Below are 123547 nucleotides of genomic sequence, written 5' to 3'. Positions count from 1 at the left end.
GTGAGAAGGAGAGAGATGGGGGGGTGGGCCTGGGAGAGGGACAGGGGGGAAGCGTAGCCCTATAAGAAGGAGAGAGACGGGGGGGGGGGAGTCCCGGGAGAGAGACAGGGTGGGGGGAGGAGTCCCGGGAGAGGGAGAGAGACAGTAGAGAGGAGGAGCCCCGGGAGAGGGAGAGAGATGGGAGGGGGGTCCCGAGAGAGAGAGATGGGGGGTGAGGAGGAACCCCAGGAGTGGGAGAGAGACGGGGGGGGGGGGGGTAGGAGCCTTGGGAAAGGGAGAGAGACAAGGGGTAGACCACCGGGAGAGAGACAGCAGGGAAGAGTCCCAGCAGACTGTAGAGAAACAGGGGGGAGGATCCCCGGGAGAGGGAGAGAGGCGATTAGTCAGTGTAGATGTAGTGGTGGTGTTGACGTGCGCCGACTGTGACAGTGATGGATCACGGGGCGGCGCGAGGTGCGGGGTTGGGCACGCGTTGTGGGCGTGGTGTGGACGCGCGCGCCGGGAGTGACAGATGACGGGGCGGCGCGGCGTGGGTGCTGAGGCACGCTGAGATGTGGGAAAACAGGATCGTAGCCAGCGCCCAGTGATTGGTCGAATAGGATGGGTGCTCGCAGCGACGTCCGCAGGTGGGGTATAAAGGGGGACGTGCGAGAGCACTCGGGGAGAGTTACCCAGTTGAAGACCAGAAGACGGAGCTGAAGACCTAGTGCCCCGAGACCCCTAGTCCCGCCGTCCTTGTAGGGACCGGGGCCCTGTGTGGCTCGGAGGCGAGACTGTGGGACCCGGGGTCCGACGCCCACGTGGGTCGGGCTGGGGACCCACAGTCAAGACGGATACCCCGGGCAGGGAGTGTCCCGAGTAGCTCAGGGGCATTAGTCGCCGAGTAGCTAAGTGGGTGTTGGTCACCCGAGTAGCTCAGTGGGCGTTAGTCGCCGAGTAGCTAAGTGGGTGTTGGTCACCCGAGTAGCTCAGTGGGCGTTAGTCGCCAGGGTAGCTAAGTGGGTGTTTGTCACCCGAGATACTAAGTGGGTGTTTGTCACCCGAGATACTAAGTGGGTGTTTGTCACCCGAGATACTAAGTGGGTGTTTGTCACCCGAGATACTAAGTGGGTGTTTGTCACCCGAGATACAAAGTAGGTGTTAGTCACCTGTGAACGAGTTTGGTAAAATAAAGAGTGTGTTCCCCGTGAAGTCGTCTCCCGCCGAGTTACTACATTACAACTGGCGTCAGAAGTAAACCTGTCTTCAAGAAGTATGGACACGAGGAAGACTACCCGTACCCACGAGCGAGGTCGGGACGACGACGGCGTACCGGGGACACCAACCTCGGGAGGAGAGGACGAGGAGTTGCCGCCGATGCAGCACTTCGCGGTGATGGCCGACGCTCCGCTCGCCTCCGACACCAGCCTCCAAGACGCGCACTCCCGGTTGGCGGAGTTGCTACTCGCCGCCGCCGCTGTCTTGGCGGACATCTCTGTTCCGGCGAGCGGAAAAACGGCTGCGGGGTTGGTGGAGAAAGCGACGTTGGAGGGATCCCGCCAAAAGGCGCTTCGCGCCAAAAGTCTGGAAGTTGCCGCCGTTTTTGAGGGGCCGCCATTGATTGGCGGGAAACACGGACACCACGTGGCCGGAGACCTCCGCTCAGCGCAGCCCACGTCATCAGCGCGCGCCGGAGCTCTCCATTTTGCGCCTGACAACCGAGCCGACATTTTACACAACTACAGCGGAGCGCGGGAAAATCTCTCCGACGTCGACGACGATCGGGTCCTCCAGCAAAGATTGCCCGCGCTGTCGGCGTTCAAGGCGGATGGGGGCGACTGGGGAGCCTTCCAACGAAGGTTCCTCGCTCATCAGGAGATGTCGGGGTGGTCCGACACCACTGCCCTGCGTGCGTTGCCAGCGATGCTCGACGACGACGCGCTTGCAGCCTTCACATCTGCTGCAAGGTCGTCCTGCTCTACGCTCCAGGCCGCACTACACCTGATGGCGAAGGTGTTCGGACCGCCCTCCACGTGTCGCCACCAGTTCTACGATCGGCGGAAGGTGGCTGGAGAAACGACGCTCGCCTATCGCACGGCACTGCTCGCCTTGGCGGACGCAGCTTTTCCCCGCATGGATAAGGAGGGGAAGGACGCCATGGTGACGGAGCAGCTGCTGGCGTTGGCCCACGAGTTGGGGGTCCCCATCAATGTGGCGGACGAAATGGATATCTGCTCCCTGGCGATCGCCACGAGCATTCACGCGTACGAGGTCCTCAAACGCAAGCCGGGGGTCGTCTGCAAATGGGCGGGGAATGCGGCACTGGCCGCCACGATCGCCGAACCTCAGCCAGCTGCGGATCAGGAGCAGGCCTTCGCTGCATCGCGGCCGGGGGAGTGGAGAACGGGAGGTCGTTCGCCCACACGTTCATCCCGCAAGCTGGAGCAACCGAAACCTACGACGTCCCTCGTCGTCTGCTACAACTGCGGCCTTCGGGGCCACGTCGCAGCCGGGTGCCGGGCCCCGCGTCAGCGCGCCACAGGACCACGTCGGGACGACGACCAGGCCCACAAGTCATCCCAACAAAACCCGGTGCCTCGGGCTTGACGGCTGCTGACCGTCGGGAGCCTGAACCCCGCGGCACGCACGGGTCCTCGATGCCTGGCCGATGTCTTCCTGAACCGCCGGCACCACCGGACGTTCAACCGCGTCTGGTGCCGTACGACGGACCGGCAAGGCGGACTCGGGCTAGGGCACAACAATTTTCATGAAGACGTTTTTTTCGACACCGAGCTCGCCCGGTGTTCCCCTCTGCCGGGGTAATGTCCCGTTGTAGGGACGCTCGGAAAGAATGGGACGCTGCACGAGTCGAGAGAGGAAAAAAAAAAAATTTTCCATTTATTTTTCTTGCTGCATACACATTGCTATTGTCACTCGCCGGATTGTATATATTGTTCTGTTGTCGCGGTGGCATTGGTTGATGGTTGCGGATGGTAGTGTTCGCGTTGTGTTGGGTTGTTACGTTAGTTGTTGTTCTTGTTGTTGTGTTGTGTTACGGGGCACACAGGGGGGTTTGTATATTTTTATAGCAGCCGGGTCGGCTGCGAGCTATGTGGTAGGGGGTGATGTAGTAGTGGTGTTGACGTGCGCCGACTGTGACAGTGATGGATCACGGGGCGGCGCGAGGTGCGGGGTTGGGCACGCGTTGTGGGCGTGGTGTGGACGCGCGCGCCGGGAGTGACAGATGACGGGGCGGCGCGGCGTGGGTGCTGAGGCACGCTGAGATGTGGGAAAACAGGATCGTAGCCAGCGCCCAGTGATTGGTCGAATAGGATGGGTGCTCGCAGCGACGTCCGCAGGTGGGGTATAAAGGGGGACGCGCGAGAGCACTCGGGGAGAGTTACCCAGTTGAAGACCAGAAGACGGAGCTGAAGACCTAGTGCCCCGAGACCCCTAGTCCCGCCGTCCTTGTAGGGACCGGGGCCCTGTGTGGCTCGGAGGCGAGACTGTGGGACCCGGGGTCCGACGCCCACGTGGGTCGGGCTGGGGACCCACAGTCAAGACGGATACCCCGGGCAGGGAGTGTCCCGAGTAGCTCAGGGGCGTTAGTCGCCGAGTAGCTAAGTGGGTGTTGGTCACCCGAGTAGCTCAGTGGGCGTTAGTCGCCGAGTAGCTAAGTGGGTGTTGGTCACCCGAGTAGCTCAGTGGGCGTTAGTCGCCAGGGTAGCTAAGTGGGTGTTTGTCACCCGAGATACTAAGTGGGTGTTTGTCACCCGAGATACTAAGTGGGTGTTTGTCACCCGAGATACTAAGTGGGTGTTTGTCACCCGAGATACAAAGTAGGTGTTAGTCACCTGTGAACGAGTTTGGTAAAATAAAGAGTGTGTTCCCCGTGAAGTCGTCTCCCGCCGAGTTACTACACTACATAAGCACAGCGTGGCCACGTGGGTGCTTTTAATGTCATGTTGAAGTGTTGGAACCTGAGGCAGGCACCTCTATCGCTCGATTTACGAAAGGATTGCCTTCTTTAAAAAATATACACGTCAGTAAAAATTCCGTGGTTAATGTCTTTTCCCGTAAATGTAATACCAAAAACAGAGGCGTAGCTAGGATATTTTGCGCCCGGGGACGAACTATAAAATTGGCGCCCCCCCCTCCCCCCCGTTTAATCACATTTTCCTATTACATCGAATAAGGAATACAACATTTAATTTTAATGAAACATTGTATTTAAAGAAGCAAATTTATAGAAATTATATTACATGGCTCACTCAGTCACTGTCGTAGACTGGTTGATAGTCTACAAAAGATAATTTTTTCTTGATTTCACTGTCGCAAACTGGTCAATCACGTAATCAAAATCTGTTTTTTCCAATGTTTCTCTTTCAACGCTAAGAAGAGCAAGATCGCTGAGACGATCTTGTCTCATTGAAGCACGCAAATACGACAAAATACGTTTCAATTTGCTGAACGACCGCTCACAGCTTGCAATTGAAACTGCTATTGTTAATAAAATTTGCAGTGAAATTCGCAAATTCGGAAATATGTCGTCTCCATAAAACACAATAAAACCAAGAAGATCCAAAGGAGTTTCTGGTAGAACTTCATTCCGGTTACTGAGCAGCATTTTGCAATCTCCAATTTCTGTGAAAAGTTCGTGGCCATTGATGTCGGTGTCATAAAAATTCCAAAATCTGTGCAATTTCGACGAATTGCATCGACATCTGTGTTGGATAGAAGAGTTTTGACGTTCAGCGGAAATCCAAATTTTGTGTTCAGGTCTTTTAGTCGTAAAAACCGTGTTGACATCTCCTGTTGAAGTCGATAAAATACGCTCTTCATCATGCGCACAATTTCTTCTTCTGCTGAAAGTCCTGCATCTCTTGCCAGTTCTCCTGGAATCTTCCGACGTCGCCTAATTATTCTGTCCACATCGATCCCCCAGGCTTTGCATCTTGTTTTGGCGTTTACCACAGCAACTTGGCTCAAATCATCACGAAGCTTGACAAATTCATGCTCCAAAGATTCAAGATCAGTTGCTGCTTCCTTGAAATTCAAAGTAGGATCCTGTAAGCGCTTCTTAACACGATACATTTTTCCAAGAATGACATTACAGAAATGTAATAAAACTATGAAGTAAAAATTTAATACGCATGCCTGTAACTGTTCTGCATCACTTCTGGTTTTAAGCGTCATAGTTACGTCCTCCGATAATTTGTCGAGCAGCCCTACTAGTTCATCCAGTCCTTCATAGATAGCTTTAAGAGCTTCTGATCGTGCACTCCAGCGTGTTTCAGACTCCCGCTTTACTGTGATGGGCACAGCTTTTTTTAACTCTTCCCAACGAATTGTTGAACGAGAGAAAAACAAATATATACTTTCAACTGTTCCAAAAGATGTGACGACAAGTGGATCCTGTTTAGCTGAGTGTACTCCTGCTAAGTTTAAGCTGTGGTTGTCACCGTTGACAAACAATGCTCTGTGATTTTTGTCACATATTCGTTGTTGAAGGCCGGATATATGCCCAGTCATCACAGCAGCATTGTCATAACATTGTGCCCGACAGTCGGCTAGAGGTATGTTGTCAGATTTCAGTCTCTCGACGATGACTCTTTCTAGGCTTGCTGCATCTTTTGCATGTATCTCTATATAACCTAAAAATGAATCTTTGATAGTTACTCTTTTAGTTTGAAAATCCACATCCACAAATCTTATGACCTGAGAATGCTGTTCCCGATGTCCTAGATCAGGAGTTGAGTCAAGTAAAATACCGTAGTACTTGTTTTTCCTGATATCACTCAACAATTGGTTATTTACAGTCGACGCAAGTATGTGGATAAATTCATTCTGGATTTTCGGTGACAAATAAGAAACTGATCCCGGATTTTCTCCTGCGTGTTGTACTGTACGTGTTTTGCTAACAATGGGTCATACTGAGCAACGAGTTTGATCAGTGCGAGAAAGTTTCCAACATTTTTATCCTCATCCGCATTCAAATTTTCCTCATGGCCACGTAGTGCCAAATTTTGTGAAACCAGAAACTTAATACAGGTGAGAATTCTTTGCAATATATCTCGCCAACATTATTTTTCCAAATGAATCTGAGCTTGAACCACTGCGTCAATTCCAATACCATCAATTATCCTTCGTTCGGCTTCCTTCCATGTAGTAAAAGCTGTGCGGTGGCTAGGATTGTTTTCATGAGAATTAGTTTTTCTGGCTTTCTCCACTTGTTGAAACCGTTTGTTAACTCAAAATAAGCTCGTGAGTTTAAACTCGATGTAAATAATAGACAGAAACAGTAAGCAACTTTATTTATTGGTGAATATAATAGCCACGAACGATTCACTTCCTCTCCGTTCGCTAGTCGGTGTTTAAACCATGCTGATGTAATTGAACGTCCTCTGGATACTGATGATAGATTGTCTCTGTGCTGAAAAGGCAAGGATCCGAGAGTAATCATTTAATTGCGAAGAGGCTGTGATATTTTCGATAGCTTTGTCGTTTTATCAAATTCTAAGTAGCCAACATCGTGAAACCTTAGTACAGCAGGAACAGCATCATAATGAGTATTTCAGCTTCTCTATCAGAAGATTATTCTATCTCATCTTCCCCGTTACTGTCAACAAGTTTATCATCATGTTGAACCTGTTCAACGACGACGCCCTTGTCTTCAGTGTTTTCGGAGTCTTCCTCAGCATAGACAGTAACATCTGTCTGAACCATGTTTTTCTCCGAGTCCTCAATGTCTTCAACCTTCTCGTTTACATGCTCTGAAATAGGTGGTTGATAGCCGCCATCTTCTGATTCTGAAGAGTTTGAGTTTGCAGCTTCAGCTTCTTTCTTCTTGGCTTTCTTTAAAAAGCTAGCCAGTAATGTACTTGATTTTTTTGATGCCATTTCAGATTACTTTTTTCTTTTACGACATTGAGCTCCACTTCGTTTTCTTCCAGACATGGCTGACAAAAATTATAAATATATTATTACATCACTGAGTACACTGAAGTGAAAAAAAAATGTGTAGGCCTAGACAATAACATAGTGGCACTGGCATAGTGCTAGTACAATAAATAATTATTTTAATAATTAGGCTATACATGCAGATTAAGAGTACATAATTAATACGCTTAAAGGCAAATTATGCTGCAGATATTTAAAAATATCGATATAATAAATAGTATTCTATATTTGAAAAATATATTAATTTATTTATCAAAAAATATCATAAAACATACCTCTTGTTGTTCAAGTAACCAAAATAGGTCGCCGCTTTGGACGCCACCGCCTATAAGCTTATACTGTCGGTCGTACGCGGCCATGTAACTGTAATGCGAGCAAGGATTGAGGGGGGCGGAGTCTGGGTTACGTGAGGAGAGGAAGGAGTTTGGGTCACGTGGGGGAGAGGATATAGGGAGAGAACCGGAAGGGGATCGGGGAGTTAAGACGAAGTGAAAACGGGAGGAGGCCACGCTGGGCAGTACTGGGAGGGTGGCGCAATCGCCACGTGTTGGGAGACCTCGGCACCGTCGGCCATCGGTGTCCTGGCGCAGGGGGCTAGCGGGCTGTGGAAGGCTGGCTGCAGAGCGGAGCAGCAGTGTGGCTGCAGAGCGGAGCAGCAGTGTGGCTGCAGAGCGGAGCAGCAGGCTGGCTGCAGGCCGGAGCAGCAGTGTGGCTGCGGAGTGCTCGACGGAGGAGACGCGGGCCTGAGCGAGGACGCCGTGGGAGCGAGATTTACACGAACCCAAATAAAGGACAACGGAGATCGACACTGTGGAAGAGTCCTTTATTACACTGGTGTCAGAAGTGAAACGGCATGTCAAAACAGCTCAGAAGAAAGAACGTCTCTGCACCATCTTCTGCAGCATCTTCTGAAGACGACCTCCCTCCAGCGGTGGCGCTACCGACGATGGAGGGGGGAAGCGACGCAGGGACGAGCGACGGTCCGGGGGTGCAGGACGTTGCCGCTTCGGTGGGTCCATCCGCGCAAGTGGACGCCGATGAAGGATGGCGACAGGTGGCGGCCCAACTGGAGGCACTGAAGGCGGTGTTGACGCAGTTGTGCGACCTCGTGACGCCGGCGACGACTTCGGGGAGGCCCAGCGGGGAACAGCGGACCGGGGCCTTGCCGACGCCGTCAGCCCTCTCCACCACGCGAGGGGAGCCGCCATCTTGAACACGTTGCGGAGTGACGTCATCTTGTCACTGCCGCACGAGTCACCATCGACGGAGGACGGCGGAGCAAGGACCCGCAGCCGTCATCTAACAACTGTTATAGAGTTCTCCATCGGCGGAGATTGGAGCGCGTTCGCCTGCCGTTTTCAAGCGGCTGTACGATCCGCCAAATAGACGGACGCGGAGGCCCTGGAGGTCCTGCCAACACTTCTCGACGACGAGTCCGTCAGGTTCTTCCGCTCCATCAAGGCCGAAAAGAAGGGCACGCTACAGGGGGTCTTTGAGGAAATGGCGGACGCGTATGAGCCTCCGGACGATGCTCATCGCAGATTCGTACAGCGGCAACAGGCGCCGGAAAAATCACCGGTGGCATTCCGAGGCGCCGTTCTGGAACTAGTTATGGCTGCGTATCCTGAAACGGAGCCTGATTTGTTGGAACACCTCATATTGGGCAAGATGCTGGAGTTATCTAGGGACTTGGGGATTCCCATGCCGGTGTGCGGCCATGAGAAGTTGACGTCCCGTGTTGCGGCTAGGTGCTTGGATGCCAAATTTAACCTTCGACGGTGGAAACAGGTGTCGGCTTGGACGGGGGGCCCCATCGTCGAAGGTGGTGCTACAAGGTGGGACCCCAAGAAGGTTGTCTACGTTCCTGACGACAGGGGTCCGCAGGAGTTGACGGCCGCGTCCGACCAGTGGCCTGCTCGAGGGGGAGCGGGGGTGCGCTCCGGGACGCCGACGCGGGAGCGTCGGGACAGAGGGGGTGCTGCGCACCGAAACGACTTGGAGTGTTTCCGCTGCGGCCGTAAGGGCCACTTCGCCAGGGATTGTTGGGCTCGCATCTCGGGGCCGCCCCAGCAGGAGGCCTCTGCCACGGACGTGACGCAAAAGGACCATCCAGGACAGGCAAGTCGGTGCACATCAGACACCCGGCAAGGCCTGTCACCTCATGCATCACCATCGCCGCGGGGTCCGTGTGTCATTAACAACGGGGGGCCGCCGATTGACCCGTGTTGCTCGCTGACGCAGTGGCGGAAATTGGCACGGAGGGTGGTTGCGGCCGCTACTGGGTCGTCCACTGTGCCTGGTTCTATTCAGGGGGTCGAGGTGCGCATTTTGGTGGACTCAGGTGCGTCCGCGACCATTATCTTAGACGTCATTTTTCATCTCTTAGGCATTCCGCCGGGAAGGGTGCGACCTGTTTATGACTCTTGCATAGCGGTGAACGGGGGAAGTATGGGCATTGTGGGCCAGGTGGACGCCAACATATCGATCGGGGGGGTGTCGGCTTCAGGGACCGTGTTGATTTCCAGGTCCCTCGTGGTGCCCTGTTTGTTGGGGACCGATTTCCTGGCAAAAATGCCCATTCAAGGGTGAATCAAAATTGCATTGAATTGGAAGGGGGTCGGAAAATTTCGTTCTTGCCGTCGCCCTGGGGCCAGTCTGCCCTTGTCTGCCAGGTGCAGGCGCTGTCCGAGGTATCTGTTGATATTACACCTGGTTCGCAGATGCCTATTCCGTTGAGGTATCGGAAACCAGTGCCTGGCGTTGAGGGAGCGGCGGGTGTTTTGTTATCGCCGTCCACGGCTGTAACGGCCGGCTCGGCGCTGGTCAGGGCACAGACGATTGTTTGGCCGGGTCAGCCTTCGTTTTTACAAGTGCTGAATGGGAGTGCGGATAATGTTAGCGTACCGGCCGGAACGGTTTTGGCTCACGCCACGACTGCTTTCACGGCCCATGACGACCGGGGTCGCCGGGACCTGGTAGGGGGGGTTTCGGGCCCCACGGGGCAGGATGATCGCTGGGTTGCAGAGTTGTGCGGGGAAAATTCATCCCTGACTGGGGAACAACGGTCCGCGCTTTGCGCGCTGTTGCTAAGCTATTCCGACGTTTTCAGCTCGGATGATTTTGACTTGGGACGCACCTCCTTGCTTTCCCACCACATTAATACGGGGGATGCCGCTCCGATTCGGATGAACCTGCATCGGTTGAGCCCGACGGAGCGGGATCATGTTCGCGGTGCAGTGGAGGACATGCTGGCTGCTGACATAATTTCCCCGTCTAACAGTCCGTGGGGCGCGCCGGTGGTCCTTGTGAAGAAAAAGGATGGGAAATTGCGGTTTTGTGTCGATTTTCGCAAGTTAAACAAAGTGTCCATGGCAGACGCGTACCCCCTGCTGCGTATGGATGATTCCCTCGATGCCTTGTACGGGGCGAAATTTTTTTCTACACTTGATCTCTCCTCGGGATTCTAGCAGCTTCCCATGGATGAGTCCTCGAGGGAAAAGACGGCTTTCCGTACGCCGCAGGGCTTATTTCAGTTTAATTGTCTTCTTATGGGCTTGAATGCTGCCCCCGCCACTTTTCAGCGGTTGATGGAGCTGGTGTTAACGGGTCTGCAGTGTGAGACATGTTTGATATATTTAGACGATGTTATCGTCTTTAGTCGCACGTTTGATGAACATCTACAGAGATTGGAAGCGGTGTTTGCTAGGATGCGCTCCGCCAATTTGAAATTTAAACCCAAAAAGTGTCAACTACTGCAACGATCTGTGCGCTATTTGGGACACATAGTCAGTGTGGACGGGGTGGCCATGGACCCAGAGAAGACGGCGTGCGTTCGCAGCTGGCCAACCCCGGCCTCAGTAGGGGACGTACGTCGCTTCCTTGGGTTCGCTTTATATTATCGCAGGTTCGTTCCGAACTTTGCTATGATCGCTAGGCCCCTGCACCTCCTTACGGGGAAGGGCCGGAGGTTCAGTTGGGGCCCGCCGGAGGAAGCGGCGTTTGAAGGCCTACGCAATCATTTGGCGACGGCGCCGACATTGGACTATCCGGATATTGATCGCCCTTTTATTCTGGATACAGACGCTAGTAACACTGGGATTGGGGCCGTTCTGTCACAGTCCAAGGGCGGCGTGGAATGCATGGTAGCCTACGGTAGCCGCGTGCTGTCGCCGGCAGAGACCCGCTACTGCGTTACTCGCCGCGAACTATTGGCTATTGTCTACTTTCTCCACCAATATCGCCGGTATCTATACGGCCGGTCGTTTATTGTTCGCACAGACTATGCGGCGTTGCAATATGCCCTGAGAGTTGACCAACCATCTGGCCAACTGGCATGATGGTTGGAAACCCTGCAGGAATTTTCCTTCGAAATTCAGTACCGGAAGGGGTCGTGTCATGCGAACGCGGACGCGCTCTCCAGGTTGCCGCAGGGGTCCCCTTGCGCTTGCGCTTCGGGTACGAATAGGTGTACGCCGGTTCAGCAACCCCCTCGGCCTGTTGTGTCAGCTGTCGAGGTGCCCGAGGCTCCCGTATGCCTGGGACCGGCCGATGGGGTTCTGAACCTGCCGCGCTCGGTATGGATTCGCGAGCAGTTGCTTGATGACTCGCTGGGGGCCTTACGGAGTCGGGCTGCGAAGGGAACGGGGGGACTGCTGTCCGGTGGGACGCCGGGGGTTGCTCTCCGGGATGGGTTGCTGATGTGGAGGGAGGGGTTGCACGATCGCTGGCGTCTGGTAGTACCGTCGTTGTTACGGTACGAATTGATTTGGACTCTGCACTGCGACACTCTATTACATCTCAGGGTGGAGAAAACCTTGTTGACGTTGCAGCGAGACTACTTCTGGCACGGCATGACGACGGATGTCGTCGGACACATTCGGGCGTGTCCCGAGTGTGCCCGGCGGAAGCCACCTAAAAACCCATATGTGCCGCCAGTGCAGTCTATACAGGTTTCTCGGATTAACGAGTTGGTGGTGTTGGATATTTTGGGACCCTTCCCGCCATCCGCTAGGGGCGGTTTGTAACTAACACATGGCATACATAACAAAAGTGTGAAAAAAGAAAAGCAAGTTTAAACTAAAACTGGTAAAACAACAAACTGGCTGTCTATCAATAACCTGTAATAGTTGTCTGTCAAATAAGATGGTCCAAATAAGTGTAGTTACATCTTTTTTTGCATGGACCATCTTATTTGACAGACAACTATTACAAAGGCTCAGTCCTTTGTTATGCAGTCTACTCTTGGGCTTAAGCCTCACCTTACCATATTAATAAAAAAAGTGTGCCGTTCCTGGCCCTTCCCCCCTCAACCATTATATATACGGGGTAGTATTTCTTGTGATCTCTCATTTACTTGATACAGCTGTCGTGGCTGTGACGGTTCCACCTGAAGACGGAGGCTTGTGTTGCTTCCGAAACGTCGTGAATTTTTTAATTTGTTTTATTTTACTTTTATTAATTTAATTTTTTTACCTACGTGACTTTACCGAAAAAACCGAAGAGTACTAATCACATTCCTGCATTTCCCATAAATATGCTAAATTCCTCTTGATATGCAAATTCTTTTGTCGAAGCGCCCTTTCCCCCCCTCCCAACCCAGCTTATATATTTGCTCCAAGCTCGTGTGCTGTTTCATTCAGACGCTGTCTCCCCGACAGACCTGGTTTTCACCTGAGAACGGCTGCTTGCGTTGTGGCCGAAACGTCGTGAGAATTATTTTATTATGTTTTATTTTTATTATTTTATTACTTCCCTTCTACGTGACTTTACCGAAAGAACCAAGAAGAGGACGCCTTCCTGTTTGGATATATAATGGACAAAGGGGCGCCGGAAAGGCTGCTCACGGATCAAGGGCGAAATTTTTCTTCTAAATTGTTGGCGGAAGTGTGCGTTGCTTTGAGAACCAAGAAGGTTCGTACGTCTACCTACCACCCGCAGACGGATGGCATGGTGGAACGGCTTAATCGGACGCTGTCGGCCATGCTATGTCACACAGTTAACGAGAAACAAGCTGATTGGGATTTGCATATCCCTGGGGTACTCTCCGCGTATTGGATGACGCCTCATGCGTCGACAGGGTATTCTCCATTTTTTCTAATGTACGGCCGCAAGAATGTGCCGCCGGTGGACGTACAGCTGGGTACGGGGGCGAAGGGTCCTGTTAAGCCTCTCCCCGAGTACATTCAAGACACTGTTCGACGCGTCACCGAGGCACAGGAGGGGGCCCGATTGGCTACTGCCAAGACCCAGGCCCGGAACGAACGTTGCGCTCGGCGCTCGAATGGGAAATGCCCCTGGCGAGTGGGGGACATGGCCTGGCTGCACTGCCCGCAGGTGCGGGCGGGGACCTCCCCTAAGCTGCACAAACCATGGCAGGGGCCGGTTAAGTTTATTGAGGTTCCTAACCCGCAGTCCGCGCGTGTTCGGTTCGGATCGCGGCTTTGGTACGTCCATACTTCTCGGTTGAAACCCTACGTGGCCCCGCTGACGGATGCGTCATCTCCTGATGTTGCCTTGCCGGTGTCTGTTGCATCCGACGCACCTCTGCCTTTGCCTGTTGACCCTGCAAGCGCGCCTGTCGTGCCTTCTACAGACGAACCGGCCGTGACACAGGCGGATGCAGCGAATCCTGCTCTGGGTGGGCCTACCACGGCGACAGGGACACTTGACCCCGCTGCCCCTCCAACCCCACCACAGACACGGTTGCGGGAGACCCCGGACTCGGGTCTCTCTGGGGAACGGGACCTTGGCGTTGACGGGCCTCCAACATCGGCGGGCGGTTTTAATCCCGTCGCTCTTAAAACCCCGCACGCGTTCCAAATCCCTTTCCTTTCGTTGATTGCTGTTCTTGTTGTTCTTTGTTATCGTCTTGTTATAATCTCCGTTGTCCGGTGATGCCCGATGGTTGAAAGTTGCTCGCATTATTTTATTCTGTTGCAGCCGGGGACGTCTGGGGTTTTCATTAGGGGGGGGGGTCGTGTAATGCGAGCAAGGATTGAGGGGGGCGGAGTCTGGGTCACGTGAGGAGAGGGAGGAGTTAGGGTCACGTGGGGGAGAGGATTTAGGGAGAGAACCGGAAGGGGATCGGGGAGTTAAGACGGAGTGAAAACGGGAGGAGGCCACGCTGGGCAGTACTGGGAGGGTGGCGCGATCGCCACGTGTTGGGAGACCTCGGCACCGTCGGCCATCGGTGTCCAGGCGCAGGGGGCTAGCGGGCTGTGGAAGGCTGGCTGCAGAGCGGAGCAGCAGTGTGGCTGCAGAGCGGAGCAGCAGTGTGGCTGCAGAGCGGAGCAGCAGTGTGGCTGCAGAGCGGAGCAGCAGGGTGGCTGCAGGCCGGAGCAGCAGTGTGGCTGCGGAGTGCTCGACGGAGGAGACGCGGGCCTGAGCGAGGACGCTGTGGGAGCGAGATTTACACGAACCCAAATAAAGGACAACGGAGATCGACACTGTGGAAGAGTCCTTTATTACATAACGGCATAGACTTGCGGGCCGAGGATGACGCTCGTCCGGTGGCTTGTAGTCGTGGCACGGTGGTCTAGCTAACACAGTAACACTCTCACTTTAGTGTCCGCCAGCGAGCATGGCTCGGCTCTTAGGTCAGTTCAAATATAAGGTACGAGCGACGTACACGTATAAGTGAGCCTTGTAGTAAATGCTGCTAAATGAAGGCCACGCTATGTTGACGTGCGTGGGCTGCTCCGGCTGCTGCAGCCGCCTGGAGCGTGGTGGTGTCACTAATAAGAACTAAAAATAGGCCGTCGTCGTTTCCGCCACAATAAAACAGGCCAGTGACTAAGGCTGAAAGACTGCGCCTGTCTGTTGTTTGGGACGTTCTTCCATGTAAGTTCTTAATAGGCGCGCGTACCGAAATGTAATTACATGACATGTAGGCTGTGTGTGGCGGGATATATAAAATTTTAGGTTGAGGTGTAGATTTGTGCAGTAGTTTCAGGCTGCCGCGCCCGCCACAATAAGTTATAATGTAACGTTGTAAGTCTCATTTTGGCGCCCCTTTACCTTGGCGCCCGGGGACATATGTACCCCCCTGCCCCCCCTAGCTACGCCTCTGACCAAAAAATAGAGATGTGTTTGGGACAGTCTTTCCAACCCGACTCCTAGCCCAAACATAATACACTGATATAACCTTTTACAATAAAAAATAAAATAAAATAATGAACATGAATATTTGATTGAATGATAGTTAATGTTGAACAGAAATAATTAATACTCTTGGGTTCTTTCGGTAAAGTCACGTAGGTATAAAATAAAAGAAATCACGACGTTTCAGGCACAACACAAGCATCCATCATCAGGTGGGAAAGCATGGTCTGCTGCTGAGGCAGACTGTTTTTAAAGGTTTGAAATTGGTGTAGCTCAATGGTCATAAAGAAGTGGCCGGGGCTAGTGATGTTAATGTGAGAAATCAGTATGTAACTGATTTATTTTATTTTATACCTGCGTGTCTTTACCGAAAGAACCAAAGAGTATGAATTCCTACAGTCACGAAATATTCAAATCAAGATTGAACCTCCTCTACGGGAAGGGTTTTCACACATCTGTTAGAGCTTTAAACAGACTGCGAGACAAGAAGGCTCGCCTGATCGAGTCGCTAACCTTTTTCAAGAGATGTCACGATGACAAGGTAATACCGATCGCATTTACACTCACATCTGCTGCTGTCACTTTTCCTAACGCTGAACGGATCTTGTTCAAAGCTAGCCTATCGCTAATCTCAGAGAGAATAAGATTGCTCCGATTTGAACTTGATAGCTTACACAAGACTTTCCTACAATCACACTTAAAATTAACAGATAAAATGTCCACTTATGATTGTGACCATGTAGATAACATGACAGTCTCTTCTGCTACTTCAATGTCAACCAAATGTAAAGTTAACTTGATCGCTAAATTCAATCTCCTGTCAAAAAAGAAGGCAGAGCCATAAGTTAAAAAGTTAGATGTTAACAAGATTGTCATCAATCAGAGTAACATCGCAATTTCCGACAACCTAAAATCGGTACTAGCTAAAGGGTTGAATTCGCAGTATCCCCTAAACATATCCCAGTGGATGATATATTCGCCTAGATTGATATAGCCATCAAAGGCTTGGGACACATCCTGGCAGACGTTGCTAGATCTGAAATCGCTGCTATCCTCAAAAACGCTAAGAAACTCATTAGCAACATCAGCAAGGATGAGCGTTTTGAACTCTCTAAATAAAAAAAACAGATGACATTCTCTTGGTTCTTTCGGTAAAGTCACATAGAATGGAAATAATAAAATAATAAAAATAAACCAATAAAATATTTCTCACGACGTTTCGGCCACAACGCAAGCATCTCCGACCAGCACCACCTAGCCAGTGAGTTGGAGCACGTACACCAAGCCCTCATGATGAACGGATACTCAGACCATACAATCCAGAAAGCTGTCTCGCCTGCCATGCGGAGACATCCTTCTGAGGATCCAACCAAAACCACCACTTTATCATACATAGCAGGTGTTACCAAAAATATTTCCAAAATCTTAAACAAACACAAGTTCCAGGTTTGCTTCAATACAGTACACGACATCCGTGATTTAATCTCATCTGTAAAATATGTGATTCTTGACATGGAATACCCTGGTGTTTACAAACTGAGCTGTGGTTGCGGCAGCAGTTACATTGGGGAAACGAAGCGACATGTCTCGGACCGCATCCGTGAAAACAAGGCAGATCTGAAACACGGTAGGACAAATACCTCTGCCGTTGCCGATTATTGTTTAACGTTGTGGGCTCACAAAATTGATTTTTCCAAGAAGGAGGTACTCTGCAAACCTACCGGCTACCTTCAGAGATTTGTTCATGACGCCATCCAGATATAATAACACAGACACAACTTCAACCGAGAGGATGGGTACAAACTGAGCAATCATTGGAAGGACGTTATTAACCAGGTAAAGTCTTAACTGAATGTGATGTTTCCATCCAACCTGCATATGTCAGATGTTTTTTCGACTCTTTGTGTGTCTCTTTCTCTATGCCTCTCTCTTAGATTTCTCATGCTCACGTCCGTTGCATTGCACTCTCATGCCTTTGGATTGCACTGACATTTTAACAATCATTGATTCTGGCTCCATTGTTGCACTTGTAAGTCTGGACATTTCGTCAGCCTTCGACACCATCAACCACTCGCTCCTTACTTCCCTCCTGAAATCCGACTTCGGTATATGTGGCTCAGCACTGAAGTGGATAGTTTCGTACCTTTCCGACCGGCAATCTTCAGTCAGGGTGGGCACGTCCACATCGCCTGAAACAAAAGCATTATGCAGGGTTCCCCAGGGCTCTGTCCTAGGTCCCCTGCTCTTCACAGCCTACACTTCCCCGATCGGCCGGCTTCTCGCAAGCTTCGGTGTTAAGCACCACTCATACGCGGATGACACTATCAGCGTATGGATTCGAGAGGCTCTCGGAATGTACTACCACCTTGCAACAGTGGTTCACTGCACACAACCTAGCCCTTAATCCGAAAAAGCCAGTGGCCATCATATTTGGTACCAAGCAATGTCTCAACTCATCAGCACTCGCAACACACATACACATCTTCGGTCACAGCATCAGGTTCACCAATCACTTCAGCTACCTCTGTGTCATCCTAGATTCAACTTTATCTTTCATCTGTCAAACTAATCATATCATCAGTTCATGTAACTTTGACCTGAAGGCTCTTAGACACCTACGTCTTCTCATCTCCACTGAAATTGCCAACACATTGGCATGTTGCATGGTTGGGTCTTGCCTTGACTATTGCAACTCCGTCCTAGTCAGGACCTCCACTGGCAACCTAAAAAACTTCAAAGACTACAAAACAACCTAGCACGCGTTGTCATTGGCCACACTCATCCCCGTCTCGACTCACTAGCCTGTCTCCGTGCCCTTAACTGGCTACCCATCGCCAGTAGGGTGATATACAAGATCGCCTGCCTCTGCCACAATGCCTTCACATCTGCCTGGCCGCTGTACCTTTCTTCATTATTGAAAACTTGCTGTTCCTAATGATGTTTGGTCGTGAGTCTCGCCTACCTTCTTGGTTCTTTCGGTAAATTCACGTAGAAGGGAAATAATAAAATAAAACATAATAAAATAATTCTCACGACGTTTCGGCCACAACGCAAGCAGCCGTCCTTAGGTGAAGAACAGGTCTGTCGGAAAGACAGCATCTGAATGAACACCACCACGCTTGGCAGCATATATTTAAGCTGGGTTGGAGGGGGAAGAGCGCCTTGACAAAGGAATTTGCATTTTACCTGCATACCTGTTGTTCGGCATTCCCTCGCCGCAGCCAGAGGAGGGGAGCCAGCCTGTGGAGCACGTGATAGAGACCCTGCACATGGCCAATGGCCGGGCCTACCAGCAGGGGGAGGCCACCCACCAGCGGCAAGAGCAGGGCATCCGTCCCGTGTGGAGACCCCCTTCTACTCGGCAGACTCTAAGGTATGGCTGCATACCCTGCATATAGGGCCCGAACAGGTGGAGAAGCTAACCACCTACTGGTGAGGAACATGGACCATGGTACAGTAGATATCCCCCTGGATGGTGCTGATCCAAGGTGGAGAGAGGGGTCGGGAGACGGTGGTCAACATCTGCCGATTGAAACCCTGGTAGGCAACCCCTAGCAGGGAGGCGCCCGCCTCTTGAGTGCCTCAAAACCCTGGACCCCCATGCCCCCCATACCTGACAGCTTTACTGTGTACATGGGTCCTGCTAGGCCCGAGCCCCCATCAGGCGTAGGCCCAGCAAGGAGGCGGCGGGCACGACAGCAACTAAACCCCTCCACACTTTAGTTTGTTCCCCAGACAAGTGACGTCGGAGGGCAGGAGGAGCCTCTGGAATGGAGGCATAGACCACCGCCGGGGCCTCGTGAAGCTGAGCCACCACCTTCTAGACCAGCAATAAAAACTGGGAGGATCCCACGGACTCCGCGGCACTACCTGATTGGAGGGACCCAGGCGAGGTGCTCCAGTCAGAACAGGATGGGGAAGGGCACCTCAGGGGGCTATATTGTGTCATGGCCTTGAAACCACACTGCAGATGCCGCGAGCCCCCCCCCCTGACCCCCATACTCAATACACAAATATCGCACACACGTAGTGTCCTGATGTTGGATCGCCTGGCAGTCGGGTTCTAATCCGAGGTTTCTTCTGAGGAATGTTCAATGGTTTCCTGATGCCAGGAGATTGACTTCCTCCTCCTCTGGCCTACTCCTCCTCCGGCCACCTCCTCCCTCCAGCCTCCGGCCCCTGAATTGGTCATTAGCGTAATGATGTAACCCCTTCCAGGTTAGCTGCAGTTAATTAACATTCAGCGGGGTAAAGAAGGCGGGACAAGGGGGCGGGCACTAGTGGCGTCAGAGGGAGGGGCGCCTTAAACCCCTGGGGAGCGTGCAATTCGCCGTACACAATCACGTGACCCAGCGCTCAAGGTAGGATATAGAGAGAGTCCTGAAAGCATAAACAGGGGTTCTAGATTTCAAGCTTTCGTGACTGCAAGGATTCATACTCTTAGTTCTTTTGGTAAAGTCACGTAGGTAAAAAAGTGAAATTAAAATTAATAAAAAATTAAATCACGACGTTTCGGAGGCAACACAAGTCTCCGTCATCAGGTGGGACCGTCACAGCCAGATTTGCTGCTTCAAGTGAGGCAGGGATTCAAGATGCAAGCTCTTAAATACAAGTTAAGGGGGAGGAGAGGGGGGGGGGAGCTTATCAGAATGTGGTAGCCAATGAATGGAACGTATCGGGAGGGGGGGAGGCGGGGCTAAAAGAGGGCACGAGGTGCTCGTAGGCGTCGATGTGTAAGTGTTTTGGTGCGCAACTCACTGTTGTTGCACATGATAACGTATTGGAAGGGGGGGGCTTAAAGAGAGCACGGGGTGCAAGTGTACGTGGACATGCCTGTGCACAAGCACCTGTTGATGCACATGATAGAAAAGAACGAAAATGGCCATGTTTTTACCAGTGTTGGCTGACAATAAAGAGAGTACTGTTAAACGCTGGGGATGTTAACACTCGGTAAAATAAAATAGTGCCTGTCAGATAAGATGGTCCAAATATGTGTAGTTAAATCTTTTTTACATGGTTAATAACATCTTTCCAATGATTACTAAGTTTGTACCCATCATCACGATTGAAATTATGTCTGTGTTTGTATATCTGAATGGCTTCGTGTACAAACATTTGATGGTAGCCAGAGGGTTTGCAGAGCACCTTAGTCTCGGAAAAAACAATATCATGAGATTTTAGATTTGAAGCTTTCGTGACTGCAAGTATTCATATTCTTAGGTTTTTTCGGTAAAGTCACGTAGGTAAAAAATTAAAATTAATAAAAGTAAAATAAAAAATAAAATAAAAATCACCACGTTTCGGAGGCAACACAAGCTTCCGTCTTCAGGTGGAACCGTCACAGCACGATAGCTGTATCAAGTGAAGCTTGTGTTGCCTCCGAAACGTCGGGATTTTTATTTTATTTTTTATTTTACTTTAATTAATTTAAATTTTTTACCTACGTGACTTTTCCGAAAAAACCTAAGAATATCATGAGAGCCCACCGCGTTGTAGCAATGATCGGCAACAGCGGAAGACTCAATTTTGCCGTGTTTCAAATCTGACTTGTGCTCGCGGACACGATCAGAGACATGACGTTTCGTTTCCCCAATGTAACAGTCACCACAGCTGCAACTCAATTTATAGACCCCAGGGTCTTGCAAGTCAGGGATGACATCCTTCACAGATGGAATTAGATCACGGATTTTATGTACTGTACTGAATCGGACTTGGATCTTATGTTTGTTTAGAATTTTGGAGATCTTTTTGGTCACGCCTGCTATGTATGGCAACGTGATAGTTTTGATGGACCACATCAATTCCAGACACCCATCCATCAGATTCACCATGGAAGTGGAGAAAGATGCAAACTACCATTCTTAGATATTCTGTTAGAGAGGAGACCTGACGGATCCTTGGGACATTCTGTCTACAGGAAAGCCACCCACACAGATTCCTACTTGAAACCGGATTCCCACCACCACCCATCTCAAAAGAATTCTCTCATCAAAACGCTATACCACAGAGCTCATGGCATTTCTGACCAACACCACCTGGCCAGTGAATTAAGACATGTACATCGGGCCCTCTGGATGAATGGATACTCTGAACACACCATCCACCAAGCTGTTTCTCCCACCATACAGAAACAGCCACTTGAAACTCTGATCAAAACTATCACGTTGCCATACATAGCAGGCATGACCAAAAATATATCAAAAATTCTAAACAAACATAAGATCCAAGTCCGATTCAGTACAGTACATAAAATCCGTGATCTAATTCCATCTGTGAAGGGTGTCATCCCTGACTTGCAATACCCTGGAGTCTATAAACTGAGTTGCAGCTGTGGTGACTTACATTGGGGAAACGAAACGTCATGTCTCTGATCGTGTCCGCGAGCACAAGTCAGATTTGAAACACGGCAAAATTGAGTCTTCCGCCGTTGCCGATCATTGCTACAACGCGGTGGGCTCTCATGATATTGTTTTTTCTGAGACTAAGGTGCTCTGCAAACCCTCTGGCTACCATCAAAGGTTTGTACACGAAGCCATTCAGATATACAAACACAGACATAATTTCAACCGTGATGATGGGTACAAACTTAGTAATCATTGGAAAGATGTTATTAACCATGTAAAAAAGATTTAACTACACATATTTGGACCATCTTATCTGACAGGCACTATTTTACTTTACCGAGTGTTAACATCCCCAGCGTTTAACAGGACTCTCTTTATTGTCAGCCAACACTGGTATAAACATGGGCATTTTCGTTCTTTTCTATCATGTGCATCAAAAGGTGCTTGTGCACAGGCATGTCCACGTACACTTGCACCCCGTGCTCTCTTTTAGCCCTGCGCCTCCCCCTTCCAATATGTTATCATGTGCAACAACAGTGACTTGCGCACAAACACTTACACGTCGACGCCTACGAGCACCTCGTGCCCTCTTTCAGCCCCCCCCTCCCGATACGTTCCATTCATTGGCTACCACATTCTGATAAGCTCCCCCCCCCCTCTCCTCCCCCTTAACTTGTATTTAAGAGCTTGCATCTTGAATCACTGCCTCACTTGATGCAGCAAATCTGGCTGTGACGGTCCCACCTGATGACGGAGACTTGTGTTGCTTTCGAAACGTCGTGATTTTAATTTCATTTTTATTAATTTTAATTTCATTTTTTACCTACGTGACTTTACCGAAAGAACTAAGCATAAACAGGGGGTTCTCCATTAACGCGCCTGGTAGAAGTCATGAGCCTCGTCTCTTCTCGACTCACAGCGTCCGTGAGATGGCTATGGTTGCAGTTATGAGGTATGTAGAGAGTGCTGGGTAGATTTATTTGTTCGGCAGAGTTAGAACATAACCCCACCGCTTTACACTGCCGAGTCACACGAGTGAGATTGCTGTTTTTATAGGCCTGTGTTTATCGTTAAATAAAAGTATTAGCACAGATTTTATGTGGCGTGGTGTTTCCGATTTCCATGTGGAGTGACCACAGGTACATGCTGAGTCCTTTGTGGTGGAGGGTGATGATCACTATGTAGATACCACGTGTATGTGAGCGAGTCAATTGTGTGGGTGGTTGAGTGCCGGGCGGCCATTTTGCATCGGCTGCCGTGCGGGCTTGCTAATTCGCCGTACGAGTGACCGCACACTCGGCCACCATTTTGAACCAGCTACGGTGGCTGCGTATACAGTCATTGCGCAGGTGGCAGCGTGTTTCGCGGCCTTTTGCTAGTTGCATCTACTGTGTGCACAGGCTTGTGTTTTAACTCCGTGTGGCCCCGGCCAGCAATATAGCATGTCCCTTAGGAATGGCGCTAACAAGAACAGCCCAATGCGTATGAGGCGGGGGAGGAATGGGCGGACGTTGTGCCCCACCTTCTCCGTGAGAACGACGGGGTGGATGTCGGGCCTCACAGCTCTGCTCTGAATCGTCCTCGCCCCTTCAACGTTAGGGACTCCTCACGGTCTTGCAACCAAAGCGAGGAGGACCCCGGTGTGTGCCCTTCACCCGGAGGCTGTCACGCAGAGCTGGAGGTTGGGTTCTGGAGGTGGGCGGCGGAGAGAGCTGCCATCTCGGCATCACCATGACATGCCCATGGCATAGCTATTCGTCGATGAAGAGTGATGCTCCATTGGTGTACGGCCAAGGAGCCGAGTCCTCCACCGCACGCCGATATTGCCTTCAACAGACTGTCGGAGCAAGTGCTGTTCACCTATGAATGCCGGCACTGTGGCATACGAGGGGGTGGATGGCCAACACTACGCCCAGCCGTCTTTGTATCCCTAGTGTCTATGTTTACACACACCAAGTACTCATTTGAGGCGGAGTCGACCTAGAGGAGGCCCATGACCGGTGGCTTTGTGGTTGTGTTTCTCTGGGATGTTTGGAACCATTTGAGGTGCTGCTCACATCTCCCTTTGTGTGTTTGTTATTGTTTGCATTTACTGTGGCATGTCATGATCTTGTTGACCAATAAATACAATTGTGACATGACTTTTTTCCTTCCCTCATTTGTTTATTTTCTTCCAGAAATTAGGTTTACCTCAAATGTCCACATGGTTCATCATGCAGACTGCTTTAAAGCACTCACTGAATAAAGTATAATGTACAAAATGACACTCACAGTTAAGTTTAAGATGAAGGACATCGGAATGCACTGAATCGCGTCAATGATAAAATCGGAAAATAGCATGAAAATGTTTACTAAGCAATACAAAGGACATTTTTATATAGCGACTTAACATAGCAGTCTGAACAACTATATGAACAGATTATCATACACATTTGCATATAAATCGAACATCAATACTGTTGTTTTGTATGCGCTTTGAACCGCAGAATGTAATTTAAGATAAAAACGGACATTTTCAAGATGGTTTCCGGATCGACTGACCATAATCGATACAATAAACGTATCTGAGGTGTGGGATACGGGAAAAGACTCGCCCCTTCGTGCAACACCACGCCTATGTTCTTCCATATATGGACAGATCTCTGATCGATTATTTTATCACGTGTCTGATTTTATTGTATTACAGCGCCATGGTAGCGATATGTTATCACCCTCGCCTGGTATGAAGAAGGGGTTTGATCCCGTACCTGTCGCCTGTATGTTTGGAGTTTGCACGTTGTCTTTTGCATTGGCTACGTGGATTTTTCTCTGGCTCCTATGGTTTTTTGCTCAAACATTTAGTATTTAGCTGCTATAAATGTTCACGTGATAAGCCACTTTGTTGAGCAATTATTTGTGGCCAGGTCACTTCTGAAAAATAGCTATGTAGCTCATTGGGCCTTGCGTGTGAAAATATATATTTTAGTTGTAATAGTTTTAGTTTACGACACACAAAGACCGACTTGAATCAGGGCCAGGAGGGCGATGCACATCACTTGTCACATGTTTATCATTGGGAGGGCGATCTAATGTGTTGGGATGTGATCTCGCAGCATTGATGCGTTCTTTTTCCGAGTCAGCGGCGTAGAGGACATGGCAGCTTATACACGTAGACTAACTTTTGGTGTCTTGAAGATTAAATATTATTGAGCGGGTATGCTGACAGACATCCATTGCTGGGTGGCAGCATGCTAACATTGTGCATGACTGCCCCCTTGAATACCAAAAGTTCATCTGCAATGAATTTCTGTATTGAGTAAATGAAAGAGTTGCCCAATATATTCTGGTACCTTCCCCGCGATTATGTGGGGGAATTGTTACTTACTGCTTGGGGCGGAATACTTTACCCATTGGTCGATGGCATGACCTCTCCTAGATCAAACAGCAACATCCATCACAAAGGCATTGGTAAATCGGTAGGTGGTGGATAAGCCCGCCTCCCCCCAAGCAATTGCTGACTGACCAGGATCGTAATTTTTATGTCCAGCTTCTGAAGGAGATATGTGCCATGTTGGCAAGTAAAACGCTCACTTTTTCACCCGCAGACAGTTGGAATGGTCGGAAGAATGCATCATACTATTTCTTCAATGCTATGCAAAGTAGTCAGCAAAAGGCAAACCTACTGGGATTTGCACATTCCGGGAGATCCCACGACGAATGGAATAGCTCCACACGCTTCTATGGCATTCTATTCTAGTTGATGTACGGCCAGGGGCCCACACCCCTGAATGAGAATCAGCAGGCCAAAGCATCGGCTCCCTGCAAGCTCTTGGCTGACGTCGTTCAGCCACACATCAACTTCCTTATAGGAAGCAAGAGAGGCTGCTATGGCATCCTCTGCAGCAGGCCAAGCTGTAAACGAATGGGTTTGGGCAACCCATCAAACTCACTACCATTGTCACCTCATCCATCATACACAACACACCCTTATACTTTATCAAACAATGGCACCTCCCATATTTTTCATTATTTTCCTCCAGTCTACAATATTCTACCATGTCGTGATATTGTTTGTTTCATAAGATATCTCACCTGTTACCCGTGGCTTACATATTAATCATAGACATGCCTCTACATGCTAGGAAACGCAATTTAGGACAGCACTCTTGTAGAAAAAAAATCTGAAACGTAATTTTATATTGTTGATTAGGTCGGGTGTTGAAACCAATCCTAGTCCAATTACCGCCACATCTTGTCCATCACCCACCGAAACTCACCAATAAATTTAAAAAACAGAGGCTTGGTATTGTCCATGTCAATATTCAAGGCCGTATAGCTACATTTAAACAATTCAAAAATATCTTCAATAATCTTTTTCCAGATATATTCTGTCTGTTTGAATCAGCGCTTACCTCATGTACAAATCCTAGTCTAATATAAATTTAAGGATATATATTCCTATAAGACATACAATCAAGAGGAGGAGGTGTGGCAGGAAATGTGAAAAATAACCTACCTTGCAAACAACTTACTACTGTGTCGACCCAGGCTCTTTTGAATATATCGCGGTTATGCTTTCTTCTCCAGCTAACCAACATTTTACTCTGATGTGTTGCTATATATCATCAAATAATAAAATATAGAATAATTCCTGGATAAAATTACGTCACCCATTACAAAATGTGTACTATTAATCATAGGGGACCTAAATTGGAATTGACTAAACGTATCACATGATGCATTAAACTTTACAAAGCAGGGCAATATAAATCAACTGGTTACTTCAACAACTTGACCCAATATAAAAAGATTCAGATCGCTCATCCCGTACTTGATATCTTACTCACATTTACCGAGTACATTTTCAAAAGTGGCAGTCTTAGGTAATCTTCTCAGTGACCATGCAATTATCTTTGGCGTTAGTCATACAAAAATAACTAAAATAACATCATTAAACAAACGAAGATATTCAAATAATTGGGTTTACGAAGTGATTAAAAATTTACATTGCAACCCCATATTGATCACATCTAAAAAAAAAATGTTTACATGAAAACAAACTTGTTTTCCCATGTGATTGCACCTGCTAATTGTTGAAGCTATCATTCTACCACAGGAGAGGGTGAACAATATAGAGTATGGGTCAGGATATTGAGGTTGAAACTGGCTAAGCGAGATGAGCGGTATGACCGGTTTTGAGGGCAGTCGAGGTGGAATTAATGGGGGTTGGGTGCCCCTGAGCAGTATAAAAGGCAGTGCTCAGAGCGAAGCAGGCATATCTCTTAGCATCCCATACAGTATTGGAAGAAGGGCTTGAAGGCAGGAGCAACGGACTGGACTCTGGGCAAGGGAGACTTCCCGAGCCTTAAGCAGAATTAGACATTGTCATTGGTGTCGATTGAGGTTTGTTAGGAAAGTAATGTCGGAGGTTAGGCTGGTTGTATTTGTGTTTCAGCACCCAGTGAGGGCCTAGGCAGGAGTGAGGCTGGAATGTGGCAAGCTGTAGAAGCCAGAAGAGAAGAAGCACAGCTGATAGCGGGGCCAAGTGCACCATGTCACTGCTGGCTCCTGTGACTCGGCGAAGGGGAGTTGGCCTGTGTTGCTGCTGCATGTGGGTTGGGATATACTGTTTTGTTCGGTATGCACAGTGGTCGCTAATGTAAGGCTCGCATTGATGGTTGCATGGTGATAAATGGTGTGGCCAGGGGGGGGGGGGTCACACAATTGCAATGTAGTGTTTGTGTGGCGAATTCGCGCTAGCCATAAGGTATGTTAGTTTTGCGGCATGGGAATATGTCCTGGAACTCTCAAGGCGAAATTGTAATGATAGACCCATGTTTATTTCAAAGCCTCTGTGTCTGGCTAATAGTAATATACATATACTTCTTCAAGATGTGTATCTGAGACATCAGTTAATCGTGTGGCAACCCACCCACAACACACAATCACCCCATTACGGGAGAAGAATGCCCTGGCTCGCACTAAGGCCATTACAATACGGGGTGGGGAGGGGAGTGAAGTTTGGGGGAGAGCAGAATTCACCCCAGCTGCCCCGTGACCATGTCCAGAATGATGGCCATCATTCTGCTCTTTGATTATCACTGAATCTACCATACAGGACCCAACATTGTGACCTTTACTTAAAATCCAATCTCCCGTCACTTGGTGCATGAATAAATCTACATTGGGCCCTGTTTATCCATAACATTCGAATTGACAAATATATGATATGCTGTGTGTTGTCTTTGTGTGGTCTTGGACTTTTTTGCTGTTTTACTGCCTTGCCCAAGCTTGGGAATAGATGTACTTATGCAATTTTAACTTTTTTTGTGATTGTTACCCGTCTATATTTTGCACTCCTGTCGTGTTTTCATATCGTTTGTTGTAACTTTCTTATCCACCCCTACTGGAAATCTGTAAAAAAAAAGAGCTGCATCGGATTTCTCCAGGATAAATGCATTCTATTTCTGATTCTTTCGTTTATAAGGCCTCACACACGGTGTTGAGCTGCTATGTCCTTGTTGTGCCATCCACTGCTAATCAGAGGCCAAAAGCTGAAACCCAGATTAAAACCCAGGATGTCAGCGGTGCCAACTCCGAGTCTCTGACCTCTAAGTCAATCGGTGCCCCGTGCTTCATGTTGTATGTATGTTGAACTTCTTTCGGACCGGATGTAGCCATGTGATCATGTGTAGGGTCTGTTGGGAGTGAGGAATGTGGTGTCTTGTTTGCCTGCTGAATGCATTTTGGCTGGGCTACCCACTGTCTGCATTGACAAGGGAATAGATGCCCGAGGCATCCTCGTGTTCACTCTTCTCCTTGCTCTTCTTCTTCTTCCTCCTCGTATTCTCCACGTTTACCACGGAGTACAGGCAGGAGCCTTCGGGGCTCGTGGTGTGGTCGGCTGTGGCGGCGCCGGCCAGAGAGTAGATGCAGGTGGCTGGCTCCTGTCCCGCAGTCGAACGGTCCCCGCGATGCTCCAGCACGGCATACACCGCAGTACCCTTGGGGAGAGAAGGACATCACTGTGAGGCATTGACTGTAGCCATACAACCCGTTGCACAACGGTAACTCGTTGTGGCCTCTCATGTATTTGATTGCGCCACTGAAACCTAAAACAAAATGTTATATACGACGCAAATTCTAACTATATATATGTAAATGCACACAAGATATAGCATGTTTGGCTTTGGAGTGAAAGAGGTTCAACATACATACGTACATACATGAAGAATGTCATGGCTGGTAATAAGCATGTGACTTCATTGACTTCATTGATGACTGGGTTTGCCTTTGAGCAGTGGGGTCACCCCCACAGTTAGGAACTCCTTTCCCCAAGACAGCCTGTCCGCTCCCTGCCTCTGTTCAAGCCCAGACTCAGCAAGACCTTCCTATTTTCCACTGCCCTCTGTCTCACATCCATGTTTTCACAACGCCCCTTCAACTTGAATAGAGTTATGACTGACGCGTTTTCTCAATACAAAATATGCTCAATTCTTCTCAATCAATCGATCTTTATGTCTTATGCCAATATCGCCCTCAATAAAGTAGGCATCAGTGCATATTACAACAGAATGAGAATAATACAGGGGGCACGGAGCAACAGGAAAGAGAAAAGAAACCCGTGACATCAGCGGCTAACATTAATTGAGCGAAGTAAAGTGCAACCACTCGCAACGAATAGCATAACAAAGGTAAATAAACATTAAAATAAATCAAATAAATGAAAAGTTAAATTTTACTTTTACCTTGTAGATTTTCTGGGAAGGCAAGTCTGAATAGATGTCTTGCACAGACCATGGAATTGAGAGATGCTCCCTAGAGACTTATGTACAGCATCTTCAGCCATAGACTAACCAAGAGACGCATAAACTCACCGATTCTATTATCGCGTATGGCAATATGTTCAGGAGCTAAATGCCAATGTGGAGATCGTGATGTGTTGCTATTCCACAATTGAAGAAGTGCACATTATATTAGTTTACCATATTATCCATAAAGTTTGCCTTACTGACATCCGAAATTGGATGCCTTCCAACTTTCTTTAGTTCCATGTCAAAAAGACAGCTCCTTCTTGTCGGGACAAAGAAAGCAATTCGAAAACCTAGATATGATTGTTCGTAATTCAGTAGGTTGTATGATAATTCCCTCATCATCTGTAAAGAGTTTGGGAGGTGTCTTGAATTGTCATTTAGGACTCGAGAAGCATATTTTTTACATGACTCAGACTGCCCTCTTCCACCTCAGAAACTTGTGCTGTGAAACGCTCCTTTTTAAAGTCAAATAAATGCAGAAAATATGAAAAAAAATAACAATAGGTTTAACCCTTTTTGGAAATAAAAGAGGTGTTAAGATGTTCAATCACTAAACAGAAATATTTTGCGAGGAATCAAGTCTGCATTAACCACGTCACGTGGCTCCCTCGCCAGGCAGTGATGACGAGGCGGCTTCACCCGCCCAGGAGATTTGCGCCTGGTGCGTGAGCGCAGCAAATTTGCCACGCACCGCAGGCAACCACGTCGGGTGGCTCCTTCACCAAGCCACAATGCCGCTGTCACCTCACCTCTCCAGGGCATCCGTGCCTGGTACGTTGGTGCCGCTACCTCGCCACCCAATGTGGCTGTCGGCCGGCTCTAGTGTCCGCGTTGGGCGGCTAGACAACTGGGCCATGACGCTGCTAAGGCCTCGCCTGCACAGGGCCGTTATGCCTGGTGCGAGACTGCAGCTACCTCACTGCCCTGTGCAGCTGTTGACCTGCTCCGCTAACCATGTTGGGTGGCCACACCATTGAACATCGACGTCGCTGGGGCTTTGTCTACCCGGGACCGATGGGCCAGGGATGTAGACCTCATCTGCTCGCTGCTCTGCGCACTGAATGACCAGCTCTGGTGACTGTTGGGTGGCACCTCCATGGTGCTACACTGTCGTCGGGGCTCAGCGGGCATGGTTGCCTTGCCGTCCCGTGCGGAAGCTGGTCTGCTCCCCCTATCGCATCAGGTGACTCCGTCACCAAACTGCGACATCGCCATGACCTCGCCTTTTTGGGGCCACCATGCTCGGTGCACATGTGCGGTCTCCTCAACGCCCCATGTGGTTGTCAGCCAGCTCTGTCGACAGTTGTTGGGCAACCCCCCCCCATCGTGGCACAATGTCATAGTGGCCTCGCCTGCCCAGGGCCACCACGCCATGCACGTAAGTGTGCTATCTCCTCGCCCTGAGCGGCTGTCGACCGGCTCCACCAACCCGATCCGAAAATTATTTTGTCGAGCCACGTCATATCTGGGGTCTCGCCTATCCAAGGCCTTCTGACCTGGGAGGTGTGTCTATCGACCTCATCCTCCACCCATAAGCTCCATTCACCTAGGCCTCTGGAATTCCTGTTCAGTCTATAACAAGCCCACTTCCACCCTAGGCGCCTTTTCCTCTTAAAACCTTCAAGCCCTAGCCATTACAGAAACCTGGATATCTACATTCAACACTGCCACCCCAGCTGGGCTTTCCACTTCCTGCACCAAATTCATCCATTCCCCACGACCATCTGGCAAGCCTGGTGGTGGCGTTTGATTGCTCTTCTCCTCCACCTGGATCTCATTGCCTCCACTTGCCCTTCCTTTGTTTTCCCTCTTTTGAATTTCTTCTATTATGTCTTTTTTATAATCTCATTAAAAAAAAAAATTACCGCCCCCCGTAGTAAGCCCTCCTCGTTATTCGACGACTTGGATTGCCTTTTCTCCATTATCCTTCCTACCTCATCTCCGTTGATTCTTCTGGGTGACTTAAACCTCCATCTTTCTTCCCTATCTACGTCCTCAGCTTTAATGTCTCTCACTAGCTCTCTCGACCTACACCTTGCCTCCTCTCCCCCGACCCACTCATCCAGTAGCACGCTTGACCTTATCTTCACTTCTGCTTGCTCAGCTTCCCATGCCCAAGTAGACTCACGTCCTCCATCCGATCACCTATTACTGACTGTGACACTCACAATTCCATCCCCCTCTCCATCCAGCCCTTCATCCGCCCCCCCAAGCCTCCATCGAAATCTACGTTCCATTGATCATTCTGCACTTCGTTCCCTGGTTTCTTCTAACCCACCACCATATCTGATTTCTTCTACCTCCACAAAGACGAAGCATCATCCATCCTACATTCCACACTATCCTACTCATTAGATGCTCTTGCCCCTCTGTTGCATTTCACCCCTCATAATGATCTTCCTAGGCCTTGGCTACAACCAGGGCTAGAGATTCAACATCGCCTCATATGCAAAGCCGAGCGAACCTGGAAGAGACCCTACCCACCACTCGACTTTCATTTCCGTACTTTCGATTTCAATTCCGCACTGGAGGCCACTCGCAAATTCTATTTTCTATGCCTCATTTCTTCCATTTATGTGCACCCTGCTCTCTTAGTACATCCTTCACCATCCTCAACTGCTATTTATTATTCTGCTCCCTCCCCATTAGTCTTCTCCAAATATTTATTGGAGAAGATCTCTACAATTTCATTCTACCCTCCTTAATATTTCCCTTCCTATCAGCATCATACCCTTCTCCTCCCTCTTCCAATTATTATTCTACTTTAAAAAACATTTTCTCCTGCATCCCTCCAGGAGCTGTCAAACATCATCTCCAAAACTCACCCAACATTTTCCTCCCTTGATCCCCTACCGCCTTCCTTGCTTCCATCTGTTATCCCTACTATCCTCTATACTCTTTGGTTCTTTCGGTAAAGTCACGTAAGTATAAAATAAAATCAATCACGATGTTTCGGGTGCAACACAAGCGTCCGTCATCAGGTGGGAAAGCATGGTCTGCTGCTGAGGCAGTTTTAAAAGGTTTGAAATGGGTGTAGCCCAAGAGTCATAAAGAAGTGGGCAGGGCTAGTTATGTTAATGTGAGAAATTACCTTTAACTGTTAAATAGGAGAGCGGCCTCCTCGACGGAAGTGGCTATGTTAATGTGAGAAATTTGCATGTTAATGTACAATCGAAGAGTGGTGCAATCCAAAGGCATGAGTGCTACCCAAAGGGTGCAATCCAAAGAGCATGTGAGCATGAGAGTGCAATCCAAAGGACATGTGAGCATGAAAATCAATCCAAAGGCATGAGAGTGCAATGCAAAGGACATGTGAGCATGAGAGATCTAAGAGAGAGAGGCATAGAGAGAGAGACACGCAAAGAGTCGGAAACAACAGCTGACATAGGCAGGTAGGATGGAATCATTACAGTCAGTTAAGACTTTATCTGGTTAATAATGTCCTTCCAATGATTGCTCAGTTCGTACCCATCCTCTGGGTTGAAGTTGTGTCTGTGTTTATATATCTGGATGGCTTCATGAATAAATCTCTGAATGTAGCCGGTAGGTTTGCAAAGTACAGTACCTCCGTGTTGGAAAAATCAATTTCGTGTGAGCCCACAGCATTAAAACAATGATCGGCAATGGCAGAAGTATTGGTCCTACTGTGTTTCAGATCTGCCTTGTGTTCACGAACCTGGTCTGAGACATGTCGTTTCGTCTCCCCAATGTAATTGCTGCCGCAACCACAACTCAGTTTGTAGACACCAGGGTATTGCATATCAGGAATCACATCCTTTACAGATGGGATTAAATCACAGATTTTGTGTACTGTTTTGAAACGAACCTGGATCGTGTGTTCGTTTAAGATTTTGGAAATCTTTTTGGTAACCCCTGCTATGTACGGTAAAGTGATGGTTTTGGTTGGATCCTCAGAAGGTTGTCTCCGCATGATTGGGGAAATAGCTTTGCAGATTGTACGGTCCGAGTATCCGTTCATCCTTAGGGCTTGGTGTACGTGCTCCAACTCACTGGCTAGGTGGTGCTGATCGGAGATGCAACGGGCCCTATGGTGTAGTGTTTTGATGAGGGAATTATTCTAGGCTGGATGGTGGTGGGAGTCAGGCTTTAGATAGGCATCCGTGTGGGTGGCTTTTCTGTAGACTGAATATCCCAACGAGCCATCAGGTCTCTTCTCGATCAAAACACCCATTTCAAGCCTTTTAAAACAGTCTGCCTCAGCAGCAGACCGTGCTTTCCCACCTGATGACGAACTATTGTGTCGTGCCTGAAACGTCGTGATTTATTTTATTTTATACCTACGTGACTTTTCCCGAAAGAACCAAAGAGTATGGATTCCTGCAGTCATGAAAGCTTAAAATCCCTACTATCCTTCTGTTTCTCCTAGCGCTCTTTAACTCTTCACTCTCATCTGGCATATTCTCTAACTCTTTCTAAACCGCCATCATTCTACCCAATTCTCAAAAAACCTCCATTAGATCATTCCATCCTTGCACACTATCGCCTTATTTCCTTGCTCTCCTACTTCTCCAAAGTCCTCCAATGCCTACTTCACATCTGACTCACTTCCTACATCTCTTCTCACTCTCTCTATACCCTCCACCAGCCTGGTTTTTGTCCGCTCCATTTCACTGAAACCGCTCTCCTCCATATGCACAACCACTTACCTGTCCTAATTTCGCTCGACCTGTCTGCAGCTTTTTGACACCCTAGGTCACTCTATCCTCTTATCCACTCTGTTTAACCTCGGTATCTCTGGCACCCACTTCATTGGCTCAGCTCTTACCTCACGTCTTGATCATCCACTGTCTCTTTTAACCATGGTTCTTCCTCCCCCATCACGATTGGCATCCCCAAGGGCTTTGTACTAGGTCCTCTCCTATTCTCCCTCTACACGTCTCCCCTCTCGGGTTCACCTAGACTGTCACGTCCTCAACTGCTCTCTCTCTCTGACTGTCACCAGAACCATACCCCCTAGGGCCCCTTTCCATGCCATACATACTCTGGTGCCAGAGAGAGGCTCTAACACGCACAGTTGCACTCTTCTCTCATTAACTGGTGCTAAATGCCGTAGTGACCCAATATATGTCCCTTCACTATTACAGCTCTCTGGTGGGTTGTAGAGCCAAGTCACAACATTTACAATCTGAGTACGACGTTTCACCAGGAATTACAACTCGCTTCATCAGTCGACAGCCAGATTTGTGGAAAAGTCCTCCTGATGTGTACCTTAAATAGAGGCATTGATGTGATGACCACACTTGTGTGCCCTTCTTGTGCGAAGTGTGGGGGGGGGGGGAATTAATGAATCTATGTATATTATACATGTGCATTATGCAGGCCCATTGATCTTTTACTTTCTATCCGTTGTGTGTCCTAAAATGACCCTACCACCATCCTTATACTTAGAACATCGGGTGGATGTGCCACTGAACCCCGAGATGATGGCTACATGCCTTTATTGTGCTGAGGACGAGATTGCCAAGTGAAAAGGTCGAAACTAAGGTGACACTGAGGATTTTTCAGTTAATTTTCAGGAGTGGCTGATGGTGGTCTGTAGATTTTGAGTTGGCGACACTGATACGCCACTGCCTTATGTCTACATACTCGGGTAAGGATTTTCGGCATTTCAAAGGAGATGTTTGACTAGAACCAGTGCTTTAACTATGAGATGCAATCAGCACTGTCAATTGTACCTGAGCAGAGATCAATGCAATATATAACTGTGTCATCTGTATAGGTGCGATTGTCACTGCCATGACATCGGATGGCATATAAATCAAGTAATAATTAACATGTTGTGGTCAGGCGATTAAAGAGACTGTCCCTAGATAGGCCTGCATCGAGGTCTACGCAGTTTTCCTGAACACCTGTAATAGATATCTGAGACTATAAAACATGAGGTAGCGTTTGTTTGTACATTTGACGATGCATTGATTTGTCGATTAAATATTGATTATATTAATCGAATGCTTTCCTCCATAATACACCAATAAGATTGTGGAAACGTTAACATTACATTTAAGCTGAGGAAACAAAATGTACGAATGGGAATGAGAGTGCAAACGAGGAAGAACATAGAAGGTAAAGAATAACAAGTGAGGGAGACTGTAAAAATATAACAGACAATACAAACTAGATGGAAATACAAACACGAGGTAACACCAACAAGGTGGATAATGTGAATGAAAATAAAACAAAGAGACAGAAACTATAAACGAGCGACAATACAAAGGAGAGAGGCAGACCACTGCACACAAATGAGACAGACAGGACAGCGAGATGCATGGTGTTCCCTGCAAGAGTGAAAGCCTTGTGAGGAAGTGGGTCAACATTCCAATGAGACAACACAGGCATTGCTGTTGAGTCTCAGAGCATCAGACCAGAGGTCGTTGTGGTTATGCGCGTGGGCCTTGTAGTCCAGCACTGTGGAGGCAGTGACGGTTGGTGGATCGCACAATCGTGAAACTGCCTTCCCTTGGGCGTTGAGGAGGTGCCACACCCTAGCTCGCCAGGAGACGGCAGTACAATCTTAAACAACTACGCTGGTTTGGTCGTCTGCGTGCGTATCTGGACGTTAATTTATTTACGGACCCGCCCAAACAGCTAGCTCTGATTCGTCGATAAAAATTAATAAAACAGCCGGCAAAAAGCCACAGCTCACTTTCATTCGACAAATATAAATAAATAAACCTGCCGCACAACAGCGTCTCTTCGGTCAACAATTGCACCTACTTTCACGCAACACCATATTCACAGTGATGGTTGCAACGCAAAATCTACTGTAGGTACAGTGTTGCTGTTGCACCCGCCGAACACTGCGTTCTGGTGGCGATATCTCCCCAACGAAGAACGTCCGCGGCTGCAACCAAGAACCCTCCACTAATCAGATAGCCACATACATTTTCAATTCCAGAACTTTCAATAAAAATTGTTCATTATTGGTGGGGTTCGGTTCGACGGCCCAGTGGACAAAACTGACCACTCTTTCGTACGCAGCTCCATCACTATTGCGCCCATTCCCTTGAAACCACTGTGCTTAATCTTTCATTGGGCCGAAATAAGTGTGTGCAAAGTGGCCCTGCACAGTTCCCCGCCCTACATATCAAACCAGCGCTCGAGAAATTCTGTCGGTGTTGCCTTCAATCTCATTGGACTAATTAATTATCCCTTACATTTAATTGCCTCAAAGTGGCCTGCGTGCTTTGTGGCGGCAGCACGCGTCAGTCAGTCAGTCGTCCATTTCCAAACATGCAGAATCACACAGAAGGTAAGCGCTGTGTGATAGCATAGGTCTGCCAAGGTCTGCGCCGCAGTGCTGCAGTGCACTGTGGGCGCAGACCCTGCGCTGTGTGAGTGTGGTGTGTATGCAAGTGTGCGAATGGTAGTTACGCTAATATTACGTATATTTATGTTAAAAATGGGTGCTGCGTGCTGCCATTAGTGGAGTCCCCAAACAACTTTACCTTACGAGTAGGCAGGGGTCGCTATACAGTGAGTCTTAGCGGACTGAGCTGGCAGCTTCACCTGCCGGGACCACGGCCAGTTGCGTAGCGCACCCCTACAGTTTCGCCCATGGGTCAATACCCCCATGGGGCAACCCAGCTGACTGTTTGATGGGTACAATGGTTACTTTTCGCTTCATCCGGCTTATTACCATTTAGATGTATTGACGTTGATCACGTCTCCATGGACGGCATAACACCGACAAATCACATTTTCGAAGTAAAAAAACAGGTGACCCCATAGCGGATCTGTGTGTCTACATACAGATGGAGGATGCAGGGGCCAACCTGTGTGCGACCGTAACGGTGCCATTGCTGACCAATGTCACTGTGGCTGGCGCACACGCTCACGCACACCGGAGCTGTGTCTTTGCAATGCAAGGGCATGGTGGATGGTGGAGCGCATATCGATGCTGCGTTACGAATTTAATCAAACAAAACAAACCGCTGCATCTGTAAGTGTGCCAGTGTGCGCTTATGGTGGATAGTGGTGCGTGCGGAAGTGAGGGTTATCTTTGGGTAAAAAAACACTCTGAACGAGCAAGAACATAGCTGGCGGTCGCGTAGGGACTTGGTAGCGAGCAGGGTAGAGGCACTGCGTGTATTATATCTGTCGTCACAACGTGTGTGCGTCAGTCGGGGGGACTTTATCTGCCAGTACCCGTGCGCAACAGTACAGCGAGATATATATTCTACAGTGCTTCAGATGTCACGGACTGAGAGGCAACGCGGTTTACATAGGCTTTCTGTCTAACGCGTCACGTTGGTGTACGCAGACTTCCAGATATCTGACGACAGGCACCACGACGACTACAAGCCCTGGTCGTGGAACGCGGAAAGGGTGCGTAAGCTGCTCAACTATTTCATAGTCACCGTCACCAATTCTAACTACTCATCCCTATAGCAAGCAAAAGAGAGAGACACGAGAGGAGCTCGAGGACGCTTTGCACGAAAACGAAATCGTACATGCAACTCCTGCCGCGGCCGAGCCGAAGGAGGTCAAAGATCGTCGCCGCCGAGTGGAGCGATTTCGGTTGAATAAGGCCATGCGAGAGCCTGATTTCGGTAATGTTATCGATGAAGGGCGCATAGAAACCAACGCTGGCAACGACGCAATGGATCAACCAAGTCATATGCAGGATGTCCTCATGGACGTACACGATCATGTCGTTTCTCCCGGCGACTTCCACGTGGATCTTGAGGAAGGTAAGCAAGAAGAAGACGACCCTGACTTTGTCATTGCTCGAGCCGCAGCGCGGGAGGATCCACAACTCACACTGGGCCTTCAAGAGTTGCGTCGCCTCAAGCGCAACGAGAAGGATCGCTTGCGACGTGCTGATCGATCTCCGTTTCAACAAGATGCTGAGCGAGCGCATCGAGCTGCGCTGAAGGCCCAGCGTCGTTCGAGAATGACTGACGAGCGATTACTGGATGAACGATATCGTCGCAGTGACTCGGAAGCTGAGCGGCGCGGAAGGTTGACGGAACAGCAGCAAGACGAAGAACGACGTCGCCACAGTGTGCTGGAAGAGGACTCTACCAGAAGGAAAACGACCAGTCGATTCTCCACCAAGGCGGGCGACTGTTCCAGTCGTGGGTGGTTGACCAACGTGCCAAGTGTGAACATGAGAGTCCAGTGCGCAGAGAACCAAGAACCAGCCGCAGAACTGGCTGCCTTTTCAGAATTTATTTGGCAAGTCGGAGAGGGTAGGCATGAAGTTGATCCAGACCTCGGTCCGGATTGCATGAAGATTCCGCGTGCCATGGTGATCGACAATCCTCAATGTGTCTGTCTGTGTGTGTACATACAGACGGAGGATGCAGGGGCCAACCTGTGTGCGACCCGAACGGTGCCATTGCTGACCAATGTCACTGTGGATGGCGCACACGCTGACGCACACCGGAGCTGTGTCTTTGCGATGCAAGGGCATGGTGGATGGTGGAGCGCATATGGATGGTGCGTTACGAATAAAATAAAACAAAACAAACCGCTGGAAGCAGCCATGCGAGCAGGCTACATTGAGAGCGATCGCGAATGGGTTTCGTGTCTGGAAGAAGCCTCGCTCTTTCAGATGCGTACCAGCTTCGTCAACTCTTCGCTACGATTCTGCTGTATTCCATGCCAGCAGATACGAAGGCTCTCTGGGATAAATTCTACGACGAATTGGCTCGCGATTACGAGTACCAGTACCGCCAGCTGACCAACAAAGAAGAAATGGTAAATCTTATTGGTTCTTTCGGTAAAGTCACGTAGAAGGGAAGTAATACAATAAAAAATAAAAAACAAAATAAAATAATTCTCACGACGTTTCGGCCACAACGCAAGCAGCCGTCCTCAGGTGAAAACCAGGTCTGTCGAGGCGACAGCGTCTGAATGAAACAGCACACGTGCTTGGACCATATATATAAGCTGGGTTTGAAGGGGGGGAAAGGGTGCCTTGACAAAATAATTTGCATATCAAGAGGAATTTAGCATATTTATGGGAAATGCAGGTATGTGATTAGTACTACTTATACCCGTGCATTATGCAGGATTAGCAGCATCAAAGAAAATAAAAGAAATGGTAAAGTTCAAGACCCTTCACAGCCTCCACGAGTTCCTCACGGCAGGTGGGATGGCTCTGTCGGACTTTGACGACCTCCCGCAGCTTTCCGAGTACCCACACTTGGTCTTGGACTCGCTGCTTGAGAACAACCATATCCGCCGCGAATTGGACACGAAGGACTTCTCATTTCGACTTCGGCGCAAGCAGTTCCCCATTGTCCCAGCATTTGCGATGACCATCAATAAGGCGCAAGGGAAAACTGTTCACAACCTGCGATTATATCTACCAACGCCATGCTTCTCGCACGGCCAAATGTACGTGGCACTATCGCAAGTCACGGCAAGATCCAACATCAAGGCGCTTATTGAGGGACCTGACGACGAGGAGGAAGACGGAGTGTACACGAAGAATATCGTGTATCGCCAGATATTTTAATAAGTTGCATTCTATATTTGAATTACTTGCATTCTTTAATATTGTCGATTGAGTGTCTCATAGAAATGCATATAACCTCACAAAAATAAACATAAAACAATCACCAAAACATGTCTATTGTGTCCAGCCAATTTCAACTCCCCACCAACCAAGCATATACACACCGCCCGCGAAGCGGGCGGCGACTGCTAGTACAACAATTAGACTAATATCTGTCCCTTATGCATGGGATACTGTTACCCCTTCTCCAGGTGCTCTGGTTTTCTCTCGCATGTATAAAAACGCAATAAGTGGCTGAAAACATTTTCATATATAGAGAACCGCAGAGCTTGGGAAATTATTGGCACTGGCTAAGTATCTGTCTGATGCTGTCTTCCCGCTTCTCTGTGGTTCCTCCTCGTGTCTCTGGACCAGTGTGTTACAAGTTGAAATTATTATTAACAGCAGTGACCCCAACAGATCCGTAGACTGTAGGGGAGGAATTTGGTGGCTTTTAAAATCATCAGACTGAAGCTATATTATGATGATAATGATCAGGATGATGAACACAAGATAAACACCCTTACCGGGATGCCTGTCGGTATTTCTGTGCCATCTGCAGACACTGTTTGGATTGGAGTTTCGTTGTTTCTTGCCTCATTTTTCACATCATATGGAAACTGCAGCTCAGGGTTGCTCCTGTTGAATTAAATGCATAAGTGATGTTGTTTTGTGTTATGGTCAAATAATAAGTACACATTGTCGTGCATGTACAGCTATTTTGTGAATCCACTGTTGGATGAGGGTCTATATATCCCATACGGGTCTCTGGGGTTATTTGACCATACTTTACTACACTGGTCAGCACAGGTTGGTGAAGGCGAGGTAGGGGGAAAGGTTACAGATGTTGGGATCAATGAAATATCTAACACTGATGGGTATTGCTGCGTGGCCTCTGCTAGTAACGTACCCCCACAGCAGCCTATGGGGATATGGGCAGCCATGGTGGCGAGATGTTAACTATCCCGCCTGATATAGAGGAGGTCGTGGGTTCGAACCCTATCATATTTGGAGTTTGCATATCCTCCAGGTTTTCCCATATTTAGAATCAATATGCGTTTAGAGTATTTGGATGATATAGATTTCCACATAAGCCATTTTGTTGATCTATCATTTGTGGCCAGGTCGCTTCTGAAAAAGAGCTACATAGCTCAGTAGGCCTTGGTAAAATACAAAATTATTTTAATACTGTAGTCCATTCTATAGCCTATCGCGCCTGTTTCATGTACGGTGGTTCCCCATCCAAGTGAGACTCAGACTCAAAGCCTGCTTAGCTTACGAGATCCGGTGGTAAAAATTTCAGGTAATATGGTCAGAGGCTAAATGTGTTAAAATCAACGTATTCATTCTCATAAAGGTTATTCATAGTAGAACAATACTCTTTGGTTCTTTCGGTAAAGTCACGTAGGTAGAAAAATAATAGATCACGACGTTTATATCGAAACACAAGTAATCGTCATCAGGTGTGACAACCACAGCAAGAAATAACTGCTGAAGTAGGCGAGAGATCTGCCGTGGCACGAGGTTATGTAGGCCTCGGCAGTAGGGGGGGAGAGAGGAGGTGGGGGGGAGAGAGGAGGTGGGGGGGAGAGAGGAGGTGGGGGGGAAGAGAGGAGGTGGGGGGGGGGGAGAGAGGGGGCGGGGCAGAAAGTGGAAACGTCGTGATCTATTATTTTTCTACCTACGTGACTTTACCGAAAGAACCAAAGAGTATGGATTCCTGCAGTCACGAAAGCTTCAAATCAAGTAGAACAATAGTGCAAACAATTAAATTATAGTGGTAAAGATGGTTTAAATTTCACAACAATGATCAATATCATTGTGCGACTACAGCATTCGCATTCAACAAGTTTAAATACGTTGAAATCTGATTTCATTTTAATAATTGCACCTTATGGCGGGACCTTGGGGTCCCATAAGCATAAACTGCATTGCGACGTCATTTTAAATCTGTTGAAGGCAAACGATACGGCAATATATTCCTCTCGACGAGCTCCACACGAAGCGCTAATACAAGTTTCAAAGTTTTGTTTATGACTACGGCAATTTTGGCAACGACGGGAGTCGCCAAAAATAAATAAATTAATTACGATTTTGACTTCCGTTTATTCGGGACCCCGAGGTCCCGCCATAAGGTTCAATTAGTGATTGATTCAAACATGGCATGTAAAACTGGGTCTAGTCTTAGGCTAACAAAGTCTAAAAGAGGAGTAACGTTTCTTACCTGATAAAATCATGTCTGGTCTTGTTATTGAACTTTCTCTTGAAGTAGAGGGCAAAAACCAGAACCAAAATAAAAATAATCACCAAGAGCCACAATAGGTGTAATAATTCTGAAAAACACACATATCAGACACGTGTAATGGTATTTACCTTATACCTGATTTCAGCTCCCTTCGTCCCGACTCAGCATCAACCACCCTCCCCATGTGCTTTCTTCCTTCCTCAATTCCCTGGCTCCCCTTCGCCCTCGGTTGCCTTAAATAAACCTCCTCAACCCTGGATCAATTCCTTCCTCCAGTCAAAATAACACCTCTTGCGATAAGCCGAAATGCTTCTTAAATTTCCCCCATCATGCGACAACCTAGCATCATATAATTTGCTCCTATCTCACTTCTTATGCGATAATGGAACAATCAAAACAAGATAAATTCCTGGCCCTCATCTCCTCTCTCGGTCCACTCTCCTCACGCACCTCCAGCAGTCTCGTCAAACTTTGTCACCTCTCCCCAATCCACGGTCACTTTCGGTGTCCCCCTAGGTTCTGTCCTTGGTGCCTTACTTTTTTCTCTCTACATCTCTCCTCTTCAAACCCTCGTTCAACCTTTTCCATAATTTATTTTCTGATAACATTTAAATTATCCTCTCATTCCCCTCTTTCACTCCTATTCTTGCTTCTCACATTTACACCCCTGTCTGATCGCCGTTCCAATCTTGGATTGGATTGTTAGATTTGGTGGCAGAGGCCCGACAATGGCCTGAGCTACGGTGAATGTATTGTGAGAAATTAAAAGGGGCTAATAGGGAGTATTATTGATGGGAGCAAAAGTGGGCAGTGGCCCACTTTGAGAATAAGTTGAAGAGAGAGAGAGAGAGAAGAAAGGAAAGGGGAAAACCCTATGCCAGCAAGAAGCTGACCCACGATCATACAGTGCACAGTTCACTAAGGTATGCTGGGAGTAATCCTAGACAACGACCTGGACCATGCAGATGATGTCACCCCTGCTAGCTGAGTTGCTTGAAAATGCTCCTCCTTGCACTGCAGATCATATAAATTTAAGATCTCTTATGTGGCCTGGAAATAAACTGGGAGAAAACAAAAATACAGGCCACCGAAGGGCTGCCACATGACCTGAACAAAGTGAAAATAGTGGACATCAATGTTGAAGTGATACAATCATTCACCTACTTCGGATGCAACCTGTAACATAGTTGACCACAGTGAGGCAGAAATTAAATGATGAATCTCAATTTTGCTCGAGTGCATAAAAGAGCTTGACAGATATATCTGGTGCTCCATTATTACAATGGCAACAAAGATACAACTCTACAATTCCTACATCCTGCCAATGTTACTGTATGGCTCAAAAACGTGGTAAAAGACAGCGTCTCTGTGCAGGAAACTGGATACATTTGACGAGTGGTGTCGGTGACAGATGCTCTGTATCCACTTCAGTGAGAATATTCATTGTTGAACAGCATCTTCGGCGGTGACTGAATGGCCAGGATCAGGAGACTTATTCCTCTTTCAAACACGTAGTTTGGGCAGACGCCTCGGCCGATTGCACTGGAGCCCTGCGCTCAACTGCCATCAACACCACTACCGCGGGATTGGTGGGGCAGACTATGGTTGAGGTGGACGCGCACCACGGAGGCTGACGTCAAGCACCACCGTGGACTGTGCTCAGCGTGGCGGTGCGCTCAGGATAGGGTCGCATGGTGGGGTCTCATGGAAACCACTAGGCTCTGGCCAGGGGTAAGAGACTGATGATGATGAGTTCGACTGTATACTTAGATTAGAGATATTCATTTGATTGGCTGATTTATCTTCAGCCCAACTTTGCAGCTGTACAGGACTCATTTGTAAATTTATTTAATTTCACTGCCCAACAACATCCATAGTTGCTCGCACGCTATTCCCTCGGGTTAGCCCACCGGCTTGTTTACCTCTACTTACTAGCAGCCGCATTTGCAAAACTGCACTTGGTATCTAATCTTACGCGTTTACGGGCAGTACTCGTCTATTCACGAACATTAAATAATATGAGGCAATTTAAATAATTTTTAAATTGCAGATAAGTATTGTTCAGTTTTTACATGTTCCTTTTCCTCGAGTGGTGCCAAGAGCCTAATGGCCCCTAATTACAAACATGAATTTCCAACCGCACACGATTTGCAGCTTATTATATATTCAACAGTGGTCTTGCTCACAAATTACCTAGTTTGAGTTGGTCTTCTCCGCCAATCACTGTGAAAAAACAAATACACGCATCAGTGTAGCAGACCCACGGTAATCGCTGGCACCAAAGTGCACACAATCCGCATGCATTCAGTCACCTTGCTTTAGCGAGCATTGAGGCAGCACTCATTCTGTTGACCACCTGACATCTCTACAGAATGCACATCAACTCTGCCAGGGGCCTAACTTCACCTGCTGGGTAAGAAGATTAATTTGATGAATGGAGTTCTTTCACTCATTAACTTTATATGGTGTGGAACTTCTCACCTTGGAGACCAGTCCGCTCGAGCGCAAGTCAAGTTAATTGCAATTCAAAGCGACAAACAATTGAACCAATCCCTGACTGGGATTTTAACTCTTGATTTTTCAATTGTGTCACGGTGATGCCGAGCCAAATAAATACATTGCAATTAATGTGTTTTAAGCCTGACTAATGGCGGTGGCCCTTACGGTTGTGGAGAATGTACAAATACAGCAAAAATATAATTTACAATATAATGAACAATTACTACTGTTTAAGTTAATAACAAACACAATTACTATTTATTATGTTCATTATTAACGAGTGAGCCCGGGTTGCCAGGCTCATTTTACATGATCGGGTGAGGAGCCCAGTAATCTGGGAGAGCCTCAGTCGAGCCGCTGTTCCTCCAGATGAAGAGGAGCCAGTTGAGGTGGTTCGCGCACCTGGTAAGGATGCCCCTTGCTAGACTCCCCCTGGAACTCTACTGGGCATATTCCACTGGGCAAAGACCCTTGGGGCCAGCCCAGGATACGCTGGCGGGACTATGTCACTTGGCTGGCCTGGGTATACCTGGGAATTCACCAGGAAGAGCTAGAGTCTGTCGTTAGGGAAAGGGAGGTCTGGACTGCTCTACTCAACATGCTGCCACCGCGACCCTCACCAGGACAAGCAGACTGAGAAACGAACAAACAAACACACGAATGAACGAACCACTGTAGAGTTTAATCTTAGTCACCATCACCATATAACAAAGTTAGGAGACTAAAGGTTATTGTGGTGGATTGACTGTGGAATGTTCTTCACCTGAACTTAGATCAACCCAGTTCTACTTGTAAACGTCTCCGCACAAATGAAAATCGTGGTTCCCTATCCTCTTTCATTGCTGGAGCATCGCCATGACAACCCCGTTAACCCCGTGGATACCTATTTCCAGCCATTTGCGGTGTTGTTGTAGTGTAATTGGGCAAATGTCAGTGAACACAACTGCTGTGAACTGCTAACCCAAGTATAATTTTATTTTTTTACGAATAGAAGTGTAATGCGGGCATAAACGACCTTCCGGATGTGACGTCATGGGGGGAGGAGTTATGTCACGTGGGGGAGAGGGTTCAGAGCTAAAAGGGGAGAAACCGGAAGAGGAAGGGAGGTTGTTGGAGACTGGGAGAGAGTAAGGCCACGCAGGGCGAAGGCTGGGGAGAGTGGCGAGATCGCCACACACACAGAGTACGGATAGGGCACCGTCGGCCAGCGGTGACCGACCCCGGAGAAGCGGGGAGCAGCGGTAAGGCTGCAGCGAGGGCAGCTGGGAGGCTGCACGAAGAGAACAGCAGCGGGACTGCTTCGGAGAAGAGAGAGCAGCGGTGGGGCTGCAACGAGGGCAGCTGGAGAAGCTGCACGAGGAGATTAGCAGTGAGGCTGCTACTGGAAAGTGGAAGAGCCGTGTGGGAAAAGTATACAAACCCGAATAAAGGACACCAAGCCAGATACCGTGGTCGAGTCCTTTATTACACTGGTGTCTGAAGTGTAACGACATGGCAAAACAACTAAGAAAAAAGAATATTCCGTCACCAGCATCTGCTTCATCGTCCGACGACGACGACCTTCCTCCAACGGGGGACCTGACTACGATGGAGGAGGCGATCCGTGCTGGAACGAGCGCGGAGCCGGGGGTCCAAGATGTCGCCGCGTCGGCGGACCCGTCTGCACCAAATGCCGCGGATCTACGATGGGGACAGATGGCGGAGCAGCTTGAAACACTGAAAAACGTACTGGCGCAGTTGTGTGAGCTCGTCACGCCGATGACGGCGTCGGGGAGAGCCGATGGTGGTCCGCAGGTCGCCGCTCTGCCTTCGCTGTCGACGCCAGTCGGCCACGCGGCATGAAGACGCCATCTTGGGCGTGGCAGGCGAAGGAAGGCGGGAAGCCGCCATTTTGCGCTCTCCGCGGCGAGAGGTCGCCATCTTGACCACGCCACGATGCGACGCCATGTTGAACATGCCACCAGATGAGTCATCGGCTGAAGACGGCGCGCCAAGGAGAGTCGCAGTCGGCATCTTACAATTGTTAAAGAATTCTCCATCGGGGGTGATTGGAGTGCTTTCGCCTGCAGATTCTTGGCGGCGGTACGTTCTGCAAGGTGGACCGATGCTGAGGCATTGGAAGTTCTGCCGACTCTTCTCGATGACGAGTCGGTCAGATTCTTTCACTCTATAAAGGCCACGAAGAAGAAAACATTGAGGGGAGTGTTCGACGAAATGGCGGATGCTTACGAGCCGCCAGATGATGCTCATCGCCGGTTTGTTCAACGACAGCGAGCACCCGAGGAGTCGCCGGTGGCATATAGGGGTGCGGTACTGGAGCTGGCTATGGCCGCTTACCCGGAGATGGAGTCTGACCTGCTGGAACCTCTCATCTTGGGTAAGATGCTCGAGCTGTCCCGGGATCTGGGCATTCCTATGCCGGTGTGTGGCCATGAAAAGCTGACATCCCGGGCTGCGGCTAAGTGTCTGGATGCCCAGTTTAACCTGCACCGGTGGAAACAAGTCACGGCGTGGACGGGGGGGCCCATCGTCGCTGGAGGAGCCGCGGGTTGGGATCCCACAAAGGCGGTGTATGTGCCTGACGAGAGGGGCCCGCAGGAGCTGTCAGCCGCCTCTGCTCCGTGGCCGGTCCGCAGTGGGCCGGGGCCGCGGGCTGCGCCGCCGACGCGGCCGCGTCGGGACGGGGTGCCCGCAGCGTGGCGCAACGACGTCGACTGCTTCCGCTGCGGGCGTAAGGGTCATTACGCCAGGGACTGCTGGGCCCGCGTCCCAGGTCCGCCCCAGCAGGAGGCCTCGACAGCGGACGCACCACGGAAGGATCCTCCAGCACAGGCAAGTCAGTGCGCACCAGACACCCGGCAAGGCTTGACACCTCACTCATCACCGTTGTCATGCGATCCGGGTGTTGTTAATAACGGGAGGCCATTGACTGGTCCATGTCGCTCGGTAACGCAGTGGCGTAAGTTGGCTCGGCGGGTTGTTGCGGCCGCTACAGGTTCGTCCACTGTACCTGGGTCAATACAAGGGGTGGACGTACGTATTTTGGTTGATTCCGGAGCGTCCGCGACCATTATATCGGATGTAATATTCCATCTGTTGAACATCCCACCAGCGGCCGTGAGTCCGGCTTACGCTTCCTGCGTCGCTGCAAACGGGGGTAGCATGGGCATTGTGGGCCAGGTGGACGCTAAAATATCTATCGGGGGAGTGTCGGCCTCGGGAATCGTGTTAATTTCGAGGTCCCTTGCGGTCCCTTGTTTGTTGGGAACGGATTTTCTGGCCAAGATGCCCATTCTAATTAGAATTAATGAAAACTGCATTGAATTACCGGAGGGGCGTAAAATTACATTTCTGCCGTCGCCCTGGGGGCGACCTGCTCCTGTCACCCAGGTGCAGGCGCTGTCCGAAGTATCTGTTGATATTCCACCAGGCTCACAGATGCTCATTCCCTTGCGATATCGGAAGCCTGTGCCTGGTCGTCAAGGAGCTATTGGGGTTTTGTTGTCGCCGTCCGCCACCATCACGGGCGGATCGGCGCTCGTTGGGGCGCAAACTATTGTCCGGCCGGACCAGCAGCCATTTTTGCAAGTGCTTAACGCAAGTACCGAGAGTGTGTGTGTACCGGCTGGTACGGTTGTGGCACATGCCACTACTGCATTCACGGCTCATGATCATCTGGCCAGCCAGGTTATGGTTGGTGGTGTTTCAGGCCCTGAGGCTGCAGATGATCGCTGGATCGCCGAATTGTGTGGGGAGAATTCTGCCCTTTCCGGGGAACAACGTTGTGCGATTCGTAAATTATTATTGACTTATTCTGATGTGTTTAGCTCCGACGATTTGGACTTGGGACGCACCTCGTTGCTTTACCATCATATTGACACAAGGGACGCTGCCCCTATTCGGTTGAACTCGCATCGGATGAGTCCGGCTGAGCGAGAGCACGTTCGTGGGGCAGTGGATGACATGTTGGCTGCGGACATAATATCTCCATCTAACAGCCCATGGGGTGCACCTGTTGTTTTGGTTAAGAAAAAGGACGGAAAATTGCGATTTTGTGTAGATTTCCGCAAATTAAATAAAGTGTCGGTGGCAGATGCGTACCCCCTGCCGCGTATGGACGACTCTCTCGATGCCTTGTCGGGGGCTAAGTTTTTTTCAACGCTGGATCTCTCTTCGGGCTTCTGGCAGCTTCCCCTTGACGAGTCCTCGCGGGAGAAGACTGCTTTCCGTACGCCGCAGGGGTTATTCCAATTTAACTGTCTTCCGATGGGGTTGAATGCGGCCCCTGCCACTTTTCAAAGGTTGATGGAGTTGGTATTAACGGGGTTGCAGTGGGAGACATGTCTGATATATTTAGACGATATTATCGTCTTCAGCCGCACATTTGACGAGCATTTACTGCGGTTGGAGGCTGTGTTCACCAGGATGCGTTCCGCTAATTTGAAATTTAAGCCTAAGAAATGTCCCCTACTGCAACACTCCGTGCGTTACTTGGGGCACATCGTTAGTGCGGACGGGGTGGCCACGGATCCGGAAAAAACAGCGTGCGTCCGTGACTGGCCAACCCCGGCCACGGTGGGGGATGTGCGTCGGTTTTTGGGGTTTGCCTCATTATCGAAGGTTTGTTCCCAATTTTGCGACGATCGCGAGGCCCTTGCACCTCCTTACGGGTAAAGGTCACAAATTTGCTTGGGGACCGCCAGAAGAGGCGGCATTTCTGGGCCTGCGCGATCTATTGGCTACGGCGCCGACGTTGGATTATCCAGATGTTGAACATCCTTTCATTCTGGATACGGACGCGAGCGACACGGGCATTGGGGCGGTGTTGTCTCAGTCCAAAGGTGGTGTGGAACGCGTGGTGGCGTACGGTAGCCGGGTTTTGTCTCCCGCGGAAACCCGCTACTGCGTCACTCGCAGGGAACTGTTGGCTATTGTTTTTTTTCTCCGCCAATTTCGACCGTATCTGTACGGCCGTTCGTTTATTGTATGCACGGATCATGCGGCCTTGCAGTATGCTCTTAAGATGGACCAGCCATCCGGCCAGCTGGCACGGTGGTTGGACACGCTGCAAGAATTTTCCTTCCAAATTCACCATCGGAAGGGGGTGCGTCACGCCAATGCGGACGCGCTTTCCAGGCTGCCACAGCGATCCCCTTGTGCGTGCGCGTCTGGGACGCATAGATGTGGGCCGATTCAGCACCCCCCTCAGCCTGTCGCGCTGGCGGTCGAAGTGCCTGAAGCTCCGAATGACCCGGGGCCGGCTGATGGGGGACCGGCTGATGGGATTTTGCATCTCCCGAGGTCTGTGTGGATTCGGGAACAAATGTTGGACAATTCATTGGTGACTTTACGTAAGCGGCCTGTGAAGGAGGGTGGGGGACCGGGTACGGGGGGTGTGCCGGAAACCGCTCTCCGTGATGGTCTGCTGATGTGGAGGGCAGGGATACAGGAACGCTGGCGTCTGGTTGTACCGGCATTTTTGCGGTACAAATTGATTAGGACTCTGCATTGCGACACGCTTTTACATCTGGGGGTGCAGAAGACCCTATTGACGCTGCAGCGAGATTACTATTGGCACGGCATGACGACAGACGTTGTCGGTCACGTTCGCGTGTGTCCCGATTGTGCCCGCCGGAAGCCACCTAAACATCCATATGTGCCGCCGATACAGTCTATTCAGGTGTCTCGAGTTAATGAATTGGTGGCGTTAGATATTTTGGGACCCTTTCCGCCATCCGCTAAGGGAAATAAACATTTGCTAGTTGGCGTGGAGTACCTCTCCCGCTGGCCGATGGCCTGGCCCTTGCCCGACCAGTCAGCGGCGTCCATTACAGACGCCTTTCTATTTGGGTACGTTATGGACAAGGGGGCGCCGGAGAGGCTCCTCACGGATCAGGGCCGAAATTTTTCTTCTAAATTGTTGGGGGAAGTGTGTGCGGCTCTCGGAACTAAGAAAATACGGACTTCTCCCTACCACCCACAAACGGATGGTATGGTTGAACGGCTAAATCGGACCTTGTCCGCCATGTTGTGTCACACGGTGAGTGAAAAACAATCAGATTGGGATTTGCATATCCCTGGCGTACTTTCGGCGTACCGGATGACGCCGCATGCGGCTACAGGATATTCGCCGTTTTTTCTTATGTACGGTCGTGAAAACGTGCCGCCGATTAATGTGCAGTTGGGAACTGGAGTGAGGGGACCTGTTAAGCCTCTTCCTGATTATATTCAGGACACCGTTCGCCGTGTTACTGTGGCGCGGGAAGGGGCCCGCATGGCTACGGCCAAAGCCCAGGCCCGGAACGAGTGGTGTGCTCGACGCTCTAAGGGGGAGTGCCCCTGGAAAGTGGGGGACCTGGTCTGGCTCCATTGCCCACAAGTGCGGCCAGGTACCTCTCCTAAATTACATAAACCTTGGCAAGGGCCGGTTCGCCTCATCGAGGTTCCCAACCCACAGTCGGCGCGTGTTCGGTTTGGATCCCGGCGTTAGTTCGTTCACACATCTCGCTTGAAACCATACGTGGCCCCTCGATCTGATGCGTCATCTCCTGATGTTGCCTTGCCGGGGTCTGTTGCTGCCGACTCGCCCTTGCATGTGCCTGTTGACCTTGCAAGAGCGCCTGTCGTGCCTTTTACAGACAAGCCGGCCGTGACGCCGCAGGACAGAGGAGGCTCTGCTCGGGGTGTGCCTGCTACGGCTGCGAAAACTCTGAGACCCGCAGCCCTTCCGACCCCGCCGCAGACGCGATCGCGGGACACCTCTGACACTGGGCCTTTGGGAATACGGGACCGGGACGTTGGCGGGCCTCCAATAGCGACAGATGAACTTTGTCCTGTCGCTCCTAAAACCCTGTCACGTTCCCGCTCGGCGGGTGGGCCGCCGACCGTCCGGGACGGGCCGGCGACCCGCACCCGCTCAAAATCCCTCACATTTCGTTGAATGTTGTGTTGTGTTCTTGGTTTTACTGTTATATTATTGTATGCTTCGTGTCCTTTAACGTGTTCGGTCGTGTTCGCTCGCATTACTTGTTGGAGTTGTTGTTCAGCCGAGGTCGGCTGCATTTTCTCTACGGGGGAGGGTGGTGTAATGCGGGCGTAAACGACCTTTCGGATGTGACGTCATGGGGGGAGGAGTTACGTCACGTGGGGGAGAGGGTTCAGAGCTAAAAGGGGAGAAACCGGAAGAGGAAGGGAGGTTGTTGGAGACTGGGAGAGAGTAAGGCCACGCAGGGCGAAGGCTGGGGAGAGTGGCGAGATCGCCACACACACAGAGTACGGATAGGGCACCGTCGGCCAGCGGTGACCAACCCCGGAGAAGCGGGGAGCAGCGGTAAGGCTGCAGCGAGGGCAGCTGGGAGGCTGCACGAAGAGAACAGCAGCGGGACTGCTTCGGAGAAGAGAGAGCAGCGGTGGGGCTGCAACGAGGGCAGCTGGAGAAGCTGCACGAGGAGATTAGCAGTGAGGCTGCTACTGGAAAGTGGAAGAGCCGTGTGGGAAAAGTATACGAACCCGAATAAAGGACACCAAGCCAGATACCGTGGTCGAGTCCTTTATTACAGAAGCAACAATAATGCCTATGCATTTCAACAGTAACTTTTTTGTCGGCTTTAGATGCCATTTTGATGGCCAGCGTGTTGAGTAAAGGGGATTCTTACCAGTAGTGCTGGGTGATATAATCCGTAGATGTCCAGTGGCTGTTCCTCTAGAGCCGGTGGTGTTGATAACACAGGAGTAATATCCACCGTTCACTCGTGTGACGTTATAGAGCGTCACGTGGCTGGAGCCATCCTTAAGGTCCAAGTGTCCCTCGTACATCACGGGGCCCAGCTGTTGCATGCTGCTAGAGACTTGTGAGTCCTTGAGTTCATTCATCCGTAAAGACAGGACACGGTGCACGCCATTAGCATTGACAACACTGGTCTCAGAGAAACGTTGCTCAGCTACATCATCATGGCCATTGTCAGCCTGTGAGACACAGGATTCAACACAGACTGCTATTCTCAGAATATTTACATCATTGCTATCAGAATCATTGCTGCTCATGATGATTATTAGAGAGAGATAGTTAATGAAGAGGACCCTATACCCAAATTACTGACGTATGTATGGTGAACTTCTTTCACACCATACATGTCTCATACATTGCCAACCGGGCTAATCGGAGGTGTAGGATGAAAGAGGCTGTCTTTGCTGTAGTCCAATGTTAACCTACGCCAAAATAAATAAAATAAAATAAACCTCAGTTTTTTTCCTCAAACAATAATGCAGTTATTTTTGGCGAACTCGTAATACATTACTTTACTTTGCTCATGGTTATGTTTAGCCCCACTTACCAGCCTTCACATAAGTGCCTGAGGATTGTATAAAAAGCAATAGAAAAACGACGTGAGCAGAAGGGAGGTTGAAGATAGGTAAATCGCAAATATCCGCCCTCTGAACGTAAAAAGTGAACCACAATGCGTGCTAGGGCCAGAATTGTGAAAATCGTGGTGGGACTACGTGCAGAACTATAACAGTAAAACACACAAATCCTATCAAACTGCTACCTTAAGACCTTGGATAGGTATAACTAACTAAATGAATTTCACATGTGAGGTGTACTCAGGGGTCACTGTCACAACGCCAGTGAAAGTGCAAGGGACAGGTAGGGCCGAGACTCACGTTGAGGCTCACGGTCACCGATGTAGAGGGGAGTGTCCACGTGACCCCACACAGGCGCTCCCCATCCTCCAGTCTCGTGACGTTGCACCACAGAGTGACGTTACCACCCTCTACAGCTGAGACATCTCTCTCTACAGACACTGACAGAGCTGAGAGACAGAGGCACAGAGACGTCACCTACTACAGCTGAGACGTCTCTCTACAGACACAGACAGAACAGAGAGACAAAAACAGACAAAGAGACTTTATATCTCTCTGCAGCTGAGACATATCTCTCTATAGACACAAAAGCAGCTGAGACAGAGACAGAGACGTCACATCCCAATACTGCTGAGAAATCTCTCTACAGACACAGAGCTGAGACACAAAGAAAAACACAGAGACGTCACCTCCCTCTGCAGCTGAGACATTTCTACAGATACAGACAAACCTGAGACAGACGCAGAGACAGAGACGTCACCTCCAAAGACAGCTGAGACATCTATCTACAGACACTGACAGAGCTGAGACACAGAGAGACAGAGATGCCACTTTACTCTACATCTGAGATGTCTCTCTCTACAGACACAGCTGGGCCACAGAGACACAGACGCATGACATTGTGATGCCATGGCCTCGAAGCCACTTGGCAAGTGCCGCGACCCCCTACCCCGGCCCCCACACTGAGTACACATACGCAGTGCACACACATAGTGTCCTGGCAGGGGATTCTAATCCAAAGGATCCCAATGAGGAAAATCCCATGGTTTCCCGGTGCCAGGGGATTGGCCGACCCTCGCAGGACAGGTTATATTGCGGTGCCCCTGAGTTGACTTAATAGTGTAGGGGCGCAAAAAGGTTTACCGGTCCAGCCGCAATAAGTCATTCACGATATCGGGAAAAGCTGGAGTGGAATAACTGAGAAGGTCACACCATGAGATCAGGGGATTGCAGCGCCATGACCCCCCCCCCATACCGAATACAAACTCGCAGGGTGTGTATTCGCCAGTCGGGCGTTATTCCGGATTAACAAGGGTGAGTAAATTCATGAGTACAGACGGACAGACAATGGGTCGCAGAAGCACCAGCCGCTCCACTCCATGTAAGTGCAAAAAAGGGGAAAAAATGGGCTGTAATCACAGGTAGGCGCACGATTGGTACAATGCGACTACGGGCTTTTGAAGTCAGGGGGATAAAAGGGGAGCCTGAGGCCATTTAAAAGAGATCTTCAACATTTTGGCCGACAAGACCCCCCCCCCGTGCCATCCTGCCTTCTCGAGCCGCTTGCAGAATCTGTGTGACGCCAGTGAATGCTGCTACGAGGCAGTGATAGGCAATGTTTTATCGACCCCTCCCCTCCGACTCTCGCAACGTCTGTGCGAAGCCGTGAGTACAGCTACGAGGTACGTAGTAGGGCGTTTGGTGACTGGGGACTTAGGCAGTAGTAGGCTGCTGCCTAAGTTACCAGTCACCAAACGGGGTTTGCGCCGAGAATAAAATTTAGCACAGAGCATAGGTGTGGTGTCTGTGATTTTTGTGTGGAGCGACTGCGTGGGGGAACGCGTAGCGAGAGTGACCATGGGGCCACGGCGTGCGTGCGTGTTAAGAGGTAATTGCTCACAGGTGCGAGCGCGTTCGTACCCCCCTGTGTTAGCAATGGTTGTGGTGTGCACGGGCGAGTGGTCTAACTCCGAGTGGCTCCAAAGCTAGCAGCACGAGCATGTCCCTCAGAAAGGGCGCTAGCACGGGGGGCCCTATCACTCAGTCGGCGGGCGCCCGGTGGGAGACAACTGACACGGTGGAGGAGAGAGCGGAACGGGCGGACGTCACGCCCCACCTGCCTAGCGAGGGCGGTAGGGTGGATGTCGGGCCCCACAACATCACTGCCCTCTAAGGCTGAGATATCTCTCTACAGACACAGACAAAGCTGAGTCACACATAGACAGATACGTCAGTTCCCTCTACAGGTGAGGCATCTCTCTCTACATACTATTTTAATGGTTCGACTGAGGCGCACACACTCGTGTGGAGGCAACACTATTTATTTAACACAACTGTTACACACACTATACATAGGGTGGTGACCACCGTCCTAGTCTCACTAACACTCGGGTACTACTTGGCGTGGCCAAGCCAAGTTGGCTTCTGCTTGGCCACGACGACTTGGGGCTTCAGTCTTCATGAGGCGTCTTCATCCCAGGCATGAACAGCCCCTCTCACTCAGCGGCACCCGCTTATCAGCTCCCCGGAATGGCCGGCCACACCCCGGCCACGTCCCCCTTCTCGAACCCTCGAGAAGGCTCCGGACCACAACCACGTGTGACCCAAAGGTCCCCCCTGGGCCCCTGGCCCCCAACTTGATCCGGTCACGTGTCCAGCCAGGGTTAGAGTGCCATGGGCTGCCACGACTCCCGTGGCACTCGTCAACGGCCTCCGCACTGCCTGACTCGGCAGTGACGTCATCTTAACCGACCCAACATGGTAGTGACGTCATGTGTATACAGACCTGACATGGTAGTGACGTCATGTGTGTACAGATCCGACATGGTAGTGACGTCATATATCACTACATCACCCCCCCCCCCCCCCCCCGTATAACATACAACTGTCCCGGCTGTGACGAAACCAAAATGCGAGTGCCTCCTAACAAACAGAACGTCAATAAATAACCGGCGACCGACAATACATTTTGCGAGCAACATATTTACACCGCAGACGAGAAAGAAAAAAGCCATCAATAAACATCTCAATTAATGACACACAACATGTAAGAACTGGTCAACTCGTCAAAAACCCTCTGTAAAACCACGCACGCACAGAAACAATAAACAATCAGAGTAACAACCTGAACGCGTAACGAGTCATTTGAATTGTGAAGTTTTCGAATGAGTCCGTGTGGCCGGACCCCAGGTGAGGTGGGCCTAAGCTCCCTGGTAGGTCCTGGGGGAGAGTCAATGCTATCGGGCAGGTGCAGTTGCTCCATCAAGGGCGGTGGCATCGACGGGGGGCAGTCGGATGCCGGCCGCTCCGCACACAGTGGGCCTTCCGGAAGTGCAGCGACCGGTGGCGTCGGGGGAATCATGATCTCCAATCCTGCGGGCAGGACAACAGAACCACCCTGAGGGACCACCTCTACAAGGGCGCACCCCACAGCTCGCCCGGCTCACCCAACACTCGGCCCGCAGAGATTGGAGATGAGGGGACGTGAGGAGGACGAACGAACGGCTTAAGTCTCGACGGATGCACGAACCAATTCAGGCGGCCAAACAGGATCTTAACACACTGAGGCCGGCCAGCTCATACCACTTCAACCGAACCCTGCCAGGGCCTATACAGCTTGGGGGTCGTGCCGACAGGCACTTGCAGACAGTGCAGCCAGGCCCTATTGCCCGGGGCCCACTGTTTGCCCGACACGCGACGAGCCCTCAATCTCTCATTGGCCAATTGCCTGGCAGCAGAATTTTCCCTAGAGGCCTCGTGTGCCTCCGAAATTAGTTGGAGGGTAAACCGCATAGGTTCAGAGATGTAAACCCTCGGCTTTACAGTTGCTGTCTTAAGCTGGACATCGATGGTGGGGTATGGTTCCTGCCCATACATAAAAAAGAACGGTGAGTAGCCAGTGGAAACGTGCGGAGCCATCCTGTAGGCCGCAAGTACCTCGGGGATGCACAAATCCCAGTCTTTCTGTGACTCATCGACCTGCTGACTCAGCATCGATGTCAGAGTCCTATTGAGTCGCTCTACCATCCCATCTGTTTGGGGATGATAGGGCGATGTGTGAACCTTTTCTGTTCCCAAAAGGTCGCACACTTCCTTAAGCAGTTTCGCAGATAAATTTTTCCCCTGGTCAGTGAGGAGGCGCTCCGGGGGTCCTTTATCTAGCACATAGCCGTGCAAGAATGCCTCAGTGATAACAGCATCTGATTGATTCGGAAGGGGCCAAGCCACGGACCATTGGGAAAAATTATTCAATGCCCACAAGCAAGTACTTATTTCCTTGGGCCGTAGTAGGGAAGGGTCCCAAAATGTCAAGGGCCACAAGCTCTTTGATGCAAGGGCGGGCACCTCTTAACAGGCGGTGGATTGCCGAGAGCACATTGCACACAACCCTTCAAGACATTCTTAACATCCGCCGCCATGCCGGGCCAAAAATAGTCGAGCCTAAGGGTGACCAGTGTCTTATGAATCCCCAAATGCATTAGCCGCTCATGGATGGCGATAATAACCTGCCTCTGAGGCTCGTAAGCACAATGATACTATAGCGTTGCAACCCTTTGCCAGTACCAAAATATAATAATAGGGTTCATACTCTTAGTTCTTTCGGTAAAGTCACGTAGGTAAAAAATGAAATTAAAATTAATAAAAATAAAACAATAAAAATCACGACGTTTCGAAGGCAACACAAGTCTCATCAGGTGGGACCGTCACAGCCAGATTTGCTGCATCAAGTGAAGGAGGGATTCAAGATGTAAGCTCTTAAGTACCAGTTAAGGGGGGAGGGATGGGAGGGGCTTATCAGAATGTGGTAGCCAATGAATGGAACGTATCGGGAGGGGGGCGGGGCTAACAGAGGGACGGGGTCCTCGTGGTCGTGGTCAACGACGTGTTTATGCGCAAGTCACTGTGGATGTACATAATAGAAAAGGAAAACGAAAATGCATATGTTTATACCAGTGTTTGCTGACAATAAAGAGAGTACTGTTAAACGTTAGGGATGTAAATAATCGGTAAAGTAAAATAGTGCCTGTCAGATAAAATGGTCCAAAAATGTGTAATTAAATCTTTTTATATGGTTGAAAACATCTTTCCAATGATTACTAAGTTTGTACCCATCATCACGGTTGAAATTATGTCTGTGTTTGTATATCTGAATGGCTTCGTGTACAAACCTTTGATGGTAGCCAGAGGGTTTGCAGAGCACCTTAGTCTCGGAGAAAACAATATCATGAGAGCCCACCGCGTTGTAGCAATGATCGGCAACGGCGGAAGACTCAATTGTGCCGTGTTTCAAATCTGATTTGTGCTCGCGGACACGATCAGAGACATGACGTTTCGTTTCCCCAATGTAACAGTCACCACAGCTGCAACTCAGTTTATAGACTCCAGGGTATTGCAAGTCAAGGATGACATCCTTCACAGATGGAATTAGATCACGTATTTTATGTACTGTACTGAATCGGACTTGAATATTATGTTTGTTGTTAATTACACATTTTTGGACCATCTTATCTGACAGGCACTATTTTACTTTACCGAGTATTTACATCCCTAACGTTTAACAGTACTCTCTTTATTGTCAGCCAACACTGGTATAAACATAGGCATTTTCGTTTTCCTTTTCTATTATGTACATCCACAGTGACTTGCGCATAAACACGTCGTTGACCACGACCACGAGTACCCCGTCCCTCTGTTAGCCCCGCCCCCCCGTCCCGATACGTTCCATTCATTGGCTACCACATTCTGATAAGCCCCTCCCCTCCCTCACCCCTTAACTGGTACTTAAGAGCTTACATCTTGAATCCCTCCTTCACTTGATGCAGCAAATCTGGCTGTGACGGTCCCACCTGATGACGGAGACTTGTGTTGCCTCCGAAACGTCGTGATTTTTATTGTTTTATTTTTATTAATTTTAATTTCATTTTTTACCTACGTGACTTTACCGAAAGAACTAAGAGTATGAATCCTTGCAGTCACGAAAGCTTCAAATCTAGAAATAATAATAATAGGGGTTTTCCCTATTATGGGAGATCTAATGATGTAGATGCTCACCCAAAGCCCTCATTACTTTGATAGTGCATTGTCTTCGAGCTGTACGCCTATTGGCGTCCTCTGGTCGAGCACCAATTGGGTCGAGGCTCAAAAGAAGCCGTCCCTTGGTGTGGACCAATCAGTTTCAAGGACTGCAAGTATTGTGGTTAATGCAGACATGAATCCTGGTAAAAAGGTTTCAGTTTTGTTGCCAGAAAAAAGGGGAAAAACCCTATTATTATATATTGGTACTGGCAAAGGAGGTCTAATGATACAGACACTTTGTTAAGTTTCTGGAAGTCCACGCAGAAGTGCAGACTCCCATCATATTATTTCACTAGTACAATCGGAGCGCCCCATGGGCTCATGGATGGGAAGATAACATCGGCAGCCAACATTTTGTTAACCGCTAGGCGTACATGTTCTTTTTCAGCCAGGCTTAACCGGTAAGGGTTTTGCCGGATGGGGGGAGAGTCACCTGCATCAATATGGTGGCTCAGGAGGGTCGTGCGACCAAAATCAAATTTGCCCCAGCTGAAAATATCGCCGAATTCAATCAACAGTGCACGCAACGTAGACCTCTGAGTGCCGGACAAGTCCTGATTCTCAGAGCAAAGGCCATCAGCCCACCTGTCATCCTCTGTATGCGCGCGGCCCACATTCTGTGATACTGCAACGCCCCCTATCATATAACCGTGGACCGTCACGGTCGACGCGTCAGCAAGCACTGTGTCCGCCTGAATTCAGTTTCAGTTTTATTTATTTCATTTATTTGGTATAGCCCTGTGAGCCATTCGGCTCCTGAATCGGGTGCAACCGCAACAAACAAAAAACTAAAACATGAACAAGAGAACATCTTAAAGTGACTATGCGCAAACAGAAAAATCCAGGAAAAAACAGCTAAATCTTCCAGAAAAAGCACCGTACACCAACGCTGTATGCAAAAATCCCAGTGGGATGCAAGTCAAACAACAACAACCACAAGACAACTTAGATTAAAACCTTCAGTCTAACTCCGTACTACAACAAACAAACATGGCCAAACCAAAAGACATTTTCAAAATTACTAAAATAAAGCCATAAAAGCAATGTAACACTGATCATAAGAACTGTGACCGAAATTTGAAAATAAACGACAATAACAACATGTACCACCAAACCCTGTAGCCATAGCTGGCTGCATGAGTCACTCCACAACAGCAGGAGTATCAGTAGGAGTATCAACATTTTTCAATGCACCTTTAAAGATCAGCACACTAAATCCAAACACAAGATCATACTTTGCAGCGGTCATCCGGAGCGAAACATTTGATTTTAGGCCACTGAATAGCAGTGGCAGCTAGGTGTGTACAACTCCTCTACAGCAGTTTTGAGTGAAGATCTCATAGGTAGTGATTCAAGTTGCAGTTTATTGGCAATAGCATTCCAGACCCTGGGGGCATCAATAGCAAAGGCCCTTCCTCCAGTATTTGTATGGCAATAACGAATGTGAAGCTGGTAAATGAGCGAAGACCTTCGCTCATTTACCGAATGACCGACGTATCAGACCCCACATTCAGCACTTGAATTAAGGGCTGCCGGTCCCTCGAAACCAGCGTCTAGGCCCCCACAAGCGTCATTCCGCAGGCCGCTTTTTTCGATGGTCCCAATACATTTCCCCCAGTGGTGGCCTCCCGATTAAGCGGCTTGCGTAGCCGCAGGTGGGACTAACATTTGTGCCCTGGGGGGAATTGTGACCGTGTCGGTAACAAGTGCCTGAACATACACATTAGCATTATGCATTTTAGCAGGTATGGTGCCGATGACCGTGGACGATCCGGCGGTCGCGGCGACAACCCGATGATGGCAGCCTCGGCCGGTCGGTGCGCCCTGTTTTGTCTTGTTTTGTCTGTTAATTCAGTGTTCTGTCTGTCTGTTAATTCAGTGTTCTGGCAAGATTTTCGGACTTCTCTAACAAGAGACGAACTTCTAAACATCAGGGAAACAACTCCTGTGGATTTATATCCCACTTTTCCGCTTCCAGCGGCAGAATTAGTGGGCATTCTAGTCAAAGCCACGCTAGGCTTTGCTCAAGCAGCGAAACGCCGCCGAAGGGGTAAACGGTCGGGGGCTCTAGTACGGCTGCGCAGACACGGGATCCGAACAGTGCTTCCAAGCTTTCTCCTCTCCAATGTACGTTCACTGTGCAACAAAATGGACGAACTTCAGCTACTGATGGTGAAAAAAAACTGAGACTTTCTTTCATCTTCTGTTTTGTGCTTCACGGAGACATGGCTGTGTGATTTGATCCCAGACACTGCGTTACAACTGGCGGGCTTCCAACTCGTAAGATCGGATCGGGACATAGCACTCAACGGCAAGACGAAAGGCGGTGGTATTTGTTTTTACACTAACAGTGGCTGGTGTGTAGATGTCACAGTGATTCTGCAACATTGTTCTCCGGACCTGGAATCATTTTTTATACGTAAACTGTAAACCTTTCTACTCGCCTCGCGAGTTCGCGTCGCTTATTTTGGTCGGAGTTTATTTGCCGCCGGGTCCTCAGGTTATGCTCGCCGACCAGATTCTAAGTGTGGAGCGAGCAAATCCGGATTCCCTGGTTATCGTACTCGGCGACTTTAACAAAGGTAATCTCAGCCACGAACTCCCCAAATACAGACAATTCATCAAATGCCCTACCAGAGAAGGGAACACTCTGGATCACTGCTACACTACAGTCAGTGGAGCCTACCAGGCCGTCCCCCGAGCAGCACTGGGATACTCTGACCATGCCATGGTCCACCTGATTCCTGCATACAGGCAGAAACTAAAGCTCTGTTAACCTGCTGTGAGGACATCTAAACAGTGGACCAGTGAGGCTATGGAGGTTCTGCGGGCGTGCTTGGACTGTACTGACTAGGATATGTTCACGACTGCTACCAATACTCTGGATGAACTCACAGAGGCTGTGACATCGTACATTAGCTTATGTGAGGACTGCTGTATTCCAACACGCACCAGGGTGAACTTCAACAACAACAAGCCCTGGTTCTCAGCAAAGCTCAGAAGGTTGAGGTTGGAGAAGGAGGAAGCGTTTAGTAGTGGGGATAGAGACAGATTCAAGGAGTCGAAGAACAGGTTTAGCAAGGCGGTGAGAGAGGCTAAACGACTGTACTCAGAGAGACTAAAACACCAGTTCTCTGCAAACGACTCTGCTTCTGTCTGGAGAGGGCTCAGGCAGACCACCAACTACGAGCCCAGAGCCCCCCACACCACTAACGACTCCCACCTGGCCAACGACCTGAACGAGTTCTACTGCAGATTTGAAAGACAATTGGACTGTCCTGAACTACCCCTTCCCACTCAAGACGCCTCCCCCCTCCCCCCCACTACAGAGACGACTCTCTCCATTCAGGAGGGAGAAGTTAACAGACTTTTCAAGAGGCAGAACCCCCGCAAAGCAGCTGGGCCGGGACTCTGTCTCTCCAGCCACCCTCAAGCACTGCGCTGACCAGCTGTCTCCGGTGTTCACCAACATCTTCAACACCTCCCTGGAGACATGCCATGTACCAGCCTGTCTCAAGTCCTCCACCATCATCCCTGTGCCCAAAAAGCCAAGGTCAACAGGACTTAATGATTACAGACTCGTCGCCCTAACTTCTGTGGTAATGAAGTATTTTGAGTGCCTGGTGCTGGCACACCTCAACGCCATCACAGACCCTCTCCTGGACCCCCTGCAGTTTGCCTACAGAGCCAACAGGTCTGTGGACGACATAGTTAACATGGCCCTCCATTTTCGATTTAAAGCTTTCGTGACTGCAGGGATTCATCTTCTTGGTTTTTCGGTAAAGTCACGTAGAAGGGAAGTAATAAAATAATAAAAATAAAACATAATAAAATGAAACAATTCTCACGACGTTTCGGCCACAACGCAAGCAGCCGTCCTCAGGTGAAGAATGAGACACTTCAAGCTAGGAACTTACATATAAGCTGGGTTGGGGGTGGTAGAAGAGCGCCTTAACAAAAAGAATGTGCATATCAAGATGAGTTTAGCATATACATGGGAAATGCGCAGGGGGCGGGGGGGCTTCAAAGTCATACCATGCCCACGCACTATGCAGGATCAAGAGCACCAAGGGGGGGTGCAGGGATTAGCATTAACAAAGGAAAGGAATGCCAATGATATGTAGCTGCAGTAACTAAACAACACCGTAGAAAACTAAGGTATAAACTACATACAAAGACTAAAATATAAACTGCATAGCACCATCAGTATACTTACTATACTCTACAATAATCTGAGTTACTAACAGCAAGTAATACATTACAATACTACGTCGTAAAAGTTATATAATATGCTTCCATCTAAACTTTATTCTCTTACATCAACCGAGCATATACCGTACTATATACTGCCATAGATAAACCCAACATTAAATTATATACTGTATTGCAATAAACCACATTTCAACATAACACTATGTATTATTCTACCTACCCTAATGTGTATCAAAATGGTTTATTACGTCCTTCCAATGATTGCTAAGCCAGAATCCATCTTCTCGATTAAAATTGTCTCTGTGTTTGTATATGTGGATCGCCTCATGAACGAATCTCTCATGATAGCCAGGTGGCTTGCAGAGAACCTCTGTCTTGGAGAAGTCAATGTCATGTGAGCCCACTGAGTTGTAACAGTGATCTGCCACGGCTGAGGTGTTTGTCCTACCGTGTTTCAGGTCAGCTTTATGTTCACGGATGCGGTCCGAGACATGTCGTTTGGTTTGTCCAATGTAACTGCTACCACAGAGGCAACTTAGTTTGTAGACACCAGGGTGCTGTATGTCTGGAACCACATCTTTTACAGACGGTACCAGATCACGGATTTATGTACTGTGTTGAAACGGACCTGGATCTTGTGTTTAATCAGGATTTTGGAGATCTTTTTTGTGACCCCAGCAATGTAAGGTAAGGTGATGGTCTTGAAAGGCTCCTCAACAGGATCCTTCTTGATGGTTGGAGAGATGGCTTTGCGGATTGTGTAGTCGGAGTAACCATTAGCCTTAAGAGCTTGGCGTATGTGTTTGAGTTCACTGGAAATGTGTTCATGGTCGGATATGCATTGGGCTCTATGATATAGAGTCTTGATGAGGGAATTCTTCTGGGATGGATGGTGGTGGGAATCCGGTTTTAGATAAGCGTCCGTATGGGTGGATTTCCTGTAGACAGAGTGGCTCATTGAACCATCAGGTCTCCTTTTGATTAGGACATCCAAAAAGGGTAGCTTGCCATCTTTTTCGACTTCCATGGTGAATCTGATGGCTGGGTGTATGGAATTGATGTGGTCAAGAAATTGGTCTAGAGCAGGCCGGCCATGTGGCCAGATGACAAAAGTGTCGTCTACGTACCTCTTCCATAAGGTCGGGCGTAGAGTGGCAGTCTGGATGGCGTCCGTCTCAAATTTCTCCATGAAGATGTTAGCTACAACCGGAGATAGGGGGGAGCCCATTGGGGTGCCTTCAATTTGCTTGTAGAAAGTTTTATTCCAGGTGAGGAATGTATTGGTTAAGCAGTGTCTCACCAGGGGGGGTACCCCAGCATTCAGTCCCTGATGAACCAAGTCTTCAATGATTGCGATGGTGTCAGGTACAGGAACCTTGGTGAATAAGGAAACCACATCAAAACTGACAAGCAGGTCGTCTGGGGACAGGGCAATCCCCTTGATTGTCGATACCAGGTCAGTAGAGTTTAGTACCGCAGAGGTGGTTTTTCCAGTGAAAGGCCGTAGGATTTCAGACAAAAAACGAGCCAATTTATAGGTGGGGGAGTTGATAGTAAAGACAATGGGACGAAGAGGTGTATCTTCTTTATGTATATTTGGTAAGCCGTATAATCTTGGTGGCCTGGCTGCAGAAGGTTTCAAGGAGAACTGTTTGGTCTGATCAAATAAAGCGGTTGAATCAGAAATGATATTGTTGGTTTTAGTGACAAGGCTATTGGTGGGGTCTCTTTTTATTTTTGTATAGCTACCATCGTTGAGTAGTTCTTGAATTTTGTTATTGTATTCTATTTTGTCCATGATGACAGTGGCATTGCCTTTGTCGGCTGAGAGGATGACAATGTCATCCCTCTTTTTTAATTGAGCTAATTCAAAACGCTCATCTTTGCTGATGTTGCTAGCTGGCATCTTGGCGTTTTTGAGGGTTGCAGAGATTTCGGATCTAGCTACGTCTGCAGCGATGTGACTCAAGCCCTTGAGAGCTACATCTACTCGAGCAATTATATCATTAACTGGTATGTGCCTAGGTGTGACTGCAAAGTTTAGTCCTTTAGCTAAAACGGATTTCAAACCTTCAGAAATAGGCTTGTTACTGCGATTAATTACGACTTTGTTAACATCTAGCTTTTCAATGTGTGGGTCCGGTTTCTTGTTTGAGAGGCGATTGAATTTGGAAATCAAGTTGTCCTTACATTTAGTCGACATAGCGGCAGCTGAAGAGCCAGTCATTTTTTCTACATGTTCCCAATCCGATGTGGACATTGTTGCACTCAAAGATAAGTGTGATTTGTAGAGTGTCTTGTCTAACTGATCTAGTTCGGTGCGCGTAAGTCTGATTTTCTCTGAGATAAGAGCTAAGCTAGTTCTAGACAGAATTCGTTTCGCATTAGAAGAAGTTACAGCAGCAGATGTTAGTGTAAATGCGTTTGGTATTACCTTAGAGTCGCGGCATCTCTTCAGAAAGGTGAGAGACTCGATTAGCTGAGCCTTCTTATCACGGAGCTTGTTGAAGGATCTCAAAGTTATGTGGAAACCCTCCCCGTAGAGGCGGTTAAATTTCGATTTAAAGCTTTCGTGACTGCAGGGATTCATCTTCTTGTTTTTTTAGGTAAAGTCACGTAGAAGGGAAGTAATAAAATAATAAAAATAAAACATAATAAAATGAAACAATTCTCACGACGTTTCGGCCACAACGCAAGCAGCCGTCCTCAGGTGAAGAATGAGACACTTCAAGCTAGGAACTTACATATAAGCTGGGTTGGGGGTGGTAGCTAACATCTTCATGGAGAAATTTGAGACGGACGCCATCCAGACTGCCACTCTACGCCCGACCTTATGGAAGAGGTACGTAGACGACACTTTTGTCATCTGGCCACATGGCCGGCCTGCTCTAGACCAATTTCTTGACCACATCAATTCCATACACCCAGCCATCAGATTCACCATGGAAGTCGAAAAAGATGGCAAGCTACCCTTTTTGGATGTCCTAATCAAAAGGAGACCTGATGGTTCAATGAGCCACTCTGTCTACAGGAAATCCACCCATACGGACGCTTATCTAAAACCGGATTCCCACCACCATCCATCCCAGAAGAATTCCCTCATCAAGACTCTATATCATAGAGCCCAATGCATATCCGACCATGAACACATTTCCAGTGAACTCAAACACATACGCCAAGCTCTTAAGGCTAATGGTTACTCCGACTACACAATCCGCAAAGCCATCTCTCCAACCATCAAGAAGGATCCTGTTGAGGAGCCTTTCAAGACCATCACCTTACCTTACATTGCTGGGGTCACAAAAAAGATCTCCAAAATCCTGATTAAACACAAGATCCAGGTCCGTTTCAACACAGTACATAAAATCCGTGATCTGGTACCGTCTGTAAAAGATGTGGTTCCAGACATACAGCACCCTGGTGTCTACAAACTAAGTTGCCTCTGTGGTAGCAGTTACATTGGACAAACCAAACGACATGTCTCGGACCGCATCCGTGAACATAAAGCTGACCTGAAACACGGTAGGACAAACACCTCAGCCGTGGCAGATCACTGTTACAACTTAGTGGGCTCACATGACATTGACTTCTCCAAGACAGAGGTTCTCTGCAAGCCACCTGGCTATCATGAGAGATTCGTTCATGAGGCGATCCACATATACAAACACAGAGACAATTTTAATCGAGAAGATGGATTCTGGCTTAGCAATCATTGGAAGGACGTAATAAACCATTTTGATACACATTAGGGTAGGTAGAATAATACATAGTGTTATGTTGAAATGTGGTTTATTGCAATACAGTATATAATTTAATGTTGGGTTTATCTATGGCAGTATATAGTACGGTATATGCTCGGTTGATGTAAGAGAATAAAGTTTAGATGGAAGCATATTATATAACTTTTACGACGTAGTATTGTAATGTATTACTTGCTGTTAGTAACTCAGCTTATTGTAGAGTATAGTAAGTATACTGATGGTGCTATGCAGTTTATATTTTAGTCTTTGTATGTAGTTTATACCTTAGTTTTCTACGGTGTTGTTTAGTTACTGCAGCTACATATCATTGGCATTCCTTTCCTTTGTTAATGCTAATCCCTGCACCCCCCCTTGGTGCTCTTGATCCTGCATAGTGCGTGGGCATGGTATGACTTTGAAGCCCCCCCGCCCCCTGCGCATTTCCCATGTATATGCTAAACTCATCTTGATATGCACATTCTTTTTGTTAAGGCGCTCTTCTACCACCCCCAACCCAGCTTATATGTAAGTTCCTAGCTTGAAGTGTCTCATTCTTCACCTGAGGACGGCTGCTTGCGTTGTGGCCGAAACGTCGTGAGAATTGTTTCATTTTATTATGTTTTATTTTTATTATTTTATTACTTCCCTTCTACGTGACTTTACCAAAAAAACCAAGAAGATGGCCCTCCATGTCACTCTACAGCACCTGGACTCCCCAGCATCCTATGCCAGGATCCTGTTTGTGGACTTCAGCTGTACTTTCAACACAATCATCCCTGCCCTGCTTCAGGACAAGCTCTCCCAGCTGAACGTGCCCGACTCCCCCTGCAGGTGGATCACAGACTTCCTGTCTGACAGGAAGCAGTGCGTTAAGCTGGGAACACAAGTCTCTGACTCCCGGTCCATCAGCACCGGATCTCCTCAGGGCTGCGTCCTTTCCCCTCTGCTCTTCTCCCTGTACACCAACAGCTGCACCTCCAGTCATCCGTCCGTCAAACTCTTGAAGTTTGCGGACGACACCACCCTCATTGGGCTCATCTCTGGTGGGGATGAGTCTGACTATAGGTGGGAAGCTGACAACCTGGTGTAGCCAGAACAACTTAGAGCTCAATGCTCTTAAGACAGCAGAGATGTCGATTTAAAGCTTTCGTGACTGCAGGGATTTATCTTCTTGGTTCTTTCGGTAAAGTTACGTAGAAGGGAAGTAATAAAATAATAAAAATAAAACATAATAAAACAATTCTCACGACGTTTCGGCTACAACGCAAGCAGCCGTCTTCAGGTGAAGAATGAGACACTGCCAAGCTAGGAGCTTATATATAAGCTGAGTTGGAGGTGAAAGAAGAAGAGAGCCTTAACAAGGGCTTGAGTCACATCGCTGCAGACGTAGCAAGATCTGAAATCTCTGCAACCCTCAAAAACGCTAAGATACCAGCTAGCAACATCAGCAAAGATGAGCGTTTTGAATTAGCTCAATTAAAAAAGAGGGATGACATTGTCATCCTCTCAGCCGACAAAGGCAATGCCACTGTCATCATGGACAAAATAGAATACAACAACAAAATTCAATAACTACTCAACGATGGCAGCTATACAAAAATAAAAAGTGACCCCACCAACAGCCTCGTCACCAAAACCAACAAAATCATTTCTGCTTCAACCGCATTAATTGATCAGACCAAACAGTTCTCGTTGAAACCTTCTGCAGCCAGGCCATCAAGATTGTACGGCTTGCCAAAGATACATAAAGAAGATACACCTCTTCGTCCCATTGTCTCTACTATCAACTCCCCCACTTACAAACTGGCTCGTTTTTTGTCTGAAATCCTACGCCCTTTCACTGGAAAAACCACCTCTGCGATACAAAACTCTACTGACCTGGTATCGACAATCAAGGGGATTTCCCTGTCCCCAGACGACCTGCTTGTCAGTTTTGATGTGGTTTCCTTGTTCACCAAGGTTCCTGCGCCTGACACCATCGCAATCATTGAAGACTTGGTTCATCAAGGACTGAATGCTGGGGTACCCCCCCTGGTGAGACACTGCTTAACCAATACATACTTCACCTGGAATGGAACCTTCTACAAGCAAATTGAGGGCACCCCAATGGGCTCCCCCCTATCTCCGGTTGTAGCCAACATTTTCATGGAGAAATTTGAGACTGACGCCATCCAGACTGCCAATCTACACCCGACCTTATGGAAGAGGTACGTAGATGACACTTTTGTCATCTGGCCACATGGCCGGCCTGCTCTAGACCAATTTCTCGACCACATCAATTCCATACACCCAGCCATCAGATTCACCATGGAAGTCGAAAAAGATGGCAAGCTACCCTTTTTGGATGTCCTAATTAAAAGAAGACCTGATGGTTCAATGAGCCATTCTGTCTACAGGAAAGCCACCCATACGGATGCCTACCTAAAACCGGATTCCCACCACCATCCATCCCAGAAGAACTCCCTCATCAAGACTCTATACCATAGAGCCCAATGCATCTCCGACCAGGAACACATTGCCAGTGAACTCAAAAACGTACACCAAGCTCTTAAGGCTAATGGTTACTCCGACTACACAATCCGCAAGGCCATCACTCCAACCGTCAAGAAGGATCCTGCTGAGGAGCCTTTCAAAACCATCACCTTACCCTACATTGCTGGGGTCACAAAAAAGATCTCCAAAATCCTGATTAAACACAAGATTCAGGTACGATTCAACACAGTACATAAAATCCGTGATCTGGTTCCGTCTGTAAAAGACGTGGTTCCAGACATACAGTACCCTGGCGTCTACAAACTAAGTTGCCTCTGTGGTAGCAGTTACATTGGAGAAACCAAAGGACATGTCTCGGACCGCATCCGTGAACATAAAGCTGACCTGAAACACGGTAGGACAAACACCTCAGCCGTGGCAGATCACTGTTACAATTCAGTGGGTTCACATGACATTGACTTCTCCAAGACAGAGGTTCTCTGCAAGCCATCTGGCTACCATGAGAGATTCGTTCATGAGGCGATCCACATATACAAACACAGAGACAATTTCAACCGAGAAGATGGATTCTGGCTCAGCAATCATTGGAAGGACGTAATAAACCACTTCGGATCTTAACTGATTGTTGTTCACATTTATGGTGACTTTCAGACCGCAGTCCACTCACTGGCATTAACTGTGTATCTTGTGTTCTCCACAGGGAATGCATTATTTGCTCCGCTGCGGATCTCCTGCCACCGTTTTCCCATTCACATGTTTCATTGCTTCTACATACTATTAACATGCCCTCCCTTTGTTAATGCTACCCCCCCCCCCTCCCTTTGGTGCTGCTGATCCTGCATAATGCATGGGCATAATATGACTTTGAAACCCCCCCCCCGCCCACCTCCTACGCATTTCCCATGAATATGCTAAATTCCTCTTGATATGCACATTCTTTTGTTAAGGCTCTCTTCTTCTTCCACCTCCAACTCAGCTTATATATAAGCTCCTAGCTTGGCAGTGTCTCATTCTTCACCTGAAGACGGCTGCTTGCGTTGTAGCCGAAACGTCGTGAGAATTGCTTTATTATGTTTTATTTTTATTATTTTATTACTTCCCTTCTACGTGACTTTACCGAAAGAACCAAGAAGACAGCAGAGATGGTTGTGGACTTCAGGAAGAATACAGCCCCACTCACCCCCATCACCCTGTGCGACTCCCCAGTCAACACTGTGGAGTCCTTCCACTTCCTGGGCACTATCCTCTCCCAGGATCTCAAGTGGGAACTGAACATCAGCTCCCACACCAAGAGAGCACAACAGAGGATGTACTTCCTACGGCAGCTGAAGAAATTCAACATGCTAAAGACAATAATGGTGCACTTCTACACAGCCATCATTGAGTCCATCTCACCTCCTCCATCACCATCTGGTATGCTGCTGCCACTGCCAAGGACAAGAGCAGGCTGCAGCGTATCATTCGCACTGTTGAGAAGGTGATTGGCTGCAATCTGCCTACCCTCGACGACCTGCACACCGAGAGGACCCTGAGGCGAGCGAGGAAGATTTTGGCCGACTCCTCCCACCCTGGACACTCTCTGTTCCAGCTACTCCCCTCCGGCAGAAGGCTGCGGTCCATCAGGACCAAAACCTCACGCCACAAAAACAGTTTCTTCCCATCCACTGCTGGCCACTTCAATAAGGCCAAGGGCTCACAGTGACTTTAACACTTTATCTGCACAATGATACCTTGCCATATTTGCTTTATGTTAACCTATTTGTATTTTGGTATTTTTATATTGTATCTTAAACAACTACGCTGGTTTGGTCGTCTGCGTGCGTATCTGGACGTTAATTTATTTACGGACCCGCCCAAACAGCTCGCTCTGATTCGTCGATAAAAATTAATAAAACAGCTGGCAAAAAGCCACAGCTCACTTTCATTCGACAAATATAAATAAATAAACCTGCCGCACAACTGCGTCTCTTCGGTCAACAATTGCACCTACTTTCACGCAACACCATATTCACAGTGATGGTCGCAACGGAAAATCTACTGTAGGTACAGTGTTGCTGTTGCACCCGCCGAACACTGCGTCCTGGTGGCGATATCTCCCCAACGAAGAACGTCCGCGGCTGCAACCAAGAACCCTCCACTAATCAGATAGCCACATACATTTTCAATTCCAGAACTTTCAATAAAATCTGTTCATTATTGGTGGGGTTCGCTTCGACGGCCCAGTGGACAAAACTGACCACTCTTTCGTATGCAGCTCCATCTATATTGCGCCCATTCCCTTGAAACCACTGTGCGTAATCTTTCATTGGGCCGAAACAAGTGTGTGCAAAGTGGCCCTGCACAGTTCCCGGCCCTACATATCAAACCAGCGCTCGAGAAATTCTGTCGGTGTCGCCTTCAATCTCATTGGACTAATTAATTATCCCTTACATTTAATTGCCTCAAAGTGGCCTGCGTGCTTTGTGGCGGCAGCACGCGTCAGTCAGTCAGTCGTCCATTTCCAAACATGCAGAAGCACACAGAAGGTAAGCGCTGTGTGATAGCATAGGTCTGCCAAGGTCTGCGCCGCAGTGGTGCAGTGCACTATGGGCGCAGACCCTGGGCTGTGTGAGTGTGGTGTGTATGCAAGTGTGCGAATGGTAGTTACGCTAATAATACGTATATTTATGTTAAAAATGGGTGCTGCGTGCTGCGATTAGTGGAGTCCCCAAACAACTTTACCTTACGAGTAGGCAGGGGTCGCTATACAGTGAGTCTTAGCGGACTGAGCCGGCAGCTTCACCTGCCGGGACCACGGCCAGTTGCGTAGCGCACCCCTACAGTTTCGCCCATGGGTCAATACCCCCATGGGGCAACCCAGCTGACTGTTTGATGGGTACAATGGTTACTTTTCGCTTCATCCGGCTTATTACCATTTAGATGTATTGACGTTGATCACGTCTCCATGGACGGCGTAACACCGACAAATAACATTTCGAAATAAAAAAACAGCTGGCCCCATAGCGGATCTGTGTGTGTACATACAGACGGAGGCTGCAGGGGCCAACCTGTGTGCGACCGGAACGGTGCCATTGCTGACCAATGTCACTGTGGCTGGCGCACACGCTCACGCACACCAGAGCTGTGTCTTTGCAATGCAAGGGCATGGTGGATGGTGGAGCGCATATTGATGCTGCGTTACGAATTAAATCACAAAAAACAAACCGCTGCATCTGTAAGTGTGCCAGTGTGCGCTTATGGTGGATAGTGCTGCGTGCGGAAGTGAGGGTCATCTTTGGGTAAAAAAAACACTCTGATTGAGCAAGAACATAGCTGGCGGTCGCGTAGGGACTTGGTAGCGAGCAGGGTAGAGGCACTGCGTGTGTTATATCTGTCGTGACAACTTTTGTGCGTCAGTCGGGGGGACTTTATCTGCCAGTACCCGTGCGCAACAGTACAGCGAGATATATTCTACAGTGCTTCAGATGTCACAGACTGAGAGGCAACGCGGTTTGCATAGGCTTTCTGTCTAACGCGTCACGTTTGTGTACGCAGACTTCCAGATATCTCACCACAGCCACCACGATTACTACAAGCACTGTTCGTGGAACACGGAGAGGGTGCCTAAGCTGCTCAACTATTTCATACTCACCCTCACCTAGGATAATGCTTCATCCAAATCCCTATAGCAAGCGAAACTGAGACACACGAGAGGAGCTCGAGGACGCTTTGCACAAAAACGAAATCGTACATCCAACTCCTGCTGCCACCGAGCCCAAGGAGGTCAAAGATCGTCGCCGCAATCGCTGCCGAATGAAGCGATTTCGGTTGAATAAGCCAAAGTGAGAGCTTTACTTTGGGAATGCTATCGATGAAGTGCGCATAGAAACCAACGCTGGCAACGACGCAATGGATCAACCAAGTGATATGCAGGATGTCCTCATGGACGTACACGATCATGTCATTTCTCCCAGTGACTTCCACGTGGACCTTGAAGAAGGTAAGCAAGAAGAAGACGACCCTGACTTTGTCATTGCTCGAGCCGCAGCGCGGGAGGATCCACAACTCACACTGGGTCTTCAAGAGTTGCGTCGCCTAAAGCGCAACGAGAAGGATCGCTTGCGACGTGCTGAGCGATCTCCGTTTCAACAAGATGCTGAGCGAGCGCATCGCGCTGCGCTGGAGGCCCAGCGTCGTTCGAGAATGACTGACGAGCGACTACTGGATGAACGATATCGTCGCAGTGACTCGGAAGCTGAGCGGCGCGGAAGGTTGACGGAAGAGCAGCAAGACGAAGAACGACGTCGCCACAGTGTGCTGGAAGCAGAGCGCCGCGGGAGGTTGACGGAAGAACAGCAGGAGGAAGCGCGTCGACGCCATGCTGAGCTGGAAGCTGAACGTCTCGCCAGGATGACGGAAGAACAACAAGAGGAGATGCGACAGCGCCAGTCCCAACGGCAAATGGAGAGGACAGAAAACGAAGTCGAGGAGACGCTGGAACAGCGACGCGTTCAACGGCGAACCAAGCGCTACAAGGCCGCCCTCGCCAACCAAGACGAGTTTGAAGTCTCGAGAGTTTCGGGCAAGAATATCATCGCAGGAAGACACAAACTACCAGAGCCAACTTCGGTTTGCTCGAAGTGTCGAGCATGGAAGTGGCCGGGCGAGTCTTCGATCACATGCTGCATTGACGGCAAGGTCGCTCTTCCGCCACTCCAGCCTGCACCGGCCATTCTACGCAAGTGGTACCAAAATGAAGAGTTTCGGAAGCAGATACGCATGTACAATCAAGTGTTTGCATTTACGTCGCTTGGTGCGTCTTTCAGCAATCGCCGCTTCGACCCAGTAGCGGAAGATCAAAGTGTCCAAGGGCAGAGAGGCGTGTATACATACCGTATCCAAGGAGCGATGGGCCATTTCGTGGGATCTTTGTTACCATATACGGATCAGGCCGGTCAGACAACGAAGCCCAAGTTTGCGCAGATTTACGTGTACGATCCAGATATGGAAGCACGAGTGGCTCGCCGACAGGGGATTTTTAGCGGCCTGAACAGAGTCGCGCTGTTGGACTTGGACAATATGATGGAGACGTGCAACCCGTTTGCGCGCGAGTTCCTTACGATGGGTCAGCGGATGAAAAGCATGATCGAAGCCGGCGACAACCCCGTCAACGTCGTGTTTCGCCTGCGTGCCAACAACTATGCGGGACCTCGAACGCACAATCTCCCCACGGCCACGGAGGTTGCTGCTGTGTTGGTTGATGACGGCAACGCGGCGAACAACCAAGACTTGCTTCTCTTCCCATGGTCAGGTGGGCTTTTGCGACTGTTCGAAACCCATTCCATATACGATTCACTTCAATGTCCTCTCTTGCTCCCTCTCGGGGAACTGGGTTGGACGTACACAGATGAGTACACGAACGGCGCTACGTATCGGAACAAGACGCGAATGGCGCTTCGCGAACATGTTGCGTACCGACTCTACCAGAAGGAAAACGACCAGTCGGTTCTCCACCAAGGCGGGCGACTGCTCCAGCAGTGGGTGGTTGACCAACGTGCCAAGTGCGAAGAGGAGAATCTGCGCTGGGTCGCGGCAAACCAGAAGACACTTCGAGTGGATCTTTACAAGGGAGTTCCGGATGCGTACCTGCATGAGGGCGTGGTTGCATTAGGCGAAAACGAAGGCTTAGTGTCAGAATACGATCGTGACACAGGCATGTTAGTGCATCCAGAGCCAAGCCGCCGCCGTCACTTCCTTGATCGAGTCAGACAGCGCGTCGTACTTCTAGCGTCGTTCACGGGTGGTGAGAGATACATGTACTCGCAGTATCAGGACTCCATGGCGATGGTGCGCGAGTTTGACAAGCCGGATTTGTTCATGACTGTGACGTGCAACCCTCAATGGGATGAAATCACAAAGACGATAGACAGAAACGGACCACACCAAACTGCTCAAAGCAATGTTGAGGGATCTCGATGATGGGGTGTTTGGGCAGCAAATCGCGCGAATCTATGTGGTCGAGTTTCAGAAGCGTGGACTGCCGCACGCTCACACTCATTATTCTCGCCCATGAAGACAAACCCAGGACTCGCCAGGACTTTGACAAGTTTGTGTCCGCGGAACTTCCATATGCCATGAAGAACAGTGATCTGTACAACACAGTTTTGACCAGCATGATGCACGGCCCGTGTGGAGCCCTAAACCCCAGCTCTCCGTGTATGAAGGACGGCGAATGCACCAAGGGTTTCCCGAAGGCACTATCCGAGGTGACACAAACCAACCACAATGGGTTTCCTGTCTACAGAAGACGCCTGCGAACGGACGGCGTGCTCAAGTTCAATGGCAATAAATATGACAATGCGACAGTCAATCAATGGGTTGTTGCGTACAATCCCCACCAACCAAGAATATACACACCGCCCGCGAAGCGGCCGGCGACTGCTAGTGGGAATACGTAAACGTAAAAACACCAACAAAATATATTTTTATAAGAAAAAAATAGGTGGCCCCATAACGGATTTGTCTGTGTGTGTACATGCAGACAGAGGACGAAGGGGCTAACCTGTGTGCGATCGGAACGGTGCAATATCTGACTAATGTCACTGTGGATGGCGCACACGCTGACGCACACCGGAGCTGTGTCTCTGCCATGCAAGGGCATGGTGGATGGTGGAGCGCATATGGATGGTGCGTTACGAATAAAATTAAACAAAACAAACCGCTGGAAGCAGCCATGCGAGCAGGCTACCTTGAGAGTGATCGCGAATGGGTTGCGTGTCTGGAAGAAGCCTCACTCTTTCAGATGCCGTACCAGCTTCGTCAACTCTTCGCTACCATTCTGCTGTATTCCATGCCAGCAGATACCAAGGCTCTCTGGGATAAATTCTACGACGAATTGGCTCGCGATTACGAGTACCAGTACCGCCAGCTGACCAACAAAGAAGAAATGCTAAATCTTCTTGGTTCTTTCGCTAAAGTCACGTACAAGGGAAGTAATACAATAAAAAAAATTAAACAGAATAAAATAATTCTCACGACGTTTCGGCCACAACGCAAGCCGCCGTCCTCAGGTGAAAACCAGGTCTGTCGAGGCGACAGCGTCTGAATGAAACAGCACACTTGCTTGGAGCATATATATATATAGCTGGGTTGGAAGGGGGGGAAAGGGCGCTTTGACAAAATAATTTGCATATCAAGAGCAATTTAGCATATTTATGGGAAATGCAGGTATGTGATTAGTATTACTTATGCCCGTGCATTATGCAGGATTAGCAGCATCAAAGGGAGGGGATATGGGAAATGCAGGTATGTGATTAGTACTACTTATGCCCGTGCATTATGCAGGATTAGCAGCATCAAAGTGAGGGGATATGGGAAATGCAGGTATGTGATTAGTACTACTTATACCCGTGCATTATGCAGGATTAGCAGCATCAAAGAAAATAAAAGAAATGGTAAAGTTCAAGACCCTTCACAGCCTCCACGAGTTCCTCACGGCAGTTGGGATCGCTCTGTCGGACTTTGACGACCTCCTGCAGCTTTCCGAGTACCCACACTTGGTCTTGGACTCGCTGCTTGAGAACAACCATATCCGCCGCGAATTGGACACGAAGGACTTCCCATTTCGACTTCGGCGCAAACAGTTCCCCATTGTCCCAGCCTTCGCGATGACCATCAACAAGGCGCAAGGGCAAACTGTTCACAACCTGGGATTATATCTACCAACGCCATGCTTCTCGCACGGCCAACTGTACGTGGCACTATCGCGAGTCACGGCAAGATCCAACATCAAGGCGCTTATTGAAGGACCTCACGACGAGGAGGAAGACGGAGTGTACACCAAGAATATCGTGTATCGCCAGATATTTGAATAAGTTGCATTCTATATTTCAATCACTTGCATTCTTTAATATTGTCGATTGAGCGTCTCATAAAAATACATATAACTTCACAAAAATAAACATTGAACAATCACCAAAGCATGTATATTGTGTCCAGCCACTTTCAACTCCCCACCAACCAAGCATATACACACCGCCCGCGAAGCGGGCGGCGACTGCTAGTATTATAGCTATTTTATATTTATATTTTATTCAAAATTTGTACATACTTTAGCCCCTTAGTATTAGTTAGATTTTTGTAACTTAGTTAGACTTGTACACCACTTATTTAAGATTTAAGATTCCTATATGTTTAATGTATGCACCGTTCCTGCCAAAGTAAATTCCTTGTCTGTGCGAACTTTCATGGCAAATAAAACCCTTTCTGATTTCTGATGAGCTAACTGCGACCACTGGTCCGGCCTGAGCGGCCAACCCTCACCCAAGGCAAGAGATCCCTTACACGCCGCGACCCGACGAGGACAAGCAACAACAGTGCGTGGGAGCTACACGAGAATAAGATGGGTGAGGTGGGAACGAGGGCCGAGTGTGTGGTGCACCGCGACTCGCCTGGAGGGCCCCTTGAAGTCGACAGTGGCCGTGAAGACGACGATGGTGGTCCAAAGCGTCCCGACGTGCAGTGAGGCAATGGTCCCACAGCGATCCCGGAGACCGGGATCTCGGAGATGAGCCCCATGGAGATGAGCCGTCCAGAGCATCAGGAGATGGCGGCCGTGCGTGCCTCCTCACCGCCGCTGGACACCTGGAGCGTGCTGTCGGACCAGCTGGAGCTGCTCCTCCAGACGGTCACGCAGCTCGCCGTCACGGTGGCCGTGATGGGAGAGAGGACGCGCGCACCCGACACAGTTTTCGAGTGTGAGCAGCAGGTTCCCGCCTTTTTGGCTCCCGCCTCGCGCAATTTTCCTGCCATTTTACCAACAGACGCGACGCGGGAGATGGGCGCGATTTTGAACACGCCGCCGCAGCATGCCGCCATTTTCTCCGCAACTCTACAACTGGGCGCCATTAGCGCCGCGACTCTGCAACCGAGAGCCATTGCTGATCCGACTCCGCAATTCAGCGTCACTGCTGCTCTCTCGGCGACGCCGTCAGGTGTGGCCGTGAGTGCGCCATCGACGGTGTTGACGTCGAGCAGCCAGCAGCTCCCTCGGTTGCCACCAGTCCGCCCATTCATCGCGACAGGGGGAAACTGTTTGGCGTTTCAAGATTGCTTCAATCCGGCGTACGGCTCGGTTGGCTAAACAATGGATGAGGCTCTTCGGGCGCTCCCCACGTGCCTTAATGATAGGGCGTTGCAAGCGTTCAAATCCATCCCTCCGGCGGATGGGCGTCGTTTCCAACAGCATATACACAGATGGCTGCAGTGTTTGAGCCACCCTCAAGCACGCCTTCAATTCTTGCTGCGGAGGAGGAGGGGGAGCCACCACTCGCCTTTCGCAGCTCATTGCTGGCACATGAACGAGCAGCCTACCCCGGCCTGGAGGGAGCAGCGCTGGACTCGCTGACCTTGTGTGGGAGCTCAGAATTGCATTGTCCATCACGGAGGAGCCCCACAGTATATCATTAAAGGTGGCACAAAACATCCAGGCCTACCTCGTTCCGTGCCAGTCGCCCGGGGTGGCGGCATGCGCGGCGGTCCCGGGGCCTGCGGGGGCTAGCGCGACTCAGGGGGAGGACGTCCTCTTGGCCCTGGTGGTGGCCGATTGTCACAGGGGTGGCACCAGAGGTCGCCGGCTGGAGCAGCGGTGGTGAACGAGGCCTCCTCGTTCGCAAAGCTTCGCGCCCACAGCCTGCTTCCGTTGCGGTCAGCAGGGCCACATCGCGCTGGGCTGCTGCAACTCTCCCGGGGCCTTCACCAACGCCTTTTCCTTACCCTCTGGCTCCACGTCAGGATCGGCAACCGGACATGAGAGTCCTTGCCAGTACTGTAGCACCTGCGGTGACGCCTCTTCCGGCGGATGCCCCGGCGACAGTCCTGTCACCAGCTGGCATGCTACCTGGCCCTACAACCGACGCCGCACGGGGAAGCGGGCCTGCAGTGCACACGCGCTTGAGGGGCATGCGGTTCCGGTGACGACCAGTGGGACTGCTGTCTTTGGCCTCCAGCCTTCGTCACCCATTTTGCTGCCTTTTACCACATGATGAAGGCTTCAAAATTTGTATTTTATTCTTGCTGCGCTGCCATAATGTTGCGTTCGAGTCCTGCAAACGGTCCCGCCTTCACACCCACTTTCCACGGGTGCTATCAGTGTTCTGTTAATGTATTCCTGTCTGGGTTACCGGGGCTCCGCCTTCGTATTGTTGACAGCCGGGTCGGCTGTTTTTTTTCAGGGGAGTGGGGGTAATGTAGAGGAGTAGTATGCGGACGTTGCATCATGCGTGCCCTTCCGGTGCGATGACGTCACGGGACGTGACACATACATTCTTAACTGATGTCATGCGCGCCTTCCAGTGCAATGTCATGTCTCCTCTAGGTACTTAGCGGAGACCCCAGGATGAAGGCGGGGTCACTGTGGAAGCTCTGGATGGTGAACGATTGAAAAACGAACCAGGGGTAGGGCTGAGAGAGAGATTCTGGAGAGAAGCCGGTGGTAGCGATAGAATGGCTGCTCTCCCCGGTCGGTCGGTGTTGGCTGATTCCCCGGTCTGACTCGGTGGAGAGAGCCCTGGAGCTAGCCGGGCTGGGAACAGACAGAGTGTAGGGTCGTGTGGAAGGACCCAGTACAGTACCCCTACCCCTGGGGAAGTGTCTACACTCTTAATAAACCCTAATAAACCTTCGGTGCAAGCTCTTACCTGAAGACTGCCTCCGCGTCGTCCTTCACGCCTCAACACAATTATAACAATTACATGTTCATTCCACAGATTGAAAAGCCCTGGTAGAATCATTAAAATCAAAATGTTTAATTACAATCACTCAAAAAATTTACAAAATGTATGCTTCTCCATTCTCCCATGGACAAGCAAAATGCTCCTTCATGGAATAAATAAAAGGTGACCTTAGTAAATTTTAGTAATAAAATTTGTGTTATATCAATTACTGTATGCTGACATTGATAATGTTGTTGTGGGTTAATCTGTAAGTATTGTTTGATCACGTGACCGTGAGATCCGATTGCTGATGCTTCTGACCATTTGATACACGTAATTTTTGGACATGCATTCAGTGAGAATATTGCTATTTTAAGGTCTGCCTATTGTTTTTTTATCGCGTGATCGTGAATATTAGCCAATACTTGTTTTTTCTTTGTTATTTCATATGGATTGATGAGTACGTATATTTGCGAGGGTACTGTTGTTACTATTATTTACTGTTGATAAGAGTTTGATGTTAGAGTAAGTGAGATTAAAGTTGCTTAGATCAAAAACAGGTTTCCGAGTGCTTGTTTCCTAAATTCGTGCATCATTGTCATAATGACAAACTGTGTCCTGCGATGAGATCTGAATCCCGAGACATGACATAATTGCACACATAATTGTTCAAGCGAGAATCATTGAAATGATCACGATTGGTGATACAAACCCCTAGACAACGAGAGAGCCAACAACGAGCTCACAAACACATATAAATCACACACACACATAATTACATACCCACAATCACATATTTACACACATAATCACACACACATACTCCTAGACAAGAGAGCTAATAAATAAACACTTATACAAACACAATCACTAAATCATGCCCCAAGACAATAATAATCGCACCAATCACACTCACACATAATCACACACACATCATTACATATAATACTCCTAGACAACGAGAGAGCCAATAATAATCACATCACATAAGACAGACATACACACACATAATCGCATATACGTACCCCTAGACAACATTCAGTTCTTATTAATAATAATCACACACATAATCACATACACACAAACACACACATTACTTTTTTTAACACATACATTCTAAATTACACTTAACACACATGTTTAGTTCGTCACACTTAATTACATATGTAGTGTAATAGCGCCGACTGGTGGACAGCGGCGGCAACTGTGGTGTATAGACAGTACACACGCCGGTGAACGTGAGCATGGTGTGTTGGCAGAGAGGGGGAACTAGCGCAAGGGTCACGGAGGACCCCATCTGGAGACCCCTGGAACCTACTAGTGGGTTCGAGAAAGGAAGTACGGTCAGGGCAGAGCCAGGCCACGCTGGTAGAATAAAAGGAGCCGAGAGCGGGAGCTTGAGGCTGACAGTTCTGGGAATAGACTCGTCTCGTTGTTGCTTTCGTCTCTTCACTGTCGTCGCTGCCGTCTCCGCTTGATATTGCGCTACAAAAATAGTAGTTTGCTATCTCAGTCAGCACGTCAGTGTTAGATGGCTAGTGTTGTGTACAGGCTAGGCTAAGCTACTGCGGAGAGTGTGTGGACGAGAACATGAACGGTGTTAAATAAAGGTGCCTCCTACAAACTTTGTCTTCAAATCATTGACACTACACATACATATTTTACATAATTTAAACGTTTTTATTTTATTATTTTATCTTTTTTTAATATTTAACAGTATATACAACAAGACAGAGCTGAGACACAGAGACAAATACGTCAACTTCCTGTACAGCAGAGATATTTCTCTACAGACAGCACAGACACAGACAGAGTGAAGTCACCTACCTCTACAGCTCAGACATTTCCATAGACACGGACAGAGCTGAGACAGAGACACAGACAGATATGGCACCTCACTCTATAACTGAAACATTGGTCTCGACAGAGTTGAGAAAAATAGACACGGAGACAGTGACAGAGATGATTCCTTGTAAAAAGGTGTCAGTTTTGTTGCCAGAAAAAAGGGTAAAAAACCTATTATTATATTTTGCTAGTGGCAAAGGAGGTCTCATGATGTAAATGCTTACCCCGTACCCTCAATACTTGAGTTGTGCGCCTTTTGGCGTCATCTGGTCGAACACCATATGAGACTGGACTCTAACAAAAGCTGTCTCTGGTGTGGACCAATCAATTTCAAGGACAGTGCATACATTATCAGAGTGCGTTTTTTTTGCATTTTGACTACACGTATTGTGGTTAATGTAAACATGATTCCTTGTAAAAAGGTATCAGTTTTGTTGCCAGAAAAAAGGGTAAACAACCTATTAGTTGTGACAGAGATGTTACCACCCTGAGCACCTCCCTCTACAGGTGAGACGTCTCTCTACAGACAGACAGAGCTGAGAAAGAGACAGATCCGTCAGCTCCCTCTGCACTTACCTATACAGCGGAGACATATTTCTACAAACACAGACAGAACTGAGCCACAGACACAGAGACGGCACCTCCATATACAGCTGAGACATCTCTTTCTATAGACACAGACAGAGCTGAGACAGAGAGACGCAGTGACACCCCTGCCCTCTACAGGTGGGGCATCTCTCTCTATAGACACGGACAGAGTTTAGACAAACACAGAGACAGAGTTTACTTCCATCTACAGTTGAGACATCGCCACAGACAAAGACAAAACTGAGACACACAGAGACGTCACCTCCCTCTATAGCTCAGACAACTCTTCCTACAGATACAGACAGAACTGAGACAGAGACTTTGAGAGGTCATCACCTTCTACAGTTGAGACATCTCTCTTCAGACACAGATAAAGCTTAAACACAGACGTAGAGACGTCACCACTTTCTACATTTGAGACATCTCTCCCTAAAGACAGACATATCTGAGACACAGAGACAGAGACGTCACCACCTACAATTGAGACATATCTCTCTACAGATAGATCTGAGACAAAGAGACATCTCTGTCACCTCCCTCTACAGCTGAGACATCTTTCTCGATAGAAAATATATAGCTGAGACAGAGAAATAGATGTAGTCACCATCTGCACCTCCTTCTGCACCTGATAAATATCTCTACAGACAGACACAGATAGAGCAGGGACATAGACAAATATATGTCACTTCCCTGTGAACTTCTCTCGACAGCTGAGACATCTCTCTCTACAAACACAGACAGCTCTGAGAGACAGACTTCACCACCCTCTACAGCCGAGACATCTGTCTCTACAGTTACTAACAAAGCTCAGACACATTAACAGATACGTCATCTTCCTCGACAGATGAGACTTCTCTATGCAGACATAGATAGAGCTGAGACACAGACACAGGTAGTTATGTCAGCTCCCTCTACTGCTGAGACTGCTCTCTATATAGAATAAGGTAGAGTTCAGACAGAAACATAACCTTCTTTTACACCCGAGACATCTCTCTACAGACAGATACACTTAGACAGAGACGTCACCTCCTTCTACAATTGAGACATATCTCTGTACAGATGTAGGGGACTGTATATCAGAGTTATGGTTGGGGTATACATTGAGTACAATGGACGCGTAGGCGTGGGAAACTGTCCCGGATAATTTTAGGGAATCCACACGTTGAGTCAATTAGGAACAGGTGGCCAGTCCACGTGGAGACACTAGCTGATTGAGGGCGGGGCCTAAGGAGGGTATATAAGAGGAAGCCCGAACATAGTTTGGGGCCCAAGGCTAGGGCCGGATCATGGAACCGTGAGGAATGTCTTTTGGAGCCCCCCCCCCCCGCTTTCCTATATTGGTGTCTTTCTTACCTTCCTCCTCGCAAAAACATCGTCAAAATCTATCTGTCTGATAAGGTCTGACTCTATTGACATAAGTGACAATGAGCGGAGACGTGTTTGGCACATGCCACTCCACAGCTAATTTTTTATTCTGCCTAAAAGAGAAAATGTCCGCTCACCCTGGCAGTTTGTCACTGGCAAAGGTAGAAAAATCCGATGTGCCACGAAAACATTGGGGAACACTGACTGCAGATTAAGTGCCTGTAACGTCTCAAGTAATTTAGTTGGGCACTTCTCACCCTCCGAGTCAGACATGAAAGACTTGAATTGGATGCGTTTGTTGGCAAAGTCCATGTCCAGGTCTGATGGATATTAAGCGGAGAGAACATTTGCCTTTTCCACTTTGGCATCACTGTTAGACACCTGATCTGACATACACAGAAGCGTTTGACCAGTCTCCAAAGGAGATATATCAAACACTTGTAAGCATCCAAGCGATGTTCAAGGCATGCCACTAGCTTATCAATGACCACATAAAACTGTTTATATTTTGACCTTCTCCCTTCCCTCCTGTGTCGCACCTGGCTCTGAGCTCTCATCTCCAAATGTTTTGCGTTTCCTTTTCCGCTGAAGATTGTGCTAATATGACTGAGAGACACCTGTTATATTTAAGGCTGCCCTTTCAAAAGCCTCAAACCGGTCTCGTTGTCCCACAACAAAATCCCTCAACAAAGACCGAAGCTGTGCTGCTACAAAGATGTCAATGTCACTTTTCTGTCGGTGCATTCTTGTAGCATGGAACCGGTCAAGTATGACGTCCCAGAAATGTGCCATGAACACCATCTCTAAGGTGTCCCATTTAGCACGTAGTCCAACGGCCTCAATTAGAGTATCTATTTTCTCATTATCATCATTGCACATACCACCGAAGGCCTCTCTAATGTGGGTGTCATTTTCTCCACAGTGCCTTGGTTGACTCTGCCCGAGCACTCCACCGAGTACTGGACAGCGATTTTAATGTCAGTCTGACATCTGTCTTCCAAAAAACTCCCCCCCCCATCTATGTGTGGAAAAGAGTAAAATATGTACAGTGACTGCAACATGTAAAAAAAAAAACTGGTCAGCCTCTGGGCTACTGCGTCTAAGGTGTTAACACCAACTAAGTTAAGTGAATGCGTTGCGCAAGGCACAAACTCTATCACATGTTTTTTTTGTTTTAGGTGGGCCTGTAGCCCATTGTATTTTCCTGACATGTTGCCTGCATTGTCATATGACTGACCTCTACAGTTTGAGAGGACCAACTCAAGGCCCTCCACCATCAAAGTCACACAGTCTGCAAAACTTTTACCAGTGTGTCTCTCAATTGGCTCAAAGCCCAGGAATCGCTCCACCACATTCCCGCTGCTGTTAACAAACCAGAATATGAACGTCAATTGGTCCACATGTGACAGGTCTGGGTGGAGTCAACAATTATTGAAAAATATTTGGCATCCCTAATCTCATCTGCTATTGTTTGACGAGTTTTCTGACCCATTAGCTCAATGAGTTAATCTCACATATTGTCGATAACAAATAGGAAACTGTGCCTCTTCTTTTTCCGCCAAACGTTTTAATATAATCAGCTAAGAATGGGTCAAATTGTGATAGCAATTCTAAAATACCAAGGAAATTACCGTTATGTGTTGACTCAAAACGTTCATTATCTCCCCTCTTCTTTCACCCAATAACTTGATCACTGCTACAACTCTTTTCAAAATGTCCCTCCAGTATTTACGTTCCTCATAAAGTTGCTACATGAGATCTGCATCTAGATCATGCATGCTTGCAAGGCAAGCATGCATGATCTCTGTTCTGCACTCTTTTAGTGTTCCCCTTTTCTTTCAGCGTGCTTCCAGTCACTTTGGTTCTTTCAGTAAAGTCACACAAGCGTCCGTCATCAGGTGGGACAACCACAGCAAGAAAAAATTGCTGAAGTGGGCGATAGGGCTGCCGTGGCAAGACGTTATATCGGTAAGAAAGGGGGGAGGAGGAAGGGGGGAGAGAGAGGGGTGGGGTGTGGTGTAGGGGGCGCTGCGTGAGCGCTATCGGGAGATATGACGTAAGGTGGAGGGGGAAGTGGGCGGGGTTGGAAGTGGGAGGCTGGGAAAGCTGGGGATGCAGGGGGGGGAAATTAACTCGGAAAAATAGGCTAGTACCCATGACATGTCTCGGACTTGGTGGAGACAATGCACATAGGCCACACCCCATCGATGGGGAGGGGAAAACAAGACCTCGTAAGAGCTGTCGACAATTTTCATGTCAAAGTTAGCATTATCTACTTCCGTGGATCTAAAAACAGACGGTCTATGGAAACAATGAATGAGGGTTTCCTTAATAGGATTGGGTCTCTTATATATGCGTTAGTGTATGAAAAAAATATAGCTTTGACATATTTTTTTAATGTTTCACAAAACCGCGGTGTATTTTTAATAATTGATTTGTCAATGGCTAACTAAGCTCTCAACAAACGACGAGCCCTCGGTCTGACTCGCTGGCTTTTTAGTGCAGCTAATTTGGTTGTAAAGGCAGCTATCTGGCAAAAAATGGCAGCTAACTAACTAATTTATGTTAACAAGCTGAATCATATGGGCAGCTAGCTAGGGAAAATGGGCAGCTAGCTAAAATAAAGGGACAGCTAGTAATGGTAAGTCAAATAACGAACAGCTTTCCATAATATGACGCCCTTCAAACTGTCCTGTTATGTAGAAGGAACTGACTTGTTGGTGAATATTGTATCATGTCACAGCATATTGTAGCGTGCCAACCAGTGGCTCAGTTGTACAGAAACACTGTACTCTCCGAGAGGCTCACGTTTTAAACATGCACTGTATGTACCAAGGGGCCCAGGTGTTACGCTCGCTGTATGCACCGATGGGGCTGGGAGCCCTCGTGGTCAACTCACACTGTAAGCACCCAGGGGCCCGAGGGCCCTAGTGGTCAGAACACGCTTTAAGCACGGAGGGGCCCAGGGACCCTCACACTGTAGGTGCTGAGGGGCCCATAGGCCCGAGTGGTCAGATCACTCTTTAAACGCCGAGGGGCCTGGGGGCCCTCACACTATAGGTGCAGAGGGGCCCAGGGGCCATAGGGGTCAGCTCACGTTTTAAACACCGAGGGGCCCGGGGACCCTCACATTGTAAGCGCTAAGAGGTCTGGGCGGCTCTAGTGGTTATCTCACGCTATAAACACCTAGGGGCCTAGTGGTCAGCTTGCGATGTACACACTAAGGGCCGTGGCAATCAAATTCCTTCTGATGTCTTGGGCCACGCACCGTGCACGGCCTGAGGCAGTCCGAGGCCCCGGGACACTGGCCCCACTGGCCCGGTCCATAATCCAGCCTTGCCCAAGGCTAGGATAAGACTGAAAATAAGACGACCAAGGCGGGGTGCAGCTGGGCTGGGTTCAACGGAGCTGAGCCGACTCTCATTTTAAATAAAGACTTAGCCTTGTTGAAATGGACGCCTCCAAGTAACTCTATTACACCGACAGAGACGTCAGTTCTCTCTAGAGCTGAGACATCTCTCTCTACAAACACAGACAGAGCTGAGATACAGAGAAACAGGCACAGATGTCACTACCCTCTGGACCTCTCACTACAGCTGAGACATATCTCTCTACAGACACAGAGCTGAAACAAAGAAACAGAGCTGTCACCTCCCTCTACAGTTTAAACATATCTCTACAGACACAGACATAGCTGATACAGAAACAGAGACCAAAACATCATCTCCCTCTACAGCTAAGACATGTCTACAGACACAGAGGTGAGACACAGAGACAGAGGCAGATACACAAACACCCTTTGCAGCTGAGATATTTATCTCTACAGACATACAGTGCTGAGACACAGAGACAGAGACGTCACCACCCTCTACAGCTGAGACATCTCTCTCTACAGACAGACCGAGCTGAGACAGAGATACGTCACTCCTGCTAAGTTGGAATGTTTCTATGTTATGGCCATATTCGATATTACATAACAAGGAAGAATATCCTGCAAGTGGATGGACTCTGTAATGTGTCCAGAATGCGATCTAGCTCAGACGTGGTGATTTAACACGAGTAATTACATTTTATTTCAAAATGAACGATGATATCAAACGCAATGACGAACTGGCTGTTGCTGGCAAAGTGAATAATTTTAGTGCTGATTTTGTCACCACGTTTTTGAAACATTGGGATCAGTTCCATACGTTTTATGTTAGAGAATTTAATACGTTTTTACTCAATTGTAATTTATATTGCTGCTGAAATTATGCTACTCCCAAACTATGTACTCTCAGAAGGCCTTGTGGTCGATGGAAAGTGCAAAAATAGCATTTATGTGTAATGTGGAGCGACATATGAAGGAGATAGATTGCTTATTTTGTCATTTATATTGGATCGTCTTAGACTTATACATGGACACAGGTAAATCACGAATACTTTCAACATTCATTATAGAGTATTAAAACCAGGTAATGTTTGACCAAATATTCAATTTGACTGAATATTCGGTGCATCCATAATTCTGAGCTTGTACCTTTGTAGATCTTAACTTCCAGCTTTGTTTTTTCATCTGTAGTATGAACACTCAGCACTCTACAGCTGTAGTTTCCACCGAGTGTTGTGTTTGCATTGCGAGCAACAAACACCACATATTTATCTTCAAAACCGTGGAACTTAAATTGGAAGTCGATAGGTTTGTCACTCGCAGGATTGCTGTAGTAGGCAACCTGAGGCGGTAGTTGGGAGCGTTGGGGAGAGACAAGAGAAGCATGATCAACATTCCGCACTCTATCAAGGCCTACCACCGCTATTCGCTGCGAGTGATCACTGGCGGAAAACACCCACGTATGACAACAGGTGGAGTGGGCGTGGCCAAGGCGCAGAAGGGGCGTGGTCCCTGCAGTGGTGGGGAAGTGGGCATAGCCAGGACTCTTCCAGCGTAATTCAGTCGTAACCGATTATTTTCTGTCTGTGGTTTTGCAGTCAAATTCACAGCTAAGGTGCGGGGATCAAGCAGTGGTTCACGATAAGTCCACAAAATATTGGAGGCCATGGCCTTTCTGACGTTTCGCCTTAATTATATAAAATAAACAAGTGACATTATTTTCAAACTAAAATAGTGAGGCCGGACAGAGGGGGATAAATTGGCGCAGCATGGGCTACAGAAGAGATTGGCAGATGTGGTTACAGGAGGATGTGTAGCTCAGCAGGCTTCCTGATGACCGTTACCAGCAGTGTCAAGATTGGATTGTGTGGAGGAGGCTCGTGAATGACGCTATTGTGTAGTACCAGACAACCTGCTCTTTGAGGCTGCTGGGCAGTTGAAGGCAGTCGCCGTCCAGTAACGACGGAGCATGGAGGAGCGACGCTCACAACAAAGGGTGGAAAACCGGGCAGATAAAGCAGCACACTGGAGAGCACAGGTGGGCCTTTGTCAGGCATCTCAGTCATTCAACTCATGCTACCTGGGGTCTGTTGCGTGACCTTCCAGCAGCGAGCCCTCAACACTTCACGTGATAGCCTCAAAGCACTATGGGGCCGTCACTGCTGCTCAGTGGCGAATGTTGGCTGTTGGAAATTAGACACGTTTAGAGTGGACCGTGAAAGGCCGACTTGTACGCAGTTTGGCATTGGGTGAAAACAATCGAATATAAATTAGCAACATCTGAAATGGGGCGATGTTCCTTTCCAAAATAGAGAAACGTTATTTGTTTTCTAGTGGTAAAGGATTGCCAAAGTGTCTCCACTTATATTAGTTTCATGACGCTCATTGTTATTTGCTACCCTGTACCAGTCGTGACAGATTCGCATTCTTACGGCATGACGAAGAAGTAATGATTTTAATCAACAGAAGAATGATGATGATAATGGGCTAAGTTCACCATAATGAGGATAATAACTCGTGAACTTACAATCGTGAGTCGTGTGCTGCCAACACAGCACCACTCGGCCAGAACGCGGAGCCGTGCCACGTGTTGTGTTACGATGCACGTGCCCCACTCGCCTTTCTACTCACAGTGAAACGGAGCGACATATGAAGAGGAACTCACTGTGGTTTCTTTAGATGGTGAATGTATCTGTGTTAGATCAGCCACTTTCAGGTTTGATTTATTGATGCTTGGAGGCAGCGGGCATCTGACAAGCAAATCTTCCCCCTCGACTTTGCACACGTTATACCCCTTGGAACAATGAGATAGCTCCTTCTCACACACGGCCTTCGTCTTCTCATCATCAGCAGCAGTGACTCCTGCAGCAACAGAGGAGAATGGGAGTGATGAAATACGGGGCACGATCAGCCATCATCAGCCAGCATCCTGCCACCTTTTTTGTCACATTAAAGTGTAGTGACACAAACCCGACTGCTGTCCAGCAGCGGCAACAGCGGTGGACACTTAGCGCACACGCCGGAGAGCATATACACGGGTGTGCCGGCAGGGCAGAGGATCTGGGGCAAGGGTGACGGAAGACCTCATAGGGAGGCCCCTGGAACCCTCTGGTGGGTTCGAGAAGAGAGGCGTGGCTAGGGCGGAGCCAAGCTGCACCGAGTAGAATAAAAGCAGCGGAGAGCTCCAGGCTGCCGGTTCTGGGAGTGGATTCGTCGTCACTGTCATCGTCGCCGCCTTCGTCCGATCATTGTGCAGCCGGACAGTAATTGGCTGTCTTGGCCGACGCCGTCGTGTCTAGGCCGGACCGTATGGCAGCGTGGTCGAGAGAGAGAGGAAGTTGGAGTGGTGTGAACAGAGAATTAAGAGACGGTGCCTCCTGCAACTACCTCGTCTCCGACTGAGTGTGTGCGCCACACACCACATGCACACACATACCGGGAGGGAGGACACTACAACAGTAACATAAACATTTAATTAAATTAATCCAAACGCATTTTGATGAACCCATCTTCTGTGTGCTGTTCCCTATCTTCTACTCGGCGCAGTGTTGGTCACACTGTTTCTGCCATCAGAAACGTGACACTCAGCAAGCGGGGGGGGGGGGGGTAGACGATGAAGTGCTGGTGTGTGAGGCAGCAGTGCTCTCTGTGTCACGGTGTGGAACACAGAGCCAGGGCCGTATTATCCAATAGGCACAGTAAACCCTAGGCAGAGTGCTTACTGCACTCTGCCTAAGGTCTACACAAACTTAAAGGGCCTAGAATGTTTTTTACCATGTTTTTGTTTGTATGATAAAAACATGTAACAAAGATATTTTCTTGAGTAAATATATTTACATAGCAAAGATAGGCACCGTATATATAAAGAGGCAGTCATGTCGATGCCAATCTTTTTTTTCATAAGGTGAGAGAAATTAACACCAGAGATGAACTTTGAGATTTTTTTATTGTGAAATTTGGTGTTTTTCCCAAAATCAAAACAATGACAGCAGCGGTAGTAGTGACATGGAGCAGCAGTACCAACTGTAGAAAGTTATCACTGAAGGCTTAGGGGCCGTCCATAAATGACGTCACGCACCTAGGGGGGGGGGGGGTCAGACATTTGTGACGATGTGTGACGAGGGGGGGGGGGTGTTCGAGAAATGTGACGTCACATCAAAATGCGCGACTTGAAATAAATATAGACAACACGTTCTACTTAATTAAATAGACTTTTTAATAAATGTTTTATCCTACAACATCAGAGTGCAGCACCACATTAAATACGCCCTATAATGACAATAGTTTAAAGCGATTTGAAGCATGTTTTCTATTTTGGGGGGGGGGGGGGGGGGGCAGAGCTTTGTGACGTCATGTTTGAGGGGGGGTCTGACTTTTTGTGACGCCGTGTGACGATGGGGGGGGGGGGGGCAAAAATCGTCCAAAATCGCGTAACGTCATTTATGGACGGCCCTTTACGAAAAATAAGTGCCTAGGGCCTACAAGAACCTTAATCCGGCCCTGCACAAAGCCAGCCCCGAACTCAGCTGCTTTAAGAGAAGTTGCTGCCATGCGAGTGCAGGTGTCTGAGACAGAGGCCTGGAACATTGTGGAAAGACAGGAGAGGCGATGCAGAAGTCCAGGACAGAAAGTGGTAGGCACGTATTTCAGATGAGATTAGGTTCATTAAAGGACATCACTAGAGATATTGCATCTCTATTGGCTCTCACCTGATGAAATATCGGACGTCAGCCAGCACAGTCGGATAATTTCGATGGACTCACCAGAGGTTGTATAAAGGACGTCCATAACAATGGCCTCTCACTTGGTTAAAGATAGGATTTCAGTTACAATAGACAGTGCATCGCAATGGGGGCTCTCACCTGGTTAAATAAAAGACGTCAGTTACAAGAGACTGCTAATATCAATTGACTCAGGAGGTTAAGTAAGGGGCATTAGTCACACGACAGTGAATATCAAAAACAAATGCTAGACAGCGGCCAACAAACACACATAGACCATCCAAAGATCCCGCGTGTAGCCTCCAACAGACTGTTGAGGCAAGTGCTGTTTGTGAGCACCAATAACGGCCGGCACGGCACACGAGGGAGTGGGTGGTCAAAACCATGCCCGGTCGCCATTGTCTCTCCAGTGGCGATGTTTACTACACACCACACCAGGTACTCATTTGAGGGCGAGTCAACCAAATAATAACAACAAAAATACCCGCCATTTTCCATGAAGTAGCGGTGGCGTCACCACGTCTCATGTGCCAGGCCAGGTGCATTTTGAGACAACGTGAAATGTCGAAGGTTCGTGGCAGGAGGTCACAGAACAGACCCAGCAGGTGCCATGGGTTGACTGACTGAGATGACTGTTAGATACACCTCCTGTGCCCCCTACTGAGCCAACTTTCTGTGCTTTAGTCGCCAGGCGCTCCGCTCATTGTTGTGAGCATTGCTCCTCTGCCCTCCGTTGTTGCTGGAGGGCGACTGTTTTCAGCTTCCCATCTGTTTATTTTACGAGCCTCCTCCACCGAGGCCAATCTTGACACTTCTGGTACCAGTCATCAGCAAGACCAATCAGCTCCACATCCTTCTCTAGCCCGTACCACGCCCGTTTAGCCCCTTCTACCCGGCCAAACAGAAGCAGCTTGGGCATGCGGTGGCTGGGCATGCGGGCTACATGACCCAGCCAACACAGGCTTTCCTGTCGGAGGAGCTCACTGATGAGACTTTGTCCAGATCTTTCAAGGATTTAGATGCACACATAATCCAGCCTGGTTAAACCATGATTTATCGTCGGCAGAACAGTTTCAAACCGGTGCAGACATTTAAACACTCGGACACACGCACATATCTCTGTGTAATCGCCACCTATAACAACACAAACCGAGGCATAGCGTGAGATAGATATATTTTTACCTGAAATCACCACGGCGATGATGATGATGATGATTGCTGGCACAGAGGTCGTTAAATCCACGGCCATCGCAGCTGTTCCGTCACCGATTAAAACAAGACGACGCTTCCTCTGGCTTGTAATCTTAATCGGTAGCAATTCTCCACACGTGGAGGCGAGCCGTGGAACTCCAATGCGGATCGATTGCTACAGAAATATAAGCCACCACCAGCAGCAGTGATAATTATCGGTTCGTTAAACAAATTGGCGTCCCCTGAATGCGCCGCTCCAGTGTAACTGATGATCATCCCCAATGTTGTGACGCAGGGGGTGCTGTCTGGAGTTTGCGAGCTCTTAGTATGTGGATCGACGCTCCCGTCTGTGAACTCCTCTGCGAGTCTCAGCTCCACTCCGTGACCACGATGGGGAACTCGGACTCACTGCTCGCTACATGCGCTCAGGAAATTGCGGAATTGCAACATCTGTTCGGCAGCTCCCGTAGATCTGCTCGGCCTGAAATTCTTATCACGCGGTGCGCTGACGATGGCGCGAGTTGTGAGCACCGTTCTAATGCAATGGGAGTGACACAAATGTGGTTGGTCGTGTGTGGTGATGGCTACGCCACTACTCCCAACACACACATAGACTTGTTTTTTCTGAGCTAACGTCAATAGGTTATCGCTAACTGGGCCTGTAATTAATGCAAATGAAAGCACGTGAACTAATATACAGGAAAAGAACTACCGTTGAACATTGCAGTAATTTTAACAAAATGTACGCAATTTTAGGGTTGAGTCCACGTAGGGGAGAGTTAGTTTTAGAAAACCCTGCGAATTACTGTGGTCAATACTCACAGTATTTTTATTTTTTTACCAGGTAAGGCCCACAGAGCTATATCACTCTTTTTTAAAAGCGACCTGGCCACAAATAATAGCTCAACGAAGTGGCTTATCATATAGCTGCCAAATACTCTAAACACATGTTTCTACGTGTGGAGGGAAACGCTGGAAGACGCGGAGAAAAATCCACGTGACCATTGGAAGAACGTGCAAACTCCAGATATACAGGCGTCAAAGTCGGGAACGGATCAATGAACTCCTGCATTCCAGGCGAGGTAGTTAACATCTTCTAGCCAGCGAAATGGACAACTCAAAATATTCCTCGTGTAGCCTTACACGTAGCGGATATGGAAGCGGAGGTGGTCACGATAGCGGGGTGCATAGAGAGTAGGTAAACGTAGGGGAGGGAAGAGAATTGGCAATACATTTATCCTCTTTAGGCTGTCCTCGAGATACGAACGTCCGACTTATGAACAATTCGCCATCCGACTTGCAAATATCCGATCGCACTTACGAACCGAACCACGGAACTTTTTTCTTCGACGGAGCGATCTTCTGCAAGATGTAATCCCGCGTGAAACGCCCCTTCCGACAAGCAAGCCAGCATCAGGACTCATGGTAAGTGAAAATAAAACAGATATTTCTCTTTTCACGTTACATTTTGTAAGTTTATTTACTATGCATATTTTAATACGCATATTTGTTCTTATGAGTTTAATTCGGCTTCCCTTTTTTGTTGAACCAGAACACATCCAAATCACTGCCCGTATGTACAATTGAATATTGATTTCCGAGATACGAGCAAATCGACTTATGGACGGTCGAAGCAGCATAAACCGTTCGTAAGCCGAGGACCCCCGCATAACGAAACAGTGTGTTCTATGGGATCGCGCTAAGCCAGGTCTGCCTGCATTTTTTAAAAGTCTCCTAAACTAAAGCGCGTGTACACAAAGTATTCTTCTCTAATATGATTTTCAAACCGTGAAATTAAAGCGATAATATTAATCTAATACCATACACCATTTTAAGTTATATTTTGAAACTGTGGATGGTCAGTCAGTTCCTGAGTTCATGAGGATGCGGAAATCCATTGGGTAGGAACAGTGCAAGCAAAATAACGGTCTCCAGAAGTTTGTAAATACATCCTGGGGATCTACAGCGATCCCTGCTCACAGGAACAAAACTTCCCACAATGCAATGTGTTAGTAACATTTTACAATTTTTATTGAATATAAATGAGTATTTAGTAACACATTGTGATTATTGAAGTGTTTGTCCGACTCAGTGACGGCTACTATTAGGTAACTATTCATGCTCCTGTTTAAACACGGGTGATTACAAAATAAGTTGAACATGCGATTACCATCGGTCCCCATGGTGCAAAGTGCAGTTTCCAACTCTAATTATCGACTCCATCTCTCTGGTCACCTCTAGTTATGCACAATACTATGAAGAAAGTCCATTTCACAATAAATAAACTTTCATACATATTTAATTTAAGGCATTGTTATTGACAAATGTGTTGTTTTTTGTAAGTTGTGATTGTCAACTGTCAACGCAATACCATCAACTGTCTACCTGAGTAGCCGGTAGGAGTGAATTACTTGAGAATCCCACTAAGGTAAAACGGTCATCACAACTTCAACGTCATTGACCACGAGTGAATTACTTGATAATCCAACTACGTTATTGCCCACGAAAAGATACGGCAGCTACGAAAGAGATGCCACCTCAAGTGGTACCGCCGAGTGAAATATCTGCACTGGACTCGTGGTATAAGATGGTAGTGATGAGGCTGTGGGAGAAAAAACTCGTTTACTGGTGGTGAGGCATGGGGTCCGCACGGACGATTGTGCGTGCGCCACTATAAATAAGAAACTAATGCTGTAAGCGCAATTAATTAATAAAGTATGTGTGTACGTATACATATATATTTAAGTTAGTGGTTTCATGTGCAGCTGTGCTGGGAGTCACGATAAGAACCCACAAGCTCCCGTGCCGAGCCAGCAGCAATTTCCCCACACACACTTCACCAACTCCGCAGTACGCTACAGCGTTAAGGGGATGACAAGCGAACTAAAAGAACCTCCGGTTAAGTCCATCACCATAACTCACGTGGTAAAGTATGGCAAAATATCCCCCATGGTCCGCAAGGAGTGGAGAGGCTCTATTATAGCAGCGCGTTAACAAAATAGCTGTGCTTGTATTTGTAAAAAAATTGTCATTTAATAAGAATAATTTACAGCCTCTGTTGAATGGGTCAATATACTCTTCACTATACTTTCATATTTTTATTTAAGCCAGGTACGGCCTACTGAGCTATATTGCTTTTTTTCAAAGCGACGTGGCCATGAATGACATTGCTCAACTTAATGGTTTATGTGGATAGTTATATCAGCCTAATAATCGAAACCAGTGGTTCTTAACCTTTACTGCAGCCTTAACCCTTTCGTTCTCACTCGATAAAAATGTATAATGTTAATAAATACATTGGCATGATGAAACAAAGAAGATGTACTGATGTGCCCGTGCTGAATTTTTATTTTCGATTATTTACCTTCTTAAACAATCTGGCATGTTTCACACCCTCAGATAGGGCATCTAACACCCCAGGAGGTGCGTGCACCCCAGGTTAAGAACTATGGATTTAAACACATGTTTTTAAATGGAGATGGAAAAGCCAGAGGATCCGGAGAAAATCCACGCGACCACGAGATGAACATGCAAACCCCAAATATAGGCATTAAGGTGGGGATCGAACGCACAACCTCCTGCTTACCAGGCGAGATAGTTAATGTCTCGCCACCGCGGTGAGGTGCGATTAAGCAACAACTATGAATCGCTGTCAAAATTGTGAGTCCAGCTGTTGTCTACAGAGAACTGTAAGCACGAATACCGCTCATGCAATCGGAGAACGCCCACAGTGGACATTCGTTCACAAAAGATACTCACAAACTCACGCATAGACTCACAACAAAGACCCATATGCTCACAAAAGACCAATTGACTCAGAAATAATTAGAATCACACAGAGACCCACCGACGAGACACCCATACTGGGGCAGAGACTCATCCAGAGATCCATAGAATCACAAAGAACAACAAACTCACGCAGACACACATCACACACAATGTTTTCCACTGTTTGTTGCGGGGCATCAGAATCGCTTATTTTCCATCTGTGGAAAAGGTCATTGCACCTGCCGTGGCCAGCCTGCTAAATATCAAAGGTCAAAAAACATTTAAACATAAGCCATTTCCGTGAGCAATAATTTGGGGTCAGGTGACTTCTGCAAAATAACGACTAGCTCAGTGGGCTTTACCTGGTAAGATAAAAATAGTGAAGATTTCGTTTATTTATTTGTTAGTTAATTGCTTACTTTTCTAATACTTTACACTCCTATAATTTTTTTGCTACTGTTTGTTGTTGTAACTCGCTGACCACGTGCCACTACTCGACATTTGTGAAAGAGCATCATAACTTATCGGATTTTTCCTCCAATCTAAATATTCTGATTCTGTCAGGTTACCCACTTGCAGTGAGCTTCCTCGTGTCTGAATGGTGGTGGGACACACGGCGAGGCGCCGATTGGGGATGATGTTTGCATTGTCCCGGTCGTTCCTCTGCCAGTCTTCAATTCTGACCGTTAGTGTTGAAGAGTGGCTCTAAATTTCCGGTGCGTTACCATGGTGGGGAGTTCTTGGTCTAGTTTTTTCATATGGGAGAGGACGGGCAACCAAGGTCACGGGATCAATTTCGGTGTGCTCGTTACGATTCTCATCGCCAATTTCCAATGGACATTTTCAATTGTTGTCATGAAGATTTTTTGGGTTAGATTTACTGATTGACACGCCCAATCAGTAAAAAAGGTGTCATGTTGACAAATAGTTCACTACTTTAGGCCACCGGTGTGTTGAACAATGAATCCACAACATTTACAATTTTTGAGTACGACGTTTCGCTGGTAATTACATCCTGCATCATCGGGCAATTTTCCAGAACAGTGAAACCCTCGACCTGCTCCCGGTCTTAAGTAGAGCAGCAGGGTGACGTCATCATTTAACCCAATCAGGTGCAGAGATCAGAGGCAGAGAGGGGGTGGGTGTAATTATGTAATAGATTAGTAATCAGCTAAATATTATGATTAGTAATCAGTTGTAGATTAGTAATTAGTTGTAATGTGTTTTAATTAATAACTTAACCCAATCACTATACCCAATCAGGTGCAGAAATCAGAGGTGGCGGAGGGGGGGTACACTAAGTCAATGTAATCAGTCAATTAATATGTGTTTCCCCTATAAGGAATTGTAATATGTATTATTTAATAATATGCTTCCAGGTCACACTAAGCCTGTAGCTGTCAGAGCGATTAAATTTATTTGTATTTCTCTCAATTTCAATGGATTCTCGAATTAGTGTTGGCCAGTAATAATTAGTTTTACAAAACACTTCAACGTTATCAAAATCAATTGAGTGGCCTTGTAGGCAAGCATGTTCTACCACTGCCGAAAGTTGTGTTTGAGATAATTAAAAATTGCTTTGATGTTCTTTAATTCTTACGCTGATGTTACGTCCCGTCTGTCCAATATAGCATCTGCCACATAAGCAATTTAATCCGATATATACCTTCTGTTGATAATTTAGGTAATTCGTCTTTAGTGCAATATACTAGTTTTTTAATTTTGTGTACTGTCCCAAATGTTACTTTAATGTTTTGCTTTTGCAAAACACGGGCTAATTTGTCAGTCACTACTGAGATAAATGGTATTTTTATTGTTTTAATAATCTGATCACTTCCAGCAGTGTTGTTTTGCGATCGTGATTTGGCATTCAGTGCTCTGTTAATTTGAGAATTATTGTAGCCATTCTGTCGTAGTTCTTTTTTAACATGTTTAATTTCTCTCCCTAGACTTTCACCATCTGACACTGTTTTAGCCCGATGTATGAGCGTGTTGATGAGAGAGGATTTCTGAGTTGGGTGATGATGTGAATCTGCATTCAGATAGGCATCCGTGTGCGTTCCCTTTTGGTAAACGCTGTGTGTTATTTTGCCATTAAAGCCATGTCCAAGCAAAATATCTAGGAAAGGGAGTGCATTATTCACCTCCGTTTCCATGGTGAACTGGATGGGTGGGTTTTGTGCATTAAGATGATTTAGATATTCATTAAGTGTATCTTTACCATATGGTCAGACAACTAAAGTGTCATCAACATATCTCAACCAAAAGATGGGTTTAATGTACTTGAGGCAAGGGAACTTGTTTAAAAGTTTCCATGTACATATTTGCTATAGCAGGAGATAAAGGAGAACCCATTGCTGCTCCTTCCTTTTGTTTAAAGAAATCACCTCTCTATAAGAAGTGTTATTTAAACAATCGTCAGCTAGTTTGATAAACCCGTACTCTTTACTGGTATATCAAGTAATTTAAGCGACTCATTAACTGGAACCTTAGTGAATAGAGAAATCACATCAAATCTCACCAGACTATCATTCGGGTTAATTTTGATATCTTTGATCACATTCACAAGAAGTTATGAATTTCTTATGAATGAAGATGTCCCACCGATGTAGAGCTGTATTTGTTTAGTTATAAATTTTGCTAATTTATTTGTGGCAGAGCCACTTGTACTTTCTACGGGTCGTAATGGGATGCTGATTTTATGAATCTTTGGTAGCCCATACAGTCGAGGTGGTTTTGAGGCTCTTAGCTTAATTTGGTATTGCTCAGTCTTGGGGATTAATGAATGAGCAATTATTGCAGTAGTCTTACGTTCTAAAGTATTAGTTGGATCTCGTTTAATTTTAATGTAAGTAATTTCCTCCAGTAAATTTTCAATTTTATTATCATAATCGGCTCATGAAATCATTACAGTAGAGCGGCCTTTATCAGCTGCTAGAATTTGAATATTTTTATTTAATCGGAGCTCTCTTAAGGCTTTTGCTTCGTTCGAGATAATATTTATATTTTGTACTTTGCTATTCTCAATTATTTTGGCAACCTCGTGTCTAGTCATCTCTGCCTCATTATGTGGAAGGTCTCTTACCACTGATTCTACCTCAGCAATTATCTCATCTACTGGAATTGTGCATGGGGTAACGGCAAAGTTAAGGCCTTTAGAAAGAACGTAAATCATGTCGCTGGTTAAATGATGACGTCACCCTGCTGCTCTACTTAAGACCGGGAGCAGGTGGATAGCTTCACTATTCTGGCAAATTGCCCGTTGATGCTGGATGTAATTACCAGCAAAACGTCGTACTCAGAAATTGTAAATGTTGTGGATTCACTCAACACACCGGTGGGCTAAAGTAGTGAAATATTTGTCTTTCGTCAACGTGACACATTTTTTACTGATTGGCCGTGTCGGGTGGTGGAGGGTTGCGAGACATTTATAAATAACGCGATCCAACCCAAAAACCTTTATTATGAATAATATTGGTCGCGAAAGCCTACGTGTTAAACTCACTTGTTGTGTTCGAGCTGGAGATTCAAACTGGGAAGTAGTACTCAGCCATGGCATGGCACCAGTGTGAGTGCTACAGTACAGAACGTCACAGCATCTCCACATCAAGATGTCCAAGTATATTTCTGGATCACATCAATCTGACCTTTTTAATTTGTCACCAAAGTCCTTCAGGTATTTTCTTAAGGTGAGAGCACAGGTCACGTGTAGCCCTCAACGTTGCACCTAGTCTGGCAAAAGTGCACTCATTACATACAAAGTGCTTGCCATAATTGAACCTAATACCTTGCTGATCTCGTCAAAAAGCATAAACCATCATGCGAACTCCAGTCTTCGCAGCAGCAGCTTTTGGCTAACCATTGCTTTCAGATGCCCTCATGCGACCATCTGGAACGCTCTTCCGATATTCGGAAGCCACTGGAGCTATGCAATTTTATTATCTAGTGCAGAGTGTAAATATCTCGGGATCTCGGGGGAGACAAACCCAGGTGGGCATGGTGGTGGTTACCCACCCCCTAGTGTGCCGTACTAGTCGCGAACAGCACTTGCCCCAACAGTATGCGAAGGCTACATGGGGGATAGTTTGTGCTGGTGGTGCTCGTAGCAGTATGTTCATGGTGGTGGTCATGAAGCCATTGTCAAATCATTCGCAACAACCTCCGATGAGCGCGGTTGGCTACGTACGGTGCGAAGGTCGTTTAAAATACATACAATGAGCCCCTCATTTTATCATAGACTGTTGCTATCGCAGGTGGTTGGGATGAAAAAAAAACGAACTTCAGAGTAGGTCCGTGCCACATGAGATTATCCCGTGGGTATAGATACAGATCTGGCGAGCCCCAAGATAAGGCTCAAGAGCACTACCACTCAGTCTCATTCAATGTAAAGGTATGCATCGTGCATACCTGACTCATGAAAAGAGAGCAACATTTATGGAGGTTTCCCCAGACTGTCCAATATATCCTCCTGAGGCACTGTGCAAACTTACCTCCATTCTTTTAAGCCATGCCCAAACGTTGCGAAACTTTATCGCTAAATTGTGTGGCTTTTTTTAGGACACGCGGCATTAACCTCACCCCATCGGGAGAAGTTAGAAGAGACCCTTCAGGGCCTGAAACCCGACACCTTGACGAGATACCAGCATAGTATACTCCAAACCTTGAACATGATAACCAGAAAGACTATTCTGGTTATTTGGAACCCCCCATCATGGAAAGTGGAATATTACTCTCCTGGCACAGATGAACCTGGAGCACTGAAGCCACAAGCGTAAAGGGAGGGAATGGGAGTTCAATGCCAGGCGGTTTCCTTTCCTCCAGAGTCTAAAATGAGCAAAAGGAACGAGGAGGTCGGGAGATGGGGGATGAGAAAAAGAGGGGTAGAGCCCCTCAGTGATCAAATGGGAAAGCAGAGTGAGGAGTGGTGGAAGGCCGGCTCATAAGCCCACTCGACGCATGCAAGTTAACTTGCTTCTTAGGGTCTTTCTTTGTCTCCCCCCCTCCCATTTTCCCCCCTTCCCCCTCCAGCTGGTTGTTATTCTCTCCCCCCCACCGCCCCGTTTTCCCTCCCCATTTAAATGTCATCGTTCCCCCTAACGTGAGGTCCCCACTTTGCTGGGTCAGCGCACCCTATTCCCCTTTTTTTCTTCCAATTTCGTGTGATTCCGTCGTGCGAGAATGGAAGACTGTGGATTTTCTGTGACCTGTTGCCGGGACTTTTCAGTGGGGTATGTCGGGCTTGCATTTATTGTAGTAAAAACATTAACAAAACAGCATGGCTTTAAGTTAGCTAACGTGAGCCACTGTGAAAAGGGGAAGAAAAAAAGCGAAGTGGTGGTGATGAGACTGAAGGAAGTAGTCTCCAACTGTATAATTCATGCTTAGCTTTCACGATTTGTTGAATTGCACAAGGCGTTCTTTACTAGGGTCCAATATTTCTCCATGAAGCTTTTGTCCCTTCATTTATCAGAGGTAATCAATCGGCGATAATTACAGGCATGCTCGGACTAGATGCACATTAAGTGGTTCGTCCGTAGGTCATGAATGGACACTTCTTGGATAGCGGTTCAATCGGGTACGGAGGGGAAAGACTTGATTTTCCTCCAGAAAAGGCGTCATTACATAATCGAAAGCTACAGCCCAGTCAACAATAACCACACAAAAAAACCCGTCTAGCTAATTTCGTTCTGCACGTTTTCTTGGTTAAATTCCAGCTGTGATAATTAACATATCAGTTGGATGTTCACGCGATGAGTATTGCACTCTTACGGGTGGGGAAGTGCTGCCCTCTAACCTCTGCGGACCAGGGTCACTTAGAGTAGGGATGTCTAAGGTCGCTCTTTAAATTAGGCTAAATGTGGTGTTTACGGATGTAACAGGGCACCCCCCCCTCACCCTCCCGGATTTTGCCCGTTATTTTTTATGAAAAACAATGAACTCTTCTTAGGTTTTTTCGGTAAAGTCACGTAGAAAGTAAAATAAAATAAAAAACAAAAATCGTCACAGTCAGATTAGCTGTATCAAGATTTGATACAGCTAATCTGACTGTGACGGTCCCACCTGATGACGGAGACTTGTGTTGCCTCCGAAACGTCGTGATTTTTGTTTTTTATTTTATTTTATTTTACTTTCTACGTGACTTTACCGAAAAAACCTAAGAAGATGATTCCTTGCAGTCACGAAAGCTTCAAATCTAGAAAAAACAATGAATTTGTTTTAATTTACTTCATCACGCCGTCTGAACGATGGACTGACTCTTGGGCACCTTTCTTCCTCTGGCTACCACTCAGTCGTTAGTCTCGGGCCAGTGCTCAAGCACAGCCACTTTTATTCACAGTCATTACGTCTCCGATATGCGAATGTTCCCGAATCCGCGTCTTTCTCTTTCCGTCTTCTCGCTACAATGCCCAGCAACGTATTGTTACATTTGCTTAGTCAATGTCCATGCTCTCTGAACCATATCTCAAAGTAGGCAAATATTACTCTTCTCAAGACTCATGGAACATTCAGTAATTAATTAACTGCATGTGTGTGTGTGCAGTGGCTCTGTGGTTTTGAGCATGGAACTATTTTAGTCGTGAGATGGTACGTTCCCGATAAAGCTCCGCTGGCTTCGTGGTTCTGACCACGCAGAACAGGTGTGATCTACTTACTGTTTACACTGTACGTACAGTCGAGGGGGGGGGGTCTCGCACAGCCAGGACAGGCAACAGGAAACATCTGCCTGGGGTGTAGGGAGTGAGACGATTGGTGAATTGTGATGTCAAAGCCATTTTACAAGAACGAAACCGCCACACTCTCATTGCATGGAGTTAACTATCGCACTAGAGATTCAGAGTGGAGTCCGAGCAGGGTGACACAAAAGTCAGGTAGACCAATTGCCCTCAACAATGTTGGATATCCCTTCGAATAAGACGCAGCTGTACAACATCTCAGAATGCGTGTAATGTGAGCAGATAGCAAATGTGGACCGGGATCTAAACGACGATGGGGACAAAAAAAGGTTGTACAAGATCAGATTAGGATTTAGATATCGAACAATGGACGTGTTATTACAGACGGACAGACCCGATGACCTATGAGCTCCATTTCACAGGTGTCCAGTCACTAACGTGGTTCGGCAATAGTGGATAATTACAGAGGAAGATACGCAGATAAATTAACAATGATACGCAAACTCAATTGTACATACACTCAATTATACAGAAACTAATGTGTATGTACACTAAATTTTTACATACACTCAATTATACGTAAATTCGTTTATTTAAACTCAATTGTACATACTCAATGATACGTAAATTCGTGTGTAGTGTAGCACAAGTTCGAGATGAGGTAGTTGTAGAAGGCACCTTCTTTATTGTAACACCCTTCGGCCGTTCACACACAGGATCGCCTTCGCTCTCGTTGCCGTACAGCCCAGCCTTGACACAACCCTAAACGCGTTGCAAAGACGGCGTCAACTGAGACAGTAAACAAGTGTCCGGCCATGCAATTATCGAGTGAAGGCGGCAGCGATGAAGGCGGCGAAAACGACAGCGACACGAGTCCACTCCCTGAACCGGCAGCCCGAGCTCTCGCTCTCATCTGCTTTTATTCTACTCGGCGTGGCCTGGCTCTGCCCTGGACGCACCTCCCTTCTCGAAACCACTAGCGGGTTCCAGGGACTTCCCAATGATGTCTTCCGTGACACTTGTCCCAGTTCCTCCACCCTGCCGGCACACGTGTGTATATGCTCGACGGCGTGTGCGCAAACTGTCCACCGCAGTTGCTGCTGCTGGACAACAGTCGGCGCTTTGTCACCACACATGTGAACTCAACTGTACAGGGCGGTCCAGATTTCTTATGACACCCAATGAATTGGGCTATAACCTTTCCTTTGCTTATTCATTTGAATACATTTGCTCGAATGGACAATGTTCTCCAAAGGACATGTGCCTAATCATCGTGTACGAAATGTACAATAATGATGATATTTAAGAAAATTATTACATGTCATTTTTATGTTGCTTATATTACACACCCATTGGTATGCGAAAATACGAAGTTTCATAGAATTAAATGTGGGTCACAAGACATCTGGACCACCCTGTACATACTCTCAATGATATGTAAGCTCGTGTATGTAAACTCAAAACACCATTGAATTCGTACACACGCGGCAACATGAGATTTAGGAAGGTTGAGCAATTGGAAGTGTGGAGGCATGGCCTTAAATGCCCCACGTATGGTTGCACTTGGCAACCCTTGCCAAGAGTTGGTCACGCGCAGCGGTTCTGAAAACCTGTGGATCTGAAATTCTTACAGGGATTTTGATGTGTACAACGAGCATACAGACAAGACACACTGATCCACAACATGAAACACATGCCTTACTAACACAGAACACGCTAATACACAAGAGGAAACACATGCTTTATTAACATCACACACTAATACACAACATAAAACACATGCCTTCTTCCCAACACCATGTTGACAAGACATGTCAAAATAGTGTCTGAAACTAAATCTTGAGAATGGCTATCATAGCACAGCCTATCATATGCTGAAAATAAAAATCTGTACTTTTTGGGGCATACACCCCCATCCTATATGTTGATTCCTTTGATAAGATAACATCCCATAATGTCAAGCAAATTTTACTTAAATGATCCACTTGGTCTAACTTTGGAAATGGTTATATTACAATTGTTTTTGTTTAAAAATACATTTTATTGAAAGCATGACCTTCCTGTGAAAGCTATTTTTTCCTGCAACTCAGCCATATATTTCCATCAAATATTTCCATTACGAAATCAGAGTCTTCACCACGAGCATGAAGCTGGGTCAATGCAGCCGAATCGCTTATATGTGTAGTGGATCCAACTGAGTCGCAGACATACTTCTTAAAGGCAACACATTTATTTCACCAACACGAATACACAAAGGATTAGCTGCCCCTTTACCAGATAACAGCCTAGGGTGGTGGACCACCCAGCTAACTACACTAACACACTGGGAGTTAGCTACAACGGACCGGACCCCGGCTCGGGTCCCGGACCACGTGTTGGAGACTCTTCTTTACGTAGAACGTAGATCTTCAGATGATGGTAGCAATGCTAAACTCCGGTCCCTGTGGGGACCTGGTTTATTTGTTCCCGGGTCGGGGCCGGCTCCGTCCTTGGCCCAATCCACCTTCGAGAGAGGGCTCTGGCTCCCTCTCGACTCTTCTTGAGACAACTTTCCCCAGACATCTTCTTAGGTTTTTTCGGTAAAGTCACGTAGAAAGTAAAATAAAATAAAAACAAAAATCACGACGTTTCGGAGGCAACACAAGTCTCCGTCATCAGGTGGGACCGTCACAGCCAGATTAGCTGTACAGCTAATCTGGCTGTGACGGTCCCACCTGATGACGAAATATTTGAGAAGGGAGTCGTGGCCAGGGGCGGAGCGAGCCCCGCCACGGGGATATAAGCCGGTTCCCCAGTGGGACCTGCTGCTGTTGTCTTCCTGAAGAAATCTACGTTCTATGCCTGAAGAGGAGTTTCCAACACACAGACCCGGACCCGAGTTGGGGTCCGGTCCGTCGTAGCTTACTCTGAGTGTTAGAGTAGCTAGCCTGGTGGTCTACCACCATAGGTTATCTAGTAAAGGGGCAGTTACCCCTTTGTGTTAGGTGTTGGTGTTAATAAATAAATAATGCGCTGCCTCAAACGTTAAGCCTGAGTCGCCGTTTTAGCCCACTACACCTGTATGCACACCATAACTGGTACTGCTATTTTATTGAATGCAAACAACAGTTAGGTACAAGAACAATGTGCATGCATAATGTACGTTGATTACTATATGAATAACCATAACGGCAATGGATACCCACTGTAAAAGGCTCACACGTCACATCTATCCCTTTTTTAAAAAACGAAACAGGAGGGTTTTTCCAAAAATCTGGCTGTTGTATGATGAAGCTAGTTATAATTACTGGCGAAACATACTCAGATTGTAAATGTTGTGTATTTGCTCTCCAACACTCCGGTGTGCCGTACTAGTAACGAATTGGCATATTCTGTTTACATGACAAACCTTACTAATTGGCTGTACAGCTAATCTGGCTGTGACGGTCCCACCTGATGACGGAGACTTGTGTTGCCTCCGAAACGTCGTGATTTTTGTTTTTATTTTATTTTACTTTCTACGTGACTTTACCGAAAAAACCTAAGAAGATGATTCCTTGCAGTCACGAAAGCTTCAAATCTAGAATTTCCCCAGACACGTGACCACCCCTTAGCCCCCACCTGGGGGCCCCATGTAGACTTTACCAGTCACGTGCCTTCGGGGTCAACCAGAGTGCTGCTACATACATGATGTCCACGATGTGAGTACATCGCACGCCGTGCCCCTCTAGGGCTGGCACCACACAGTGGCATCCGTGATGTCACTACATATGTCGACGACTCTGCTACCGATTGCTCGCAATAGAAACAAAACCCGACTTTTAGGTGATCTGCTAAGCTGCGTTTAGTGACGAATTTCATCACCATCGGACGTCCATAATATAGGTTGTTTGGGTGAGATCATGTAAATATAAATGTGTCGTTACACCCGCCACCACCCGACACAGCCAATTAGTAAGGTTTGTCATGTAAACAGAATATGCCAATTCGTTACTAGTACGGCACACCGGAGTGTTGGAGAGCAAATACACAACATTTACAATCTGAGTATGTTTCGCCAGTAATTATAACTAGCTTCATCATACAACAGCCAGATTTTTGGAAAAACCCTCCTGTTTCGTTTTTAAAAAAAGGGATAGATGTGACGTGTGAGCCTTTTACAGTGGGTATCCATTGCCGTTATGGTTATTCATATAGTAATCAACGTACATTATGCATGCACATTTTTCTTGTACCTAACTGTTGTTTGCATTCAATAAAATAGCAGTACCAGTTATGGTGTGCATACAGGTGTAGTGGGCTAAAACGGCGACTCAGGCTTAACGTTTGAGGCAGCACATTATTTATGTATTAACACCAACACCTAACACAAAGGGGTAACTGCCCCTTTACTAGATAACCTATGGTGGTGGTCCACCAGGCTAGCTACTCTAACACTCAGAGTAAGCTACGACGGACCGGACCCCAACTCGGGTCCGGGTCTGTGTGTTGGAAACTCCTCTTCAGGCATTGAACGTAGATTTCTTCAGGAAGACAACAGCAGCCGGTCCCACTGGGGAACCGGCTTATATCCCCGTGGCGGGGCTCGCTCCGCCCCTGGCCACGACTCCCTTCTCAAATATTTAAAGAGATTCTCCACCCCGACACATGATCACCCCCAGCCCCCCTTTGGGGGTCCCCGGGTAGACGTCTCCGGTCACGTGTCCTTCGGGGTCAACCACAGTGCCAAGCTCATCAAGCCCCATTGTGAAAACTGGAGTCTCCGGCTCTTATCCATTTTGTCTCTCTGGCCTCTCTATGTATATGCTGTGAAGAATGGTAATTGTCAGAAACGTCGCCTATTATATTATTCATGTTAAAGCCAAACCCACAGTGTTAACGACGCATGCGTTGAGTTTTCTGTCATTTTACGAATATAGATTGGCCATTGCTGTGTTTAAATTATAATTCTTGATAGATATAATTGGCCCATAGAACTGCATACGGCCTATTTTTGTTGAACTAAAACCTCCGATAAAAAGGAGAAATCACACATGGTGGTTGTGATGGTAATGCAGGAAGGATCCGGATATCTGGGTGATTGGGAATGGAATGACCCACCTTTGGGTTGAGTCCATGCTGCACTCCCCTCTTATAGACCACCTGAAAACGTAGAACAGGGCACACACACAGACCTTACTCTAATAAGAGAGCACGCACACACACCTGGCTCTGCAAAATCCTTGTGCTGCAGCCCCCGAGCTGCGTTCTTTGTCACCTTTTTACGTTTCCATCGTCCATTTCCTACTACTCACCAGCGCCTCATTCCCTCGTTTCTCCCTGGTCAGCATTAATGCCACCTTCATCCAGCTAGCTGGTCAGCATTAATTCCAACTTCCTGCTGCCTGGCTCATGTTGCATTTTAACCTCTCGGTTTTCAAAGGACATCTCCAGATAAGCTCGGCCTCACCCCTCTCGTTTATCTCATACAGCTGCACGAATCGACTGTAGACGTTCGCTACTGTAGATCACATTCCCACGACTGTGGTATCACAGCTTTTATGTATCTATGTACATATTAAGGATGGTCTTGTTTTTAAATAACGACAATGAAAGTGACCCATAAACATCCTTCAATTTGGCTAAATGTTCACAGTAAGCATAATTCAATAACAATAAACAATCCCAATCATGATACTATGTTTTAAATGAGGACCAACCTAAGACATACTTACACCACTTCAGATTCTGCATATTCACATGAGTGTAGATTTTGTTCACGATCTAGCACACTTGTTAACATCTCGTAATACAGCAGTATTGGTGTAACAATAATGATTTCCACTTGTAACGCACCGCACAGCAATCGCTCACTCCTCTTGAAGAGAGAGAGGTGCCAGTAACCACAAACAAGCAGGCAGCCACGCAATAAAGTGGAACCAACAATTCCCCAAGCTCTGCGGTCTTCTGTATGAAGTTTCTATCAGCCGATTAATGAGTGCTTACACGTGGTAGAAAACCGGAGCACCTGGAGAAAACCCATGTATGTGTAGTGGTGGTGTTGACGTGCGCCGACAGTGATGGGGCACGGGGTGCGGGGTTGAGCACGCGATGTGGGCGTGGTGTGGACGCGCGCGCCGGGTGTGAGGGATGACGGGCGGCGCGGCGCGGGTGGTGAGGCGCGCTGACACGAGGTGGGAAAAGAGGATCGTAGCCAGCGCCCGGTGATTGGTCAAATGGGATGGGTGCTCTCAGCGACGTCCGCAGGAGGGGTATAAAGGGTGACGCGCGAGAGCACTCGTGGTTGTTTTAACCAGTTGAAGATTGAAGACGAAGTTGAAGGACTAGGGCCCGAGACCCCTAGTCCCGCCGTCCTTATCAGGACCGGGGCCCTGTGTGGCTCGAAGGCAAGACTGTGGGACCCGTGGTCCGACGCCCATGTGGGTCGGGACTGTGGGACCCAGAGTCGAGACGGACACCCCGGCTGGGTGTGTTCCGAGAGGCTACGGGGCGTAAGAGCCCGTGTTGGTGTAGCCAGGGGGACTGTGTAGGGTTAGGCTGGTGTTAGCCACCCGAGTAACTGAGTGGGTGTTGGTCACCCGAGTGACAGAGTGGGTGTTGGTCACCCGAGTAGCTAAGTGGGTGTTGGTCACCCGAGTAACAGAGTGGGTGTTGGTCACCCGAGTAACAGAGTGGGTGTTGGTCACCCGTATAGCTAAGTGGGTGTTGGTCACCCGTGTAATATAATAGTTGGTTCAATAAAAAGAGTGTGCTACCCGTCAAGTCGTCTCCCGCCGAGTTACTACATTACAACTGGCGTCAGAAGTAAACCTGTCTTCAAGAAGAATGGACACTAGGAAGACTACGGAGTACCGGAGACACCAACTTCGGGAGGAGAGGACGAGGAGTTGCCGCCGATGCAGCACTTCACGGCGACGGCCGACGCTCCGCTCGCCTCCGACACCAGCCTACAGGATGCACACTCCCGCCTGGCGGAGTTGCTGCTCGCCGCCGCTGCAATTTTGGCGGAAATCTCCATTCCAGCGGGCGGAGGGACGGCTGCGGGGGTGGAGGAGGGAGCGAGGCTGGAGAAATCCCGCCAGCAGGCGTTTCGCGCCAAAAGTTTTGATGTTGGCGCCGTTTTTGAGGGCCCGCCATCGATTGGCGGGAAGCGCGGACACCACGTGGTCGGCGATCTCCACTCAGCGCAGCCCGCGTCATCGGCGCGCGCCGGAGCTCTCCATTTTGCGCCTGCAGATGGAGCCGACATTTTCTACAACCACAGCGGCGCGCGGGAAAATCGTTCCGACGGCGACGACGATCGGGTCCTTCAGCAACGATTGCCCGCGCTGTCGGCGTTCAAGGCGGACGGGGGCGACTGGGGAGCCTTCCAACGAAGGTTCCTCGCACATCAGGAAATGTCGGGGTGGTCCGACGCCACTGCCCTGCGCGCGTTGCCAGCGATGCTCGACGACGACGCGCTTGCAGCCTTCACATCTGCCGCAAGGTCGTCCCGCTCAACGCTCCAGGCCGCGCTACACCTAATGGCCAAGGTGTTCGGGCCGCCCTCCACCTGTCGCCACCAGTTCTACGATCGGCGAAAGATGGTTGGAGAAACAACGCTCGCCTATCGCACGGCGCTGCTCGCCCTGGCGGACGCAGCTTTTCCCCGCATGGACAAGGAGGGGAAGGACGCCATGGTGACGGAGCAGCTGCTGGCGTTGGCTCACAACTTGGGAGTTCCCATCAATGTGGCGGACGAGATGGACATTTGCTCCCTGGGGATCGCCACGAGTATTCACGCATACGAAGTCCTCAAGCGCAAGCCGACGGTCATCTGCGCGTCGGCGGGGAACGCGGCACCGGCCGCCACGGTCGCCGAGCCTCTGCCTGCTACGGCTCGGGAGGAGGCTTTCACCGTATCGAGACCGGGGGAGTGGAGAACGGGAGGTCGTTCGCCCACACGTTCATTCCGCAAGCTGGAGCAACCGAAACCTACGACGTCCCTCGTCGTCTGCTACAACTGCGGGCTTCGGGGCCACGTTGCGTCCGGGTGCCGGGCTCCGCGTCAGCGCGCCACGGGACCACGTCCGGACGATGACCAGGGCCACAAGTCATCCCAGCTAAACCCGGCAAGTCGCGGCACCTCACACGCTCGGTCCACGTACGCGGCACGTTCGGGTCGCCGCTTGGCGGTGGGGGAACCGCGTATGGGTACCGGGGGTTCGGTTCGGCGAGGGGGGTTCGTACACGGCCCGAAAGCAGTCCAATGGTCCGAATTGGCCCACAGGATAGTGGCTGCGCCGGCCGGGTCGTCCGTGGTAACGGGTTTTATTGACGGGGTTGAGGTCCGGGTGCTTGTGGACACGGGTGCGTCGGCCACTATCATTTCGGACCTTATTTATAACATTCTTCCCGTCCAAAGTCGACCCCTTCTGCCAGTAGACGTGCCATTTTACGCGGCGAACGGGGGTTCCTTGGGAATCATTGGCCAGACTCGGGCGTCTATTTGTATTGGCGATATCAAATTGGCGGGTCCTGTTTTTGTATCGTCATCGCTGGCCGTTCCTTGTTTGCTAGGTACGGACTTCCTGTCTAAAATGCCCATCAAAATTCTTATAGATCAGGCCTGCATCGAGCTTCCATCGGGACGGCGGGTTGCGTTTTTGACAAGTCCTACTAAGATACGCACGGTTTGTGCGACGGTGCAGGTGTTGGCGACTCGGACTGTACGGGTGCCCCCGGGATCGCAAATGTTGGTACCCCTTCGGTTGAGGAAACCCCTCGGGGTGGATGCGGGGACACAGGGAGTTCTGTTGGGACCGTCTAATAGGGCAAAAGGGGACCTCGACTTAGCGGTAGCTCAGACCATGGTGAGGGGGGACAGTGAGCCGTTCGTTATGGTCCTGAATACGGGGTCGCGGCCGGCCGTGATTACACAGGGAACGGTGCTGGCTCACGCCGCGCCGCTACCCGTCGAGGAACAGCTCATTGCTCACGCGGATTCGAGGGTCGATATGCATCCTCAAAGTGAGGAGGGAACTGAGTGGTTGGACTCGTTGTGTGCCGGGTCTAGTAACTTGTCCAGTGTGCAGTTGGGGGCATTGCGGGGCTTGCTACTCGAGTTCGCTGACGTGTTTAGTAGACACAAGTACGATATTGGCTGCACAGACCTTTTGCGCCACCACATAGCTACGGGGGACGCGGCACCTATTCGACAGAATCCCTTTCGGCTCAGCCCAGCCGAAAAGGAGCATGTGCAGTCGGCGGTTAACGTCATGTTGGCGGCAGACATCATTTCGCCCTCTTCCAGTCCGTGGGGTGCTCCCATCGTTCTGGTTAAAAAACAGGACGGGTCCTTACGCTTCTGTGTCGATTTCCGCCGCCTAAACAAAATCTCAATGGCCGATGCGTATCCGCTCCCCAGAATGGATGAGTCGCTGGATGCCTTGGCGGGAGCACAGTTTTTTTCGACGCTTGATCTGCTTTGGGGATTTTGGCAATTGCCCCTTGATGACGAATCAAAACCAAAAACCGCTTTCCGGACACCGGGTGGCCTATTTGAATTCAATCGATTGCCCATGGGCTTACATTCCGCTCCCGCCACATTCCAGAGGCTCATGGAATTGGTTTTGTCAGGTCTCCAGTGGGACACCTGTTTGATCTACCTCGATGATATCATCGTTTTCAGCCGGACTTTTGAGGAGCACCTCCAGCGGCTGAGAGGGGTGTTCCTCAGGATGCGTTCCGCTAAGCTTAAATTTAAACCGGCTAAATGTTATCTGCTTCGGGAATCGGTCAGGTACTTGGGCCATATCGTTAGTCGTACAGGAATATCGACAGACCCTGCTAAGACGCAATGCGTCAGCTCATGGCCAACGCCAACCTCGGTCACTGAAGTCCGCAGCTTCATAGGATTCGCCTAATATTACCGACGTTTTGTCAAGCAGTTTGCCACCATAGCCAGGCCCCTGCACGCTTTGACGGCTAAAGGTGTGCGGTTTCACTGGGGGCCCGAGGAGGAGGCTGCGTTCTGCTCCCTTCGTGACGCCTTGGTGTTACCCCGATTTCACGCAGCCGTTTTTGCTCGACACGGATGCCAGTAACACGGGTATCGGGGGAGTGCTCTCACAGGTGGTCGGGGGGGTCGAACGGGTGGTCGCCTACGGTAGCAGAGTGCTGTCCCCTGCGGAACAACGCTACTGCGTGACACGTCGTGAATTGCTGGCGATTGTATTTTTCATACAGCAATTCAGGCCGTATCTTTACGGCCGTCATTTTACGGTTCGCACGGACCATGCGGCTCTCCAATACGCTATGCGGGTGGCGCAGCCATCGGGCCAATTGTCCCAATGGTTGGAGGTCCTTCAGGACTACCAATTCACGACGATTTACCGCAAGGGATTGCGCCACTCGAATGCGGATGCCTTGTCGCGGTTGCCACCGCGCACGGAATGCGCATGTCTGCTGGGATCGGCGCGGTGTAAACCTCCTGTCGCCGTTCCCGCGGAAGTTGTGCTCGCCGCCACTGATACTACGGGTGTCGACGCTCCCACGGGGAGGGACTCGCTGTTAGCGTTGCCTCTCGTCGAGTGGGGCCATCTCCAAATGGCCGACAGCTCCCTACTCACGCTACGTCGGAAGGTGGACGCTCCCGAGGGGGGGGGGAGCGCGGGTCGGGTCCTGGGTGTGCAGGCAGGGCCTCTTGATGAAGTGGGACAACATGTCCCGGCGTCACGCGCTCGTTGTGCCCTTTGCCATGCGGGGTAGGGTCGTCCTGGCTGCTCATGAACGACTCATGCATCTGGGTTTTCACAAAACGCTCGCCCTAGTCCAGCGGGACTATTATTGGCCGGGGATGGGCAACGACGTGGCGAACATTCTTAAGGGATGTGTAGGGTGCGCCCAAAGAAAACCGCCACCGATAGCGGCTAATCCACCACTGCAATCCATTCAGGTTTCGCGCATAAACGAATTGGTTGCGTTAGACATCTTGGGGCCCTTTCCCGCTACACCTAGGGGAAATAAGTTCCTGCTGGTTGGCGTTGAGTACTTCACCTGCTGGCCCATGGTATGGCCACTCGCCAACCAGTCGGCTGCGGCAGTGGCGGACGCCTTTGTCCAAGGTTATGTTTTGGACAAGGGCGCCCCCGAACGCTTGCTGACGGACCAAGGGAAGAATTTTTCGAGCGTTTTGTTGCGCGAGGTGTGCGACCTGTTGGGTACAAAGAAAGTGCGTACCTCCCCGTACCACCCGCAGACTGACGGAATGGTTGAACGTCTGAACAGGACGATTACGTCTATGCTGTGCCAACAGGTCTGCGACGATCAGGTTGATTGGGACTTACAGGTACCGGGGGTACTCGCGGCCTATCGAATGGCCCCTCATGCGGCGACGGGGTTTTCCCCATTTTTTCTTATGTATGGGCGGGAGGCCGATCCGGCCATGGACGTCCAGCTGGGGATTTCCCAGCCACGTGCAAAATCAAAATTGGCAGACCACATCAAGTTTAATATCGCCAAATTGGCTGAAGCGCGAGAGGCTGCGAGATTGAATTCGCGGTCTCGGCAGATCGCGAACGAGAGGTTGCATGGACGGAGGGTGCACACGCACGATTGGAAACCAGGCGATAAGGCCTGGCTGCATTGTCCACATGCACCGTTGGCTACGTCCCCCAAATTGTTGAGACCATGGAGGGGACCGGTGGAAATTGTGCGGGTTGCACGACCCCAGAGTATACAGATTAAATGGGAAAAACGCCGTTGGTACGTGCACCCCTCCCGACTGAAACCCTACGCGGCACCGCGTGACCCCGTTTTGTGCCGTAACGACCGGGCGTGTGATGTGACCGTCGACTCGGGGAGGGATGTGTCGCAGGCTGGTCCTCACGTGTCTCTACCTGACCCACCCCCAGGTGTCTCGGGCCTGACGGCGCCTGACCGTCGGGAGCCGGAACCCCGGGGCACGCGCGGATCCCCGATGCCTGGCCCATGCCTTCCTGAACTGCCGGCACCACCGGACGGTCAACCGCGTCTAGTGCCGTACGACGGACCGGCTAGGCGGACTCGGGCTAGAACACAACATTTTTTGTGAAGAAAAAAAAAAAAAAAAAAAATTTCGAACCTGGGCTCGCCGCCGTGTTCCCCCTCTCCCGGGGTAATGTCCCGTTCAAGGGACGCTCGGAAAGAATGGGACGCTGCACGAGTCGAAGAAACGCATTTTTTTTTCTGCATACACATTTATTGTTGTCACTCACCGGATTGTACATATTGTTCTTGTTATTGTAGTGGCATTTGCCGATCTTTGCGGATTGGGGTATTCGTGTTGTGTTGTGTTGTTGTGTTTGTTGTTGTTGCGTTACGGGGCACACATGGGGAGTAAGGGGGTGTTGTTATTTTTATAGCAGCCGGGTCGGCTGCGAGCTATGTGGTAGGGGGTGATGTAGTGGTGGTGTTGACGTGCGCCGACAGTGATGGGGCACGGGGTGCGGGGTTGGGCACGCGATGTGGGCGTGGTGTAGACGCGCGCGCCGGGTGTGAGGGATGACGGGCGGGGCGGCGCGGGTGGTGAGGCGCGCTGACACGAGGTGGGAAAAGAGGATCGTAGCCAGCGCCCGGTGATTGGTCAAATGGGATGGGTGCTCTCAGCGACGTCCGCAGGAGGGGTATAAAGGGTGACGCGCGAGAGCACTCGTGGTTGTTTTAACCAGTTGAAGATTGAAGACGGAGTTGAAGGACTAGGGCCCGAGACCCCTAGTCCCGCCGTCCTTATCAGGACCGGGGCCCTGTGTGGCTCGAAGGCAAGACTGTGGGACCCGTGGTCCGACGCCCATGTGGGTCGGGACTGTGGGACCCAGAGTTGAGACGGACACCCCGGCTGGGTGTGTTCCGAGAGGCTACGGGGCGTAAGAGCCCGTGTTGGTGTAGCCAGGGGGACTGTGTAGGGTTAGGCTGGTGTTAGCCACCCGAGTAACTGAGTGGGTGTTGGTCACCCGAGTGACAGAGTGGGTGTTGGTCACCCGAGTAGCTAAGTGGGTGTTGGTCACCCGAGTAACAGAGTGGGTGTTGGTCACCCGAGTAACAGAGTGGGTGTTGGTCACCCGTATAGTAAGTGGGTGTTGGTCACCCGTGTAATATAATAGTTGGTTCAATAAAAAGACCCGTCAAGTCGTCTCCCGCCGAGTTACTACATTACATATGCGAGGGGGAAATGCTTTTTTTCATCTTCTTGGTTCTCTTGGTAAAGTCACGTGGAAGGGAAATAATAAAGTAATAAAAATAAAACATAATGAAATAAAATTCTCACGACGTTTCAGCCACAACACAAGCACCACTTCAGATTCTGCAGCTTGTGTTGTGGCCGAAACGTCGTGAGAATTTTATTTTATTATGTTTTTTTGTATTATTTTATTATTTCCCTTCTATGTGACTTTACCGAAAGGACCAATACGATTAATCCCTGCAGTCACGAAAGCTTTAAATTGAATGGGAAACACTTTATTTAATAGAAACGAAAATGTAGAGTAAAATGTTTTGATGTCCTGCCCTCTCCTGACGAGCCAGGGTACGGGCACCTCCTCGACGCCCACTGGAAGAGAGTTTCACAACATTTGTGTGCGATCCACCAACCCTCGCCCCCACAGTGCTAGATTACAGAGATTAGTACCACCGTATTACAGCATGAACCAAAAGTCTGAAACTGGTCCAGAGTTATTTTGCGTAAGTAAATGCTGCCCGATAATATTGGTTTGAAATGTAAATAGGCTTATTGACTAAAACATGTTTAAAATGTTTATTCAAGTGAGGAGACAAAGCATGAATTCTGACTACGAGTATATTGCTGTTCCCTAAACGTTCTCTGAAATATAAAATCATGTTAAGTACACATTTGCGTTGCTTTATTCTTTTGAACCATTGCCAACGCAGTACCAAATAATTGGTATACATTTTATAAGTCGACTCAACCATAATCGAGTTGCTGGTGCATCGGGTAAACAGCAGAATTGTGGAGACAAATGCAGCCTGGCGTGGTGCTGGCTGCTGTGCCTTGGTAGCTTCAGCAAATGCTCCAGCGCCATCTGCTGTTAAACTACCTCGCCTGCTATACAGGAGGTCGTGGATTCGAATGCGGGGTTTACATGTTCTCTCTGTGGTTGCGTTGATTTTCTCTGGGTCCTCCGGTTTTTCCATCCACATTTATAAACATGCGTTTAGAGTATATAGTTTTTCAAGTGATAAACCACTTCGTTGAGCTATCATTTTTGTCCAGGTTGCGCTTGAAAATTTGATACAAAGCTCAGTGGGCCTGAAACAATTTCCGTGAAATGACTGTTATCGGAAATACGAAAAATCGTGGTCAAAGCACATTTTTAATTGCCCAAGTCGTTTGGTACTTGGACCCATGGTTCTTTTTAATATTTATTTTTATTGAGGAAATGTGTGGGTCCGATACATCATGTTGTGACGCACATATACACCATGCACATATACACCGTCAACCTAAGCCAAACCGAGTATTAAAGGGGGAAGGGATGGCAAGGGGAGAGAGGGATATAATCGAAACGAACATTTTTTGCATTCTAACTTGCAGTGGTTATGCTCCTCAACCTAGGTCCCTGTCTCCCGACTCTCCATTTTGATGACTTATTTCAGGTGTTGTCTGATGGGGAAAATCTGGCCCTGAATCCCCCCTCCTTTCCCTTGAGCTTATGGCTCAGGTGTTTCATTCCATAATATTCCATAAACGTACTGTATTATTGTTTCCAGGTGGGTGGTTCATGGTTCTTGCTGTTAGACAAAATATATTTTTGAGCTATGGTATTGAAGGTTTGGTGTAGTGTCTTGAGGCTGCGGGAGGCAGTAATCTACATAAGGTCTCCTATATTGTTGGGGACAAATCTGTGCCACAACGGTCATAAATAACCTTGTGGGCTCGCTGTAAAGCTTTGCAACATCCGGGCAACACCTGAAGGCAGATATAATTCTGCACTTAGCTTGGAGGATTCCTGGGGAAGTCTGAATAAATCTTCATAAATTTCACCCTGCTCTCATTGGTGAAGTATGCCCCATGCACAAACTTTATTTAAATTATTTGGAGTGAATGAGCGCTTGGACTGGCCTTAGAGAATTGCCATATCCTGTCCAAAGTCTGCGGTGTGATTTCCTGGGGCAGAGACCTTTCCCACAATTTTGTGGTGGCCAGTTTCAAGACTGGGTCCCCCTCTCTCGGAAGCCAGTAGGCCTCGGATAAACTATATTTATGTTTAAGAGTCTCCAGCCACCTAATAATTGAGTGAGCTAAAATCCCGAGGTTCTTTTCCGGATATTTCACTCTTGCATCCATAAATGGTAGGTATCTGAAGAATTGAGAGTGTGAGATATCATATTTCATTCACAACTCTTCAAAGTAAAGTCACGTAGGTAAAACATCAAAATTAATGAGAATAAAAGAAAAAACCTAAGAATATGAATCCTTGCAGTCACGAAAGCTTCAAATCTAGAATTAATGCCCTCTACGGGGAGGAATTCCACCTATCTGTTAGAGTTTTTAACAGACAACGAGACAAGAAGTCACAGCTTCTCGAGACGCTGGCCTTCCTCAAGAGATGCCGAGATAACAAGGTAATACCCATCGCTTTCACTTATAAGGGATTACATCTTGAATCATTGCCTCACTTGATGCAGCTAATTCGGCTGTGACGGTCCCACCTGATGACGGAGACTTGTGTTGCCTCCGAAACGTCGTGATTTTTGTTTTATTTTATTTTCATTAATTTTGATGATTTACCTACGTGACTTTACCGAAAAAACCTAAGAATAGAGATACACAGTGTTGTTGGCTTCCCATCTTATTGTCCGAAAAATGTCCACAATTGTGAAGCTCCTGCACGCGTTGACAGCCAAGAACCACAAGTTTCACTGGGGGATAGATGAGGAAACTGCCTTTGTCACGCTGTGCGATTGGCTCACAGATGCTCCGTCCCTGGAATACCCGAACTTCTCCCTTCCCTTCACCCTAGACACAGCTGCCAGTGATCTTGGGGATAGGGGCTGTTTTGTCTCTGGTGAAGGGCGAGGTGGAAGAGGTCATTGCCTATGGTAGTCGCGTGTAACTCGCCGCGAATTGGTGGCAATTGTGTACTTTGTACTGCTACACAGACTCTGTGTAGCAGTGCACCGATCACGCCGCCCTACAGTTATTTTGGGGCATAGACCGACCGTCGGGTCAGCTGGCGTGCTGGCTAGAGAAATTGCAGGAGTACTCATACCAAATTGTACATCGGAAGGGCCTAAAATACAGAAATGCAGACGCATTGTCAAGGCTGCCCCGAAGGGGACCCGTGGGTGTGTGTACATCGGGTGCTGGGCGATGTAAGTCTACGATCCTGGAAGCGCTGGTGATGAAAGCAGCAGTTCAGCCCGTTGAACTACCAGCAAAGGAACCCTGCAGGGACTGCTTTTAGGTCTGACGTACACAGAGTGGGGACAGCTGCGGGTTGACGATGCCATTATGTTACCCTTGCGCTGCTGGGTAAAGGCAGAACTATCCATGTCAACCTCTCCAATGAGGTCTCAGATTGTACTGCACAATGGGATGTTAATGTGGTGGGATGGGATCGCTTGCCGGCAAGGTCTGCTGGTGTCCATATCCGTGCGAGGCAAGTTGACACGGGAAATTCACGCAAACAAACTACTGCATCTGGGGTGCTGAAAGACGCTGTTGACGTCTATCGAGTCATTGAATTGGTCGCTCTCTTTATTCTCAGGGCTTTTCCATGCTCACCAAGGGGTAACACATTTATCCTGGTGGGGATTGAATATTTCATAAGGTGACCGATGGCAGCATCAATTACGGATGTGTTCCTTCACGGGTATATGATTGACAAAGGCCCTCCTGAACAGCTCCTCACCAATCAGGGATGACATTTTTTGACAAATCTCCAAAGAGAGGTGTGCGAGGCACTGGGCGCAACGAATGTATGTACTTCCTCATACGTATGGTATGGTGGAATGGCTAAACATAACCATAGCCTATCAATGCTCTGCCAAGTCGTAGATATGACGCAAACTGACCGAGATCTCCATATTCTGCAGTCGTGGCAGCATTTAGGCTGGCCCCACATGCCTCCACGGGATTTTCTCCCTTCTACCTCATGCATGGCAGGGAACTTGAACCTCCCATAGAAACGCAGCTGGTTTAGACTCTAACAGGAGTGTCCAATCGGCCGGCATCCTTACAGGTCACACTCGACCGACTCCAACAAAGCACAGACAGCGGCAATGGCGAACACCACGAAAGGTCAGGCCAGTAACGAGCAAAATATAATGTGATGCGTTCATACACTTCCCTGGGCAGTTAGCGACAAAGCATGTCTGCATTGTCCGCAGTTCCTATTACGTACCTCTCCTATAATGCAGCGGGCATGGCAGGGCTAAGTCGACACTGTCGATGTAAAGTAGCCACAATGCGTATGTATATAGTCATGATATCGCCGTTGGTATGTTCATCCATCGCGCCTAAAGCCTGATCTTTATCATCACCCATGCACCTCATCTCCATTCCCTATTCCGCTGGAGTCTGGGGTGTCCAACAAGCCACTATAGCCGTCAGCAGCACCCATGTCACATGTGCATGATCCTGTGCTACCCACAGAACCAAGAGTAATGCAGGACAGCTCACCACGGGACCCTGCAGAGTACATCGGTCTGGCTATGAGGACCCATGTAAGATTCGCACGATGGTGCTGACATTGTTCCTGGGCGGAGAAGGGGATTGCTGCACCTCGTTCCCACAATCTTGTTGTTACCAACTTTCAGAGGTGGGACAAAGTCATTGTTATGCAAGTCCAAGTCGAGTCGCAAGTCATCAAATTCATGACTCGAGTCTGACTCGAGTCCAAGTCACATGACTCGAGTCCACATCTCATAGGTGGGACAAAGTCATTGTTATGCAAGTCCAAGTCGAGTCGCAAGTCATCAAATTCATGACTCGAGTCTGACTCGAGTCCAAGTCACATGACTCGAGTCCACACCTCTGCCAACTTTTGATGGAAGCCAGCGCTGAAATATGTTGGAGGCAGATGAAGGGATATCGGATTCAGTAGGCAAGTAAATTTGAGTGCTTTCCTCATAGCAATGACGCTTTAGGCCGATATTTCAGAGCATATGACCCAGTGCGACCAGATGAATACGAAAGAGAAAAGGGCCAAAAACGGAATCCCGAGAAACTGTAAATGAAACAGGGCTGGGAGATTTAAAATCTCCCTTGGTATGCGAGCTGTTCCCATTTAGCGAGATAACATCTCAACCAACGGAGAGCAGTAACTAAAACCCTCATGATCAATCAAGATATAATGATCGATGGTGTCAAAGGCTGGACTCATATTCAGCAAAGTGAGAATACTGGGTGAGCCAGTCAGCAGCAACAAAAAGGTAGTTCATCACTTTAACCAGAGCTGTACCAGTGCTATGTCCGGTCCTGACCCCAGACTAGAATGGATTCAGCAATTCATTTAGGACAGACGATGGTCCAACTGCAAGGTAACCAGGCCTTCAAGAACCTTAGATATGAAGGGTCGAATAGCGATTGGGCGATAATTATTCGGAACCTCTGAGTAAATTCCAGTCTTTTTCAGGAGAGGAGTGATAGCTGCAAGTTTGAAATTATAAGGGACCATACCAGAGCTGAGAGATTGATTAAAACGTTGGAGACAAATGGGCAGAGTGAATGTAAATGTTCTTGAGTTAATTTGGTATGGACGGGATCGAGTGAGCAAAATGTGGGTCGGGACTGAGAGACCAAATTAGAAATGGTTGATGGGGCAACTTCGGAAAATTCTGATAACGGAGTCCCCAGGAATGACGGGGGAATTTTTTAACACAGGGGCAGGGGAAAAAGATGAGGTAAGTCGGAGTTGGATGTTGTACATTTTATCCAAGAAAAATATGAAATCTCTCGTATTCATCATTGGATTGGGAATATGATGGCTGAGATGGTGGCTTTAACATCCGATTAATCAAAGCAAAAAGTGTTCTGGGTTTTATAACATTGTTTGCAATGATATTTGAGAAGAAACAAGCTCTAGCATGGTGTAAATCATCTCTGTATATTGATTGATGTCTAAAAATCTGTAAATGCACTGTAAATACCGGATTTTCTCCAAGTCTCTCGAATTTTCACATGATTGCCTTTAAGGAGTGAAGCCCATCACAAAACCAAGGCACACGTTGAGTAGCAGACATTTTCTGGGATTTAAGTGGGCCAAGGTATCAAGGATGAATCCGTGAGTATCATTGTAAACTTCAACATGTCATCTAGCGGGTAAGTAAACAACTTCAGAAGTCTGTGCTACTGCATTTGAAAATAAAGCTGGGATGATAGCCTTGATCAGACGAAACATGATTGGCCTCCTTCTGATGAGATTAGGTAGAGGCAATGTCACAGTGAAAAGCACAGCCAGATGATCAGAAAGGCCAGGATCAACAGGCTGCATATCTAAAATGCCAAGCCCACGTGACTATGGCTGTGAGTGGGTATATTCACATTTTGGGTGAGGCCAAACCAGTCTAGTAGAGCCAAAACGTCCCCAGACAAGGAGCATTTCTGGTAATCGACATGGATATTAAAGTCGCCCACCATAAGTATCCGGTCATAGGTTGGCGACAGCACTGTGAAGAGCTCGGAAAACTCTTGGCTTTGGAAAACGATATACAAGTGCCAGAAGCAAGGGGCGAACACTTCTCCACTCAACAGCTAAATTTTTGGATAGCAGGCATGGCCACAGGCCGCGGATTGGCACTCACGGTACATCATTTCCAAACCACCTCTCCTGCTAGTGGAACATGGCTTATCAAAATAGGTGTACTCAAGCGGGGGTGGTCAGGTTCAACAAGAAAAAGTTAGATTGATGAAACCAGATCTCAGTCCGGAACAAAAAGTTGAGGTGCTGATCAACAATATCGTTCAACAAGTTCATCAACAAAGCCTTATTGTTCTCAGTCTGCTGTTGGTATCAGAGAATGCCAAGGTGAGCGTTTGGGCTCCTAGCAA

General features: G+C 48.4%; 1 protein-coding gene across 3 annotated transcripts; it reads right to left on the bottom strand.

Moving 5' to 3' along the window:
* Positions 1–23717: 23717 nt before the first annotated feature.
* On the bottom strand, positions 23718–100639 carry LOC144737789 (uncharacterized). Of its 3 annotated transcripts, none has more exons than XM_078620656.1 (10): positions 100513–100639; positions 93089–93272; positions 89851–90047; positions 88335–88527; positions 53107–53255; positions 52101–52302; positions 44140–44169; positions 41926–42034; positions 40229–40340; positions 23718–28366 (listed from the first exon to the last, which is right to left on the bottom strand). In XM_078620656.1, exons 2-10 carry the CDS (start codon positions 93153–93155, stop codon positions 28118–28120), a joined length of 1308 nt encoding a protein of 435 aa, XP_078476782.1. In that variant the 5' UTR covers positions 93156–93272; positions 100513–100639; the 3' UTR covers positions 23718–28117. The 3 variants fall into 3 exon arrangements, with proteins under 3 accessions (XP_078476782.1, XP_078476780.1, XP_078476781.1); XM_078620654.1 differs by lacking the exon at positions 100513–100639 and adding an exon at positions 94423–94573; XM_078620655.1 differs by lacking the exon at positions 100513–100639 and having other exon boundaries at positions 93089–93847.
* Between the last annotated feature and the right edge of the window lie 22908 nt (positions 100640–123547).

The sequence above is a fragment of the Lampetra planeri genome, chromosome 74 (assembly GCF_965212315.1).
Source record: "Lampetra planeri chromosome 74, kcLamPlan1.2.h2, whole genome shotgun sequence".
In the NCBI taxonomy this organism is placed as follows: Eukaryota; Metazoa; Chordata; class Hyperoartia; order Petromyzontiformes; family Petromyzontidae; genus Lampetra; species Lampetra planeri.
The sequence above is the reverse complement of the archived record's forward strand: the minus strand, read 5'-3'. Positions and strand labels throughout refer to the sequence as shown.

Bases quoted from the DNA above. Each gene is read 5' to 3' on its own strand.
- LOC144737789 (XM_078620654.1), bottom strand. From the start codon at position 94,521: ATGAGTCCTGATGCTGGCTTGCTTGTCGGAAGGGGCGTTTCACGCGGG. The intron at 53,256-88,334 runs GTACAAGCTCAG...TCTGTCTCTCAG, and splicing joins GGAAGTTAAGATCTACAAAG to CTCTGTCAGTGTCTGTAGAG. The intron at 40,341-41,925 runs GTAAGAAACGTT...TTAATTCAACAG, and splicing joins ACCAGACATGATTTTATCAG to GAGCAACCCTGAGCTGCAGT.